The sequence below is a fragment of the Crinia signifera genome, chromosome 1 (assembly GCF_055691185.1).
Source record: "Crinia signifera chromosome 1, ASM5569118v1, whole genome shotgun sequence".
NCBI lineage: Eukaryota > Metazoa > Chordata > Amphibia > Anura > Myobatrachidae > Crinia > Crinia signifera.
In genome coordinates this window covers 228,951,921-229,086,150 of record NC_139217.1, presented here as the reverse complement: position 1 = coordinate 229,086,150, position 134,230 = coordinate 228,951,921, and the positions used below count along the sequence as shown (strand labels likewise).

Genomic DNA, 134,230 nt, shown 5'->3' with positions numbered 1-134,230 from the left:
CCAACATCCTAACAAGAATAATGTCCAATAATCCCCACATCATAACAAGATTAATGTCCAATATGATAGTTTTATATAACAAAACAGGACTTCTTTTAATAAAGTGAGCTTTAATGCCCTGTTTTACTCTGTTGTTGGGTATAATGTTTCTGTGAAGATGTTCTAAGATTTGTCATGTTTCTATTATCCGTAAGTTCAATAAAGTAATGTTGTATAGTCTAGTTGGCCTAGCTTCTACCTTCAGTGACAAGGGGCAGATGCAGCAGAGTATTGTGGATCTCTGCTATTATTTTGAATTGAATCTATAAACTGACTAGGGTGATCAGATTTTGCACCTCAGGTAGACCTACTGTATTCCATGTTCTGTGATGTCAGTTTTTGCCATGAATATCTTAAATTTTTTTTCCTCAGCTGTAACTAAATGTATAGTTTTTTTTTTGTTTGTTTTTTCCTGTGCAATGTTTTTTTTTTTCTTCCTATCTTTGCTTTTTTTATTTTTTTAATTATTACCATAATAGCCTTTTGCAAGTAAATCAGTCCAAGTAATATACCTTCATATTTATCTTTCTCTGCAACCTTCAATGTTTATAGTGTTATCAAATATGCATACTGTACCTGAAATTTGGGCAAGAGGTGGTCCATAATAAAGGGCATTCAAATTTAACGTGTGTGTGTGTGTGTGTGTGTGTGTGTGTGTGTGTGTGTGTGTGTAAAAGATTTATATTATTATTATTATTATTTGTATTACTTTTTTTTTAATTTTATTTTTTTGTAACTTGCTATTTGGAAATTACTTTTCTAGAAAGTCATGGTCAACATTTAGACTTCAGAAAACTTAGAAACCCAGAAACTTTGTCAATTGTTAAGGTATAACACAGTGGAGGCTTGGCCAGGTTTTTCCCTGCTCTTATCCAATTTATGAAGAAGTACTTGCATGTGCCTGGTTGAGTGGTGATCTCCTTGATCTCCCCTTTGATTTGAATACACCTGAGCTGCCTCCTGGATCTGTGACTGAAGGTGCCCATACACAGTGCGATGAACTCTGTGCTTTTAGTACTAGATTGCATAGCATCTATTACAAAAAGCATACAATGGGCTACAGCACCGTGCTTTTTGTACTAGATTCGATGTAATCTAGTACTAAAAGCACAGGCTGCACAGACTTTATGTGCTGTGCGATAGGATGTGCACTGGAGCACGCATCTCATCGCACTGCCCTTGTCGTACCGTGTATGGGCACCTTCAGCCTTATGTTGTCCAGGCATTAGGGCGATATTGCATACAATCCTTAGATTTGGACCGCATCTGTGTGATTAAATGAATGGATTGTATGCATGTGGAATGGGTCCCCCTATGCGATGCATGGGCCCGCCAGTTTCGTGTCGCATCAAAAAATATGTGCTGCACATATTTAACCACATGCAATCACTCGCAATCGGTCGGCCGTTGCATTGGTGACGGGATTGGGGGCTGGAGTGCTAGCGGCGGGTTCGGGGAGCGGGGCCAGAGCTCTGGCGCTGGTGGAGGTCTGGCAGTATTTGAAAAAAACTATTTAAAACACTGGCCACCAAGTGTTAAATATTTTTTTCAAATCCTGCTGCCACCACTGAGCCCTGTGTGACCCGTTGGTCAAAGCTGACATCGCTAATCTCAGTCTTCCTCCCAAGCCACCTCCTCGAGGTTGTGTGTGCATTATGATCCCTGGTCAATTATTTTATCATCCCAATCTTGGTACCAAGTACAACATTAGGTACAGGCTTGCGTTTCAATTGAAGGAAGCACGTCACCCATTCAACAGGACGTGGGATCGCGCAAAGTAAAGGATCTCTTCCGGCGCTATGTGCATATACTGGCACAAATGCGCATTTGAACTACCATAAAGGCGGACATGGGGCGGAAGTGACGTCACGCCCTACTCCACCGCAGTCCGGATATTAATTAACAGTCTTTACGTATTTCTATTAATTGTTTTATAATAATGAATATCATGTAACATCACCGCTTATTATTACAAATCCCCCATATAACCGATCACTACATTATCCTAATGAAAGTATGCTTATTTGCCCAGTATTGATAATTAGTAACCGGAAGTGATGTCAGTCTGCCACAGTATAAGTACCTGCTCCCACCAGTTTGTCTTCACCCCCTGAGGAAGTCCTTTTTGTGACAAAACATGTCGGGCAGCTTCTGAAATCCTATTCTCTGCACTAAGTTAAGCCATTCCATTCTTTTTTTACTCTCATCGTATAATTTACATAGAACTTGTTTAAACTTTACTACATCTCATATATTTTTAGCTATATTATTTAATATATATTTAATTTTTTTTTTACACATTCACCAGCAGGGGGCGGGGAGTTGCTCATTAGATATTCACTTCACACTGGTCCCGCTCATTACATATGCACGAGCGGGACCAGTGCAGCGGCTCCCTCCAACGCACCCCTGCCAGCTCTCCCGGGGGGCAGCTTCTGCTGCCTGTGTCCCTGGGAGTCCTCCTGACCCCCCACACATTCTGGCGCAGGCAGGGAGGCTTTAATCTTGGTTAAAAATCGCTGTCAGGGGCAGCGAGCCCCTGTGGCTTTGAATAGGGTGACAGGGAGGGCTGGCAGCAAATGCTCCAGCCCTCACGAATGTGCAGCGAATCCTAAACAGGATTCTCTGCACATCGCGATAATGAATACTGCCCTTTTGTTTTTTTTATATGCAATATGTTCTTTCTTCTTTTCTCTCAAGTGGGTTTAGCAACCCTTCTAGTCTCCTCCTGTTGGAAGTCGATTCCTCTCCCTTGTTATGGGTCCTTCCATTTTGGTTACTTCGCTATCCCACCATATTTGCAGTTTGGAGTCTGCATTTGCGCACCAGTAATGCCCGGAACTGTGGGACATAGTAAAACATGTACTGGTTCCTTCACACAATATATAACATGGTTTATTAGGTTTGGTGCTTTCACACTGCACCTCCACCTGGGTCAGACAGGCAGTAACTTGGGTTTTAACTGCAATTTGAATAGTTTGTATGGTGGTTACTCATCTTTATGGGGGAGAAGGTTCGTAAGCTTCAGAAGAGATGGGTGGGTTGTGATTTGGAGGTTTATCTTCCTCTCAGCTCATCTTTATACTAATTCCCTTTTTAATATTTACTTTTTTTATTTTTATCCTGTTCACGAAGAAGTACTTACAGCTATTTTTTTTTTTTTTTACATAAACACAACCCACAGTAAAAGAACCTAACAATAATAGTGATATAGAGCTAGTAGGTAACAGTGAAATATCATGACTGTTTCATATTGGAGGTGTATACAATATAAGGATATACTGTATAACAAATCTATTAGCAGGACATAGTACCACGTCACATGATGAGAATAAAACCAACACCCAAAGGTGCTATTCAGGTTAACTAAATAGAAAATAACGAAGGATTAGATTGACTAAGTAATATACATAATTTTAGGTACACATAACCATACCACTGCAAATCATAACTAACAATAATCCTATATTACTTTAACACCACTATATGAAAAAAAAAAAATTATGATATGTCCAAATACTAAAAATCCCCAAACTAAACCTCCCTCCCTGTGTAGCAAATGCTGCAGTGAGCTGGGGGACAGCGGCAGGCAGGGAGATAGATGCCTCCCTGCCTGCCCCAGGATGTGTGGGGGAGAAGGAGGGCTCCTGGGGACACAGGCAGCACAGTGCTGCCCCCGGAGAGCTGGCAGGGGACGCGGTGGAGGGAGCTGCTGCACTGGTCCCGCTTGTGCACATGTAATGAGCGGGACCAGTGTGCAGTGAATATCTAATGAGCAGTACCCTGCCCCCTGCTGGCGTATGTGTAAAAAAAAAAAATATATATATATATATATAAATTTGCTGAAAATAGCATGCCCCTTCACAAAATAAAGTTACAAATTTTTTGACACCAAAAAAAAGGTTTATTTTAAAAACACATTCCAGTTCACCTTAAAAAGATTCATGGCAAAAATCATGCTGAAAGCAGTTCGCCATCCTAGCATTGAATACACTCTCGGCGAATCCCAGTGAAAACCCCATTGAAAATACACCAGTGACTTGCAGCGAGCATGAAATGGAGAACTGGCTGGTTTTCACTGTTCGATTTCTGGGAATAGTGAACATTGAATACGGTGAATCAGGTTTTCAGTGAAAAAGATTCACAGCAGGGAGTGAAAACAGCCCGATACGACGGAAAAAACTGTGAATTGGGAGCATTGAATACTAGCCTTAAGCAGCCCATACACGTCCTGATGCGGGCGTGCGTTGTGGGCTGCAATAGCAGGGATCACATTGCATTGCATTGCATGTGCATGCAATGCGATGCAATTTGATGAAACCGAAGTACAAAAAGTATGTGCAAGCACATACTTTTTGTACTGTGCGATGAGGTGCGTGGGAGCGCGCACCTCAAAGCACACATCGGCTTAGCAGCGTGTATGGGCAGCTTAAGTAACCGAATCCCCATTACTCTACACTAACCTAATAACCACCCCCCCCCCCCCTCCCTTCCCAACTGCTCAAATAGAGGATCATAACCGCATGGACTGATTTGACAGGTGATAAAGTAACAACCATAGCTAGTACAAACCTAAGTAAGGAGCACAGGTTAAAAAAATATTAATCAGACCAGGAATTTGCCATCCAACCTCCCAAAAGAAGAAGAAGAATAACAATATTAGTTGACTGGGGCAATATACTAAGGACCTCCCTATGCTAGATCAAGCCTAAATCTTACAACCAACTTTTAGGATATAAAACTAATCATCTTAACTAGGTCAATCCTGACTCTCCCACTATCATTATATTGTACTGTAGTATTCAAATTTTATATAAAGACCATTATAGCAATATAATTAAGATATACATAAGAAAATGTGTAAACAATTTCAAATAGACAGGATGGTAAAATTTTGAGGTTATCACCTTTTTAACGGGTGCAGCTGTACTTAATGGAAAAAATACAACAATTATTTGAATTTTATATATATATATATATATATATATATATATATATATATATATATATATATATATATATATATATATATATATATATAGATAGAAAGAAAATAAATACTATTTTCAGGAGTGCACTCCAATTATAAATACAACACAATCGACATGCAACACATAACACAATTTAGCAACCAATGTTATCTTCTTTAAAAAAATTCTGGTATCAAGCTTGGATTCAAAGTCTCAAATGAAACATAGGCTAAGGCTACAGAAAAGAAAGTGACTGAATAGTTACCAGTCCCACTTCATGATGAAAATATCTCCACCGACCATGCAATGATTGTAATAGGTCCTTGCTATAGTCTGTACATGCAATAAGAAGTCTCTCCCCTTGCATGGCGTAGGCTCCAAATAGCGTGATGCCAATATTTCACAAGAACAAGTCCTAAATATGGTGGAATAAGAGATGCTCCCAGCAATAATTGCACATTTCTCCACCTGTTTTAGCTGCTTACTCAGATGAGCCCTCACTCCCAACAGCCTCCAGTAAATAGCCGCCCTATTCGCAGGGTTTGTTCTGAGCGCACTTCCGGGTTTGCGCTCCAAGCATTATTCTTTATCTACTTTATTTTCAGACACCTGCACACATCTTTCCGAACAATCTTAAAATCTTTTTGTGCCTTGAACACCTGGTGACAGTCTTTGCTATATGAAAATGCAGCACCTATTTTGGAAACTGCAAGTCCCAACAAATTACTCTTTCATTCACAAGATTGAACCACAGAGAAGGTGGAGTCTGCTTTAAAAAAAAAACACTTAAGTTTAGGGTCCCCACAATGGAAATGCCACACTCATTTGAGTGCATTGCTGTCCATGGTTCTACAAAATTCGCATTCAGAGTACTATTTATTTACTGCCTCCCTCGGGATGGTGGAAATATGTTTTTGCAAGAATTTTTAGATATTGTGTGTCTCCCCAGGCAGCAATCTGGACCTCCTATGTAGCATTGGTGGCCTGTGAAGAGCCTACTTGGCTAGCCTTCATAGATGGGCCCCAGCCATGGGGAGAGAGGGACGCTGATGATGTCTCCCCACAGTCATCGCATTGCCAAGTAAGTCTACACTTACTTGGTGTGGTGCCAAAAACAGGGGGGTGGGAAAACCATTCAGATTTAACCCTGTGTGCATGGTTGTGAACATAGGGCCAGGGTGAGGAAGTGACGTCACTGAATGACATTGTTCATGTACACTACTCAAATTCACCTCCTGATGTGTTAAGCAGATACTGTAAGTTGTTGCACAGCTGTTATGCTACGCTAGGCACATTGATTTGGGACCACTACGTAATTAAATCCATCCTGAGCAGCAGTCCTTAATCATGTCTGCCTTGTACAACAGGTCTGCCAGCGCTGGATGTGAGGGTCAAGGAGGATAAAGCATTGATGTGAGAATGTGTCTGGAAGGAGAAGGGATGGATGTGAGAGGTCTGTAGAAGTAGGGGATGGATGTGAAGTGGTTAGGGAGGAGATGGAATGGATGTGAGACTTGGTCAGGGAGAAGGGGGATGGATGTGAGAGGGTTGGGGGGTGGAGATGGAATGGATGTGACAGGAACAGCTGGTGGTAATGCAATGTCCATCTGGGAGGTCTGCTGGCTCTGAAGTCCTCTGTCAGGATTTGCAGAACCCAATCAGGTCTGGCTGCAGCTGGCTGTTACAAGGAATTCTAGGAGGGGAAGGATGACAAGGGTGTCGTAAGAAAAGGATGGATGTAATGAGGGGTAGGCAGTTGAAGGGGTAGATGTGAGAAGGGATAGAAGGAGAAGTGATGAGTCTAAGGAGTGAGGGGGAGATTTGATGGGTAGCTGGGGGTTAGGCAAATGTCCAGCTGAGAATTGAGGTCTGCAGGCAGGGGCAGCAGCTTGGCCAGCACAAACTAATCAGCTCCTTTGGATTTCAGTATCATCTGTATGTGGATGATACTCCGCTCTGCCCCGGACCTGTCCCATCTGTATTGAGCCTTGTCTCTAAATGTCTTTCTGCTGTTTGATCCTGGATGTCATCTCGCCACCTCAAACTTAATATTTCAAAAACAGAATTAATTATATTTCAGCCAATAAATAGTAGTTACCAACCTGATATCTCTATTGCTGTTGAGAAGATGACAATAACTCCTACCTCTCAAGCTCACTGCCTAGGTGTTATCCTTGACTCTGAGCTTTCCTTTGTACCCCACATTCAATCTGTCTCAAAATCATGCCACATGCACCTACAAAACATATTTAAAATTCGCCCTTACCTTACACAAAAACTCTAATACAAGCTCATCATCTCACGCATTGATAATTGCAATAGTCTCCTTATTGGCCTTACCCACAGACTCTCACCACTACAGTCCATCATGAATGCAGCTGCGAGGCTAATCTTCCTAGCCAGACGTTCATCGTCTGCAAAGCTACTCTGTCTGTCACTTTATTGGTTACCTGTATTCTACTGTACTCAATACAAAATTATTTTACTTACCCACAAAGCCATAAACCAAACTACACCAACATACAGATCTTCTCTTATCTCAAAATATCACCCAACAGGACCTCTACGCTCCTCCCAAGATCTGCGTCTCTCATCCACACTAATTACTCGCTCCCATTCCCGACTGCAGGACTTTCTTCGGGCTGCACCCACTCTGTGGAATGCCTTCCCAAGCACAATAAGACTCTCCTCCAGTCTCCAAACCTATAAGCGTTCCCTAAAAACTCATCTCTTCAGGCAAGCTTATCAAATTCCAGAACCAGTCACGGAGCCTTGCATTCTGGTGGAATCGATGCAATAAAGAATACAGTATCTATCCTTATGTATCAATGCCTATTTCTCTATGGATTGTAAGCTTGAGAGCAGGGCCCTCCTACCTTTTGACTGTCTGTAAATACCCTGTTTGTTGTATCACTGTCTCTTTTGAAAAGCGCAACGGAATATGCTGCGCTATATAAGAAACTGTTAATAGATAAAAATAAATAAATAATCCGCACCCATCGACCCTTGATGAACATGTGAGTTCATCACTATGGCTAGAGGTTTGTTGTACCTGTACATGGCCAATCCTCCTAAACTGCAGCTATGAATGTTAAAGCAGCACCTAGAGTGATTTAACAGGGGAGCAGCTGTGTCCTGAGAGAGATCACACATTACTGGCCCGCTGACTCCCCTACTTGGGGAATGATGGTGGGTCACAGCTATCAGTGTTGTCACATTATTATGACTATCAAAATTTGATGTCGGCAGCATGTAGCCCATGAAGTACATCATGTGTCATGTGCTGGCTTGGTTGGTATATAAGGTATGTGATAGGTCATCTGCACCCCTATCTTTCTATGCTAGTGTTTCCCAACCCTGTTCTTCAAGTACCCCTAACAGTTCGGTTGGGAACCTCTGCTGTCATGAGGAAAAGTTGTGATTTATCTGAGTTTCTAAATAGGGTGATTATAGGGTTGCTGGCCAAGGGCGGCATTATTTCTAAAACAGTGCAGTTTGTGATCTGTTTGCGTGTTGCTGTGGTAAAGGTGTATCATGAGCAATAGACAGGGAGGGTTTTACCTTCCCACTGAACCTTCTAAATTCGGGCTAGCTGCTGCACTTAATGGCTGAATAGGTCCGTTTTTAGTTTACAGGAAAAATGTTTGAGGTTTGTGATACGCTCTGCCCTTACCCTTGTTACTCAATGAATGCTTTCAGATGAATTACACATTTACTAAATTAACTTAATAAAAAACTAATACATATATAGAATTTATCACACTGGAGGTATATTGGCTTAAATAGATGGCATTTAATGATAAAAATGATATAATCAATTCTAAAATTCAGATTAATAAAACACATACAAACAACAAATTACAATGTGATTATTCAATCTACTGCATGCAGGTGGAGCTTTAAAATAAGATCAAATCTTTTTTGCACAAATGGTGTGCATAGGTTAATGGTACCAGTACTGATGGGGGTTGTCTTAATCAATTTGACTAGTACAACTTGGGTTCATATGTTTACCCCAATTCGTGGGGTATTTTGGACTCAAATTTTTTGTCCCCAATGTTGTGGGGGGCGAGCAGCTTGCCAGGCTTGCCGGAGTATTTGAGGAAATTAACAGATGTTTGACATAATGCGGTGTCCCGCAGAATGTGTATTTGATTTGTCAGCGGTATTGTTGGACCTGTTGGGGGGGATGGATCTGTTGGGAGTGATGGTTTAGGTTTTGAGTGCGGGATGTGTCAGGGAGAGGTGGTTGGGTAACGGATTCTGTCAGGACCTGCCGGTTCCCTGGCAAGCACAAACACTGCTGACACAGGGAGGATTGGCCGGGAACAGCTAGCGACGGCTTCTACAGGTTGCCTTAGGTCTGTCTGAGAGGCGGGCAAGACCCCAGCTGGGCCGCTGATTGTCCCTCGCTTCGCCTTCCACTCCAGACCCTGCCGCACTCACCTCACTCTTACTGTGTCCTTCTCACTTGTTCCTGGGTACCGTCTTCTCCTCCTCCGTTCTTCCGATTGATGGCGGCTCCTTCCCGTTCTGTTCTTCCGGGTCACGGGACCGACTGAGATGTCCAAATTCTCTGGCAAAGCGTATGGTTGCTGTGGTGATAATTATGTTAGTGGAATGATGTGATGTAGGTGCTCCAATCCGTTTCGGCTTTCAGCCTTCTTCTAGGGCATGGGTCTTCAAACTGTGGCCCTCCAGATGTTGTGGAACTACATGTCCCAGCATGCCCTGACAGTTTTGGCATGCTCTTATAGGAAAAAATGTGACAATGCATGTTGGAACATGTAGTTTCACAACATCTGGAGGGCCACAGTTTGAAGACCCATGTTCTAGGGAGTTGTGAACATTGTGCCATTGTAAACAACAGACGTGGAAACTGAGGAGCACCATGTGCCATTGATATGAGAGGTGAACGTAGGATATGAAAGTACATGAGAGACAATCTACAGGCTACAGTGGAGCCAACAAAGTTGCATCGGTGGTAAAGGCTTTCATTACACTAGAGTTTAAGAATTTTATCCCCACTGATTGGTGTTTCCTTTTCCAGTGAGTCATGTTTTCTGCTTCATTGAATCAACGTGTCAGTCGAGAAACATGAGAAGAAAGAACACCCTGCAACCATTGCTGGAAGAACACAGCGTTATGGTCTGGGGTATATTTTTGTGGCATTCTCTGGACCCACTCATCCATTTGGAAGCCACTCTCGACCAATTTAATTATTAATCCATCATTGCAAATCACATACACCCATATATGCTGTTTGTCATCCCTGGGGCAGATGGGATTTTCCAGCAAGACATTGCGACATGTCAAAAGGTTAGAAATGTGTGACAGTGGTTGGACAAGCACTACCAAGATTTGTAAGTGCTACCCTAGCCCCCTAATTCAATGGTCATTAACCAAATGAAGTATCTGTGGGACCACCTCGATCATCGTGTTCGCTCTATGTGAAATGTCAACATTCATCATGCAGACAGTTATGCAGTGTCAACTTGTTATAATGTTGACATTTCGTCCTGGTGGTCCAAAGGTGACTTAACTTCTATTGTCACCTTGTGGGTCCCAGGGTTCATTAATGTATGAGCCACACCAGTGTGAAAGTTTTTGGTTTTAATGTGAGTGGTGTCCATCACTTATCCAGGTTTTTTGCTGTCGTTTATTATTTTTATATTTTGGAGTGGAATATATATTGAGTGGAGGACGAAGCTTTAGAAATCCTTTCAGATGAACAGAGAGTAGTGGCCAGGCATAGTATGATGATATTTATTTATTAACATTTTCTTATATAGTGCAGATATTCTGTTTTATGTTAGGAATAAGAAACATGAGGCATGTTTGTAAAATTAAGGGATTTCCCTTGGACATTTCTCATTGTGAGGCTACTATTTTCTTGACATTTATTTGCCTGTGTTGTGTTTCATGGCCCTATTGTAATATATAGACTGCTTTAGCAGAGATCTTTTGTAGGATTTGTACAATGTGCAAGTGTCTGTATAATGTGAGTGTGGCAACGTACATAAAGCACATCTTGCTCTATACATGTAGCTAGTTGTCTGACACATCCACAGTACTTCTCTATTCCGTATTGTCTGCTTCATAGCTATGTTAATGGCTGGTCTAACTTTTTTTCTCAGCTATTGCCTCTGGGGCAACCACACACAATCATCAGTCTCCTTGTCAAATGCAAGACCCTTTTAAAATAGGCCATACACACAGCAGACATACTGTATTTTACCACAATGCATAGAGCGCCTGTATGTTCAGTGTTGGCACATGAAATCTTGCATTAAGCAAGCAGGGTAATGTACACAGGCACCCTATAGGGCATGGGTCCTCAAACTGCGGCCCTCCAGATGTTGTGAAACTACAAATCCCAGCATGCCTTGCTAGTTTTAACACTCCCTTATAGCAAAACTGTGGCAAGGCATGCTGGGATTTGTAGTTTCACAACATCTGGAGGGCCGCAGTTTGAGGACCCATGCTATAGGGTATTGATGTTAAACAGGAAACAATAAGTCTCATCTATACTCTGGGGAAGTGTGTGAGCTATCTGCCCAATACAAAGACCACTCTTTATAGCAGGTACTTGAAGCAATGGTTATTTGTGGGTGATTCACAACAAAACTCTGGTCCTCTAATCACCCTCCCCAGTAGTCTCTGGGGCACCTGTGGTAAGTTTGGACACACGGTCCCAGGAACAAACTTGAGGGGGGTAGAAAAGGAGGCCAAATAATCGGGCGCACAGCTAGTTTGAATTTAGCAATCAACTGGTGTGGTTTGCAAAGAAGTGTGACTTGCTGCTCTCAATTAAGGCTCTCTGTAATCCTTAATAAAGTTAAATCAAATAAACAAATAGAATATATATATATATATATATATATATATATATATATAAATATAAAGAGAGCGCAAGAGACACTGAAAAATATGATTGTATAAAAATACTATTTTATTTAAGCTTCCTTAAACACAGATATTATATTTAATAAAAAAAATACATTGTACATTAAACCCACAAATAAATTAATAAACATAAAAATATATAAAATGACTGTGTCCCTTTGCCAATTTCTGCCAATATTTATTTTCCAAGGAAAACTGATAATGTGGATTTCAATAGCTAGATTAATCGTACGGTACTTATGTAGTATCTGGGCTGCCGATTTTTTGATTGTATGCCTTAAGTTAAGGCATACAATCAGATGCGATGCGATGCGATATCGCATCGCATCGCATACGATGCGATGCGATGCGATGCGATGCGATGACCCGATTTTTCCATAGGATTCAATGTTAAAATGGACTGAGTCCATTTTAACATGGAATTCAATGGGAAAAAGGGGTCCTTTTCATACCCCTACTATCCAAGTGGGCATGGAGTTGGATATAAACCTGTGGCGAGCGTAGCGAGCCACCGAGCCCGAAGCGTGGCGAGCGAAGCGAGCCCCGCGAGGGGACGGTATTCTGTGTCCCCTCGCGGGGCTCGCTACGCTCGCCACGCTTCGGGCTCGGTGGCTCGCTACGCTCGCCACAGGTTTATATCCAACTCCATGCCCACTTGGATAGTAGGGGTATGAAAAGGACCCCTTTTTCCCATTGAATTCCATGTTAAAATGGACTCAGTCCATTTTAACATTGAATCCTATGGAAAAATCGGGTCCATCGCATCGCATCGCATGCGATTTGGTCGGGTGCGATGCGATGCGATGGACCCGATTTCAAAATCGGCAGCCCAGTTACTACATAAGTACCAATCGTGTTATTTCAGATGATTATATCCACAGAGTTCAAATGTTTCCAAATGATACTGTTTGAATAGCTGGAGATGGAGCAAGTCCAGATATAACCAGATGTTTTGAGGGTCAATTGGACCGTAATTCTGGCATACACATAGATAATATCAGTAGTCAGTATTGTGGTTGAAATACGGAGGCACCTGTATTATTCTCACTTTTAGTCTTTGGTTTTTACACTGTCAGTACAGGTAGTGTGGAGACAGGCAAACACGCACTTTCACAGTTACCTTCCTGGATTTGGTATGCCGTATAGTTCCTCAACCTGACCACAGCATAGAGACCTGCTCGCTGTGTCAGGGAGCTGACCGCCGGATGACGGACGCTGCAGGGGAATGGATGTCGCGGCAGTTAGAGGGTATAGCTACCTCAGCTTCCAGCAGGTGATTGGCGGCTTGTGCTCTGCTCCGCTTTGTAGCGTATGTGCGGCTTGCAGTCTCTATCACTTTAGAGAGGGTTCCTTTGGCGCAGTGAGACACAGGCAGGCAAGGACAAGGGCACCACGGGCAGGGAGAGCTCTTGATGCATTTCTCCGTCGTACTAATCTGACGGAAGCTTAAATAAAATAGTATTTTTATACAGTCATATTTTTCAGTGTCTCTTGCGCTCTCTTTTTATATATATATATATATATATATATATATATATATTATATTATATTTGTGGGTGATTGGCTGGAATTGTGTGTGTAAGTAGGGACACCGACAGGTGGGCCTGGCCCAGGCAATAGGAGAAGGGGGGGCAGGATCTTTTTCAGCACCACTGCATTGAGGTGAAAGTGTCATACTTTATCCATGGAGGGTCTAATGACCATAAACCTAACCTACCCAGCCTATGCATCATTACAATATAAAGTATATCTAGTTAGAAAGTTTGAAGTAAATTTAACTGTGAGTTGACTAAGTAAAGCATAACAGCCATTTCCCTGAGTCCCCAGCTAAAAGCAGAATATTGTGATTTTCAATTATTTCCTTTTAACAGTCATATCATTTTATTGTATAACTTTGTCAACAATGCCATTTAATATAATATATTTCAGAATTTTCTCAGAAAATATCTTTATTTACAAGCTTATGACAGTAAAGAAATACATTTGAATTGTCACGCACACCTGCTTCCATGAATTTTATCTGATTCTGTGATAATCTATTATTGTCCTTTTATTTAAATGGCACCCAATTACAAAGTTCATAAATGAATAAGCAAAACAGGAAACAGTGGCTCACAGTTGAATACAATAGAGGACAAGTGCAGGTTATATATAAACTGTATCAGCAGATTACACTAAAATAAGTATCTTCAGTGGCAGAAAACCACAGGATATGGGAGTTCTGGTTCATACTCTCAATGTTTTTCTTCTGCGCATTCAAATTCATCACCATGAAAAAGTGAATCTTTACAGTCTTTGAATATTTCATCTCCTTCCACACAAAGGAACATATTTATATCTATTTATAGTATATAGCGCCTATGATTGTATCCAATGTTCTTTTATGTACATACTACTCTTCAGGTAGTCCTATCATCAATTACTATTTTAGTGTCCCTACTAAGGGACCCACAGAACACAGTCTTAATTCATTTTAAAACATTTGAATCTTGACTTTAGCTAGTATAGCTTTGCTTTAAATCAATGTATAGTTCTATTGTAGCCGAGTCTATCTATGTAAGAAACTGAATTATCCCTGTGAATAATATTTTTCCATGTATAGGTATATAGTCTTGTCTTTATCGAAGACTTTTTATTTTACTACCTTTCCTTCCAAGAGCATTCCCTTTTGGATATAAGAACATCCTTAAAGTTCCAAATCAAATAAAGAAATGTATACACTTCCATATATGGCTTGCTGGTTCTTTGGACTACATGATGGATAATCCCTGATTTTGTGCCTGTAGTGAAATGCTCTGATTACGTGGTCTCACATTCACACAACCTCTCATTATATTGTCTGTGTATTTACAGCTCACCCTCTTGTTTCATGGGATCTTTCCAAGACACCTGTGTTATGACCTGCTGTGTCACAGAATCATCCTCGGGGCCATCACTCATTATTTCTATTTTGGCGCTATTTTTATCAGAATCACCATTTGTATTTATAAAACTTGACTGATTCATTAGCTTGACTGTTTCTTCTTCGATAAACTGTTGCGCATGGTTGGACCAAACTGCATCCAGATATTTTGTTAGTGACTTCAGTTCTCTGTTTTGTGCCTGGTTTTCTGGACCCGCCCAGTGTGTGGCATCTCGGCTCTCACTTGGTAAATTAAATACCCTGGAGGAGGCAGAATTATGCAAGGACCTGGAAAAAACTGTGAAAAACAGAACAGTAAACATAGGCTGGGTGAGATTAACCCTTTTTTTTAAAGGACTCTTGCATCTATAGAACGAAACTCTTATAAACTAACAGTATTTTTAATATCTGCTACTGTATTGCACTTTTGTGTATGTAATGCACCCTAGGCATTTGTACATACTAATAGTCAAGCAAACATCCCAACTTTCCAAATCTAATACAAGTAAGCTCTATACCAAAATAATAACTAACCATTTAAATGTATGTCTAAGAAAAACCCCTAATAATAAATTCCACATAAAAATATTGCATAATGAAAAATCATATTACTGGAATAATGCCTAAATACTTGACCTAAGACTTTTGGCAAAAACGAACCTTTCAAATCTCAACACATTGTTGAGTAAATTAAATGATAGTTTATTTACAACTGATCTTGCTTAGGGAATACTTATATTTTGTCAACAGTTAATACATTAACTTCCAATGTGTTGTCTGGAGAATGACAATGCAGGCACAATTGTAAAGTTGGAGAAAGAGTAATGCATCATGTTTAAAATTCTAATGCTGTTACATTTTTGTAACTAGCATTACAGCCATGTCTGCATCATTCCATCAGCATCCTCCCGATGACCTGTTCACTGTTGATATATTGATTATTTTCCTCTAGTTAGCATTTTCTGTAAGTAATTACCTGGAATAGTTCCTGGCTCTTAAGTGTATTAGCATGCTATTTTTATGGACTGTTTTATATCTGCATTGATAAAATTACTTTCCATAAACTGGGTGCATTTATTGGAGCTTATTGCCATGTGCACAGATGTAATTACAAAGGGGGAAAATGCAAATTAAACTGTAGTTTATTAAGCAAAGAAAACACATGGTTCTTATAGGCTACATAGCTCAAGCTGATGTTTGAACTACATTGCCAGTCAAAAATTTAAATATAATATAAAAAAAACTCTGATTGCAAGAGCAGAATACTAGACTGTATGGACCTTGAAAAAGCTGTGATAAAGACAGCAAAACGTGTCGGTGCCCAGGAGAGCAACCAGCCAGCCTTCATTTTTGGTCCATGCCACATTCTACCCAATTGGATTCTCAACTTGTCGATTTCAACCACACCATAGAGTGGACAAACGGGCCACAGCATCAACTCCACAAATCTTCCTCCAGGGGTCCTTTGCCAATTATGCCAACAAAGTAACTGTGTCATTGAGAGGACATTGGATAGCAGGATACAAGAAACCCAGCATTCCTCCAGTGGTTTGATCACCTCCATTACACATTCCATAGGTGGAACTTTATGCAAAAAGAACCATTCTAATTGTTTATTCTAGAATTGACCACATTCAAATGGTTGCACTCCACATATATTATAAACAGCTACATTAATATAAACATTGTGCTTTAAATATTGATATTTTATATATATATATATATATATATATATATATATTTTATTATATTTTTATGTTAAGAAATTATCTTAATATATTTTTGAAAAAGTATCTCAGACAATCCCACTAATTTTTTTCGAAAGCGCTGCTATTTTTGTTTCCACACTATTGCTGTATATTCTTGTATGGCTGCAGGCTACAAAATAGCCAGGCTATCTGAAGCTTCATTCATTTTTCACCAGGTACTTCACTTGAGTTGTTTGTTAGTTTGAATATTATTTTTTCCCCGCTATGGCTTACTTGTCTGGGTATGGGTTTCTGATGCTTATAAAAACTTTCAACAAAAAATCTTGATTATCCCCCTTTCTCACAAGGAGCTTAATATAGTATATTGTTGTTATTGTTGATATTGTTTTTATATGTACTGTATTTCTATATTTTAGTAAAAAAGATTTTTTTATCAATCAAAAATTCCTCAGGTGTGTGGCGCTCTCTCTTTTTCACTTATATATATACATGAATATAGATTTGTCTTATTCAAACAATTACTGTGAAACATTCTCTTCCCTCTTGCTATTATAGACAATTTCCAGAATTGCACTTGGGAGCAGCCGTACTATTTAATTATTCAACCTTTTAGCAAAACACCTTGAATATTTTCATGTGTATATATAGATTAAAAGGTGGAGCAATTTTCTAATTATTGCGCCTGATTGTTTCTGTTGTTCTGATGCTTATGCCTGTTCTGATGCTTATGCCTATTATTCCTTATGCTATGCTTATTCCATGGAATACTTAAATCTGGAATGCCAAAAGTTGGGATTCCTGCATTGGCATTGTAAGCGGTAACAGGAATGTGACTCCTGTCTTCTCACCAGTGTCGGGATTCCAGCAAAGGTATCTTGACTGCAGGCATCCTGAGCGCCGGTATGCCAACTACATCCCAGATTCTTTCATTTCATTACTTTAGACTAAAAACGAATGATGATGGTATATAAATATTTTTTAATCTACGGCTGACCTTTCAGTACTTATGTTGCCCTCTGTCCCTATACACTAGAATGGGGACCACAAATAAAACATTTTCAAAGCTTGAATGTGGGAACCTTCTCTGTGTTCAGATGTTGTTAACCCCTGGAAAGAGGTCCGGGATTGCAAAGGAGATAAAATATTCCAACCCTATTTGGCTCCTTCTGCTGGAAGTTGTCCATGTGTGAACCCAAGTTTACACACGCACTTACCTTGTTTCGTACATGCCAACATTTATTGTGAATATTGTAATTCACTATTGGATTCCCCTTATTATTCACACATTTCTTATCTTAAAAACAAGTGGTGCTCTAACGTTCACTTCCACCTATCATATTCTAAAGGGATGAACATTCTATGTTGTTCTGTTTTGTTGCATTTTTTTTTATTGTAATTAAACTGAATTTATTTGATAAATTGCATTCTGGATTCACCGGTTATTTCTAATGCCCATACAGTACATATTTATATAATTTAGTTCACACATTTGAAAAACCTGTCTGACTTTGTTGGGCATTGGGAGCTGACATGAAAGTACTGCAACATTGCAAATTAAGATTTACCTCTGACAGGAAGGAAATCATTGCCCTCTTGGTTTTTGTTTCTTGTAAAGTGGCTCATGGAGGGGAAGATGATGAGAGAGAAAGACAGCAGTAGTACCTGCAAGGATTAAATATATTAATATTAACTAGAGGAGAACATGAGGACCAGTTTATACTTATACTATGTATATTGGGTCCAGTCAGAATACCAGGGTTTGGGATGCCAGCACTCAGAAATCCAGTGCCAGAGTTCCAACACTGGTCAGAAGACCAGCACCGAAACTCCAACACCTTTCACACTGTGCTCTAATAGGCACTAAGGGAATATGGTCAGGATATGTGATGTTTGTACACTTTCACAATGCATACTTTCACCTGGATCATCAATCCCACAAAAAGTTTCCCAAAACATATTTATTGGGGCATAACCAATTATGTATGAGTCTTACCATGTGGGAAAAGCTCTGTGCTTAATGCAGGGCATTATGGATGGTGTAATGGTTAGCATTACTGCCTCACAGCTCTGAGGTCATGGGTTAGATTCCCACCATGGCCCTAACTGTGCAGAGTTTGTATATCCTCCCTATACTTGTGTGGGTTTCCTCTGGGTACTCCGGCTTCCTCGCACAATCCAAAAATATACTGGTAGGTAATTTGGCCCCTAACAAAAATGAAAACCCTAGAATGAATGCGTGCGCATACATGTGGTAGGGAATATAGATTGTAAGTTTCACTGGGGCAGGGACTGATGTGAATGTTCCAATATTGTCTGTAAAGCGCTGCGGAGTATGTGTACGCTATATTAATAACCGTTAATAAATAAATAAAGCCCAAATATATTTAATTATTTAGCTGATAAAGGGCCTGATCCAGCAAAATCACAAAACTACAACTGCCATCTCCAACATGCAGGGAGCTGCACACATGACCTGAAGATGCTACTAACGACAAGTATGCTGGTAGTTGCAGATATGATAGATCTTATGTGAAATTACACACATACAGCAAGATCTATCGTGTGTCTTGGAAGCTGCCGGGCAGTTCAAGGGGAATCGTGTTACGATCTGGATCGGATGCTGGTCATCCCGATGTGCGCCCAGCTTTAGTCCTCGTGCATGTGTGCTGACGCATGCACAGATTAGCAGGTTTCGCTAGTCAGAGATCCAAGCTGAATCAGGCCCAAAATACAGAATTTTATGGATTTTCCACTGAAGTATCTGATGACACTGGGGGACCTTAGTCATTGTTTTCCCCCTGTATTTTTACAACTAGGTACGGCTCAAGGAGCCTGGAGCTGGTTATGCTTCGGGAGGAGTACCATATGAAACAATTTTTTTCCTTACGAAATCAGACTTTTTAAAATTGCGATTTGATGTGATTTGCTGGGCACATCAAAAATCACTACTGTATCTATTACAGATCGCCCACTAAATTTAAACCAGCCTGATTTTGCAATTGAACAAATTGCAGCGTTTAGTCTATACTTGCCAGTATAGGTCCCTGCAAAGGGATGCAGTTAAAATACCGGCGGTCGGGATCCCGGCGTTCAGAATCCCGACGCCGGAATCCCGACCGCTGAAATCCCGACCGCCGAAATCCTGACACATTCTCCCTCCGTGGGTGTCCATGACACCCCTGGAGGGAGAATAAATTAGTGTGCCGAGCGTAGCGAGGCACCGGGCCCGCTGCGTGGCGAGCGCAGCGAGCCCGCAAGGGGGGGGGGGTTTCCACGTCCCCACCTTGTCGGGATTCCGGCGTCGGGATTCTGAACGCCTGGATCCCAACCGCCGGGATTCAGTACTGAATCCCCTGCAAATCCTTTGTTTTTTACTGTATATTTTCTCCTGTATCTTAACACTCTCTCTCCTTTTGGAGATTAATTATTAAAATGATTGCTTACTGCCACACAGGTGCCTGTCTGAGCTGCCTTTCCTGCAGACTGGGAGACCAAGGACTGAAGTTTGCGCAGCTGCTCAAGAAGTGACCTAGGTACATGGAAAATAAGGAGTCAGTGAAAGTTTTTCACTACAACCGATATACATTTTTGACAGTAACTTCCACAAAAACACATTTCCTATCCTTTCCCATCATCTCTCTACATCTAAAGGTGCATACACACTGGGCGTTTTTGGCCATGAACGAGGTAATGATAATTGCTGGCCAATACATCATTCAGTGCATACACACAGAGGCCAGTGTTTTTTTACAGGGAGTGAAAAACTTTCAATAATAGGATTAATGGAAAGGGGTTTGTTTGTCCTATAAAACAGGCCGCCTGAGAGCGTCGGCCAGCAATGATGCGGGAGCGCACATCAGTGCTTACCGCTCCTTACCCGCACTAGGAGATTTTGAGCTCAAAGTAGCTAAAAACTGGAAAAGTAAGATAATTTGAGCTGAAAATAGCCTAGTGTGTATGGGCATTTACATATACATGAAATAATTTTTCAAGAATCAATTTCAATATATGCCACTCACATGTTGTGTTTCTCCAGCTGAAGAACTTTTCGATGAAGCTCCTGATTCTGGGCTGTGCATGCAGACATCCTAAGATAAACACAAATGGTATATAAATGATTCCGTATAATTTTATTTTGCTATAAGCAACTTACAATGATGATATCCTCTTTCTTACATTTTAGGAAGTTTGTGAATCAACACCTACTGCAGTGGTTCCCAAACTGTGCGCCGCGGCTCCCTTGGGTGCCGCAGCACTGTCACAGGGGTGCCGCGGCCGATGGCCCTAACCAATAAGCCTACTGACAGCTGCATGCCTTTTTTATACTTTCCGTGATGTGAGGTGAGGTGAGCCAGTCCGGAAGTGAATGGAGGTAGCCGGCGCTGGGGTTGGTGTGCAGAAGAGTCTGTCTGCTGGGAGGGGGGTGCCAGCACAATTAACTCCGATGGCCAGAGTCAGTCAGCCGGCGCGGGCGGATGTGCTTGGATGAGCCAAGTCAGCCAACAGTAGGGGGAGAGTTGTTTAACGGGAGACTGGAATGGGGCTGAGTTCCGCAGTGATATTCAGCAAGGTCCTGACGGGTCAAGGAGGTCCGACTCCTGTATATAAGTGATGTATTCAATCCTATAGGAAGGATGGAAAGGGCCACGCTGGTATGCATAGCGTGCACAGGAAACTACGTTTTAGATTGGCTTATTTTATTGAAGAAAACACACTGATATTTATACAAAACCTGTTTTTTGTTTTTTTTTTATGCAGGTGCTGGTGACAGGATTGCTCTGCAATAAGGGGCACATTTAGCAAGGATCACATACACAATGCGATCTGCGCAGAATCTTACTGCCTATGATCGCATTGTAATAGGCAATCCTATCGCCAGTAATTACCTTCCTGCACATGCAGGGCATGGTATCCAAAAGGATCCTGTCCCTGCAATGCTCTCAGCTGGATACCATGGGGTCTGTGTATGTGCGGTTAGCGCTGACCCCGACCGACCCCGCTGACCACACTGCCCCACCGGCTACAATGGGCTACCGCCATCCCAGAATGGTGGTAACCCAGGGACCTGAGGCGATGCTGCCCAATATTCCTCATAGAAACCTATGAGGGATGCAGCTGGTGGTAGGGAGAAGGGATAACAGCAGAGATCGGAGATTCCTGCTGCTGTCCATTCTGATACATTCTGGGGATACTTAATATTTGCAGCTAACATACGAAAACAGGTGTTTTCTGAGATTTAGCTTAAAATATTCGATAATAAATGGGCCTCTAAGACATAGAGGTGTATTCATGTACATTGCGTAAAATTAATTGAAACTTAACAACTATATATTGCATCAGTTCGATGCGATATATAGCTTTGGTAAGTAGCAATTCATGTATACGCACCTTTCCGGCAATTCAGTGTGGTATCTCAAGCACCAGAGGTGCTGTTTTCTCCTGCTGTCCCCCTCTGCGGGTGTTGGATTAATCTGGCGGGTCCCTCTGCAGATGCACCTGAGTTCCTGGGATGCTGCAGGGAGGTCAGGGGGCAGAGCTACCATTGGGCACTGAGTATAAAGCAGGGAAGCACTTAGCGTGCTTGCATTTACTGCAAAAATATTCAGATTCCGCCATCCCGAAATGGTGACTCTGAATGCCATGGAGAAGCAGAAAGCAGAGCTTTCCATCCCTTTGTGAATTGAAATCACCATACTAAAGTATAGTGATGCAATTTTGACACAGAGCTGGGGTGCCGCTGGAGAAGTCAGGAACTATATAAAATATATTATTATTTCTATATTCTAAATTATATATTATTTTTAAAACAAGTTAATAAGTATTTTTTTTACTGATCTAAATACTAATAGCGTTATTTTAACCCAACTACTTTAAAAAAGGGACAGTTCCGTAAATATTGTCTTAAGGGTGCCTTAAAGAAATCATGGAGACCCAAAGGGTGCCGTGAACTGAAAAAGTTTGGGAACCACTGACCTACTGTATACATGTTTTGTGCTCTGTCTGAAAGGTTCTCTGTCATGAAATTGACTAAAGCTGAGTACACACTTGGCAATATATTTTCAACTACTGAATGGATGATATTCATATCATTGACAGTATATATTGAAGAAGAAGAATACTTTATTGTCATTAAAAATACACTACAACAATGCACTGTCAACTAAAGTTACTTACAAGTACCTGCACAAAATAAAAACAACAAAAACAATTACCATTTTAGTGTTTGTTGTTTAGCATACGAACAGCAGTTGGAAAAAAACTGTTTAGCATGCGTTTTGTACGTGCTGGGACACTACGGAACCGTTTTTTCTATGGCAAAATATCAAAAACCTCATAATTTGGATGACTTGGGTCTGCTAGAATCCAGTTAGCTTTCTTTAACTCTCTATATTTATATAATTCTTGGGTGCATGGCAAAGACACCCGGATTATTTTGCTAGCAGTTTTTACCACCCGATCCAGCGTGGCCTGCTCTGCCGCAGTACAGTTCCCAAACCATACTACAATCCCATACGTTAAAACACTCTCCACAATCCCCTGATAAAATCTGATTAACGTATTTGTCTTTAAGCACACAGCCTTAAGTATTCTTAAAAAGAAGAGGCGTTGTTGGGCCTTCTTGATCTTAGAGACCAAGTTAAGTCATCAGAAATGTGTAAACCTAAAAATTAAAAATATCCCACCTCCTCGATAGGCAGTGGCGTAACTATAGCCCCACAGCCCCCGCGGTGGCGGGGAGGGGCTGTGGGTGTCGATCTGTGGGTCTATAGTTACAACTATATATAACAACCCCCCTTACCCCTCCGCATGCCGCTGCCAGCGCCGCCGCATTCAGGGTCCCGGCCGCAGCGCAGATCTTGTCATGGCTCGTCTCCTCCTGCAGTGCTTCTAATGAAAAATAATTATCAGAAAATGGCTGCCCCCTAACAACAGACAGTTTTTTGGGATGATAGAGGAGGCGCGGGCCTCCTCTAACATCCTTAAAAATGGTCTGCTGTTAGGGGGAAGCCATTTTGTGATGGTCATTATAGAACTGCAGGAGGAGACGGAGCCGGTTGCGGGACCCTGAATGCGGCGGCAACGGCACGCGGAGGGGTAAGGGGGTTTTTAACTTTACTTGGGAAGGTGGGTGGGAGGGCTAGGGGGAGGGGGGTGGCACTGACGATATCGGTGGGGGCGCGCACAAATTCTAGTTACGCCACTGTCGATAGGCATACTCTCCATGAATATGAGAAGTATTGGCCTACCACAAACTCGCCTAAAATCTAGTACCATCTACTTTTATTTTATTTGTGTTTAGTAGCAGACCATTTTGTTTACTCCATTTAAGTTGTCTAGAGGATTCCAACATCTACTCTTTCCTATACCTCCTCCCATGGCAGCCACACACTGGGTTCCTTCCCACTGGGCAGTACTCGCAAAGGGAAAGGAAAGACACATCCCCTATATAAGGATCACTCTTCCCCTTGGTCTGTGTCTTTTTTTTCCCTTTCAATGGGCAGTACGGACGGCTTACCCCGTGAAGAAAAGATCCCCGCTGGCGTTACCTGCAAGTCAGGTGGAAGGGAAGGTGGGAGCCGGCCTTCCACAGGTTAATACCCGGGTGCTGCATGCCGCCCTGAGTGGCTTGAGCGGCGGCGTCCTCAGGCGTGTGGCGTGGCGCGTGTCCTGGCCTCTGTTAATCTGCATGAGAGATTAGGCGGACGTCACCAGCGGGCGCCGGATCGGGACGCGAATGACGACTTCCGCCGCGGGCGGAAGCACTCAGACGCGAGTACCGGCATAAGACGCCGGGCGTACAGCGGGAGCCGGTCAGCTGTTAGTGGCATGATACTTTGTGCCACAGCGGAAGCAAGCGGGAGCTGGTTTAAACAAGCGTTCGGGACGCAAGGGTGCCGCTGCATGAGCAGTTATAAGGGCAAGAAGCTGGAGCCTAATCAACAAGCAGGGCGACTGGAGCCTACCATATCCCCTGGGACGCCCGCTGGTACCATGAAAGAAAAACTGCAGTCTAAGAAGTCGGAGTAAGCCTTGAGCATTTTTTAGAAGGAATCATTTTTTTATGTGTGCTAGAGTAGTGAGTGATTAAGTTATGTGTTCACTTAGGTCTGAAACTAGCAGAGAGAAGGAGCAGAGCAAGCATAAAAGGGTGCATGTGCCTAAATGCACAGGATGTGATAAAAAGTTACCAGATAAACATGTTGGCAACCTGTGTGATAATTGTAAAATGCCTCAGCAGATACCTATGGTCCAAATGACCAGTATGGTAGACATGTTAAAAACCGCACTAACAGGCACTTTCGTGACTAAAGATGACCTAGCTAAGGCATTGCTATCTGGGCCTATTTAGACGATCTCCTGGTAGTTGCAGATACAGAGGAGCAGGTCAAAAGTCATACGGACAGGGTGATAGACTGTCTCAAACATCATGGCTGGTTGGCCAACACCGCCAAAAGTCATTTGACTCCGACGAAACAAATAAAATATTTGGGGTGTATAATAGACTCCCAGAATATGAAGTTGAAACTAACCGAGGAAAGGAGACTGAAGATAATTCAAGAGGCAAGGGCAATGTCTCAGAAAATTATTGTGTCATCAGACGATTGCATGAGAATGCTGGGTCTGATGGCAGCAGTATTAGACACGACCCCTTGGGCCAGGTTCCATACGAGGAAACTTCAAAGGTGTTTTCTGGTACAGTGGAACGGGGATTCCAAAAATCTGTCCCAAAAAATAGTGTTATCCAAACAGGCAAGAAGAGACTTGGTGTGGTGGCAAAACAGGAGAAGACTCATGGAAGGCAAGTCCTTTGCACCAAACAATCAAGTGGTAGTGACCACAGATGCAAGCAGCACAGGATGGGGAGCGGTGTGTGGCTCTCAAACTGTTCAAGGCAACTGGTCAGGGGAATTCAGCAAAAGACATTCCAACGTAAGGGAAATGGCAGCAGTGGTGCTAGCATGTCAACATTTCCAACTGGTACTTTTCGGAAAAGAAGTAGTAGTGTGGTCAGACAATCGTTCTGTCGTTTCTTATATAAACCGCTAAGGAGGAACAAAAAGTGTGGCCTTAATGGAAGAGACAACAAAATTGTTCAGTTGGGCAGAGTGATGCGTCACAAACATCAGAGCAGTATTCTTGGCCGGAAAGGACAACCTGTGGGCAGACCAACTCAGCAGAGGAGGCTGTATCTCAACAGAGTGGGGTCTCAACAGACGGGTGTTCATGGAGTTGGCACACAGGTGGTGTATGCCGCAAGTAGACCTCATGGCCACTTCAAGAAACAATCAAGTTCCGATATATTTCTCAAGGTACCGAGATTGGGGAGCAGCACAGTTAGATGCTCTGTCGTCACCATGGGACATGCAACTAGCATATGTGTTTCCCCCATTTACAGTGATTCCGAAGGTAATGTCAAAGATCCGGAGAGAAAGGGCCTTGGTCATAAAAATACTACCATATTGGCCAAGGAGGGCTTGGTTCACCTGAAGTTCTGCGGTTGGCAGTAGAGGGGCCCATAAATCTGCCGGACTTGCCGGATCTGCTATTCCAGGGGAAAATCTGGAGGTCCCAACCGGAATCATGGAACCTGACGGCATGGCTGTCCAGGAATTTAAAAGGAAAAGGGTTTTTAGAGAAAGTAGTCGACGCGTTATTGAAGGCTAGGAAAAAGTCTACATCCAGCTCATATTATAGAATCTGGAAGAAATTTAGTTTTTGGTGTAGGGAAGAAAAAAGTAACCCTGAAGATATTGCAACAGTATTATCTTTTTTGCAAGTAGGCTTAGACAAAGGACTGGCTCTGGCCTCGCTGAAAGTGCAGGTATCAGCATTGGGCGCAATTCTGGACAAGGGCATAGCTAACAACAGATATGTGAAGACGTTCATACAAGCAGCCAGTAGGATTAGGCCTAGGATCAGGCAGCCTTTAGCCCCATGGGATTTGAACCTGGTACTAGATGTGTTGTCAGAACCTCCTTTTGAAACCATGCAAGATGTTTCAATTAAGTTTTTGACGTGGAAAGTAGTTTTTTTAGTTGCAGTGACCTCGGCAAGAAGGGTTTCAGAGCTGCAGACACTATGGGTGGAAGAACCCTTTCTTAATTTCTTCGAGGATAAAGTTGTGTTGCGTACAAATCCTCTCTTTCTTCCAAAGTTAGTTTCTACTTTCCATATTAATCAGGAAATTGTTTTGCCATCCCTGTGTGCTAAGCCAAGAAATGAGAAAGAAGAGAGGCTACATAAGTTGGATGTTTGTGTTGAGTGAAGGAAGAAATATAGGCCAGAGGGCTTCGAAAGATACTATTGCAAGATGGATAAAATCTTGTATTCAAAAGGCCTACGAGTTAAGAGGAGAGGAACTTCCTAAAGGACTGAAAGCTCACTCAACAAGAGCAATAGCTACATCATGGGCAGAGAAAGGATCTGCCACGGTGGAAGAGCTATGCAAGGCGGCGATACACACCTTCTCAAAGCATTATCGGGTGGACGTCTGGTCCTCAGCAGATGCAAGTTTTGGAAGGAGGGTGCTTAGAGCGGTGGTCTGAGGCACTATGATAGAAGAAGGAAGTTTCTTCTTCAACATGATTTTTTACTTTTGGTTTATGGTTTGTATATCCCTCCCTATATTGTTACTGCTGGGGTAACACCCAGTGTGTGGCTGCCATGGGAGGAGGTAGAGGAAATATCAGATTCCTACCTGATAATATGTTTTCCTCTACTCCTCCATGGCAGCATATATTCCCGGCCCGTATGTGGGTTGGGGGAGTGTAATGACTAATGAACTGTGTTTTGTTTTGAAGCTGGAATATTGAAGACACAGACCAAGGGGAGGAGTGATCCTTATATAGGGGATGTGTCTTTCCTTTCCCTTTGCGAGTACTGCCCAGTGGGGAGGAACCCAGTGTGTGGCTGCCATGGAGGAGTAGAGGAAAACATATTATCAGGTAGGAATCTGATATTTCTCATCATTTTCGGTTATCAGGCCAACCACAGCGGTATCGTCCGCAAACTTCACTATCTTTTTTTTTTTATTCAATAATTTTTATTGAAGTTTTATGCATATACATAATAACATTTTAATGACCCCAAACATATAAGTAAAGTATGTAGCTGGACCAATACAAATGGCAGTAAAGCATATAAGAGCATGCCTAGCGAGAGCATATGTCCACACAGGGAAAAAGGTCATTGTAACAGTCATATACATCACAGAATATTGACAAATGGTTTTGTATCGTACCAGTGCCCGAAGGCGCCACTCGAGCACTAGCATAGAAGGGTAGTAGAAAATATAAAATAGAATATTACTCATAACCTGCGCGGACAATGCCCCCCCATATATTAAGAAGCGCTCTGTATATATTCCAAAATCACATTAGTACCAAGCAGTGTTGACGTAAGTACCATGAATCCAGCTAAAAAAAAAAATTAATTATATATATATATAAATAATGCCAAAAACAACCCAATCCCATAACCCCCCACCCTGTATAACCTGACCCCAATTAGGCATACTTGGATCCCGAAACCAGCTTATCCCTATCCCCCTAACTACATTAACTAAATACTAAGTCTTACCCATCCCTCCCATACCAAATAAAACATGAGGCAAAATACTAATGGCTTAAAGCTAGGCCGCATCCAGCCCTCCCACAAGTACCGGATTTAGAAAATCTTTGTGAAAGCAGTAGACATCCCACAGTACATAATAAGAACCAGAATGTGCTTATAACAGGATATATCATTTGTAAATGACAGTCAACAACAGTAACATCCTAGACCAGGAGTTCCCAATCTTTTTCTAATCACGGCACCCTAAAGTATCAGAATTTTTCCAAGGCACCCCTAGGCCCCAAAAAATATATATCAAATGAAGTAGATTGTGTTTATATGTGCTTCTTAGGTTCAGTTATGTGGTAAAGGGCAGGATTTGGTTCTGATTGTACACATTTTATGATTGGCAGCCACCAGCACTGGTTTTGTCCAGAAATAATTGATCATAAATAATTTGAATTGGTCCTGGACAACCAACCCGAGGCACCCCTGCAAGTGTCCCGAGGCACCCCAGGGAGCCTAGGCGCACAGTTTGGGAACCACTGTCCTAGACATTGTCTAAGGGGAATCAAGGGAGAATGTCAGTCTGGCCAAAGTTCATCAAAGGGTTTATCACTCCTTCCCCCCACGGATAGTTGATGAGGTATAGTGACCTCATTAGAAAATGAGTGTAGAACGAATGGGTCCACAGTGCCAGGATATAATCTTGATATAAAGTAATAGAGAGTCACCCGATCCGGTGATACATATCCATGTCCGCAGTGTCTGTTTTCACAAGATGGGACATGAGGAAGGCCACATCAACAGCGCTGGATCTTTGTACGAAGTCCCCCGTACAGGCAATCATAGGGGGAGGCATGGGAGAAACTGTGTCATCAGGTGAAAGTCCCTGTATAGGATGACACACAGTCTCGCTATTGTGGAGAGGCATCGATGTGCCCAGATCCAAGTGACAAGGATACCCAGGATAGAATATGGGAAAAATGGCAGCATCAGGAGGAAATTCCTTTGTGGAGCACATAGCTACTTGGTTGTATGGAACTGCCAAAATGGCCTTGTCGACATTGTGTGCAATCTCAGGAGCCTTAGGAGAAACATAAGGAGATAGGTCAAACCTTTCTAGGAGCCTTTCAGTAGAGTCAGAAATAGCCAGCAGGATCTTCTGCAGTGAGTCAGCCTTGACCATGTTGCCCAGCACAGGATGAAGGATCAGTACAACGTAGATTCCAATCCCCCTATTAGGAGAGCAGCCAGCAGAAGAATGACAGTGGCTAGCACACTGCCAAACTAAAGGGTCAGCTAGTATCAGATATATGGCAGACTGTAGTGAGATTTAGCTGGGACCATCAGAGGGATCAGTGATTGCCGCGTATAGCAGGAAAGACTCACTTCTCAGTAGCACTGAAGCAGTCACCATCCAAGCTGGCCGTCGGCACATCAGACCCCCAGAGCTTCTTCCTCCCTCAGATGCAGCAGGATCACTCCGGAGACCAGCACACCGCAGGGCATCAGCCAAACCGAGGAGACAGCAGTGGAGCAACGGGTACCCGAAGGCGGTATCCCGTGTCCGCACCCAGCGCCGCACAGCCGACAGCGCGCCGAGGGATCCCACCACAGGGGCCGCCGACCTCGGACAAGTATGTAGGGGAGGCCAGATATCAAAGCACAGGGCACAGGGGGGGGGGGGGGGGGGGGGGAACACCAGCACTGTGGGTGTCCCGTAGGTGTCACGGAGATGTCCAAGAAGGATATATATCAGGATATATAGTGGGAGAGCTGGAGCGCACGACCGTCTCCTAACTAGTCCAAGCCACGCCCCCTTGGTTCCGAACTTCACTATCTTTACAGACTTTGAAACCGACAAACAGTCATATGTAAGCAAAGAATATAACAGCGGACTCAAAACGCAACCCTGTGGCACGCCTGTACTAACCATAACCTCCCCCAAGGTGAGTTTACCAAGTTTGTGTCTGTGTCTGATGTAAGACAGTTAAGGCCGCATCATCCGTAGACCTGTTTGCTCTAAAGCAAACTGGAAAGGGTCAAAGTTAGCAGCAAAATGGGATTTAATATGGCTTCAAATCCAACTTTCAAAGCATTTCATCACCAATGATGTTAAGGCAATAGGGCAATAATCATCCAAACCCTTTGGGACACTTCTTTGGTAGTGGAATTATTATCATGGCCTTAAAACACTCCGGGCGAGATTTAGTGGGTTTACAGTTTTTGAGGAAATGCGATTTTTTTCTCAAATCGCCCTATATCGCCGTTTTTTAATATTGCATTTTTGGAGGTGAGTATTCTGGCATGAAAAGTGCGATATAGGGCGATTTTAGACATGAAAAAGTGCGATTTTTTTAGTCATGAAAAGGTGCGATTTTGGTAAAATGTGCGATTTTGTGATTTAAAAAAAAAATGGCGTGAGGTCCCCCCTCCTGTACATAACCAGCCCCGGGCTCATTGAGCCGGACCTGGTTCCAAAAATACAGGGGACAAAAAGCATAGGGGTCCCCCGTATTTCTGAAACCAGCCCCGGACTCTTCGACCGGTCCTGGTTCCAAAAATACGGGGGGACAAAAAAACTGGGGGTCCCCCATATTTTGAAACCAGCACCGGGCTCCAACAGCCCGCAGTGTCATGCCACAGCCGGGGGACACTTTTTACATAAGGTCCCCCGGCCGTACCATGAGCACCGTGGCTGGTCAGCCTTGGAAGGGGTACCTGGAGGAGTGGGGACCCCCCCAATAAAGGGGTCCTCCCCCAGGCTTCACCCGTCCAGGGCTGAAGCCCGGGGCTATCACGGGCGTCCCTGGCCAGTGGACGCCGGCCTGATAGGGTTAAATCTTTCAATCCTAACATTGCTTTATACAGGAGAACTACAAGTACCAGCAGACCTCCCCCGCAGGCTGGGACTTGGAGAACCACAAGTCCCAGCATGCGGGGCATTAATGGGTCCGCTGGGACTTGTAGTCCACCTGTAAAAATAATGTTAAAAGAAAACACACACAGTGAAGTATAACTTATTACATACACATCCACACACCTCACTTTTACACCCACATACTTACCGATCCAGGATCCTGTGCTGGTCTCTGTGCAGCATAGCCGGCTCCACCCGCACTGACAGTGGGGACAACCGGCTTTCTCCGATGGAGCTAACAGCTTCTGTCGCACTGTCCCAGCGCGATACAGGCTGAGAGCATCTTGGGCGATGTGTTTTTCCATGGAGACGCATAGCTCAGCCAATCAGGGCTCAGCTATGCGTCTCCATGGAGACGCATCGCCCAATCACGCTCTCAGCCTGTGTCGCGCTGGGACAGCGCAACACAGACTGTTATCTGCACGGGAGAAAGCCGGTTCAGCCCGCTGACAGCCCCGGGCTTCAGCCCTGGATGGGTGAAGCCTGGGGGGGGCATTTATTGGGGGGGTCCCCACTCCTCCAGGTACCCCGTCCAAGGCTGACCAGCCATGGTGCTCATGGTATGGCCGGGGGACCTTATGTAAAAAGTGTCCCCCGGCTGTGGCATGACACCACGGGCTGTTGAAGCCCGGTGCTGGTTTCAAAATATGGGGGACCCCCAGTTTTTTTGTCCCCCGTATTTTTGAAACCAGGACCGGTCCAAGAGTCCGGGGCTGGTTTCAGAAATACGGGGGACCCCTATGCTTTTTGTCCCCTGTATTTTTGCAAACAGGTCCGCCTCAATGAGCCCGGGGCTGGTTATGTACAGGAGGGGGGACCTCATGCCATTTTACACATTTTACACATATTTTACCAAAGAACCATACACAGATCGCAATGATCTGTGCATGGTTCTGTCAAATTCGCCAGTCAGGATCAGGTCTATTTTTTTGTGATGTTTAGACCATTTTTTTTGTTAATGGTCTGCTGTTCTGTTATGCTGTGGCATCTGTACACAGAGCCACAGCCAGGATTCTCCTAGAGATGGCACCTTTGTGAAATCATGCAGCGCACAGTAGGCGCCAAGTCACAGTGCGCTGTGCTTCAGAAACATTATTTCTTCTGTTCCGCTGTTATAGTTTAAATACCTGCGCCTGCGGTGGTGTTTATTTTACTGGCATGGTGGATGGGTTGGGGGGTTGTGGCCAGGGGGCGGGGCCTCGGACTGCCATTAAGAGACTGCAGTAGCAGGAATTTTTTCCCTGTCTGTCTGGTGCAGCAAAAAAAGGCTGTGACCCTATTTGTAGAGTGGACCTGGATCTGCAGCTCCGTCAGGCCCATTATTAATCCGATCCTGCTTAGAGTACTGCAGGCCCTATCATGTCGTGTTTGCTAAATTTTACAGCTAAGTTTGCTTTAATGTCTAAAGTTTAAAAAAAAATGTTGTAAAAATGACCTCTGACATACATTACTCAAAGCAACGGTTCTTTTTACAGTGCAATATTTAACTAAACTTCATTTAATTGACTTGGCTGTATTTGTATTTATTTATACTAAAAGAACTGTCACTGTCAGGGTCGCCGACAGGCGGGTGCTGTGGGTACAGCTGTCCCGGGCCCCAGGCTCTGGAGGGGCCCGGGAAGCTGCCCACAGGGCATGGAGTTGGTAGGGGACACAGGGCATGGAGTTGGTAAGGGACAAGTACAGTGAGCTTCTGGAGTGACAGCAACATGTGTATAAGCAGAACAACTGTTATCATTATGTGTATAAGGGGCACTACTGTGTGGTTTGATATGAATAAATGGCACTACATGCAATGTGATGTGTATATAATTGTGCTACAGTGTGTTGTAATTTTAATTGGAGTTACTATTGTGTGACCACATCCCTTCCTTGTGGGACCATTATACCTTTATGGGAGGCAGGGCACAAATTCCCTGGCACTGGTCTAGGATCAGTCTAATGGTTAGTGGGGAGGGGGGGGGGGGGGGGCGGTGTTAGGGGAGAGGAGTTCCACCACCTTTCCAGGACCATTTTAAGCCCTGTAGGTAAGTAATGGTACTCAGGGCGACACTGGCATTTTTAGTAGATATTTTGAAGATCACTCACAGCAAGGTCTGCTCTCACAGGGTTAAAATAGAAATGCTTTGCATTTCTGAAAAAGTGTTTTTCCCTACATAGAAGTACAAAATGCGGTACTCTTTACCTAGCACGGCGCCCACGATTTTGATCGTGGTCATCGCAGGTAAAAAAAATTGCGGGCATTGAATGCACTAAAAATTGGGTGAGATGCGACCGACGCGATGCCCGCGATTTCCCATAGGGAACAATGTTAAATTTCTCAATAGACCCGATTTTCCTGTTCAATGCCTCAATTGACCCGATTTTTCCATAGGAAACAATGTTAAATGGCTCACAGAGGCCAAATAGGCACCCTGAAGTGTGAAATGGCCCCCACAATTGTTAACGCCACCCCACGATCAACGTGAACCCGAAGAGTGGCGAGCGCAGCGAGCGCGAGAGGGGCAGCGGTACGCGTCCTACGACCTTTTCATACCCCCACTATCCACATCGGCGTGGAGTTGAGAATAGAATAGTGTGGCCAGCGCAGCGAGCCACCGTGCCCGAAGCGTGGAGAGGGGACGCGGATACCTTCACAGGTAAACGCGTCCCTTCGCGGGCTTCACAGGTATCCGCGTCCCCTCGCCACGCTTCGGGCTCGGTGGCTCGCTGCGCTCGCCACACTATTCTATTCTCAACTCCACGCCGACGTGGATAGTGGGGGTATGAAAAGGTCGTAGCGCTCGCCACGCTTCGGATTCACGTTGATCGTGGGGTGGCGTTAACAGTTGTGGGGGCCATTTCACACTTCAGGGTGCCTATTTGGCCTCTGTGGGCCATTTAACATTGTTTCCTATGGAAAAATCGGGTCAATTGAGGTATTGAACTGGAAAATCGGGTCAATTGAGAAATTTAACATTGTTCCCTATGGGAAATCGCGGGCATCGCGTCGGTCGCATCGCACCTGATTTTTTAGTGCATTCAATGCCCGCGATGGGCGCCGTGCTAGGTAAAGAGTACCCAAAATGCATTTGCATGCTTAAGCAAACAAACAGACAAACAAACAAACATTCAATAAAAAACAGACATGATTCCCAAGGTGCGTATCTATTCATATATACCTGGTCTCCAGTCCATCCATGTATTCTTTCTTCTTTTTTCGACTCTCTTGAGCTGACTGTTTATTCCGGATTTTGCGACGGATTTTTTTAAGGACACGTTCCTCATACTAAAACAAAGTAATGGAACATGTTTTAAGAGATGCTTCATAAATAGGAGAGAGAAATAAAAGCAGTTAATTTTCAAATCCCAGAAAAAGTGTAGACCCATCTTACTGTATGTCTCAACCAGTGGCGTAACTACCATGGGTGCAGGCGATGCAGCTGCTACGGGGCCCGGGCCTTTGGGGGGCCCGAAGGCCCAGCAGGCTATCCCCTGCACCCTTTTATTTATTTTTTCACATACTGTAATGCTGGTAAATGCTGCTCCGCTGTCCGCTGTTGTGAACCAGACACAGGAGATCGGTGGACTGCTTGCAGGAACCCATGCCCTGCCCACAGGACATCCTGCGCACTGATATTCGGTGGCTGCCTGCCTGAGCCGCTTGCAGGAGGCTGGAGCCCCTGCGCAAAGGACACGCACCTAGGGCACAGGAGAAGGAGATTGGTGGCTGCCTGCGATGCCTGAGCAGGAAACACTGCGCACAGGAGCCGGGGCACAGATGAATGGCAGCTGAGACTCGGCCCAGGGAAGAGCAAGGGCCGGGCAAGAGAAGAACCACTGCCGGAGCCTGATGGCTGGTAAGAGGTGGAGATATGCCTGTCACAATCCTTTCACTGCCTCACCCCTCTCTTTCCCCTCCCCACAGGACATCTGGCGCACACTTCAGGAGCCTCTGCACACAGGAGACATGGCAGATGGCACACCTCACCCCTCACTCCCTCTAACTCTATAGTAAACAATAGTTTGCTATGGGGCCCACACACTTCTAGTTACGTCTCTGGTCTCAACTCTTATATAAAAATAATATGGGTTTAAAATATGATAGTTTCACTCATGTTACAAGGCATCACTATTTGAAGAGCTACTGTATATTTGGGACGCAGTCACTTTCCTGACGGTCGGAATCCCAGCGGTCAAAATCCCAACACCGGAATCGCGACCGCCGAAATCCCGGAACTATAGAGGGAGAATAAATGAGTGTGCTGAGCGTAGCGAGGCACCGGGCCTACTGCGTGGCGAGCACAGCAAACCCTCAAGGATCCACATACCCCCTTGTCGGGATTTCGGCGGTCGTGATTCCGGCGTCGGGATTTTGAACGCCAGGATTCCGACCTCCGGGTTCCCATACCAATTCCGTATATTTATCTGCATATGTGACTGAGGGATCTATTTACTAAGCCTTTAGAGTTAGAGGAAGTAGATTGAGAGAAAGTTCTAACCAATCAGCTAACTGCCATGTTACATGCTGTATTGGATAAATGATAGTTATAAGCTGGTTGGTTGGTAATTTATCTTCCCCTTTTTTCTCCCTCCAAGGCTTAATAAACAGACCCCTGATTACCTAACATCAGACCATTCCTCTCCACTGACGCGACCAAAATTCTCATTCACTCTCTTGTCATCTCCCGCCTTGACTATTGCAACATCCTTCTCTCTGGGCTACCTCTCACCCGCCTCGCACCTCTCCAATCCATTCTTAACGCTGCTGCTAGGCTCATCTTCCTCTCCCGCCGCTCTACCTCAGCCTACCCCCTCTGTCTATCTCTTCAATGGCTCCCAAATTCCTTTGGTGTCCTGGTATTATTAATTATTATTTAGGTACTTTAGGTTTCCTAGCACGGCGCCCACGATTTTAATCTTATTACATCGTTTTGATCGCATCGATCGCATCACATCGCATGCAATCGATGTGATGAAAAAGATGATTTAATTGTACATGCACCCTGATGGGTGATTAGTATGTTATATGCACCCCCATTGTCGGCGTGGAGTTGATTTTATTTAGTGTGGCGAGCCCGAAGCGTGGCGAGCACAGTGAGCCCCGTGAGGGGACGTGGATAACTTCACATGTATTCCGCATCCCCTCGCCACACTATATAAAATCAACTCCACACCGATGTGGATAGTGGGGGTATGAAAAGGTCGGACGCGTACTGCCACCCCTCGGGGACTCGCAGCGCACGCCACGCTTCGGGTTGGCGTTGATAATGGGGGTGCATTTAACATAGTAATCACCCATCAGGGTGCCTGTACAATTCGAAGTCGCATCGCATGCCATTGTAATGGCATGCGATGCGATATTAAAATTGTACAGTGCGGCTCTTAGGCCCATCGCATACCACTAATTAAGGTATGCGATGGGCGCCGTGCTAGGAAACAAGTACCATTATTTATTATTATTATTATTATTATTATTATTATTATCATACAGGGGACAAGCCTGCTGTGTCCTGTTATCATATAGAAGGCGGGCCTGTGATGTCGTCTTCTTATTATTATTATAATACAAGTGGAGCAGCCTGTGGTGTTATTATACAGGGTGAGCAGCCTGCGGTGGCCTATTCTTTTTATTATACAGGGGGAGCAGCCTCTGATATTATTATGCACCCTGTTTTCAAGGAGAGAGAATGTTCTCTCTCTATCTATCTATTCCAATTGGTATAATCAATTCCAATCTTTTTTTCTTAATACGAAAATCTCCATTTAACCCTGTTACTTATGGGCCAGTGCACTGGACTTGGCCCCCAGGCTAAAAGTTGCCAGCCAGCCCCTGGCAGTATATATAGTGAAAAGCACTTTATTGTACATATGAATAAAATATGTACATAAAAACAGAAATGTCTTATCATTATTATTATTATTTTATTAAATGGGGTAATAGCCATGATAAAATGTATGCAATGTGCTGGTGAAAAAAGGTCAATTTAAAATGACATCATCTTTATCCAGCCAATAAAAGCTGCTTTTTAAACAGCCAAACACAGCAATTTGTACAAATTTCCCAACAGCCAATCAAAGCTGCTATTACATTCCGCACACTTGTTGAAAGGCAGACCATGGAAAGCAGTGTGAAAGGGGCAGACACAGGAAATTCCCGGGTCTGAGGTGCAGTGTAAAGGGGGTTTGTTGAGCTGACAAGCTCTGTGTCCTGCCAAAAATCCAGCAAGAAAAACCCAGGATTTTGCAGGGGCGGCAATGAGAACATGGTATTAGAAGGAATTTGGCAGATGGAGTGAACCAGAATAAGGTCCAATATGATGATCTATAACACATCAGTAAGTGTCTCCAGTACATCCATACATACAGCTTGAACACACAAACATAACATACAGTACACACAGTTCTTTCCCCCCCAAAAAACATAAGGACAGTTACTGCCTCAACCGGGCAACATACTGTAAGTACCTTAGCCCCCAGGATATAACCCAAACACCTGCCTGCCCCATCTCTGAGGAGTGAGGACAGCCGGTCCCTGTATCACCGTGATAATCTCGACAGTGTAACAGTCACATGGAGGACTGCCTGTGGGTAGCTGCACGCTAGCTCCTCCTACTTGCAGCCAGCTCAGCATGTCTCTCTTTTCAATAGGAGAAAGGATAGCCGGCAGCTATGCCTGAGGCTCTGTCTAAAATCTGAATAAACATTGGACACCTAGGCCAGTGGACGGGGGGGGGGGTTTCTTGGTACTTGGAACCCCCCTTGCGTGCACGCATGATTCAATGGGTTAAAGAGCTCATAAAACACTGAGAGACAGAGGAAGAGAGAGAGGGAGGCGCACAAAAGAAATAAAAACATATTGATAAAAATCTAAACTACAAAAAAAGCAAACACAAAAGGAAGGCAAACTAAGAAAAAGTTTGAATTAAATGTAAAACAGACTTCATGTTCAACACAGGATGACAGAATTATTCCAAACAGGATTCTAGGCTTCCAGCAATGCCTGAGACATAGGGAAAATATCTAAATAGTGAAAATATAACATTCTCCTGCCAATGTATATTTATTTATTAAAAGTTATTTATATAGTACACACATATTCAGCAGCGCTTTACAGAGAATATCTGAACATTCACATCAGTCCCTGTACCAATCTATATTCCCTACCACAGGTACAGACACACATTCTTTCTAGGGATAATTTTGTTGGGAGCCAATTAACCTACCAGTATTTTTTTAGAATGTGGGAAGAAAACCTGAGCACCCGGAGGAAACCCACGCAGGCACGGGGAGAATATACAAATTCTAGACAGTTAGGGCCATGGCGGGAATCAAACCCATGACCTCAGTGCTGTGAGGCAGTAATTCTAACCATTACACCACATCCATGAAAAGTAACATACTTATCTATTTTATACATTAGTAAAGTAGCACAGAACAAGAAAACTTTACTCTGCTAGTTAGGGTGAAAAAATAAGGCAAACTGTTAACTACTAGTATACAATGTCAAAGTCCAAAAACATATATGTTATCCTGCATTTCCATTTTAATAAAGGAAACAGGGCTAATGCCACACAAGTAAACACAATATTCCCACATATTCTATCCATTTGGCTACAAATTAACCCTTTGAGTGCCAAGTGAATTTGTTAAAATTGGTGTAAAAACAGGGTTGCCTCCCTGACCCTCTCCTTCAGGGAGAAAATGCTCTGTTCCTGGACTTCCCTGGTAATGTATGATTGCCATCACCTGTGGTGAAACACCTTTCTTATTAATTACCTAGCTCACCACAGGTGATGGTAATCATACATTATCAGGAAAGTCCAGGAACATAGCATTTTCTCCCTGAAGCAGAGGGTCAGGTAGGCAACCCTGTGTAAAAATTGCCAAGCAAAATTTTTATTCATCATAATGACATGCAATGTTTAAGGAAATATAATTTTTTTTTTTAACACAACATTTCTTATTTAAATCTATATAACTAATGTGAGCGATTCTGGCACTCAAAGGGTTAAATAATAAAAAATGTCCAACAGTAACAAAGAGTATGCTTATGTAACCCAGGTGTGTCAAGAGGGGGATACTAATTACCCAGGCCTAGGTCTCATTAAGGTCCTCATTGGTCCTCCCCTCATCATCTGGAATCAGTTGCAGCAGCTCTTCTCCTGTACTGTGGCAAGGAAGGCAATAAAAGTACTCCATCATAGATCTCACTTGCGTTCCAAAGCAGACCAAATTGACTCTTTAAGAAAGTAGTTTAAGCATCTAAAAATGACAAGCCTAGCATGAGATGCAGAATGTGCAGTGGACCTCAGGCCTCCAAGATAATGTGCACATTCTATGACAAGGTTGGTGCAAGTGGAATGAATGTTCAGTAGTGTCCTGGAACACCTCCAACAGTCTTTGTTCAGAGGACTGCAGCCTTGTTGTGATTTGTTTTGACGTGCCCAATTGAATCAGCTGCTGTCTGCTGTAATGCTGCAGCTTGCACAATCTCAGCATATGTGAGGGTGTGAAAATCTGGGGCATCTGAAGCAGTAGGCAAAGAAGGCTGCAGGGAAGATCCATTGTCTACATGTGCAGTAGCCATGATGGAAACAAGGCCCTGGCATTTAGCATGTTCGCATTGGCTACTAGAGGACATAGGAGAGGATATGAAGTTATGCTGGGGGGGGGGGGGGGGGTCTATGGCATTTCAGGCAACAGAGCTCAGTTCCCTTGCAGCTTGTCACTGGGCTTCAGAACTAGAAGTCCCCCAAAAATGTGTTTCTAGTTCTCAGGGCATTGTTGATCATCCTACAAATTGTCACCATACATTTAAGTATGACAGGTCCTAGGGTGACCAACTCATCCCTTTAATTCGGGACACATATCAATTACACAAGTTCTGTGGCTGGTTTTTAACTGCCACACTTCAAGACTCCATTTCACCTGGTTTTAAACTGCCACAGAACCTGAGTAATTAATGTGTCCCGAATTAAAGGGATGAGTTGGTAGTCCCTAACAGGTCCTGTTCATATAACTATGTTTCATATATTCTGGTATGGGATACATTTGAATGTTCATCATTAAGATTTAAAATACAGATGTCAGCATCCCAATGGAGGAAGCTATCTGCCAGGAAGCAGTATACTTCCCTTCACCCTGACCCTCCGCCCCCCCCCCCCTACCCACAACAGCCTAACCCAAACCCTCCCCACTAGTGTTTAACCCTTAATCCTATAACCCACCTAAGCCTAGCCCCCCCCACCCTGCAGCCTAACTCTCCCTTCTAAGTAGCTAACTCTCCCTCCCCACAGCCTAACCCTAATCCTCCCTGCAGTATAACCATAAATCCCCCCTAATCCCCAAACCTAACCTACTCTTCCCTGGCTTAATCCTAGCTCATTCAGTATTCTGGTAGTTGGGATTCTGGTGTTGGTATTGTAACCATCGGCATCCCCAACGCCGGTAGCTGAATGCATCACACTGGTACATAGTGATCACTAATGCCTGTAGCCATCATGTTGATTGACATGACAACTTGTTTTAAAGTACAATATGTTTGGAACAGAGCTTACAGTGCACTAGGATTGTCAGTGTTGGTCTTTATAGGACCTCTAACCCAAAGACACAAGTTAGTGGTTGTGGAACTTCTAAGATGCCACCTCCGCACTTTCATTTGAGAGACTGGAAAGTGGATTTTGGTGGCAGTGTGGGGTTGGTGGGGGGCAGAGGTTTGACATTTTCCATAAGGTGCCAAGAAATCTTACACCGACCCTACATCGGGTACTCAGCAGACTAATGAACACCATGGCAAACCTTGTCTTTTTAGCCTGATTTCAGAAACCATAGCAAGGCCTCATGGGAATATTATATAAATGATCGTATTAGTAAATGTTTTTAGTTTTTATATAAATAGAAAAAAATCATGTTTTTTAATTTGAGGGGTCTTAAGACGTTTTGTGCCATGAACAAGTAAGTATGGTGATCATGATGATTAAGAATCCTAATATCATTGCGTGCTGTATGCACTGTATACTGTACATGTGAGTAGACATCATAATACAAGGCTGAGTTATGTAATGTTGACCTTAATAATGTCACCTTTGTGAGTGGCAGCTGGGTAGGCAGTATTACTCCTTCCTTTGAGAGCAGTTTCTTTTCATCTTCAGTTAGTACTAACTCTCCACAGTTTCCGCCATTACGACCAGTCAGTGGAAGACTGTAGGTCTGCTGCTATTCAAAAAATACAATAATGAGAAGTAGGAATATTAGCCACATTGAGTAAAAATTACTATATTAATGCATAGCTTTAATATAGAAATATAAATTTTATATTAATGCATAGCTTACCATGTCAAAACTATTTGATAGCAAAAGATCTTTTACAGTCAGCGAATAAGACATCTCCGTTGTCTGAGATGGTATTTTAGGATTAGCCTCGTGGCAAAGCTGTCCTGTCCACATGTCTAAAAAAAGAGACAAAATCAGCTACACAATGCACATAGAGCTCTGAGAGGTGTCGTCTTTACTTTGGTTTATACTTTGCAGTGAACTAATAGTAATGGTAGGTTCTTACTACTTCTGATAATTTCAATAATGTTTTTGTATCTTGAGGCACATGTTATTGGATGTTTTTGTTTTGTAACACTTTATTCAATTGAGTGGAATGAAAAGACATCAGCTTAAGTTTCTACCTATAATTTATTTTGTACCGTCACTAAATAAATGAATTGTTCCATCAGTAGTTTTCTCTCATAAATAGTTCTTGTCTGATCCCCACTGTTAAGTTTGCGAACACTTCTGCGATGTGTCCATGATACTCTCATAACATGCCCATAAGGTGTAACATGTGTCTCAATAGACACCTTCCAGTCACTGCCCTAGAATGAAATTCTGACACCATGCATCTCAGTCGGTACTATGACTGTGCATTCATACCTTGGGATGACTTTTTAGTTACTTAGACACAGTTGAAAAGCATTGACCATTTGTGCGACTATTGCTATTGCATGAGACTCTAAAACAGGACCAGTATTTGAAAACCTTCATGTGAAACTCATTCTACATTTAGTTTGGTAGAGTGAAACGGTGTAGAATGATCATAATAAAAATGCCACATTTTATGCAAATCTATTTCCTATTCCTCTTCACCCAGAGTTGGTGCCCAGTTGAGCTCCTGTTGATACATTCACATCCATGCTGGCCTTCACATTGTTTGCAGTACCCACTTCCAGGGCAGCCGAGAGGAATGCCGGGCCCCGGTAAAATTTTGGGGGCGTGGCCAAAGTGTGTGTTGTGGGAACCTCCCACACTTAGGCCACACCCCAAAATGTTTAGAGGAGGGTGAAAAAACTCTAAAAACTGTAATCTCAGAAGCAGCACACACCTACAGCATGTGCTGTGCTGACTGCAGGCTCAGCATGACCTCTCACGCTGTCAGTGAGACACTCATGCTGAGCCTGCTGTCAGCACAGCACATGCTGTAGAAGTGTGTGCTACTGTTGCTACCCGGGAGGGATGGAGGGGGAAGGGAGGGGTCAGACCAGGGCCCCTGCGGGGCCCCTTCAGCAAGTGTGGGCCCGGGTAATTAGTACCCGCTCCCCCCCTCTCTCGGCTCCCCTGCCCACTTCCACCTCCATATTTAGATGGTACTTAATTTTCATAAATACAAAGGGTATGAAATCACAAGAAGCACTCCACCCTATTTCATAAACCCCCAAAAGCTAAGAGGTGATGCTGTGTTCTGCGGGAGATGCATTTCTCTGGTACTCGCTATTTGGAATTTTAATCCATGTGTTCCCAACCTTCTTTCACACATGTGATCCTTACTGTAAATAGAAAGATGCACCCATTGTATTCGTACCACCTTTGTTGCGTTCATGATGGTTTAAGATCCTTTTACCTTTTCATATGTCTATGCCCCTAATCAAACTTAAGCTGCCTTTTGCCAAGCTTTATGTTGTTTAATTATTATTTAATGGCCTTTCATAGATGAGGTAGTGCTGCATAAAATTAAATTTTAATACCACTTTTGATTGCCACTTGGACAGGTTCAAGCTCATGCCACAGTCTCTTAAAGCGATTTACTCCCAAAGTTCTGCAGCTCTTCACCTTCTATCGCAATATCTTCTGTATGATTCATGGCGGAGAAGAAATCTACTGCTAGGGATTATTAATACTATTCCCCATTATATGACATTTATGTTAGATTAGATATGATCAGAGGTGGGGCTGCAGCACAGTCCAAAATATAATTAGGGGAGCCAAGCCAACTGCCAGTGAGTCAGTTTGTGTCCATTTTAAGCAGCACCGTTCACAATGCTGCAGCCCCACCTCTGGAGCCTCCCCTGGATATGATCTTTGAGTGCTAAAGGCACTATAATTATACACAATATATTCTTGGTGCCTCTATTTTAACCACTACTTAGTCCAACTATGATCCCATTAAGTGTAGATCCATCCTCAAGTTGCTCCCTAGATATCCCCCAGGAGCATAGATCATAGGGCCTCACTGAATCCAAAGCTGAGACTCAACCCCTTCGAATCCCAATAAATAAAACTCTGCTTCTCATTTAACTTTACCCACCCCACCTATAGAGGTTCTGCATCTCCTCCTCTTCTAGTGCCACCTCACACAGACTCCTGAACTGTTAGAGGCTCTTATAGTTGAGATTGGCTCCTGCTGATGAAAAATAACCCTCACAAAATGGCTGCTCCCTACAGCATACCATTTTTAAGGATGATAGAGGAGGCAACCACCTCCACTAACATCCTCAAAAGGGTCAGTTTTCATTAGCAGCAGGAGAAAGGAGGAACACCCGGACCGAAGACCAGTAGGTCTGTGGGTCCTGGTTAAAGACACGGCAGCGGCAAGTGGAGGGGTAAGGCAGGCAGGGCCGCCAACAGTGGGGTGCCAGGGGTACAGAGACTATTGGTCTTATGTTCAGGTGCCTGGATGTTGGGCATCATTTCCAGAGGCTACATTATCAACCACTGGCTAATTATTTAACAGTAAGCATCCAATAAATTATTCTAGGGTCCTGTCTTGCTGATCTCTAAGCTGTGACTTCCCCCTTTCTGTCTGTTGGTGTGGTTGGCATTACATAATTAAACATTCCCTTTTTGTATTATTTTCATTTGCACTACAGGTGATTCCAAAGACTCCATACTGTGAAATCTTTCACACATTTCCAACACATAATGACAGCCTTCATGAATAGGGAGTAGTATATATTTAAATATAACATAGTCTATATGATCTTTTGAATGATGTATTACCCAGCAAAGCTGGTACTATGAATACCAGACGCCACCTACCTGCATGCTCACTCAGATCTATAGATACATCTTGTTCTCGATGATCCTTCGGGTTGTGCATCACATGGCGAGAGTCTGTATATTGGTACTGGAAAGGACTATCCTGTTGATCTGAGGGGACATCTTCAGATACTCCACTGTCACTAGCTGATGGTGACCACAGATTTGAGTCTGATGGGGTATCATCAGCCACCATTAGCAAAGACAAAAATTCTTCATCATCCTGCTTAGGGATCTGTGTCAAGAGGTTTCAATTAGAATAACAAACTACAGTGACATGTTATAATTAGTCATTTACTTGAATACTCACGCTAGGCTCAGAGCTAGTACAGAATGGCTCTGCAGTTGAATATTCATGGCGAAGGATACCATCCTGGAAATCAAACAGCAGATCTAGAAGTTCCACACTCGGCATGCTATTCTGATCATATCCATATGATATGTTCTGTGATATGAAGGGACATAGAGACTGCTTAAACCAGTAATATGGGAGAACATTAGCTCAACAAATAAAGAATAATATTCATTCTATTTTTACAGTCTGCTTCATTGCAAGAGTCAATGTTTAAACATGTCAATTTTACCCATTCGAAAGATATTTATTTGATTCATTATCATCTTTCTGACATACTGTGTTTTCTGTTCATTTAGTTACCACTTGCTGTAAACAAGCCTTAGTTACATTAGTTAATAAAATATGTCTACATTTAAGAACACCTAAATGTAAATCCCGAAAATTATCATTCAGTAATAAACTGTCTCTTAAAAATTAACTGAAAAATGGAATGCATTTTATAAAGGATGGGCATAGGATCTCCATCATAGCGAAGGCTTTAGCTCATGGTGTATAGTAATCAGGGTGGTAGGGAGGGCGGAGCCAGTGGAACACGAGCTCTGGGCACCGAAAGAAATTTTTCTCCCCCCTGCCAAAATAAATTCTGGCACGCCCCCCCCCCCCCCAAGAAGGGGCAAGGCGATGGACCGCTGGCTGAGCTGACAGGTGACCCAGACAGCAGTGAGCATGAGCACTGAGCTGGTCCCGCTCCGTGCATATCTAATCAGCAGGGACCCAGCACAGTGCATATTTAATGAGCGGGTCCCCACCCTGTGCATATGTAATGAGCAGGCTCATTACATATGCACGGGCTGGGACCCGCTCATTAGATATGTACAGGGCGGGACCAGCTCAGCGCTCACTGCTGCCTGGGTCACCTGTCAGTTCAGTCGGTGGCGCCCACCACAGACCCTGCTGGTGCCGCTCCCCCAAACCACCACAGGGTCTGCCACATTTGTAGCTACGCCACTGGCACCAGAGCAGTGCACTGCAAATTGTGCCGCCGGCTCCTTTGCCTGCTTGCTTCCCTGCCCACTGTCTGCTGTCCCAGCTGAGCTGCCTCGCCCGCCGCTATTTTCAATTAAGTCTCTCACTGGACCGATAGCCAATAGACGCTTGCGGTCCAGCAGCCAATCAGAAGCAGCGTTGAAGACTGGACCACGAGCCTTCATTAAATATAACGGCGGACAGGGCAGCTCAGCCGGGCACAGCAGGGAGGTGGCAGGCTGCAGTACCCCTTGGCAACAAGCTGTTTAGTCCCCCTTGGTAACGAGCTATTTAGTCCCCCTTGGCAACAAGCTTTTTTAGTCCCCCTTGGCAATGAGCTATTGCAGTCCCCCTTGGCAACGAGCATGAAACCCCTTGGCATCGAGCATGAAGTTCCTAGCAATGAGCATGTAGGTAAGTTGCAGTTATGTGTCAAATCTGAAATGGGCATTATGGTTTGTTATATAGTTTGTAATGGGCATTACAGTTTATTATATAGTATGTAATGGGCATCATGTGTGGTCTTAAGTGTAATTGGTATTACGGTACGTGGCTTTATGTGTAATGGGTATTACGGTATGTGGTATAATGTTAGGCCGCTCCCCCATTTTGCTGTGCCGCAAAACATGCCTTTTCTCTGGGCACCGTGGCACGTAGCTACACCACTGATAGTAATCCCCTCTCTCTCTCTACAAAGTGGTATTGTTTTTTACTTAGAAGTATTAAATACCATATTAATTAATTAGTTAATGAAGGAAGGTCATAAATGCTGGCACTTATTATGTGCATAAAATATTTGGTGCTTCTGTCATTAATTAATGAATATAGCACTAATTAACAAATCAAAGATATTGTCCTTTCAGTACTTGTATCCTAGAACGGCGCCCGTCGGGTTGATCGCATGCCTTAAGTTTAAGTTACTTAAGGCATGCGATCGACGTGATGGACCCGATTTTATGTCAATCACCAGTGTATTTGCCGGTGAAAGACAAAATCGCGTTGATTGGGTCCATCGCGGCCCATTATAATGGGCCGCAACGCAACCGACGCGATCAACGCGACTTTCCCATAGAGAATAATGTTAAATTAGAAAATCGCGTTGATCTGGTCCATCGCGGCCCATTATAATGGGCCGCGATGCGACCGACGCGATCAACCCGATTTTCCCATAGAGAATAATGTTAAATTATTTTTAAAGTTAAAATCGGGTTGATCAACCCGATTTTACATAGGGAACAATGGGAAATGGGCCAATAGGGCCAATTTCTCATTGTATAGGGTTAGAAAGTATGGTTAATGGCCCCCCATTGTTAACGCCACCCCACTATTGACACCAACCCAAAGTGTGGCGAGCGCAGCGGTACACGTCCTGCGACCTTTTCATACCACCACTATCCACGTCGGCGTGGAGTCTATTTTATATAGTGTGGCGAGCGCAGTAAGCCACCGAGCCCCAAGCGTGGCGAGCGGACGCGTATACCTGTGAAGTTATGCGCGTCCGCTCGCCACGCTTCGGGCTCGCTGCGTTTGCCACACTATATGTAAAAATCGGGTCAATCGCGTTGGTCGCATCGCATGCGATTTGGTTGGCATGCGATGCGATCGACGCAATTTTTCCGACCCGATCAATACAATCAAAATCGTGGGTGCCGTGCTAGGAAACAAGTACCGTCCTTTCTAATTAATTTACACTACTGATCCCTTAATAGGTGCTAATGATATATGATATATGAAATATAATATTTCATATTAGCCTCTTGCAGGGAGATCCTGCCCCCAAAAGAATCCTTACATAGTATAAAAGAAATTCCCCAAAATGTGGCTGTCTGTCTGAATGCGCTAAACTTGAAAACTGGTGGTTGATTCTTTGTGCAATTTTCACTATTATGTAGTGCAGTTCCCGAGGAAGGTTTAGGTATATTAACCATCAGCCTATTGGAGCCAAGCAATAACCATTGCCAGCTGACACTGCCTTACAAACACCACTGACCAAGGAGGATAAAAGGATAAAATGTAATGCTTAGACAAGATTCAGGTACCTGAGGCCTGATTCTGGTTCACTCGCAAAAGCAAATTCTCTCTCTAATGGACAAAGCTATGTGCACTGCAGGGGATAGATGTAGCTTGTGCAGACAGAGTAATGTGAGGTACACACCAGGACAATTTGTCCCAAAATTACCCAATTCAACTGATTTTATGTAAATTGGCCATGTTTTGGGCCATTTCGCTGCCGTTCTGATGCGATCTCGATCCTATGCGTGGTATATTACAGTGTAAAAATAAAGCAGCCAGTACTTACCTGGCACAGAATCAAAAAAACACCCAAATCTAGCTCTCTCTGCATGTTACATCTGCACTCCCCTCAGTGCACATGCTTTTATAAATTAGAGAGAGAATGCGAGTGAGACAGAATCGGGTCCCTGGTCCTCACACGTCTGGTTACTATTTGCAGTATTCTCCAGCTTAATCCTGTGTAGCCATGAGATATTGATTAGCTCCTAAATCACTTTTGTGCAGTCCAATATGTCTCATCAGTTCCAGTTCAATATCATTGGCTCCATTTCGATATAAGTTTTATTGGTTCCAGTCCTATATCTGCATCATTGGTTGGTTTCTGCCTAATATTTGAATTATCAGTACTAGCCCAATATCTGAATCTTCTGTTCCAGTTTGATATCTGCATCAATGATTTTAGTCTGATATAAGTGACATGGGTCCCCATACACCCATACTCAAATTGCACCAAATAGCTTAGTTTAGGGCACCACAATTTTGCCACTTAACTAAGCCAAAATAGTAATTCTAAATTCCCTAAATGTTTTCCCCATGTTAAACATATAACTTAGAGTTTGAGTTAGAAAGTCTCACACGGGAAACGCTGCTTAGCAGCAATTCTGAGAGGCACCATTTTCTGCAGCTCCCACCTCCACGGCTGGTTTCTCTCCCTCCACCCTTCTTTGACCACCCTATTACCTCCCCGCTGGACCGTAGGATACCGGGCACCTGACAGCGCTGACTGCAGAGCTAAGGGGGGGCTAAAAGCCTTCCTGCAGGTTGCAGCCTAGCGTGGCACGAGAAGCCAGGACCTAAATTTTGTGGCACCCATGGAAGCGCATGGCTGTGCAGGATCATCAGCAGCAACACTCTCTACCCGGCAACGGCGACCTTCTCCTGGGCCTCACTACACCGCTCAGCACCACACCACCACCACTACAGATCAAGTATCCATCTTTACACTTGCATGCTAAGTGACATCCTGTACCTGTAGAGTTCTGCTCAGCAACATTTGGAGCTACACTCTGGATAAAGTTGCACGTTTAAGGACATTCAGTGCCAGCAACTGGGAGGCACAAGGGAAATCTTTTTTCAACAGCACTATTTCAAGGTACCTGTTTTTCATTAGTCTGGCCAGACTTGAACTGAAAATCCATGTTACTAATGACAAAATTTGCAATATTCTACTAATCCTAATAAATTGCATGAGGATAAGTTTGTCACCATTGTGAATGTACGGATTGCTTAGAAAGACCATGAGCACTAATATTTACTAACAAATCAAGTTTATGCTATTAACCCATATTCTATGTATTATGTACTAAATATTCAGTTATAAACGGTACTAAAATATTTGTTCTAAGTGAATGTTGAAAGTACATTTTTAATTCTCATTTGGTTGTCTTGTTTATTTTTTATGATTGTGGCCACAAATCAATATTATAGTTTATTGTTAAAATCGTTTTTATTACGATAATACATTTTATTGGTATAAAAGTATTCCAATCACTTCCAGCTTCCGGGTGCATGGAGTGAGCCGCAAGGCGCGCAGCTCCGCTCCGTTCCAGGTGATTAAGATATCTACACGGCGAAACTCGCTCCAGCCTGCCTGACATCCGCACCTCATCCCCTCCTGGACACCGGCATGGATAAATTATTCACCACCCCGCAGCCACCGCACTCCCAGCAGCAAACTGGGCAGCAGGTGAAGAGAGGCCCCGCGTCTGCTTCAGCGCCGGACAGTGACACGCCTGCTCCTACCCCAGCAGCTAAGAAATATGCTACAGAGGCGCAGGGAGAAGATTACAAAAGTTGACACAATGTGTTGACAGAATAGAAATCTGCTCCAGATATGTAAATGGTATTGTTTTATATACATGTTTTGATATGCTGCCGGAAGTTATGTGACTTTAGGCCATCTCGTATCATTGCGTTGTGCACATTGATACCTTTATTTTTTATTTTTTGATGTAACATGTCTATGTGTTTACCCTTCCCTAATGTTCTTATACAGTCTTAGTTCATGTACATGACAGTTACTGCCTAACTCGCAACACTATGTATATTATATTAACCTGGAAAAACGATGGCAGAACTTAAAATTGGCACCTTTAATGTAGGCGGAAAGTTTTAGTATACTGCAACAAATTAAAATTAGACGTCATTTTTATACAGGAAACCTATCTAATATATGCAAAAATACTTAAACTCCAAATTCTTGGTTGGAAGCTACTAGCATATGCAGCTTATAACTCAAAGGCTAGAAGAGTTGTCATTCTAATACGACGTTTCATACCCTATGATTTGATTAATACGGACTCAGACCCCGAGGGTAGATATACTATAGTACAAATCTTGATACACTCTTCCATTTTTACTGTTGTGCAATGTATATGCACAAACAGTGTATAATAAAAAATTCTTTCTACAACTCTGCGAGACCTGACACCGTACATGCATGAGGCATTAATAGTCTGCGGTGATTTTAATCTTGTTTCTGACACATACATGTACAGATCAACATATCCCCGCTATCCTCCCTCTTTACCTAATTAGATTAGGGATACCAGAGTTTACGTCTCAAAATTATCCTTTGATAAAGCTACTCTCAGGTAGCGAAACGCATCAGGAGTGACTACACCAGCTTACCACCTGCCACCTATTGCCTGCCTATCAAATTGGACCCAGACCAGCCGTCACCAGAGTATCTTTTTTAACCTCCTATCCGCATAATTGGAAACCTTGGGGAATCTCCCCTCACCCAGTGATGGACTTTGCAGAAACGCTTTCCTGAAAAGGATTAATACCTCATTTGGACTGACCTGCGGTAAATATACCCTATAAGGAGACTATATTTGTTTTCTCTGGATAGACTTTGACGGCATACTAGGAATGGATCCAGTCTAAGCAGCTCAATTTGCAAACCATTGGTGTTTATGCTGGTTATTTATATTGTTGATCTTATTGTGTACCCCCCTTTTTTATGTCATTAAATTTTTTACATTTTAATTTTTAGCGCTACTATTGTATATCTTTTCTGTTTTCCGATCATAGGGACTCTGGATCCCTTGTTTAGTAGCTGCTTCGCACCACAACCCCTCACAGCGCCCAATTGTGTTGTTCTACAACCATCCCCGTTTTTTTCTATGGATTGTACATACCCTACCTCCCCTCCCCTTCATGTGTACATCTCGTCTATAATCCTGTCTAGATGCATTTTGTATGACTTAATGATATATGTTTACTCTATGCGATTTATATGTCCATACTGTATAGAAACTTCTTACATGGATACCTATTTTTGTAACTAACTTGAGACATTTTCCTTTTTTTTTAATAAGTCATATGAGATGTTATTCCTTAAACACCCAATAAAAAGTATTCCAATCGTGTGCAGTTTTGTTTTGTTTTTTTTACACACCACAGATCAGGCACTGTAGCCAGACCACTACACCTGGAGGTGCCCAGCCTGCCACTGCCTCCCATAACAGGTACCCCTGATGGGGATTACTTTCTATTTAATTTGCTTTCCTATACCTGGCTTCCACTCTGGGATCTGACTGACCCTCCCCACCCTGGTTTTCTGGATTTCTTTCCCCCATTATCTCTGGGCTGCAACTTCACCCTTATATTGGATGCCTTCTACTACTGCTGATTATCTATTAATACATCCTGTATTCACAAACCGCTTCCATTCTGCTACTATACTGCCTGGACTATAATTACCATCAAGTGTCTGCTCTCTCAGGGGCTGCCCCCCTTGTTATACACAGCTTGTTTATCTCCTCTCTCTCTTTAATAAGGAGAAGTGCAGTATATGCCTATACTTACTGATAAGTACTGGGAATACACTACCTCCATCAATTGTCTTAATCCCACTGCACTAATGGCTTATACCGGATGCACATCTAACACCAACATAGCTTTTATCCCGGATGGGAGAGGAGTCGGTTATGACAGTGACATGGCCTAAAGGACTACTACCCATCCTGACTGAGGTGGAAATTGATGAGGAGGGAGAGGAGGCCAAATGTATTTAGCTATCACTGGACTGCTTATGCTCTTAGCCAAAGTTTCAGAACTTGATAGTGACTTATGATGAACACACTGCAGGTGGCATAATAGGTCGGATGTTCCCAGCAGGTGGTTAACATTCTTACCCCTACTAATTTTACAATCACATCGGGTGCATGTGGCGACACAGATGTTGTCCAGCTTGGGGTACAAATAATTCCAGACACATGACGTGGATCTTTTGGTCCTCTACCCAGGCATGTTGATGTCCATTTTTTTTTTACCCCACAGACAACAACTGTCTTGTCCGGTGCCTGATATAAACAAACCAGATCACCATCCTCCTCATTAACTACCACCTCAGCACCAGCTACACCCATATAATCATCCTGGTGTACTTCAACAGTGACATCTTCAATTTGAATATCAGAAACTGGACTGTGGGTGCTCCTTCTAGCACTTGCAGAGGGTGTGCAAATGGTGGAAGGAGCCACCTTTTCCCATCCAGTGTTGGGAAGGTCATCTATCACAACTGTTGACACAAGACTCTCCTTGGGGATTTGTTATACCATCCTAGAATTCTAATTTTTTTTGCTGCACATTTACAGGTTAATTTTTTTTTTCATTTTGTGAAGTGCTTCCATTGTCAGGTGAAGCTGGACAACTAGTCGTCAGGACCTTAGCCAGAGTGAATCACTAGTCACCAGGGCCTTAGCCGCTTCATGCCACTCCATGTCGTAAATGACATATTTTCATGTTTACGTTTCTCCTTATATGATTTTAATTTAATTTTTTGGGTCATTTTACTGAACTTTGGCTTTTTGAATTTTGAATTTAACATGCTCTATATAACATTGGGCATTAGCCTTGGCAGACAACTGGCAGACAACTTTGATCGCATTTCATTGTCTGTCATGACTAGTGGCAGCAGCTTCAGCACTAGGAGGAAGTGCTTTCCCTATTTTATCAAGTTTTTGTTCTCCATTTTTTTTCTGTAGTGTAGAGTATAAGCAATACATAACAGGCCTGTAATTATTCTGTGTGTCACACGGAGTGTGCCCAATACACAGTAGGCAACCCTGTAATAATTATTGTGTCACAGAGAGTGTACCCAATACACACGGGGTACTGCTTAATTCGTGTGTCACAGAGAGTGTACCCAATACACACAGGGTACTGCTTAATTCATGTGTCACAGAGAGTGTACCCAATACACAACAGGCTCCCCTGCTGTATTCAGTGTCACAGACAGGGTACCCAATGCACACAGGGCACCGCTTTATATGTGTGTGTTTGTATGACAGAGAGTGTCCACAATACACAACAGGCTCCCCTGCTGTAATTATTCTGTGTGTCACAGACAGTGTACCCAATGCACACAGGGCACCGCTTAATTGAGTGTGTGTGTATGGCAGAGGGTGTACCCAATACACAACAGGAACCCCTACTGTATTGTGTGTGTGTCACAGAGAGTCAGTGTACCCAATATGCAACAGGCAACCCCAGGGTTATTATGTGTCAGAGTGTGCCCAATACACAACAGGCATACACTCTGATACAGCAGTGTGCCACTTGAGCTCTGAGCAGAGCAGGTCAAATCACCACCCCACCACACCCCACAGCACAGCACAGCACAGCACATTACAGATACTAATAGGCTATAGCTAAGAGTAAGTAGTCCTCTTTACCCTTCCCCAGGACCAGAGTGAAATGGCGCTGTGACACGGTCCTTATATAGGATGCAGATCTCCCGAGAATTCGACAGTGGGATGATACCATTTTGCCGTGTTCAGGCTTGCGAGTACAGTAGCATTCAGATTACAAAAATCCGAACATGCTCATCTGTATTAAAAATCATTAGATAGGTGAAAGAAAGATGGGTTTTGAACATATCCACATGGATGCAAATGATTGTTTAGCCATTTGATTTGCACAGCGAGCACATTGATTCGCAAGGCAGGATTTTACCCTAGCGGGGTGGTGCCTGGCCGTTGGAATGTGTGGCCGTGCAATCAGGTCTGAATCAAGCCCTATAAACCCATATAACTATTAATAAAACAAGCCAATAGAGACACTTTTGGTACATGGAGACACTTTTGAAACACAATATGACACCCAGAGGGACAACCAAAGTGTTCACAGCCTTTGAGCTAACTAAAGATAGTAACTAATTCACAGAGTTATACATGATGATATTGTACTGTTCAAACGCACAAAGGAAATAAAATGTTTTAAAACACTGGAAAAATTCAAGTTAACCTTTGGTAAATTCAAAGGTGAAATAGATCTTGAGAAATCAATGAAAAAGTTCCAAAGGGACAAAAAAGATTTTATTTAGAATGCTGCTCAGTATGTGGAACAAGATGCAATAAGTGTTACTAAGCAAAGCTCCAACTCCTATCTGGGGCACTGTCGGGACTCGCGGCCCCCTGCCGCCACTGCAAGATCAGTGTGCTGTAGACCCGAACCAGGAACACACCTTCATAAATATATATATATATATATATATATATATATATATATATATATATATAGATATAGATGCTGCTTCCTTCTGGAGACACTACACTCCTATACCATGGATTGTTTTATTCCTGTTTGGAAGTGACACTTCCCTAAAAAGGCTGTCTTAAAGGTACACACTCCATTAAGTGGACAGCCCCTGGCAGTCCCAATCCCTGGCAATTCTGGAGCCTACTGTGGGTTTAAAAACGGTTTTCCCATATATTTTTGTGGACCAGTACTTATGTCAACATGTACTAACCTTGCCCTCTTATGTCAAAGATACTATGGACGTCCTGGTAAAATTACAAGACATCACAGTGAGACCGGGAGCCTTTTTAGCGACCTATGATGTAGAAAGCTTATATACCAGCATTGACTATAAAAAAGGAATCTCCGCAATCAAGTATTTTCTTGATATGGGAAGAGACCAAAAATTAAGCGCCTTCCTTTTGAAAATGCTGGAATTCATTTTGACAAAAAAAACTATTTTACTTGCAATGACAAGTACTACCTCCAGGTTAGAGGCACTGCTATGGGGACGGCTTGTGCCCCCACGTATGCAGGCCTCTACCTGGGGTGGTGGGAAAAGGAACTGTTTTTTTACTGAAAGCAACGAGCCATATACGGACCAGCAGTGGCGTAGCTAAGTTTTGGGTGCCCCCCCGCCATTAGGGGGGGTGCCCCCCTGCCGCCGCCCCGCCAAGCACCCCCGCCAAGCACCCCCCGCCACCCATGCAACCCCCCCCAATCCCCCGCAGCCTTACATATCGCGCTGGTCCCTGCGGCTCCGTTCTTCTGCTGAGGACCACCACAAAATGGCCGCCCCCATACAGCAGACAGAGAACTGTGTGCTATATGGGGGCGGCCATTTTGTGGTGGTCCTCAGCAGAAGAACGGAGCCACCGGGACCAGCGAGATAGGTAAGTCTGCGGGGGATTGGGGGGGGTGTAACTATAGCACCGCAGCCCCCGGCGCCCCCCACATGCACAGCGCCCCCCCACGGTGGCGGGGGCTGCGGTGCTATAGTTACGCCGCTGCGGACCAGATACTATTATACCTGAGATACATAGATATCCTGATCCTCTGGGACAGTGAACAAAAACACCTAGAACAATTCATCACCTCCTTGAACAAGAACGACCTGAACCTGAAGCTCACAGGCACAATGAGCCAACAACAGGTGAACTTCCTAGATCTCACGATTAGGATAGATAAGGAGGGTAAAATAACAACAGATATGTATCGCAAGGAGACGGCCACAAATAGCATTCTTCACTCAAGCAGCTCACATCTCCCTGCAACAATCAAGAGCATTCTAAAAGGAGAATTACTGAGGACAAAAATAAATTGTTCCCAACCAACAGATTTCCAAGTGAGAGAGCGACAACTTTGTGAGAGATTGTCCCAAAGGGGATACAGCAAGCGAATCTTAAAGAGAGACAAAAACACTGTCCATCAAGAGATTCATTACTAATCCCAAAAACTAAAATTCGGCAAGAGGAACCAATCAGATATATAGGCACATTCAACAACAGATGGCAGGAAATTAATACCATACTGCAAAAGCATTGGCACATCTTACATACAGATACCGACTTGCAAAAAGTATTATCCAATAGAATACAAATGAGTTGGAGGACAGATTAGTACAAAGTCACTTAACTGTAACTACTGTAGGAAGACATTATACAGTACACTGTACTGTATAAGACACTGTACAACAAAAAAGGCTCTTTCTGCTGCCGTTTGTGTAAAGCCTGCAGGTATATGACACCCAAAACCAATTATCTTGATAAATACCAAAAGAAATGGAATATAGACAGTTACATTGACTGTATAACTATTGGGGTAGTTTATTAACTAATATGCCCCTGTCAAAAGTTCTACATTGGTAAAACTAAACGGCAATTGAAAATGAGGATCTTAGAGCATGTCAGAAGCATTAAAAATGCGAGACAAGACAAAAGTCGTTTCAAATCACTGACTCCTGTCGCCAAGCATTTCCTACAATACCACAATGGTGATCCGACCGGATTACAGGCCTTTGGAATGAAACACATACAGATGGAACGGGTCTCTTCTTTGCAGGGGATGGCGATGGCGATGCCAGCCGCCATCCCCCGCCACCTGCCATCTGTATCTGCGAAAGGGGATGCGCGCACGAGATGCGCACGCGTCCCCTTTCGCACGGTTCCCCCGGGTCCCCGCCGGCTTGTCGGCGGTCACCCGGGGTCCCCACCGCCTCCCCGCACCCCCCTAACCTGTCCGCCTCCCTGAAGCGGAGATGGACAGGGTCCCGTCGCCCCGCCGCACGGCAACTGAGCAAGCGCGTCTCAGTCAGATGGAGAGCCGGGCTGCTGGCGGATCGCCAGTGGTGACGTTCTGGCGATTTGCCAGCAAGAGGGAGCCCGGCTCCATCTGTACGTCTAAACATCAGAGGCGGCGATGTGGACAAAGCCTTACTACAACATGAGACCAAAATGAACAGCCAATATCCAAATGGATTAAATGAAAATCATAGTTTCACCCCATTTCTGTAAATCAAGCCCTATTCTATTCAACATTATCCTACCACAGAATGACTTCAAAACTACAATTATGAACACATATTTTGTCATATTACAGTCACCCACATGTCATATCATTCACAGGAATTCGAATAAATCTTCCCCCTTCTCCTCTTGGTTTTTTTTACAACTAATATTATATACACCCCACACTCTTTACCCTCCCTTTTTTTCCTTTCACGTAAAGCACCAAATAATGTTATCAAATCATTTTCACTATTTACACCTATTGGGACCTAGTGTGGTATTATTTTCTTCCCAATATTCATCTTTCCTTGTCCATATCACCACTATGTCACAGCCTTAAGGTAATACACAATCAAAAATCTCACATACCATCATAACACCCAATCTAAAATAATCCATAATCTATACTTTCAACAAATGTTCACTAACAGTTCATCACTAATTTGTATCACATTCTACATAGTTCACCTAGAAGAACAAATGACCTTAAACATTATATAATATATATATTCCAATGGTATGATATAACATATGACATCATGACAAAACTCCAATATAGGAGAAACGAATATATAAATAAAACTTTCATAATTCAGGATCTTTTTAGATATTTATGATATCTCAAAATGTCATAATTAGTGATAGGATAAATAATAGAATAAATAATATGACAAAAACAGAGGACATACACCAGAATCAATTAATACTTAAGCGCAATCAAAATCCAAAAAGCTGGGTAGATATCCACCAAATAACAAATAATACAATTAAAACAGATTACATACATTAGAACCAATTAATACTTCAGCGCAATTAAAAACCAATAAACTGGGTAAATAACCACCAAATAAGAACCATAAAATCAATATATAAGATTCCATAACATCAGTATAAAACATAATAATCCAATGGATATTACAGAGTGCACAATACCTATACAGGTTCCTGATTGCTCCCCAAACATCAGTATCTCGCTGCAATGCATCTGGATATAGTAAAACTATCTAAACCAGCATTATCTGAAAGGAATACCCCATACAGGTTCATACAGGTTTATCTGCACTTCATAGTGCAGATAAATGAGTTTAATTATTCATTTATCTGCACTATGAGGTGCACCTCTCTCTTCTGTTTATTTTAGATATTTGTTTCAGCCTGACCCTGGATGCCCATCCATAAGAGAGGCTGCTGCATTTTTTCTAGAAGACTTCATCAGGGGTTTTCAGGATTGGCTACATAAATTATGAAAAAGGACAACTTCAAAAGGTACTTCAGGGCTTGATAGGAAATATTCTTGAATGGCGTACTAGCAAGTTCATATAAGGATGTAACATTTCTGTCAGTTCTCTTAGTCCTGGATTAATATACAGGGTGAGATTCTCTAAGCTTCAAAAGTGATAAAAAGGAGAGTGATAAACAGCCAGCCAATCAGCTCCTGCCTGACATTTCTCAAACACAGTCTGTGACATGGCAGGTAGGAGCTGATTGGCTGGCTGTTTATCACTCTCTATTTTATCACTTTTGAAGTTTAGAGAATCTGGCCCACAGTATATAAAAGAGGTTCACTAATCTTTGTTCACCAATGGTTGCACTATTTAAAGTCACCCAAAGTGTAGCATGATAAGTGAGGGCCCATAAGGATAGAGCAAGCTGCCATATACATAACGTGCCTATGTGTGGCTCAGCTTGAATGTTACCCAGATGCAAACAGTGGAGAGTGAAAAACAACCAACCAAACAATTAGCTCCTAATATGCTTATTCTGTCTTCTAAACTGGATAATGATACTTACTCTCTGATACACACTAAACAGTACTGAAAAGAAAACTGTGATAGATTTGCTAAAATAAACCTTTCATTATTAAGAACCAACTTACAACAGCTTTTAGAATATGATCTATTTTTTAATCACAGTGATTGTATATGCAACATTGTTACTGTATCAGCAGTGTATGCCATCAGGGGGTGCGCCAAATGCCTGAATAGCACTGATTTATTATTTTCTAGTGGCCTAAAGAAAAAGGCCAATTCAACAATCTGTCCATAAACATTAGCAACAGACACTAATAGTGTGTACACACGGTTAGATTTGGCTTCCGATGTTCCCGATATAGGGAACATCGGAAGCCATATCGCATGCGTATCGCATGCTTTTTTAGGGCTTTCGAGCCCGATGCGCTGCTGATGCGCGCTCCCGTGTGAGCGCATATTGGCAGCCAGATAGAGAGGGCAGGCAACACTGTATAGTGCAGATCTGCACTATATAGTGTAAATTGTGCCCCTCTAGCATGCCGTGAGATGCGAGTCCCGATGCGATCTGATCGCGTCGGGACTCACATCTCACGGCAGTATTTGCCGTGTGTACACACCATAAGGAAGATTTATATAATATAGGAGAGAGGAGTAGAGAAATTGCTTATAACAACAAATCAACTTTTAACTGTCATTTTATACCCGGGCTTGGGTAAATTGTACCCATTCTCCCTCCACCCTCTTTGGTCCCTGTTGTTACAAATGTAACAGTGATGTGCTGCTGTCAGTGAGGCAGTATCGTGCTGCTATCAGTGAGGTTGAGATGTGCTTCTGTCAGAAAGGCAGTAATGTAATGCTGTTAATAAGGCTGTGATATGCTGCTGTCATTGAGATCACCCTGAGATCCCCCATCTGGGAAGGGAGACTGTCATGCTGAGGGCTTGGGGGCGGACTTGAGCTCCTGCTGGACAGATGAACCACCTCTTACTTTACCACAGGATCCTCTTTGAGAGGAGATGCCTCCTCTGGAGTTACCACAAACCTGTTTTGTGGCTGAAAGGACCAAAAGGAGGGTCCTTGGAAGGCCCTACATGGAACCAGAGGTGCTACTGTGGGATGAAAGGAGACTTACCCCTCATAGCTTGTGAGATCCATTTGTCCAGCTCTGCCCCAAACAAAACCTCTCCCGTAAAGGGCAAAGCTTCTACTGCACGCTTGGATTCCACATCCGCCTGCCATTGGCGGTACCGTAATGCCCTGCGCGCTGAAATAGAGAGGGCTGAAATACGGGCTGCCACCATACAGATGTCAGCAGAGGCTTCCATTACATATAATGTGTTCAGCCCACTGGACAAGTGCATCAGTATCTAGGCTGTCTTGTAAATTGGATACAATATTGGAGTCCCAGACCCCCATAGCCTTGTTAACCCAGCAACCAACCTGGGCAGGTCATTGATGAACCCCTGTCACTGTAAAAATAGATTTTAAAGTAAGTTCTAACTTACGATCAGAGGCGTCCTTAAGGGAAGTAGCCCCGGCACCGGAAGCACTGTCTTCTTAGACAAACGAGTGACTGAAGGATCCACTATCAGTGGAGTTTCCACTTTCTTACTACCTTCCTCAGGAAGGGGATAAGTGGCAAAAAATGTCCCCGGTATTGAAATTACTCATCAGGGCAACTCCAAGCCTGTAATAAATGATCATCCAGTTCCTCAGATGACGGAAAAGTGAACGTCTATTTTGGCTTTTTACAAAACAGGGAGGGCCACACCAGAGCCACCACCCCCTCATTAACATTTAGGGCTATTTTGACCATCTCAATTAGGTCTTCCAACCTCTGTGTCTCATGGTAACAATACCTGTGGGTCATCCGTATCTGGAATAACATTCTCCCTCCTCCACATCAGGCATTTCATCTGAATCTGATTCATTAATATGAGGGAACTGCCCTTTTCTTTGTAAAAGGGGTTGCAGGGTTTTAGGGTCTTGGTCTGTAGCCTTTGATGCTGCTGGAGCCAAAACCTTGGTTAACCCCTCCACAGCTGTTGCTAAATTGACCTGCTGTGTTCTGGATGCTTCTCTATCCTTCTGTAAAGCAGAGAGCTCAGGTGAGACTTGGGACATTGGGGCAGATGTATTAAGCCTGGTGAAGAGATAAACTGGAGATAAAGTGGAAGGAGATAACACACCAGCCAATCAGATCCCAACTGTCATATTTCAAACACAGCTGATTGGCTGGTGCCTTATCTCTTCCATGTTATCTCCACTTTATCTCCAGTTTATCTCTTCTCCAGGCTTAATACATCTGCCCCAATATGTCTGTGAGCTGAGAAGCCCAGGTAGGAGTGTCCCCATGTGACTGTGACAGAGGAGGATTTGTAGTGCATTTATCACACAGCATTATCCCCTCAGCAGACTGTGTAAACTTAGTATTACACTTTTTGCAAGCTACCTTTTTGGTGCTTCCTCCCACCATAATGTGTCCCTCACAAGCAGATACACTTTTTAAATACAGTTACACTTTAAATACACACAAGTATAGATAGTAAGTGTGAAACACTGACAGGAGAGACAGTAGACATAAGGAGGGCTGGCACTGTCTCAACTGCGCTATTGTGTAAATTAGAGCTCTGGCCTAAATTTGTAGATTTGTAAATTTGGCCCAAACAAGTCTCACCTGGCTCGAAACCTCCACTGAGTTACTCATAGACCTTGTGTAGAGCTGTAGCAGGCCAGACACTGGTGAACAGGAGTTGACAAATAAACTGTGATCCCTGACACTTCCAGCAGCATGCAGAGGTGCCAAAAGAAATAAAATGGCCACCAGTGCCACCCTGTGAGGCCAGAGAGAAAGCCGGGACTGCTGGGAGCCTATCGCGCGATAAGCTCCTCCCTTCGGCTGCTCCCTCTCCATGGCACCAGAGTTTGTACAGAAACCCTCTGCTACCACCGCCTGTTAAATTCTGTCTGACCTGAAAGGAGCGGTCAGACTTTACTCACAACTGTCTTAGCTGGCCAGGTGGCGGTGTGGCTGGGGGAGGGTCGCGAAGCTGCCGCGTGTGGGGCGCTGATACCTTTACAGAGACTGAGGTCTCTTCAGCCGGGGACCAGGGCACAACAAATAGGCAGGTAGCGACAGCCTCCTGCCTGCCTGTCCTCAAGTGAAAAACTTGCAGCTTTTGACTAACCAATAACATTTGCCCAGGAGCAAAAGAAAAAAGAAGGTGGTGAAGCGCTTAGCTAAAAATTAACACAAATTAAAAAATTGGGTATCACATTAAAATATAAATTTCTTAATAAACCGTATATACTCACAACAATTATATGCACAAATAAAATTAATGCTTAAGGACAGAGGAATATTTTTGTGGTTCCTGCTTGTTCCTATTAATGCTTCCTTTTGGATTGATTAGACTTGGTCTCCCATTTTGTACTCCATATAGCTGGTACTGTGGGTGTCCATAAACCTACTGAAGTTTCAAGTTTTTTTCCTGAAGATGTTAATATCAGGTAATCCTGTAGATGTACAGGTGGGTCTCCAATGAATGAGCAGGTGGTGGTGTATTAGGATACAGAAAAGTTTTGGGGGATCCAAGATAGATGTTGGTGGGGGAGCTGGTTCAAGTGGTATGTTGAAAAGAAAGTCCAATGTCCAATGGCAGGCAAAGCTGACGCGTTTCGTTGTTGTCTAACAACTTTTTCAAAGGTCTGTCACTCTCAAGCTTGTCAGGGTTTAAATACCATATAGACGGGAAGTGCATCATATGACATGTGACATCATTAATTTACCCAAATGATCATATACAATAAAAACGGCAAAAATAGAAGGGTGCCATTGAAAAAGTCCTCACCAAGGATGAAACGCGTGTGGCTACACTACTCATGGTAATACCTGCTCTTTTTCAATATATGCTTCCTTATTCCAGTTGCTACTGGTAATTTTATCATTGCTAACTTTATTGTTACTCTATCTGTAAATAGTCACAATAAATTTACCTTGTAAATACACCAGCTCACCTCTTTCATTTGTATACGTGCACCCCCATAAGTCCCCTTCCACCCACTACACGGACACACTAAAATCTGGAACCGTGTCAACGCATCAGGATTGGGGAAGGCACACACCATCGACATCCACCGATACATCGGAATCTCACGGTAAGATACTATCACCGTTTCAACACACAACTTGCATACCCTGAACCGTTTTACGTTGTCTTCGGAGGTACATACACCAACCCCAGGATTGACGTGAAGGGATCTAGATACCTTAACACCATCACCCATCGGGGAGACAACAGGCATTGCCTCACCGCGGGACAGCTTGCAATCATCTAGTCAAAGATCGCCTTCCCGTCACTCTCATCTTCAACACCCAGCCAACAGTTATTGCTCCCAGTTTCAACACCAACACCCAGCCCACAGTTATTGCCCCCTGTTTCCACCAGCAGAACACCCAGCCCACAGTTTTAGCTCCCAGTATTTGACAATACACCGAACCAACCACAAAAAAACCCTGAGCGCCAGCACTCCACCCTTCTATTTTTGCCTTTGTACCTACAGGGGAACCGAGACTTTTCCCCAAGGAGTGCGGGCCGCTAGGGGTCTCCACCCTCCGAGCGCTGTGCAGTCCCCCTTGTTCTTTCTCCATATACAATAAAAAAAACTATAATAATTTTCTGCATTCAATATAGGGATATATATATATATATATACTATATATATATATATATATATATATGGTAAAAAAATGTAAGACCATGCGCTAAAATATAGTCCAAAGTCACCAGTAAATTAGGGACCCTTTGTCAAGGGAACTGGGCACCAAAGACCAGAATGGAAATGCAGCACTTTCTCTGTAGCAAAGCCTCTGGAACCCACAGAGGATGAAGATCTAGAAGAAAATGTAAAGAGAGAGGCGCTTCATGGTGCATTAAACGAGTAACAGTTAAATGAAAGAGAGAAACTCTCCAAGGTAAAAAGAGTCAAAGACTCGTACCATAAAACAAAGCACTGTGGACTGGATACCACACAATTTTACAAGTAAAATCAAAGCAAAACTGCTCACGATCATCCAGGCACGGGTGTCCACAAACAACCTGCAGAAAGCTGCACCGCTGGCTTGCTATACAACAATCAGGGATGTTTCGGACCGCCGGAGGCAGGAGCAGGATCAGCTGGAGAGGCACGACGTACGCCCTGATGCGTTTCGTCATAGGACTTCATCAGAGGGCGTGGCTACTACGTGTGCACATCCAGCCTATAACCACACCGGACCTGTCAATCATGACCGACCGGAGCTGGAGACTGCCCCAATTTCACAACACAAACTTAGCCAGCGTATCTAACTACATAGTAATGGTGTAGATTCGCCGCTAAACGGACAATCCACATATCGTGGTAAATCACCAGGTAATTATTGAGACATAAGGACTTAGTCTGAATGTCAGGGGGTGAACACCGCTAAACGCTGTTACCAGTAGAACCAGCATAAAAATCTGCGTAATTTATTAACTACCAGACTCCCGTGAATGAGTGAAACTGAGCAATCTTTCACAATAAAAATCAGCATATACATATCGATATCACACTCCACGACCTATATACAGCCATGTTAATGTATACAGATGACAAGTAGACTTAAAAAATTAAAAAACTATTAAATAAGAAACGCTGCGCTCGCCACACTATATAAAATCAACTCCACGCCGACGTGGATAGTGGGGGCATGAAAAGGTCAGACGACGCGTACCGCCGCCCCTCGGTTTGTCGTCAATAGTGGGGTGGCGTTAACAATGGGGGGGCATTAACCAGACTCTATAACTATATGCAATGATAATGTGGCCATATTGGCCCATTTCCCATTGTTCCCTTTGTAAAATCGCATTGATCGCGTTGATCGCATCGCGGGCCATTACAATGGCCCGCGACTGACGCGATCAACGTGATTTTAACTTTAAAAATCCTTTAACATTATTCTCTATGGGAAAATCGCGATTTTTTTCTTTTACCGGCAAATACGCTGGTTATTGACAGAAAATCGGGTTGATCGCATCGATCGCATGCCTTAAGTACCTTAAACTTAAGGCATGCGATCAACTTGACGGGCGCCGTGCTAGGAAACAAGTACTCACTTAATTTTTAGATGATCCTCACCCTCCACTAGTTGTGTCATCTGCTACTAGTTGCGAGTCTGGAGCAGTATATAAAAATGGATAGAGTGCCGAGGTGCCTGAGGATATAAAAAGAACCCACAATTGTAAGTATGAATGAGCAATTTACGGTACTTGTTTCCTAGCACTGCGCCACCGATTTTGATTGTATCCATCGGGTCGATCGCATCGCATGCCAACCAAATTGCATGCAATGCGATCGACGCGAACGACCCGATTTTTACATTGGAATCAATGTAAAATGGTCCCTGAGACCAGATTTGACATTGATTTCAATATAAAAAGCCCCAAAACCCCCCATTTTAATACCAAACCCCCCCTTATGCTTCAAATGCCCCCCCCCCATTGTACGCGTCCTCCGACCTTTTCATACCCCTACTATCCACATCAGCGTGGAGCTGATTCTATATAGTGCCCGAAGCGTGGCGAGCGCAGCGCGCCCGCGAGGGGACGCGGATACCTTCACAGGTATCCGCGTCCCCTCACGGGCTTCACAGGTATCCGCGTCCCCTCACGGGGCTCGCTGCGCTCGCCACGCTTAGGGCTCGCTGCACTCGCGGGCTCGCTGCGGTCGCCACGCTTTGGGTTGGCATCAATAGTGGGGTGGCGTTAACAATGGGGGGGGGCATTTGAAACATACTTTTTAACCATATTCAATGTGAAATGGGCCACATTGGCCCATTTCACATAATGGCCCGCGACCGACGCGATCAACCCAATTTTCACTTTAAAAATAATTTAACATTGTTCCCTATGGGAAAATCGGGTTGATCGCGTCAGTCGCATCGCGGCCCATTATTATTGGCCGCGATGGACGCAATCAACCCGGTTTTGTCTTTCACCGGCAAATTATCTGGTGATTGACACAAAATCGGGTCCATCGCATTGATTGTATGCCTTAAGTGCCTTAAACTTAAGGCATACAATCAACGAGATGGGCGCCGAGCCAGGAAACAAGTACCCAATTTACAAAACAATGGGACCAGGTGCTTCATGACTGCTCTATGAGACTCATGAACCTAATTGTAGAACAAAAGTTCAGAGATTTAGTCAGGTTGGAGAAATAACTTATATTAAAGGAAGCAGAAAGTGGAGGAACATAAGAATAGTGAGAATTTTAAAGCAAATTAGATAGTGTTAGTGAAAAATTAGAAAGAATAGAGGAGGAAGTTATACGCACCAAAGAAAAGAAACATAACAGGGACGAGTATGATTATGATGCAAAGAGAATCAAAAAGTGGAATGCAAAAGGTCTGGCTTGATTAGAAGTAGAGATAACTCCAGACAAAGGCAGTATAAAGAATGGAGAACCGTACCACAAGGATCGAAAAATTACCATTGAGTGCACACACCAAAAAGAGTGAATTTTGATACAGCCCACAGATATTCTACATTGAACAAACAGAAAGATGAACAGAAATCAGAAGGTTTTTTAACCACAACGGCCTCAGAAAATCCGCAAAGGAGGATACAGGTGGTGAGAGAAGTAGTAAACAGAGCATCACATTTAAAGTGAAGACTTGTAGAAAACGAGGAACAAGAGGGATAAGTTTAAGCAAGTACAAGAAAAGGAGAAACATAAAAAATTGATAGAATCAAAGGAATAGGAAATGGGGGATGGAGGCATGTACAACCTGTCAGATCATAAATTGACGGAGACAGAGATTACATTATTGAACAAGGGTATGTCTTTTGCTCCAAGCTCTAATATGAATCAATTTGAAATTTTTACAGACCTTAATCAATTTGTAAGAAATTTCACGAAAAAGGAAAATTTGAATATCCAAACAGAATCGGTTAGATCGAAGTCTGGATTGAAACAGGTCTGGAAATGTTATCCTCTGAAGTCCAGAAGTACAAACATAGATCTGTTTTATGAGTTAGTGAAGAAGGACCTGGAAGGAATTGATGTAAAGAAACGGAAACCGGCGAATAATCTAACACATTTTGAAAAACAATCTTTGAATGCCTTAAAAAAAAAAAAAAGAACTAGTACTGAAATGTGCAGACAAAGGGCAGACTAATGAATAGCCAAGAGTACGAACAGGAAACCCTGAGACTGTTGGGAGACACAAAGTCATATCTACAACTACCAAAGGATCCAACAGCAGAGTTTCTGGAGGACCTGAGATTCATCCTAGTACAAGCCCTTTACCAGAGAATAATTGAACAGGAAAAATACCTGTTTTTGATAAAGAACTCTCCAGTAATCCTGGTGTTCTATTTTCTCCCGAAAATCCATAAGAGGTTAATGAATCCCCCGGGACGACCAATCATCTCAGAGATAGATTCCTTATCATCAAGTCTTTCTAAGTATGCGGAGGTATTTATTAAGATATATATATCAACTTTAACATCCTACATTACAGATACCACAGCGATCCTGCAGACTCTGGAAGGATTAACATGGAAAGAGAACTATCTATGGGTAACAGTGGATATCCAATCACTATACTGTATACATCCATAGACCATGAAAAAGGAATTTAATCCTGAATGGAGTTTTTGAATGCAGATCAAGATGTAAAGGCTATCTTAAAAGAGTTTATTTACATCTTAATGAGGTTTATTTTAATTAGAGATGTGCAGGTTCTGATTTACTCTGATTTCAAAGCAGGATCTTATTGGCTATCCCAAATCACATGACAGTTGTTGACAGTTGATAGCCAATAAGATCCTGCTTTGAAATCAGAGTAAATCAGAGTAAATCAGAGCCTGCACATCTCTAATTTTAATCCATAATTATTTTAACATCCTTGAGCTGTTCTTTTTGCAAACATGTGGAACAACAATGGGGATGATGTTTTCATCCAGCTTTGCGAATTTGCATGGGGGGAGCTGGGAGTAAAATAATATTTAATACAACGATCCTTTTTGGACCGGATAGTACTGTTTAAGAGATGTATCGATGATATCTTGATCATTTGGAATGGAACATGAGAAGATTTCGAGCTGTTCCTCAAAGCACTAGAGGACAATGATTACAACTTATCTTTCACATACAAAATAAGTAAGAAAGAAGTGGAATACCTGGACCTAATTTTGAAAAGTGAAGGAGAAAAAATTGTTACAAAAAATGTAGTGAAAACGGTAGATGCTAACTCCTACGTTCATTTCAGGAGCAACCACAAGAAATAGTGGAAAACAAATACCCCACTCTCACAGTTTTCATGAATAAAAATAAATTGCACGGAAACATCAGATTGTGATAGACAAGTGGAAATCTATAGAAAGAGATTTGTGGAAAGGGAATACCCAAAGGATGTTTTAAAAGCCATAGAAAGAACAAAGAGTATGGTTAGAAAAGACTGTTTGAGATATAAGATGTAGAGTAGAAGAGAAGATCGGATTAATTTTATTACACATTCAACTCCTAGGAACAGAATATCAGAAAGATCTTAGTGAAACACTGGGACATTTTACATACAGACCCCGTTTTAAATAAAATCCTTCCAACGAGGACAGATGTAGTTTTTTAAAAAGCCAAAAATCTTAAAGACACTCTGGCACCCAGTATGCTTTTAAAAAAAGAAAACAAAAACAATCAACCCCTGGGACCAAGCAAAGGGGTTTTACAAATGTAATAAGTGCAATATCTGCAGATTTACACATTCTGTTTTTAGAAATTTTAGTAATTTTGATGGATCAAAAACATAAAAACTCAAGAGTTTGGTCAACTGCAATACATGCTGGGTATTTTATATGCTTGAGTGTACATGTGGCCTCAAGTATATTGGTAAAACCAAATGCCACTTGAAAATAAGAATTCAAGAAAATGTAAGGGGAATTAAAAATAAAATGGAAGGTCATACAGTACCTAGGGATTACAAACAATATCATAACAATAGTATAGAAGATTTTAAATTTAAAGTTTTGGAGCACGTGACATTGGGTCCCAGAGGGGGAGATAGGGATAACCTGTTATCTAGACGTGAAATGTTCTGGATACATGAATTGGGTACCCTGACACCCAATTGGCTGAATGATAATTATGAGTTAGCTCCTTTTGTATAGTAATTTTTAAATGATGGTTACTTTTAATGTCCAACTGCTGCTATTAGGAATTTGCACATCTGTTTCTATCCATGTCTTTTGGTATTGCCTTTTTATATGTATATATATATAATGATTACGTTTTTATATTTACTGTACCTGTATCTGTTGTTAAACTATTGTCTGTTTCACCAACGATTGTTTAATCATAATTCTAAATGTCTGAATATGGGGCTGTTAGAGCAGAGAAGCACCTGTTGGGCTGGCACTGTGACCGATAAACCCACCAGTGCGACGGATCCTCTGTCCAGTTTCCAAGCATAGAGATGATTTATTAGGGATGCAAATGTAAGTTGTTGAAGGTCGGGGTCCTTGTCACCATAGCAACCAGTGAAGAGTGTGTTCCATATAGACAGGAAACAGGAAACCCAGAAGTTAAGTACGGACTCTGCTAACCGAGATTTCATTCAGAGATAGACCAAACAACCGGAACTGGAAGTCCCATGCATTCCAAGGTAACTTCCGGAAATTACGTTTTGTGTTCCAAACCTCCTGGAACCGGAAGTGAGTAGCCATGATGGCAGGAAACTCACTTCTGAAATTGGTAGATTGGCACTACTATAAATAGTGAGTCCTGAACTAGATCTGATGCGCTCATAATACAGTGGTTGGATACCACTGTTAATAGTGCTCCTTCAATTTTTTGGGGTGCTGTTATAACCTGTGGTGGAGGGATCCACTGTGAATTACTTTTTTACTGCACTAGAAGGCGCCCATCTCACCCTTTTCCATATATATATATATATATATATATATATATATATATATATATATATATATATATATATATATATATACCAGATCCCATTATTTATTAAATATGCAATTTTTCCTCTACTGAGAGAAACGACATCTTTACACCAAATATTCACAAGTAATTTTAAGCATATATTTGTAAGTCCATATTTGAGCAAATCTTAAAACACATGGCAACATATTGCATTAGGAAAAATAGCTGTAGGTCACTTATGGCCATCACCATAGTACCCGTGGAGCTCCACGCTGGTCCCATAACCAATCTGCTAGACAGCCTGTTTCGGTGGATAACCACCTTTTTCAAGAGCACCTTTTTACATGAAATCTGACTTCTATTTATCAAATGAGTTGCAAAATGAATAGAGCATTGGTAAGGATAGAAAAAAATATTTTAATTTAAATAATAATTTTGTCCTTCAAACTTTGCTTTCATTAACCCCTTCCCGACATTTGACGTACATTTACGTCATGGTCGGGAAGTACTTCCCGACACATGGCGTAAATGTACGTCATGGCTTGTAACTGTCACCGCGTCTATAGACGCGGTGACAGTTTCAACATGTCTGCTGTCCCTGACAGCAGACATGTCCCTGCATGCCCAGAGGGGGCTGCGATGCCGCCCCCCCCGTCGGCGATCGCTGTGATTGGCTGTTCAGTGTGAACAGCCAATTACAGCGTTTTCTGTGTCACCGGCGAATAACGTTCGCCGGTGACACGCGATCGGAGGTGATTGGTGCTGTAAAGTACAGCACCAATCACCGCGGGGTGTAAGGGTGACACTGGTGTCACCCCACCTCACCCCGCCCGCCCCCAAAGGCCGTGATTGGTTCGTCGGACCGACGGACCAATCACAGCCAAGGAGGGAGATTTAAACTAACGGTGACTGCACTGCAGACGCCATTCCGGTCTGGAATTGCGTGCAGTGCGGTCACCGTGCCTAGCTGCCGCAGTATACTGACCTGAACTGAGCAAAATACTTACCTGATCACTGCTTCATTACTGCTTGTAGTGTGCTGGATGCTTCCTGGATCCTGTTACTACTTGTGACTTCCTGTGAACTTGTGCTGCTGCAGTGTAATAGCGTTAGATAGAGAGAGATAGATAGAGAGAGATAGAGAGAGATAGTGTCAGAGAGTGCTATATTTTGTGCTGCTGCAGTGTGATATAGTTATAGATAGAGAGATAGAGAGAGAGAGATAGAGAGAGATAGAGAGATAGTGACAGATTGTGCTATATATTTTTTATATAACTGACTGCTGCCCCCCCTTTTGTGCTGATCAGTATAAATTAACTGATCAGCAACTTTTTGGGGGCGCAGGGTTTTTTTTATATATATATATACCTGTCAGTGCTGCTGCTGCAGTGTTATAGAGTGATAGATAGTGAGAGATAGAGAGATAGAGAGATAGAGAGAGATAGTGACAGAGAGTGATAGAGACTGCTATATTTTGTGTCTGCTGCCCCCATTTTGTGCACCCCCAGCAACTTTTTGGGGGTGCAGGGGTTATTTTTCATATATATAACTGTCAGTGCTGCTGCTGCAGTGTCATAGAGTGATAGATAGTGAGAGATAGAGAGATAGAGAGAGATAGTGACAGAGAGTGATAGAGAGTGCTAAATTTTGTGTCTGCTGCCCCCGCCTTTTGTGCTGATCACTATATCTGAGGTGATCAGCAACTTTTTGGGGGTGCAGAGGTTTTTTTTTTTATATATATACCTGCCAGTTGCTGCCAGTTGCACTGTCAGTTGCACCAAAGGTTGTGCACCTGCTGCCCCTCACTGGTAATCAGTGTCGCATCACTGATCACCTTTTTTTTTTTTGAGGCTGCTGTGGGGTCTTTTTTTAATTTTTTTTTTACACACACTGTGATTTTGTGGGTGTCCTGTGGCCACTGTGCGCTGATCAGTGACGTACATCACTGATCAGCTTTTTCGGCACAGGGTTGATCTTTTTTTTTTTTTTTGATCAAATTCCTGTTGCCTTTGAGCGCTGTTCAGTGACGGACGTAACTGACCAACATCTGTGCTCAATTTTTGGCGCAGGACCTTTTTTTTTTTTTTTTAACCCCTTCAATTTTTTTTTTTTTAACCCCTTCAATTTTTTTTTTTTTTAACCCCTTCAATTTTTTTTTTTTTGTATAAAGTATTTTTTTTTTTCTGCACTACATACACACTACACACTACATACCCCCCGGGTTGAAATAAAGTTTGTACCCCCCCCTACACTATACACGTGTTGAAACATTTCACTACCAGTAACACAAAAATAAAAATGGCATCCCAAATGTCATCCCAAATGTCATCCCAGTCATCCAGAAGAATGTATTCAGCGGAGGAGGCATATGCCATGCTTGCCTCTGACTCTGACACAGCCAGTGATGCAAGCGGGGAATTTGAAGGCTTCGTCTTAAGCTCCTCTTCCTCCTCTAGTGATGAGGGACCCCCTCAAAGACGCCCCCGTAGAGCAGCTGAGACCCCCCCCAATAATTGATCTCGTATGGACCCCACCACCAGACAATTTTGAGCCCCAGGTTCCTGAGTTTTTGGCCATGCCAGGAATCCAATTTGATTCCACAGGTCTCAGAGAAATTGACTTTTTCAAATTATTTTTCTCTGATGATTTTATAAATTTAATGGTGGACCAAACTAATTTATATGCCCAGCAGTTTATTGCTCAAAACCCCACGTCATCATTTGCTAGGTGGACCCCTGTAGATGCAGTAGAGATGATGACGTTTTGGGGTCTGGTGTTTCATATGGGCATAGTAAAAAAGCCAGAAATTAGGCAATATTGGAGTACAGATGTTCTGTACAGCACCCCATTTTACCGTATGGCCATGCCCCGGGCTCGATTTGAGACGATCCTTAAATTTTTGCATTACAACGATAATGCACAGTGCCCACCCAGAGATGATCCCACCTTTGACCGGCTATTCAAAGTCAGGCCGGTCATTGATCATTTCAGTGCCAAATTTGAAGAGATGTACATCCCAGATAAATTCATTTGCATAGACGAGTCCCTTATACATTTTAAAGGAAGGGTTAAATTCCGCCAGTACCTTCCCAGTAAGAGGGCAAGGTATGGCATAAAAATGTATAAGCTGTGTGAAAGCACCTCAGGGTACACCCACAGGTTTAGGGTATATGAAGGGAAGGATTCAAGAATTGAACCGCCAGAATGCCCCCCCTCCCTCGTAGGTGTTAGTGGAAAAATTGTCTGGGATTTAGTGCACCCCTTCCTGGATAAAGGTTATCACCTCTATGTGGATAACTTTTACACCAGCATCCCCCTGTTTAAGGCCCTTGGTTCAAGAGGTACAGCAGCTTGCGGTACTGTGCGCAAGAACCAAAGAGGCCTCCCAAAAACGCACATTGCCCAAGTAATGAGAAGGGGTGAAAGCAGGGGAATATGCACCGAAAATATGTTGTTGGTCAAATATAAGGACAAGAGGGATGTCCTTATACTGACAACAATTCACGGAGACAGTACCACCTCCGTCCCTGTACGAGGTACCAGTACCCACACCTCAAAACCTAATTGTATCCTGGATTACAATAGGTACATGGGCGGAGTGGATCTTTCAGATCAGGTACTGAAGCCGTACAGTGCCCTGCGGAAAACAAAAATCTGGTACAAGAAGCTGGCCGTGTATATCATCCAGATGGCACTGTATAACGCTTACGTGCTATTCCGTTCTACCGGCCAGAGGGGGACATTTATGCACTTTCAAGAGGAAGTCATAAAGGGCCTAGTATTTGGGAACCAGCAGGCAGAGGGCCCCAGTACTTCTAGTACTGGCCCCCGTATTGTACCAGGGCAGCATTTTCCTGATGAAATCCCCTCCACTGGAAAAAAGGGCAGGACACAAAAAAGGTGCAAAGTTTGCTATAAAAAGGGAATAAGAAAGCAAACTATTTTCCAGTGTGACACTTGCCCCGACAAACCCGGCCTATGTATAAAGGAGTGTTTTAAAATATACCACACATCTATGGATTTTTAGGTTCATCATTTCACCGTGCTTCGGGGGTCTTGCTAATGCCACATAGCACCCACCATTCATTCCACCAGAATCTGAGCCGCAAAATCCAAAAATCACTCCTTCCCTTCTGAGTCCTGCCATGCACCCAACTGGTATTTTTTGGTCACATGTGAGGCATTGCCGTACTCGGGAGAAATTGGGGCACAGATTTCGGGGTGCTTTTTCTCCTTCATACCTTCTGAAAATGAAAAATTTTGAGCCAGAACTGCATTTTTGTGTAAAAAAATGTAATTTTTCATTTTCACTGCCCAGTTGTATCAAAATTGGTGAAACCCCTGGGGGTTTGAAATGTACACTATACCCCTAGATGAATTCCCTGAGGGGTGTAGTTTGCAAAATGGGGTCACTTGTGGGGGGGTTCCACTGTATTGGTGCTTTGGGGGTCTTGCTAATGCGACATAGCACCCACCAACATTCCACCAGAATTTGTGCTGCAAAATCCAAATATCACTCCTTCCCTTCTGAGTCCTGCCACTTTTTGGTCACACATGAGGCATTGCCGTACTCGGGAGAAATTGGGGCACAGATTTTGGGGTGCTTTTTCTCCTTCATACCTTCTGAAAATGAAAAATTTTGAGCCAGAACTGCATTTTTGTGTAAAAAAATGTAATTTTTCATTTTCACTGCCCAGTTGTATCAAAATTGGTGAAACCCCTGGGGGTTTGAAATGTACACTATACCCCTAGATGAATTCCCTGAGGGGTGTAGTTTGCAAAATGGGGTCACTTGTGGGGGGGTTCCACTGTATTGGTGCTTGGGGGGTCTTGCTAATGCAACATAGCACCCACCAACATTCCACCAGAATCTGAGCTGCAAAATCCAAAAATCACTCCTTCCTTTCTGAGTCCTGCCATGCACCCAAATGGTATTTTTTGGTCACATGTGAGGCATTGCCGTACTCGGGAGAAATTGGGGCACAGATTTTGGGGTGCTTTGTCTCCTTCATTCCTTGTGAAAATGAAAAATTTTGAGCCAGAACTGCATTTTTGTGTAAAAAATGTAATTTTGCATTTGCACAGCCCAGTTGTATCAAAATTGGTGAAACCCCTGGGGGTTTGAAATGTACACTATACCCCTAGATGAATTCCCTGAGGGGTGTAGTTTGCAAAATGGGGTCACTTGTGGGGGGGTTCCACTGTATTGGTGCTTGGGGGGTCTTGCTAATGCGACATAGCACCCACCAAAATTCCACCAGAATCTGAGCTGCAATATCCAAAAATCACTCCTTCCCTTCTGAGTCCTGCCATGCACCCAAATGGTATTTTTTGGTCACATATGAGGCATTGCCATACTCGGGAGAAATTGGGGCACATATTTTGGGGTGCTTTTTCTCCTTCATACCTTATGAAAATGAAAAATTTTGAGCCAGAACTGCATTTTTGTGTAAAAAAAATGTAATTTTTCATTTTCACTGCCCAGTTGTATCAAAATTGGTGAAACCCCTGGGGGTTTGAAATGTACACTATACCCCTAGATGAATTCCCTGAGGGGTGTAGTTTGCAAAATGGGGTCACTTGTGGGGGGGTTCCACTGTATTGGTGCTTTGGGGGTCTTGCTAATGCGACATAGCACCCACCAACATTCCACCACCAAAAATCACTCCTTCCCTTCTGAGTCCTGCCATGCACCCAACTGGTATTTTTTGGTCACATATGAGGCATTGCCATACTCGGGAGAAATTGGGGCACAGATTTTATGGTGCTTTTTCTCCTTCATACCTTCTGAAAATGAAAAATTTTGAGCCAGAACTGCATTTTTGTGTAAAAAAATGTAATTTTTCATTTTCACTGCCCAGTTGTATCAAAATTGGTGAAACCCCTGGGGGTTTGAAATGTACACTATACCCCTAGATGAATTCCCTGAGGGGTGTAGTTTGCAAAATGGGGTCACTTGTGGGGGGGTTCCACTGTATTGGTGCTTGGGGGGTCTTGCTAATGCAACATAGCACCCACCAACATTCCACCAGAATCTGAGCTGCTAAATCCAAAAATCACTCCTTCCTTTCTGAGTCCTGCCATGCACCCAAATGGTATTTTTTGGTCACATGTGAGGCATTGCCGTACTCGGGAGAAATTGGGGCACAGATTTTGGGGTGCTTTGTCTCCTTCATTCCTTGTGAAAATGAAAAATTTTGAGCCAGAACTGCATTTTTGTGTAAAAAATGTAATTTTGCATTTGCACAGCCCAGTTGTATCAAAATTGGTGAAACCCCTGGGGGTTTGAAATGTACACTATACCCCTAGATGAATTCCCTGAGGGGTGTAGTTTGCAAAATGGGGTCACTTGTGGGGGGGTTCCACTGTATTGGTGCTTGGGGGGTCTTGCTAATGCGACATAGCACCCACCAAAATTCCACCAGAATCTGAGCTGCAAAATCCAAAAATCACTCCTTCCCTTCTGAGTCCTGCCATGCGCCCAAATGGTATTTTTTGGTCACATGTGAGGCATTGCCGTACTCGGGAGAAATTGGGGCACAGATTTTGGGGTGCTTTTTCTCCTTCATACCTTCTGAAAATGAAAAATTTTGAGCCAGAACTGCATTTTTGTGTAAAAAAATGTAATTTTTCATTTTCACTGCCCAGTTGTATCAAAATTGGTGAAACCCCTGGGGGTTTGAAATGTACACTATACCCCTAGATGAATTCCCTGAGGGGTGTAGTTTGCAAAATGGGGTCACTTGTGGGGGGGGTTCCACTGTATTGGTGCTTTGGGGGTCTTGCTAATGCGACATAGCACCCACCAACATTCCACCACCAAAAATCACTCCTTCCCTTCTGAGTCCTGCCATGCACCCAACTGGTATTTTTTGGTCACATATGAGGCATTGCCATACTCGGGAGAAATTGGGGCACAGATTTTGGGGTGCTTTTTCTCCTTCATACCTTCTGAAAATGAAAAATTTTGAGCCAGAACTGCATTTTTGTGTAAAAAAATGTAATTTTTCATTTTCACTGCCCAGTTGTATCAAAATTGGTGAAACCCCTGGGGGTTTGAAATGTACACTATACCCCTAGATGAATTCCCTGAGGGGTGTAGTTTGCAAAATGGGGTCACTTGTGGGGGGGTTCCACTGTATTGGTGCTTGGGGGGTCTTGCTAATGCAACATAGCACCCACCAACATTCCACCAGAATCTGAGCTGCTAAATCCAAAAATCACTCCTTCCTTTCTGAGTCCTGCCATGCACCCAAATGGTATTTTTTGGTCACATGTGAGGCATTGCCGTACTCGGGAGAAATTGGGGCACAGATTTTGGGGTGCTTTGTCTCCTTCATTCCTTGTGAAAATGAAAAATTTTGAGCCAGAACTGCATTTTTGTGTAAAAAATGTAATTTTGCATTTGCACAGCCCAGTTGTATCAAAATTGGTGAAACCCCTGGGGGTTTGAAATGTACACTATACCCCTAGATGAATTCCCTGAGGGGTGTAGTTTGCAAAATGGGGTCACTTGTGGGGGGGTTCCACTGTATTGGTGCTTGGGGGGTCTTGCTAATGCGACATAGCACCCACCAAAATTCCACCAGAATCTGAGCTGCAAAATCCAAAAATCACTCCTTCCCTTCTGAGTCCTGCCATGCGCCCAAATGGTATTTTTTGGTCACATGTGAGGCATTGCCGTACTCGGGAGAAATTGGGGCACAGATTTTGGGGTGCTTTTTCTCCTTCATACCTTCTGAAAATGAAAAATTTTGAGCCAGAACTGCATTTTTGTGTAAAAAAATGTAATTTTTCATTTTCACTGCCCAGTTGTATCAAAATTGGTGAAACCCCTGGGGGTTTGAAATGTACACTATACCCCTAGATGAATTCCCTGAGGGGTGTAGTTTGCAAAATGGGGTCACTTGTGGGGGGGTTCCACTGTATTGGTGCTTTGGGGGTCTTGCTAATGCGACATAGCACCCACCAACATTCCACCACCAAAAATCACTCCTTCCCTTCTGAGTCCTGCCATGCACCCAACTGGTATTTTTTGGTCACATATGAGGCATTGCCATACTCGGGAGAAATTGGGGCACAGATTTTGGGGTGATTTTTCTCCTTCATACCTTATGAAAATGAAAAATATTGAGCCAGAACTGCATTTTTGTGTAAAAAAATGTAATTTTTCATTTTCACTGCCCAGTTGTATCAAAATTGGTGAAACCCCTGGGGGTTTGAAATGTACACTATACCCCTAGATGAATTCCCTGAGGGGTGTAGTTTGCAAAATGGGGTCACTTGTGGGGGGGTTCCACTGTATTGGTGCTTGGGGGGTCTTGCTAATGCAACATAGCACCCACCAACATTCCACCAGAATCTGAGCTGCAAAATCCAAAAATCACTCCTTCCTTTCTGAGTCCTGCCATGCACCCAAATGGTATTTTTTGGTCACATGTGAGGCATTGCCGTACTCGGGAGAAATTGGGGCACAGATTTTGGGGTGCTTTTTCTCCTTCATACCTTCTGAAAATGAAAAATTTTGAGCCAGAACTGCATTTTTGTGTAAAAAATTTAATTTTTCATTTTCACTGCCCAGTTATACCACAATTGGTGAAACCCCTGGGGGTTTGAAATGTACACTATACCCCTAGATGAATTCCCTGAGGGGTGTAGTTTGCAAAATGGGGTCACTTGTTGGGGGTTTCCTAAATTTTAGCATCTTATGGTGCCTAGAAACCTACATGGTGCCTAAAAAATAATCTCATAAAAAGGAGGCTCCAAAATCAAGTAGGTGCTCCTTCTATTATGAAGCCTGTGGTTTGGTCAACGTGCACACTAGGGCCACATATAGGATATTTATGAAAACAAAAGAATTGGGGGAATCAATTTTTAGTCACATTTCTCTAGTAAAATGTACTGTGTTCCTTAGAAAAATGTATTAAAATTGCAAATCTGCAAAAAAAATGAAATTTTGAAATTTCACCTACACTTTGTTTTAATTCCTGTGAAACACCTAAAGGGTTAACAAACTTATAAAATGCTGTTTTGAATACTGTGAGGGGTGCAGTTTTTGAAATGGTATCATTTATGGGGGTGTCTCACATACAAGTCCCTCAAAGTCACATCAGAACTGAACTGGTCCCTAAAAAAATCAGTGTTTGAAATTTTCTTGAAAATTTGAGAATTTGCTATTCATATTGTAAGCCTCCTAGTGTCCAAAAAAATTAAAAGGAAGTTGAAATAATGATGGAAACATAAAGTAGACATATGGTCTATGTTAGTTATTAACTATTTTGAGTGGTATGATTATTTGTCTCACAAGCAGAAAATTTAACATTTTGCAAATTGCAAAATTTTCCATTTTTTCACGACATTTTGGTATTTTTCACAAAAAAAACACAGACTGTATCGACCCAAATTTACCACTAATTTGAAGTACAATGTGTCACGAAAAAACAATCTCAAAATCACTGGGATAAGTAAAAGCAAAAAAAAGTTATCCCCACTTAAGTGATACATGTCAGATTTGAAAAAAAGGGCTCTGTCAGGAACGCAAAAACTGGCTCTGTCAGGAAGGGGTTAAATAATGTTTCTTTTGCAGCAATTATGGCATTGCAGACCTTTGGTTTTCAATTTGTTGAGGTAATCTGAAAAAAATTCACTCCATGCTTCCTGAAGCACCTCCCACAAGTTCGATTGGCTTGATGGACACTTCTTACATACCATACAGCAGTGGTTCCCAAACTGTGTGCCGTGGCACCCTGGGGTGCCACGGAACACCTGCAGGGGTGCCCTGGCTTGGTGGTCTGGGACCAATTCAAAATTATTTATGGTCAATGTAATAGGCAAAACCAGTGCTGGTGGCTTCCAATCATAAAATATGTGGACAAACAGAAGCAAATTCTGTCACGCACCAAAAAACTGACCCTAAAGATAACATATTAACACAATTTACTTAATTTAATAATGTTTTCTAAATTATGCCATAACATTTTTTTGGCCTAGGGGTGCCACGACAACATTTCTGATACTATAGGGAGCCGTGATTCAAAAAGTTTGGGAACCACTGCCATACAGTCAAGCTGCTCCCACCATAGCTCAATGGGGTTGAGATCTGGTGACTGCAGTGGCCACTCCATTACAGACAGAATACTAGCTGCCTGCTTCTTCCATAAATAGTTCTTGCATAATTTGGAGGTGTGCTTAGGGTCATTGTCCTGTAGGAGGAATAAATTAACTCCAATCAAGCACTGTCCTCAAAGTATGGCATGGCGTTGCAAAATGGAGTTATAGCCTTCTGTTTTCAAAATCCATTTGACCTTGTACAAATATCCCACTTTACCAGCACCAAAGCAGCCCAAGACCTTCATTACCTCCACCATGCTTACCAGATGGCGTCAGGCAATCTTCCAGCATCTTTCAAGTCCACGCCGATGTGGATAGTGGGAGTATGAAAAGGTCGGGAGGACGCGTTCCACCTCCCTCGCGGGGCTCGCTGCACTTGCGATGCTCCGGAGTGGCGTGGATAGTGGGGGGTGCCTAAAACTCATTGCATGTCATAGAAGTGTATAATAAAGTTAATGGCATCGCACCCTATAAAATCGCATGCAATTGCATGAGATTTTGCGCGAGGTGCGATTGCATGCAATGCGATCTGCCCGCGACAAGAGAGCAGTGAATAAATTACATAGGAAAATTGCATCTCATCCCATCGGACGGCTCTAAAACCTTTTCTTTATTGAAACACAGAGAGAGAACACATATATATTTCAGAACTCAGCCGCAGATGCAATATCGACCACTTTCATTTAAATGATTTAAACTCTCAGGGGAGGAGAGTTGCCCCCTTGGGAGCAGGAGCCCAGCGCCAGATGTCTCCATTGCCTCCCAGAGTTCCGCCTCTGCTTGATTGCATAGAATACAAATCTGGGAAATAGCACCCTCTATAGTTATACCCATTCATTCAGAACATTTCCATATTAAAAAAAGGAACAGTAGTGCTCTCTCATAACGTACATATATACTTTATGCTGTTCTGAGACATATTAACTTACTTATAAGAACAAACCCAAACAGTCAGAAACATATAATGTACAGGTTATGCACTTCACAGTGATAGAGCTATGATGCTATTACAATATACCCTTAGGTAGGAACCATATACACAAGAATGTACATGTACAAACATCAGGGTGCAGGTCATTGGTTACAGGTAATGGCCCTGATTCGGGTTCACCTACAAAAGCAAATTATCTCTTTAATGGACAAAACCATGTGCACTGCAGGTGGCAGATGTAACATGTGCAGAGATAGTTAGATTTGGGTGGGGTTTGTACTTCAAACTGATATCTATATTGCAGTGTAAAAATAAAGCAGCCAGTATTTACCCTGCAAATAAACAAAATAATACCCAAATCTAACTCTCTGTGCAGCCCCACCTGCAGTGCACATGGTTTTGTCCATTCGAGAGAGAATTTGCTTTTGCGAGTGAACCAGAATCAGGCCCAATGTGTGAGTAAATCAGCAGTAATTCTGCATACATCATAGACCATATATCAGAACAGTAATGCACTAATGAATAAAAAGTGGATATGCTATAATGCAGACCATTGGTCACACATACAAAATATTCATCATGTGTCAGAACCATTGGACTGGTAACCATCAGGAACCGTGGGTAACAGATTTGTGATTAAATAATTATTTTACTACACAAGGGCACGGATTCCTATACAGTACAGTGTCAAATAATTATACAATGAAGTTGAACTGATACTTGTCACTCCGCAAGATGAAGGTTAATATAAAGATATACTGTTCGCCATTTGTTTATTCATTAGTATTAACTTGTCTGCTCACGTCTAGACTGTCAGCTGGATCTGGGACACATGACTTCCCATTGGATACTGGAAGTGAACACCATGGATGAGCATGAAAAGGTAGACAGCAGCGGGTGAGCTCTAATGTATGAGTATTAATGTTTGTTAGTATCATTTTGTTATTTATGTGCCCTGAAACTCGATATTAAACACCACTGAGTTTTACACTTAAAAGTCCTGGAGTGCCGCCGCTTTAGTATGGTACATGAGGGGCTTAGTGATACCTCTAGAAAGGCACCCAGGCTGATAAGTTGATCAGACGGATGAGTGCTGGACCTTTTGGTTTATACAAAGGTCAATCCGAATAACACAAGCACTGTCAGACACCTTTTTATTTTGTGCCTTTATTAGATTGAGGAAGAAAAGGGACTTGAAACTTGGTAGTGACCCACCAGATGAGATCTCCTGGTCGCGATTGGTGGGCCCATATTTTCGGCCACCTTAAATTTACTGTTATTCTGCAGAGTTTATTATAGTTATTCTGATTAGCAGTGTCTATTATGGTTGGACATTTTGTGTTTAGAGTTAGTGTGTGCAATCCAACCCCCCCTCCCCCATTCAACAAAGAAGTCAGTAGATGCGACCTCATTATGGAGCTCAACTAAATCCCATGATCTTTTACTACTTTAATAGTTGTCTGTGACAGCAGTAGAATATTGACCTACTACAAGCTGTTTTTGTTTGAGTGGTTTGCAGAATTTCAGCATGGAAGACAGTCCCTGTAACACAATCTGTCCGCCATCTCAGAGGACAAATTACTGGCATGCAGGCCATTGTTGAGGTGGATTTCAGGGTGACCTTGGCCCAGTTAGTATAGGAGACAGGCATCTCATTGGATCTATCTGGTTGGCCTTGGGTGCATCATCAGCTGACTAAGGACCAGAAGAAGGCTCAGGTTACTTTGTGCAGCAATGTCTTGGCCAGGTTTTATGGTGGTCACTCAAACTCTGGGAAAAAATCCTGGATGCCAATGAATCCTGGATCCACAGTTAAAACCTTGAAACCAAACAAATTTCGGCCCAGTGGCCCTAGTTGGAGGTACGCAGCCACAAAAATTCTAGGTTAAGCCTAGCATGGCCAAGAAGATGGTGCTTTTTTGTTGCCAAGAATGGTCAAGTAGCTACCATGCCACTCTTGCAGCAGAACACTGGGGAATGGTACTCAAGTGCTGGAAGCCATTTCCAGGCGGTGTCCAAATATGTATGTTCGTGGTGCCCTCATTCATTACAACAATGTACCTGCTCACAAATTCAGGAAAGTTGTGGATTTTCTGGCCCATGAATAAATCCAGTCCAGTCCTGGCCCCCTGCGGCATTTTTTGTGATACCACAAATCAAGCGCAAGATTTGTGGGATTCATTTAGAGTCAGTGGATGCTGCAGTGGAGACCTTCATCCATGTATAAGACATATCGGTACTTATGAGTTATCCGGGCGCCCGATTTTTTGATTGTATGCCTTAAGTTAAGGCATATAATCAGATGCGATGCGATACGATATCGAGCGTAGCGAGCCACCGAGCCCGAAGCGTGGCGAGCGAAGCGAGCCCCGCGAGGGGACGGTATTCCGTGTCCCCTCGCGGGGCTCGCTACGCTCGCCACGCTTCGGGCTCGGTGGCTCGCTACGCTCGCCACAGGTTTATATCCAACTCCATGCCCACTTGGATAGTAGGGGTATGAAGAGGACCCCTTTTTCCCATTGAATTCCATGTTAAAATGGACTCTGTCCATTTTAACATTGATTCCTATGGAAAAATCGGGTCATCGCATCGCATCCGATGGTCGCATGCGATGCGATGCAATGTGCCCGATCCGACCCGATTTAGAAATCGGGCGCCCGGATAACTCACAAGTACCGACATATCTGCTACAGACTGGTCCAGTTGCTTCACCCATCACAGGTGGTAGAGGCAAATACAGTAGAGCAATTTAAACATGCTTGGGATAGGCATATTGATATCCTTACAAAGAAAGAAGGATCAAATATGGTTTGAGATAACTGGTCTAAAAAAGGGGCAGACTAGATGGGCCAAGTGGTTCTTGTCTGCCGTCAAATTCTATGTTTCTATGTTTCGAAGTGGTTTGAGAGCATGAAACTTTGCATATTATCCTCTGGCGAATCATTTGAAAAAATAGTACTGTTCACTTCTTTTATAAACTTTATTTGCATCCAGAAACCTATTGCACACCCCTTGTAGTTTTTTTTTTATATATTGTTTTCAGTCATTCGTATTCAATATATTACTGAATTACCCATTGTCAAATATGTTTTGGCAGGATGAAAGCAAATTATTCACAAAACAAATCTGGTCATAACTTGCCATCAGACAGTAAGATATTTGTTCTCGGACTTTACCCCAAAATAAGTGTGTGTGTGTGTATATTTAAACTACACACAGCGTCCAAAGGTAAAGAGAGAAACTGCGTTTTACAATGATATATACTGTAGCTCACTGTATAAAGCACATCATGTATATACATTATTTATTAATCAAATCGTTTTTTTCCCTTCAGTTTTCTGTCAAAGAATGGCTTGTTTTTCAAATCTGGAATGCATGCTATCAAATAGCCACAAATACTATGAATACATATTCCTTCCAACATTGAGAACATCATACGAGGAATATTTAAAATCTGTTATAAAGTTATATACATTTTTCATGTGCTCAAGTATATGCAGACATATCGTAAGAAAGAAACATTGCTACAAACACAACAGGGCAACAAGCATCTAATAATCTACAATGTTAATGTATTAATGCCACTTAAAATGGAAAAGGTAATACAAGCTAAACAAACATTTGAGTATGTTCCTCTAAAAACGTACCTGTCTCTTTTCCACCTCCATGTCTCTTAAAGAATCATTCACCATAAGTTTACTTTCTGTTGAAGTTTTCTTCTTCTACAGTGTATATTTGTCTCTATCTAACCTGCTCATCTACACACACACAATCTAAAATGTTGCACTTAGCTCATTACAAAACAATTTCCTTATACCCTCCCCCAGGTATTTGTCACTGGGCTGGGGAACAGTCACATAGTGTTTGTGAAACAAGAGTGCAGAGTCCACCATGATGATGTTCCTGTGACCTTTAACATATATTACTGTACTAATAATAACATTACTAGTTAAAAGCCCGTCAAAATTATGGTTTAGTCCCTATCTGCTCCTACCTCCAATCTATGTCTTTACAGATCCCTCTCACCATATCCAGCAAGTTTGAAACAGATCATTTTGCTTTTACTTTCTGTTGAGGAGTACTTTGGTCTGCCGAATGGCCTCTAGTGGTTACTGGCATTATGTTGAGTTATGTATGGATTGCATGGCTTGGGATTCCAATAGAGCAGTGGTCTCCAACATTTTTTGTGCCGTGAGCTACTCAAGACAAAATAAACTGCCTGAAGAGCTACTAAAATAATAAAAAAAAGAAATCTGCAAAAAAATCGAAAAATGCTCTTTACACATTATGCCACACACTGTAATGCCCTGACACATTATGCCACATACTGCAATGCCCCAGAGACAATATGCCACACACTGCAATGTCCAATATGCCACATACATACCTCCTAACACTGAAGGCAGAGGAGAAGGGACATCTGCGCACGCCTGAAATTAGGGAGCATGACCTACTATTATGGTATTCCTGTGAGGCAACATTCCCCATTTTTCCACTATGGGGGCATGGCCAGCACTCTGAGAGCTGCTGGTCCTGCCTCCAGGCTCTCTTAGTAGACACTGTGCTATATATACACATGCCTCCAGTAGTGCCAGTTACACAACGCCCACAATACCCGCCCACCCGATTGTGGTGCCATTCTAAAGAAATACTCTGGTGGTACTGTGTACAAAAAATGGGTGATACCACATGGGGAACGGCCAATGAAAATGGGTATGTGATACACATATGCCCCCAATAGTGCAGTGCCAGATATACATATGCCCAAATAGTGCAAAATATACATATGCCCCCATTAGTGCCAGATACACATATGTCCCCAATAGTGCCAGATACACATATGCTCCCATGGTGCCAGGCATGCCCCCACAGTGCCAGAAACAGGTATGCCCCCATGGTGCCAGATATGCCCCCACTGTGCCAGGTATGCCTCCACTGTGCCAGATATGCCCCCACTGTGCCAGCAGCAGCACAACTCACTGTTGTTGCTCCTGCTGCTGCCGAGGGGGGGGGGGGGGGGAGACTCCGGTGTCCCCCTGCTGGCTGGTTGTCTGTCTCTGTCTCCTCCATCTCCTCCACCACCGCTGCTTCCCTTCTGAGGGCAGGAGAGCACAGCACATTGTGCATCTCTCCTTCCCCTCCCTTCGCTGTGACTGGGCCATCAGCAAATCAAAGCTCGCGGGCTGGCTCCTGATTGGCTGATGGTCCAGTCACAGGGATACACAGTGAGGGGAAGGAGAGATGAGTGATGCACTCTCCTCCATTCAGAAGGGAAGCGATGATGGGCAATGGAGGGAGGGACGGGCGGCTGCAGTGGTCAAGCCACCTGGATCGCTACCACAAGCTCCCAGTAGCTTGCGAGCGACGGGTTGGCGACCACTACAACAGAGCATCAAAATGGACCTTGGCCTGCAGATGTGCACACATAGAGGTCGATCCTATTAGTGCCGAAGGGTGCGAGCTGCCATTTGAGTGCCGTTTAAACACTCAAAACAGCACCGGATTTAAGCCTATCTCACACCCTTCGCAGGGCCAAATTCGCAAATTCGCTTTTAAGTGAATTCAGTCCGCCGTAAAGTGCGCCCTGTGCCCTGATGTGCCAATCATCTGCACCCAATAGGATTGACCCCTTAGTTGCTGAACTGGGGGTGCATTTGAAAGCAGCAAAAGTATCTTTCAATGTGGCTTGTGCCTGTAACTATGAAGGCGACCGATACTTCCTAAATTTTCCTACAAAAGAAATAACCTCACCACGTATGACTGACTTCGCTGTTTGCCAAAGGAGCATAGGATTGGAGGCATGGGGGTCAATCCTATTGGGTGCGGATGATTTGCACTCGCGAATCATCACAGCACTGGGTGCACTTTACTGTGGACTGAATTTGCTTAAAAGTGCTCGCACCTCCATAGGGGTGTGTATATTTTAAAGCAAATTCGTTCCTGGGAAGGGTGCCAGATAGGATAAATTTGGGTGCCGTTTTCAGCATTTAAATGGCACCCGAATAGCAACCCCGCACCCTTCGGCAATAATAGCATCTACCCCATGGGGTGCATTATTGTGGATATACTTCCTCCATTTCGCTTTGAGAGCATTGTGAAACGTGATAGAGGAGGACAGGTATAAAGGAAACGCCACTGACGATGACCCTCCACATCTACTGATAATGCAATAGTACACCAAATCTGGGTGAGGTCTGATATACAGAAGGGAATTGATACCTGAGTCCAAATTTTTTTTAAACAACATAGCCAATAGGGGGAGTTGGTCAATTCTGGACAAGGAATTATGGGCAGCAGGCGAACAGGTGAACTCCTTATTTGTAGGATGAAGGACTCCAGCAATCTATAAGGTGTAAGTGGGTGATGAAATATTTTATATCTATAGTGGGCTGACATGGTACAGATCTTGGACTAGAGGACTTATCCATGGCACGTAAGGCTACCATATTGAAATCTACTCCTACAAATAGGCTGGAGTGGACATAAGAATATAATTTAGGAATAAGACCTTTAAATCTTTTTGGGGAATATATAAGCAAGGCATACAAATTACAAAAGAGTCTTTAAGTATGGTAATTTTAGCCATAACAAAATGGCTGTCAGGATCTGAATACAAAGGAACAACAGATGCATTAATAGATTTTCTAACAAGGGTAGCTGCCCTCCAGCATTGGAGGTGTAAGACGCATAGGTCACTACAACCAGTGGCGGATTGGCCATTGAATTCATTGGGAAGTTTCCTGGGAGGCCGCCCACCACTGGGGCCACTGCATCCCCAGCAAGGCTCCATACATTGTTTTAAAATCTCTACATGCAGGATGGTCGACATGGGTTAGGTCGACAGGTCATTAGGTGGACTTAGGTCAACAATGGGGAAGGTTGACAGTAAAAGGTCGTACAATGTTTTACTGAAGAATCGATAAGTGGAATAATTTTCCTAATAAATGGGTAATGTCTCTTTTAAAACTATATTTAACCTGTGAAAAGATGCTTTTCAACTCATTATGTGTTATTGTCTAAAACTGCAATACAATTTTTTCCCCCAATAGCGAAGACCATCAGAATTTATTGGTAACCATTCCTTAACCATAGTGCATGTGATACACTTAAGACTTTTAAAGTTTGTAGCATATTGTTCAGTGCATCGCAGAACATATGGCTTAGGCATTGTGACAATTTTGTTGCAATATGCTACATCAGCTTTCTCCTACTTGTATGTGACTTTCTGATCTTCCAAATCTGGTTTCATCTAATTTATAGACTTGTTGAAACAAAATAATTATACATTATAGAAATCACAATCCTTTTTAACAAATTTTCTAAAATAACTATATATGCCCCTTTCCCACTGCAGGTCTAAAACGGTAAATTGCCGATTTTTCAGTGCAATTTACCGTTTAAGGCTGCAGTGGGAAAGCGACAGAGTTGAAATACCGGTTAAAGATAACCGGTATTTCAACCCGTTTAAAAAGCAGAGTCCTACACGGTTAAATACCATTTTTAAGGCAGTGGGAATGCCTTTTAAATGGTATTTAAACTCCAGGCAGTCCCTGTGCCTGATGAGAACTAGTAGTTCCCACTTTGCGCATGTGTCATGAACACAGTGCATAATAATAAGCCACTCATTACATATGTGCATATGTAATGAGCGGCTCATGGATTGCGGATTGTGTTCATCCCACACTGAGTGAGCGAGAGGTCCGCACCATCATGGAGAAGAAACGCAGAAAGAAATGAGAGCTGCACACCCAGGCTAAGGGCATGTGGACTGTTCTGAACCCCTAGAACTATTTGTGGATATCCTGGTGGACATTGCAGGTGACAAATCAGGGTACTGCGCTTACCTACATGAACACAGGCTGTGACTTCACCATATGAAACTCACACCATATATTATGAACATGAGGTTTGCACATTTTTGGCTGCAGCTGGTTGTGATTTTACTATACCTGCAGAAGTACCACGGCAAACAGCCGGCCAATTCTTCCCATGAGCCTGATTCCTGTAACGGCTGCTCCCATCTTACACTAAGTATGGATTTCTCTTCGACGGTAGTGGAACACGGTGAGTTACACATGCGCAAAGTGGGAACTACTAGTTCTCATCAGGCACAGGAACTGCCTGGACCCCGTATGGACCCCCGCTGCCTCCCCACTGCCCTGCATCCCCAGCCTGGATCCCGGTGCAGGTAAGTACAAGGGGAGGGGAGATGGGGGCACAGGGGGTTAGGCACTCTTTACACTGGGGGGGGGGGGGTGGTTAGGCACTCTTTACACTGGGGGGGGGGGGTTAGGCACTCTTTACATTTTAAATGGTTCACTGCAATTGGAATGGTACTTAAACGGTATTTAGAACGGTAATCTGCTGCAGTGGGAATGCTAATACTGTTTTAAATACCGTTTAAAAATACCAGTACTTAAAACGGGTCTGCTGTGGGAAAGCAGCATTAGTTATGTCCATATGAACAACATATGGTGACAATGGCATGTTTTTACTCATCAATGTTGTCTTTGCATACTTAACAATCGGTTGTATTTATTACCTTTCCCAACAGTGCCTGATATTGTGGACTTACATATTATTTTGAGTAATATACCATGTTATCCATACACAAAAGTATATATCTCTCCCAGTGGTGGGCTGGGTGGCAGGGTGCCCCCTGTCCCCCAGGCCAGTTCAGTTTTACTGTTCCAGGGCCACCTGCATCATAGAATTTAAAAGCGCTGGGCCACAGGTCCCCTGCTGCTTGCCGCCCGCCGCTCACACACAGCATCTCACAGGGGAGGGATGGGGAGCACAGCACCAGCGCTACTCGGAAGTGCAGATTCCGGTAGTACTGGCGAGGAGTTATAGCTCCCCTCTCCTGTCAGATGCTGTGGGTTAATGGCGGGCAGCAAGCAGCAGGGGACCTGCGGCCCAGCGTTATTATGCAAGTAACTCCTCCTGGCATGTATTCCCCCATGGCAACAAGCAAGAAACTCCTCCTGGACAACAAGCATATATTCCCCCATGGCAACAAATAAACAAGTAACTCCCCCTGGCAGGTATTACCCCTAACAATGAGCAAGAAACTCCCCCTGGGCAACTAGCATTGCCCTAATGGCAATGAGCGTATAACTCCCCATGGGCAACAAACAAACAAAAAACTCCCCCTGGGCAACGAGCATATATTCCCCAGGGCAATGAGCATGTAACTCTCCCTGGCAGCGAGCATGAAACCACTAGCAATGAGCATGACACCCATGGCAAGGAGCATGTAACCCCAGTTATCGAGAAAGAAACCCATGGCAACATATATGTAACTCCTGGTAACGAGCATGTCGAAAAGTGGCAGTTATGTGGCATAATGTGTAATAGGCATTGCGGTGTGTGGCATAATGTGTTATAGGCATTATGGGGGTTATTCTAATTAATTTGGTCCCCGTGGGGTCACTTAATTGCATTTGCTCCCCCCCTCCATGCCAAAAGTTGTCAGCCAGCCCCTGATCTCTATTGTACAATAAGCACAAAAACATCTTTCAAAGAGTTATATACCCTGTTCCTTTTAGATGTCTTCAAGTGCTCTAGTTGAGCTGTTTAGAGGGGATAAAAGAACTGGACTTAGTGAAATAACCCCCATCAACAATAATGGATGCATACTCAGACCATGACCCTCTACTGGGCCTCTCTCCAAAGTAGATAATTCTAAATACTAAATGCCCATGATTGCTCCATTCAAGCAATGAAACAACTTGAATCTTTTCTTTAACATTGTCTCATAAGTATACAGTCTGTTATAAGCAATATCTTCCATCTTTATTGAAGACCTCTCCTAAATTGAAATCTCTGTGTCTGCACACAAATCTTTAGGTTATTTTTAAAATTGGTTATCTCACCAATTTGCAATGTGACCTGCAAATCCAGGTAGGTGTCCTTCTTAGCCACCTTTATAGCTGTATCTGTTGTTAGCAATACTTGCCAAGGACTGTCCCATCAATCTGTAAGGGAACCTAATGCAACAAACATTTTATCATAACATGGTCTGCAGGCTGTATATCATGTGCTGGACCAAATTAAGAAGTCGGTTGGATCTCTTGTTGAACTTGATGAAGATCATCTTTTAACTGCTTAGATCAGGGGTTCTCAAACTATTTGCTCTGGGACCCCGTCAGACAATAAAAATTATTACAGGACCCCAGTAAGTTACCACAGAATGGCCGCCACATGTGACGTACCCGCTATTGTGACAGAGAGGCAGTGGGTAATGAGGGGATGGAAAAGGGGGAAAGGGGGATGGAAGATGGAAGCAGAGGATGTTTACTTTTTTTTTTTTTTATTCAGTATTTTTTTATTCAGTATTCTTTATTCATTTTTCACAAATATATACAAAAAAACAGGTACTTGTGTAGTTTCACGGAGCCCGATATATTGGATGTGACATCGGCCGATATATCGATGCGATCATATGCAATTTTTTACCTGTTAATAACCCCACTATCCACTATGCATGGAGTTGATTTTATATAGTGTGGCGAGCGTGAATCGTGGCGAGCGGACGCGGATTACTGCGCTCGCCACACTATATCTAATCAACTCCATGCGTAGTGGATAGTGGGGTTATTAACAGGTAAAAAATCACATAGGATCGCATCGATATATATCGGCTGATATCGCATCCGGTATATCGGGCGCTGTGAAACTACACAAGTGATAGTGGGGTTATAAACAGGTAAAAAATCACTCTGGATCGCATCGATATATATCGACTGATATCGCATCCGATATATCGGCCGATATCGCATCCGATATATCGGGCGCCGTGAAACTAAACAAGTACCAAAAAACATTACATACACATAGAGCACGTTGGTATAAATAAGAATGTATGTATGTGTATGTAATGTTTTTTGGTACTTGTGTAGATTCACGGCGCCCGATATATCGGATGCGATATCGGCCGATATATCAACTGCGATATCGGCAGATATATCGGGCGCCATGAAACTACAAAAGTACCAAAAAACATTACATACACATACATACATTCTTATTTATGCCAACATGCTCTATCGACATTTTGTGCACTTAAAACACATACAATTCTTCAGGGTTTGCACATTATACCTTTGCCTACATCCACTATTGTTTATTCAGTGTTTTTTTTCTTCCTACTTTGCTATCATACCTATTCTGTGACGATGCTGGCCTAGGTTTCTCACACATTACTTGCTTATTTCGTATGTCTGTTGTTTACGCTTATTGTTCCCATGTGTACTTTCAACACAAGTTTACTACCACCAATAGCTAAATAGATTCCAATCATTCAAACCCCCCTCCTCTCACCCTCTTTCCATAATTCTCCATTCATATCTAATCTAACCCAGTCTTTAAAGGCCCCCTTACACTCGTTCAACTTATTGATCAACAAATTGGACCTGATTGACTCGAGATTTAGCCTATGTGCAGGAGGATCAATCTCTTACAATCTCTTGGTTATACCCAATGGCACAGGATTGAGCATTGTGTCCTACACATCAGGCACATAAGATTTTCTCAGACAGGCACATCAGATTTTCTCAGATAAATTGACTCAATCCACCTGAATTGGGTCAAATCTCACAAAATCTTACAAGTGTAAGGGGCCAAGATATCTTTTTCCATATGTGTTTTCTCAGCGGCGTAGCTTTGTTTGGGGCGCCGGTAATGGGGGGGGGGCGCCCCCCTCCCCGCCCGTCCGGTCCCCCGTGCCTGCCCCTTGTGCCCCCTCCCCCCATTGCCGCATGCTTACCTGTCCGCGCGTCCTGCTCCCCTCCTGGCTTCAATAAATTCTATGCAGACGGACCACGATAAAATTGCCACCCCCATACCGCAGACAGTTTCAGAGAACAGTCTGCTTTATGGGGCGGTCATTTTATCGTGGTCCGTCTCCATAGCATTGATTGAAGCCAGGAGGGGAGCCGGGATGCGCGGACAGGTAAGCATGCGGGGGATGGGGGGTGGGGGGATTACTATAGCACCGCAGCCCCCCCTGGCGCCCCCATATGCACAGTGCCCCCCCCGCGACCGCGGGGGCTGCGGTGCTATAGTTACGCCACTGTGTTTGCTACTCATACTTTATTCTCCTCTTACTCTTTAGTGGTTTTGAGTGCCTTCTATTTTTCTTAACCAGTGCCCTCTAACTACTCCAACTGCTTACACCGATTTATAGTGTTTGGATTTAATCCATTTTTGCCATATCTTATCAAAATTGCCTATTTTTCCCCTTTTTCTGATGTGTATATATTTCTCGTGAGCTACAGTCATATTAACCAGGTTCTTCCACTCTACTTTGTACTATCTTTGGGCTGTCACGTGCCATCCACTTTCTCGCTATAAGCACCTTAGCCAGTGTTGTCAGTCGATGTACTATATTTTTATCTTGCGCTCTCTCCCAGCCCGATTTGGGTTGATACCCAATATACATGTTTTTGCATTTATAACTGAAGCCGAAGACTGGTGGGCCAGCAAACCCTCTTCAACCTGCCCTGCAATCACCTTAAACAGGAGGTAGTGATGCAGTGGAACTCTACCCTCTATATGCTGCAGAGGATGGAGAAGCAGCAAAAGGCCATTCTAGCCTACAAATCCACCTATGACATAGGCAAAGGAGGGGGAATGCACCTAATTCCAACATTGTTTAGAGTGATTTACATATTGTACAAGGTTCTTCAACCCTTTGAACTTGCCACTGAAGTCAGTTCAGACAATGCCAGCTCAGATCATTCCCCTCATCAGGCTTTTGCAGAAGCAGCTGGAGATAGTGAAGGAGGAACTATAAGGGGGATTCCACTAAGTATGTGGAACTTGTGGATGAAGCCCTTCATTCATTTTGACAGGATTCAAGGGTGGTCTATCTTTTAAAATATTACTATATTTTGCCCACCGTGCTCTTTCCTTGGTTTAAGGCATATGTTGGTCTCTGTTTCTGGTAGACACAAGTCTGCAGAGAAGCAAAGACCTACTGGTCAAGAAATTGTCATTGGAAGCGGAACAGGACATGGCAACAACTTCTCCTTCATGTTCTCCCAGAACTGGGTCTGCATAGGAACAACTCAGATTTCCTAAGCGACTCACTGACGGTGATGCAGGGCAGGCAGGAGCAAGTTTGGACATCTGGTCTGGACTAAAGGACCAGCCAACAATTTCTGACATGTCTACTGTCACTGCATACAATGCTGTCACCATTGAAAAAATGGTGGAGGATTATAATGACAGCTTCTAAGAAGACATGTCAGACAGTCCGTACCTACAGGTATACTGGCAGGAAAAAGAGGCAATTTGGAGGCCCCTGTACAAACTGGCTCTATTTTACTTGAGGTGTTTACCCTCCATGGTGTACTCCGAAAGAGTTTTTAGTGAAGCCAGCGGCATAGGAGGTTGCTTCCACAAAATGTGGAGAAGATGATGTTCATCAAAATGAATGATCAATTCTACAACAAAGACCAGCAATTGCCTCCAGAGACTACAAAGGAATCTGTGATGGTGGTTTCCAGGGGGAATGAATTGATAGTCTGTGGGGATGAGGATGTACACACTGAAAGGGGTGAGAAATCAGCGGATGAGGATGATATCTTTCCTCTATAGAGACAGTTTGTACAGGCAGAGATTAATTGCTTCTTTTTTTGTGGGGGCCCAAACAAACAACCATAGACGTGTGTCAGACCCTGAAATGATTGGTTTGTTAAAGACAGTGTGTTACAATACAACATAAGGGTGGGTGGGAGGGCCCATGGACAATTTCATCTTGCATCTCTTTTTTTTGTTCATTATATGCTCTTTGAGGCCTAGTATTCAAAAAGGCAATCCTGTCTACCACTGCAGTGCAACTCCAGCAGGGACAAATTGATACTCTGTGAGGATGAGAATATACATAACGCTGTAGGGGGATGAGGATGACATTTTTCCTCTGTAGAGCCATTTTATGCAGGAGAGATTAATTGGCAGCTTGTTTTGTGGGGCCCAAACAAACCAATCATGTCAGCTACAGTTGTGTGGCAGACCCTGGCCCTGAAATGATTGGTTTGTTAAAGTGTGCATGTCCTATTTACGCAACATAAGGGCGGGTGGGAGGACCCAAGGACCGTTCCATCTTGCACTTTTTTTTTCATGTGCGCTTTGGGGCCTAGTTTTTAAAACTGCCATCCTGTCTACCACTGCAGTGCAACTCCAGCAGGGACAAATTGATACTCTGTGAGGATGAGAATATACATAACGCTGTAGGGGGATGAGGATGACATTTTTCCTCTGTAGAGCCATTTTATGCAGGAGAGATTAATTGGCAGCTTGTTTTGTGGGGCCCAAACAAACCAATCATGTCAGCTACAGTTGTGTGGCAGACCCTGGCCCTGAAATGATTGGTTTGTTAAAGTGTGCATGTCCTATTTACGCAACATAAGGGCGGGTGGGAGGACCCAAGGACCGTTCCATCTTGCACTTTTTTTTTCATGTGCGCTTTGGGGCCTAGTTTTTAAAACTGCCATCCTGTCTGCCACTGCAGTGCTACTCCTAGATGGAAAGAGGAAGACGAAGAACAGTATGTCCTTTTTGTTGGTGCACCTATATTGTTAAGATTTAACTTTTATTAAGTATTAGTAAAATAGCTGCGAAATATAAAAAACACATTCAACACAAAGTGAGATAAAGACAAACGAGACAATCAAGTGTTTTTAAAACAAAGGTGGCGAGCAGGTGGCACATTAGAATAAACAATTTTGATTTATACAGTCTCAGTGTTCATTCTTTATTGGTTGTGGATTTGTTTTGCTGTGACATGTGGTTTATTTCTCACGTTTTCCCCTAATGCTGGCTAAATAGCCTGGGAATCAATTGCAACAAATTTAAACTGTCTGTGTCATATTTTGTAGCAGAGAGAGATTTGCAACAATTTGTAGCAAGTGCTGAGTATAGAGAGTGACAGTTTTAGTGGTTGTATTTCTAAATTCTTTCAGGCTTGGGGATAATCTTTGAAAGGTGTATATTCCACAGTGGGTATATTATATATCAGCCCCTTAGAGCTGTCGTTACTGTCAATCCTGAGCCACACTGGATTCAAATTGATCCAATGTTCTTATCGTGTGTGTGATACAGCTGAGAAGACCGACTTAGGATAAGATATTCATTACTCAAATGTCATTAAACACAAAGCATCCAGAGCTGTTCTCAGAGGTTAGATATTTTTAATCCTGCTGGATTTTTGCTAATTCTACTCCGCAGTTTGATGCACTATATATTGTGTGTTCATTTATCGGACACACAGCGGGCAGCACTTTCTCAGTGTAAGTCCGCCCGTGTGTCTCTCAATAGGTATGGTATGCTGGAGTTATAGTATATGGCTTAAATAAGATGCCGATTCTTAGTCTATGATATCTTGGCTTGCCGGACCTACAGTGAGCGGCACTTATTCAGTGAGTGTGCTCTGTCGGTGTCCTCATATATAGCCAAATTGACTGTCGGCTTGTTTCATATACTACCTTTATCAAAACACCCTGCAGGCAGCACTTACTTAGTGCAAGTCTACCAGTGTGTTCCTCAAAAAGGACATACTGTTCTTCTTCTTCCTCTTTGTATCAATCTTTTGTCCTATGGTTGCACACCTTCATGATAAATAGACAAACATTATTGTCCAATTTCAATAGAGGGTCCTACTTCTCAATCAAAAGAATAATAAAATATTTTCCTTGTCCTGTGCGATTGACATATTTCTTGTCTCCTACTCCTAGATGGTGTTCATGCCGCCCACTTGTGTCGCTTAGAATAGTCACCCAGCTACCTCGGTGCAACCAATTGGCCTAAAAACAATATTGTGAGGTGGTCAGAATAGACTGGACATGAGTGGTAATTAATATTATTGAGGTTAATAATAGCATAGGAAAAAACACCCAAATTCCCTGATTTTAGCAGATTAACAGATCTGAAACAAAAAAACTAATTTGAAAGGGTGGTTTTGCCAAAACCAATCCAGATCCAAAACACGACAGGAGATCCATATCTAAACCCAAACATGAAAAGTGCACACCACTAATAAGGACTCAATTGTAGCTTAGAATTTATAATGCTGCCAGTGCTCCTAAATTTTAGTTACTGGTAACTATGAACAAAAGTTAAAGCTGGAGGCACTGAAATATTTGTTGGGGCACTCTTTTAGTTAATATTGTAAATACTGTATAAAGACATAACTTTTATTGAGACTAGTTAAAATAATTGAAGCAAATGAAAACATACATAAGATTATTTATAAAAGGTCAGGTAAATATAGGCAAAAAATATCCTTTTGACCTTTTTTTTAGATTGGAGGGGAAAAGGTCCAAATACCTTAGGTATAGTACCATGTTATTACCATGTACAATGTTAGTACCATAGTACCATTATTTAAATTGTCCAAATATTTAATCTCGTTAATCTCATTAGCTGTAGAGTGGGTGTAGAGAAAAAAGAAGACTATTAGTCAATTCAGTTTTTGATTTAGTAGCGAAATCCAGAACCACCATGATAGTTTATGAAGATCTCACAGTGTTATGTTTATATTTGAAAAGGTTTTACTATGGGAAAGTATGATCTGTTGGTAAATAGCTGTCCTAGAAAGATACCTAGAAGATAACTTAATCCCTGAAGGTTTACAGGTTAACAAACACATTTAATGCCAATAATGAAGAATTTCATAAAGATTGGTATACAATTTGAGATTCATGTTCTTCCCCTTTGATCAATTTGGTACTTGTTTAGATTCACGGCGGCAGTGCGTGCCAAACTGCCTTACTTCTCTAAGCTACATTATCAGCGTAGCGCCTGTTTGAATCCTGGCAGCTCGCCAGCTGCCATACATCTGTAATCTACGTTATCAGTAGGATACGCTGACTCCGTGGCAGCCCAGCGCTGCTACTCCTAAGCTCCTTTCAAGCCTAGTGAGCGCCTCTCAAACAGCGCTGGTGCCCGCATAATATCCTCTATTCTATGGAGAGGGGATCATGCGGATGCCGGCGGAGAGCTAAAAACTCTTTTGGAGAGCACACTAGAGGGGGGACAACTCAGGTAAAATAGAGCCAGATTGTACAGGGACCTCCAAACTGCCTTTTTTCCCATACCAGTTGTTAGGAGCCATAGTCGCAGCTCTCCTGCTGCCGCTGTGGGTCCCGTCCTGGTTGTTGCTAGGCAATCGGGACATCACAGCGCCTCCGGTACCAAACTTCCGGTGGGGCACGGCGTCGCCTCGGCAGTTGCCGGGCAACCAGGACGCCTCCCTTCGCCTTCAGCCAGCTTCCTCAGCGCTTGCCTAGGCGACAGGGACGCCAGGCAGCCACTGTGTCCGGAAGTAAAGCAGACACCTGATGCAGTTCTCAGCTGCTTTCTTAATTGTAGTAGGCGGCCCCTTTTTTCTGATAGGTTAGGGACGCCTTTTAAGCAACTCTCTGGGGGCATTCCAACGCTAGATATAGAGTATTCTATGCATGGAGAATTGTCTGCTCTGTATTACAGTCTCGTCCTGTGTTATCTTTAGCCTGTACATGGAATTAGTTGGATCTATTCCTGCATCTGCTCCCTCAGCGACTCCTTTCTTGGGAACCCAAGGTATTACTGTGCTTGTTTAAAGTTGACCTATTCCCTGACCAATATATCACATCAGGTTGGTTAGGGACGTTTACACGCAGTTAGCGTGTTCTGCTTACAGCCTCCCCTCCTGTAACATATATTTTGGCAGGAGTCAAGACCATAGGCCGAATACATTATTCCTTCACCTCTCGCTGTAGAATCCCCTGTGTTTTGTCTCTAGTAGTTATTGTTGTCTCAGTCTCAGTCCTCCTGTACCCTTGTCTCCCCATTTTTATACTCATGTAGTTTAGTGTAGTTGTCATTCTTCTTTGCCTATTGATTGATACCAACAGACAACTCAGATCCCGTTGGATTAAGCCCTCACTGGCACCTGTGATGTAAGACCGGGTGGCATCAAGTACCGGTAGACACGTTCAGTCTTAAGGGAATGGGGCTGTTATAGGCTAGAAGACGAACTGGTATACTCTGAGGGCTTAGGTCATGGGGTACAAGGGTGACTGCCCAGAGACATCCGGAGTATCCCTGGTCCAGTTCCTAGGCTACCCTACAGCTACGATCCTGAACCTAGGAGTAAATCCACTCCCTTAACTATCCGGAAGATTCCTACTCATCCCTGGTGAGCATAACACCAGTACAAGTACAGACTGCCTGACATGTCTACTTGGATGCTGTCACCAAAGTAATTCTCCACCATTTTTTCAATGGTGGCTGAATATGATGCTGTCACCATTGAGAAAATGGTGGAGGATTACAGTACACATGTCAGCAATCGTTGGCAGGTCCTTCATTCTCAACCAGATGTCCAAACTAACTCCTGCCTGCCCTGCCTCATTGCCAGCGGGTCGGGTAGGAAATTTGAGCCGTTTCCATGCAGCCACAGGTGTGGGAGATAATGAAGGAGGAGCTCAGTGGCGTAACTATAGCACCGCAGCCCACACGGTCGTGGGGGGGGGGGCGCCGTGCATGTGGGGGCGTCGGGGGGCTGCGGTGCTATAGTAATGCCCCTGTCCCCCATCCTCCGCAGGCTTACCTGTCTGCGCATCCCGGCTCCCCTCCTGGCTTCAATCAATTCTATGGAGACGGACCACGATAAAATGGCTGCCCCATAAAGCAGACAGTTCTCTGAAACTGTCTGTGGTATGGGGCGGCCATTTTATCGTGGTCCGTCTGCATAGAATTATTAATTGAAGCCAGGATGGGAGCCGGGACGCGCAGACAGGTAAGCCTGCGGTGATGGGGGTGGGGAGGCCGTCGGGGAAGGGGAGGTGCCCCCCCCATTAACGACGGGGGGGGCGCCCCAAACCAAGCTACGCCACTGGAGGAGCTGTTGCCGTGTCATGGTCCACTTCAGACAACAATCTCCTGAAAAGCAGGTCCTTGTGTCCACTGGAAACAGAAACAAAACATATGCTTTAAACAGAGGATTGAGCACGGTGGCCAGAATGTATTCCTCTGATTTTAATAGAACAACCACCCTCCTATCCTGGCAAAACGTATGAAGGGCTTCATCCGCAAGAGCTACATGCTTTGTGGAATTTGCAATGCTTTAGCTTCTCCACTTTCTCCAGCTGCTTCTGCAACAGCCTGATCAGGGGAATGACCTGACTCAAGCTGGCAATGTCGGAAATGACTTCACATTTGGCAAGTTCAAACTGAAAAACCTTGCACAACACAGAAATCAGTCTCCACTGCACTTGAGTCAGGTGTATCCCTGCTCCTTTGTCTATGTCTTAGGTGGCTATGTAGGTTTGAATGGCCTTTTGCTGCTCCTCCAACCTCTGCAGCATATCGAGGGTAGAATTCCAGCGCATTGCAACCTCTTGTTTGAGGTGACAGCAGGGCAGGTTCAGAAGTTTTTGATGGTAGTCCAGTCTTTGGCAGGCAGTGGCAGAATGGCCAAAGTGTCTTGCAATATTGTGTGCCACTGCAAGCATCTCCTGCACACCCCTGTCACTTTTAAGAAATTGATGCACCACCAAATTTACTGTGTGGGCAAAACATGGAACGTGTTGGAAATTGCCCATATGTAATGCCCACACAATGTTACTGGCATAGTCTGATACCACAAATCCCCAGGAGAGTCTAAGGGAGGTAATCCACTGCCAGAAGATTTCCCTCAGGTTTCTTTAAGTGGTTGTTGGTGTTGTGCCTCTTAGTGAAACCAGTGATACACTACGTTGCCTGCCTAGGAATTAGCTGCAGTTTCGGAGATACTATTAATGCTGCTGCTGCTGCTGTTGCTGTGGAAGGTGATGCGTCTCCCCAGTGGGCTGTCCCAGTCATATAGTCCTTAGTTTGCCCTGTACCACTTGTCCACATGTCCGTGGTTAAGTGGACAGTGGGTACAACTGCATTTTTCAGCACTGAGGACACTTTTTCGGATGTAGGTACATCCTGGGTATCTCATCGCTTGAGGATATTACATCCCTGCTGCAAATCAAAGTGATGGATCTGTCGACTCAGATGGCTAATATGCAAGCTAAAATGTATGATATTGAAGGGCGGCTGAGATGCAACAATGTTAGATTTGTTGGGTTTCCCAAAAGAGTAGAAGGCACTTCTCCAGTGATCTAGCTAGAGAATTGGTTCACTCAGTTGTTTGGAAAAGAAGCATTTACCCCTCACTTTGCTATAAAACGGGCCCATAGGCTTCCATCTCATCCAATACCACTGGGCGCTCCCACCAGAACTTTCATCGCACGCTTTCTGCATTACAAGGACTGTGATGCCACTCTACAGCTGGCACGCAGGAAATGCCCTCTGCAGCTGGATGGACACAACATTTCCGCTTTCCCAGATTTTGCTCTGGAAGTGCAAAAGAGCCGCTCACAGTTTATACAGATCACAAGCTCGTTAAGCTTTGTGACCGCAGTATGCAATATTTTTTTGCTTTTTCCGGCCAGATTACGTATGGTCTTTAACAATACTATAATTTCTTTACCTCTCGTAAAGATGCTGAGGATTGGCTTGAGCAACAACCTGAGTCCCATGCTTAGGGAACTAAATTATAGAGTTACTGTAAGAGTTCATTGTTTTTTTCACAGGTGAAAAAGTATTGGGCTGATATAATGAGGGAAATTTACATCTACTATGCCAAAAATACGAATTTTCGTATTCGTATTGATGGGACATTCCTATTTGTATTTACAAATACGAATGATTACACCATCGATAGAATACGACAGAAATCACCATACAAAAGAATGGTGATTCCTGATTTACTAAGCGGCCGTATTGAAAATACGGCCGCTAATTAGCGTGAAAGGGCCGTGAATGGCCAGCCAAATACGACAGGAAAATACACTTTATTTTCCTGTCGTATTTGCAGCCTTCAGTGTAAAAAAATAACCAGCACCAGGCTGAAAGAGCCAGGGCTGGTAATAAAAAATCAGGAAACCTGACAAATAGGGGTTCCCCGATCTTTTACAGGGCCGAAACTAGGTGTCTTGGCGCCCGGGGCGGCAGTCATTTGGTCGCCCCAACTCCCCCCCCCCCCCCGACACATGCCTGATTATCTGCAGCTCTGTGTGTGACAGATGCTCCAGTAGCTGTAAAGCCTGGCTATTCGACATGCGGTCCTACAGCTGCTATGGAACTACGCATCCCAGCATGACGTGCCACCGTTTTGCTATGAGGGCATGGTAAAGGTGTTACAGGGCATGCTGGGGTATATAGTTTTACAGCGGCTGGAGGGCCACATGTTGAACATCTCTGCTGTATAGTATTTGGCAGCTACAGGCTGATTCCTGTATGGACCCATTATTCCAATTAATGGTGCTGTATGCATTCCGCAATCATGTGTAAGTGCAGCTTATTCGTCACACATTGCTTAGCATTTGTCATTGTCTTCAGTCAGAGGTGATCCATGTCTTCTTTCTCGCGTACAATTCCAGTCAGTGGGGATTTCTCTAACATCTTATTGGGGGTACACCGTAATTGGGGGTTAAAGTGTCTCCTCTAAAATGGTTGCACGCCAGAACATAGGGGTTTATTTACAGGGGACACACACACCAAATGACTGCCTTGGGGACAGCGGGGGTCCAGGGACTGGAGTAGGTTAACTCCGGCTCCTAGCGCTGCCGGGCGGGAAGCAGATTTTGAAAAGACTTGCCGGACGCTGATTGGCTGAATTCAGCCAATCAGCGTCCGGCAAGTCTTTTCAAAATTATCAGCGCTTCCCTCCGCCAGGCAATTAGCGCTAGGAGACGGAGTGACGAGTGAGTGAAAGCTGCCGCTACACCAGTCCCTGGACCCCCGCTGCCAACATTCCTGTGTGCAGCCAGCGGGGTAGGCAGCGTCCAGGGGTCCAGGGACTGGTGTAGCGGCAGTCTTCACTCACTCCGTCTACTAGCGCTATCTGCCCGGTGGCGGGAAGCGCTGATGACTTTGAAAAGACTTGCCGGACACTGATTGGCTGAATTCAGCCAATCAACGTCCATCAACTGTTTTCAAAATCTGCTTCCCGCCCACCGCCTGGCAGCGCTAGGAGCCGGAGTTAACCCTCCAGTCCCCGGACCCCCACTGCCCGTCCCCAGACCCGCTGCCAGGACCTCACACTAGCCCCACCCCTCACGCGCCCGGTGCGCGTGACCCCCCAGCCCCCCCCCCCCTAGTTACGGCCCTGTTTTTTAAAACCAGCCCCAGGTTCCAGGTCCGGGTCTGGTTCCCAAGAATACGGGGGACAAAATGAATAGGGGTCCCCCGCATTTTAAGAACCAGCCCCAGGCCAAACCAGCCAGCAGGGTAATGTCACAGCCGGGGGACACTTATTATATAAGGTCCCGCGGCCAAAACATCACTCTACTGACCAGTCAGTCTGGCCAGGGGCCCTGGGAGAGTGGGGACCCCCCCCAATAAAGGCCCCCTCCCCTCCAGGACTTACCTGACCAGGATGAAGCCTGGTGATGTCCCCGGTGACCCTGGATCGGTGGTCACCGGGCTGATCTTTGTGAAAAAAAAAAGAATAAACTATTGTTTAATACTGTGGAACTATGAGTCCCAGTAAGCCTCCCCCGCAAGCTGGGACTTGGAGAACCACAAATCCCAGCATGCGGGGCATTAAAGGGCCTGCTGGCACTTGTAGTTCCACAGTATGAAAAATATTCAAATAAACACACACACTGACACATGAAAAATAAAACTTTAATACATCCAAAGCCCACACATACTGATACTTACCTATCTTGAGCCCGTCGGTAGGTCCCTGGGTCCGGGGCTCCATGGTCCAGGGTCTGGTGCCTTGGTTCCTGGGTCCGGGGCTGCAGAGTCCGGGGCCTTGGTTCCGTGGCTGGTCCGGGGTCCGGTGCTCCAGGGCTGTAAAATCTGGGGTCCAGGATCCGAAGAAATCCAAAGGGGTACCTGTGGAAGGAAATCCTACTCGCCGAAGATCCCGTCTTCTTCTCTCCGCCGTAGTCCAAGTCGCACATCACACGGTGGTCACCTGTCACGGACTGAGGAGAGACGCAGAGATGTTTCATCTTCCGCGCCTCTCCTCCGAATGATTCTATGAAATCCGAGAAAGTCGGCTCCTGATTTGCCGCTAGGAGGCCAATAGAAACATTCGGAGGAGAGGCGCTGAACAGGAAACATCAGTGCCTCTCCTCAGTCCGAGCGGGTACCCGCTGGGTGATGCGCGACTTGGACTACGGAGGAGAAAAGAAGATGGGATCTTCGCCAGAGGACCTGGTGAGTAGAATTTCCGGTACTTATGTAATATCTGGGCTCCCGTTTTTCTTATGAGACGGCATCCCCTCGCGGGGCTCGCTGCGCTCGCTACGCTTCAGGCACAGTGGCTCGCTGCGCTCGCTACACTATATAAAATCAACTCCATGCGTAGTTGGATAGTAGGGGTATGAAAAAATGGGGTGCATTTAACATGGGAGCCCAGATAATACATAAGTACCGAATTTCCTTCCACAGGTCCCCACATGGATTTCTTCGGATCCTGGACCCCGGACTCTTCAGCCCTGGAGCCCCGGACCAGCCCCGGAACCAAAGCCCCAAACCCGATGATGCATCACCCAGATGGACAGATTGGTAGTGATGGACAGATCGGCATATGAAACAGAGGCAAAGAGACTCCTGGGGGATGCATCATCGTACACTCGTTTACCCCAAGACCCCAAAGAAAAGTATGTGGATGAACTCCGTACCATTTTGCTGAAAGGCCTTCGCAACGGTACACTTACCAAGGATGAGTATCAGTACTTACTACATACCAATCCGACCACCACTATCTTTTATTTTTTACCAAAGATCCACAGATCCTTGCAGAACCCTCCCGGTAGGCCCATAGTGGCTGGCATTGCCTCCCTTACGTCACATCTGTCAGAATATGCGGACAAGTTTCTCTGACCTCATGTCACGAATCTTCTATCTTTCCTGAAGGACACCACTTCAGTCCTCAATATGGTAGAAAATTCATCTTGGGAAGAAGACTTTCTATGGGCCAATATTGACGTACAGTCATTATACACTTGTATCAGACATGAGGATGGGATTAAGGCATGCAACAAGTTTCTAAAAGAGGACGGCACCCTCTCAGATGACAACAGACAGTTTTTATGCGACACTATGAATTTTATCCTGAAGCACAATTATTTTAAATTTTTAGAGTGCTTTTACTTACAAAAGTGCGGCACTGCTATGGGGACTATTTTTGCCCCTAGCTTTGCCAATTTACTCATGGGCTACTGGGAGCGGAGATATATCCCTAACAACCATCGTTTTAGAGAGAACATTATCCTTTTTAAACGCTATATCGATGATATTTTAATAATCTGGAGAGGATCACAGACAGAGTTTAATGAATTCCTGAGGTACATCGGAGAAAATGACCTGAATCTAGTATTCACCTCCAACGTGCAGATGGAAGAAATTGAGTTCCATGACTTAGTATGAATGAAGAGCGGCAACACCATTATCACAATTTTTTTTGTTAAGAAATTAGATACGAACAGTTACATCCATTACGAAAGTAGCCATCTCAGGAAATGGAAGGATAACGTACCATTTTCCCAGTTTCATAGATTATCACGGAACAGTAAAACAACCACTGAGAGGAACTTACAAATTACTACCTATGCCGACCGATTCAGGGAAAAAGGATACCCTGAACACATCCTTAAGGAGGCAGAACATAAAGCAAAGACACTAGATAGGACCACTTTACTACAGTATACGAAAAGAGAACCACAAAATCCGGGTATTAAGTTTGTTACAACCTACAACTACCAGGAGAAGAAGGTAAAAGCCACATTGAACAAACACTGGGGCATCTTAATGATGGACCCAGTCCTGAAGAATCACCTACCCACCCATCCCCAAGTGGTCTACAGAAAATCGAAGAGCCTGAAAGATCTGATAGCACCGAGTATGTTAAGAAGTGAACCCCATCATCGAACCGTACTGCCCAAATGTGTAGGAAGCTTTAAATGCGAACATTGCAATATCTGCCGATTGCTACACCACAACAGAAACACAATAAAGACAAAACCAAAGAATACAAAATCAAACACTTTATAAACTGCACCACCCCATCAGTTGTATATCTCTTGGAGTGCCTGTGTGGCCTCCATTACGTTGGAAAAACGAAGAGGCCATTGAAGATGCGCATTCAAGAGCATGTCAGGAAGATCAAGAACAGAGTCCAAACCCACACAGTATCACAACATTTCATAACCCACCACAATGCAGACCCAGAAAACCTTGTGTTCAAAGGCATTGAACTTGTCGCATTAGGAGAACGAAGAGGAGACTTGTCCAACCTACTGTCACGTAGAGAAATATTTTGGATTTTCGAGCACAACACCCTCCATCCAGAAGGATTTAAAGACAATTATGAGATTGCTCCTTTCCTGTGAATATACTCATCTGCAAATCACGAAGATACCGGACAACCCCAAAATACTTTGAACCATGTACAACCAATAGGTCCGGTATGTGAGAGCCCTGATTTATACTTCATCCACTACTCTCATCATGGTCCAAGAAAGCCTGCAGAATTACTTTGTGCCAACCATAACTACCATAACCATACTACAGCCATACCACACTGGCTCCGCCCAACTACGTCCGATCTTGGAAGCTAAGCAGTGTTGGGCCTGACTAGTACTGGGAAAGGAAACTTCCTAGGAAGATTAGGTGCTGTAAAATAAGGGTGGAGGTAGGACACACATGTAAAGGATATTCAGACTGGCATACATGGACAATGAAATAAAATAAATTATTATTTAAATATATACACCTCCTGTTTGACATCTTGACTGTGGTTCACCCTGTTTTGGAGTTTAAATATATGAATATATCCAAATACGCCTCCATCAAATCTGTATTTATGGCTATGTATTTATTGACTTATTTATATGTCTATTTGTTTATTGACTTATTTATATAGATATTGGTTAGGTATCATGAACGCATACCTAGTATTCTTATTACATCTATAATATCATATGTAGGTCCTATGATAAATTGAAAGCGGAGGTGTGTAAAATAGAAAAAAATAAAATATGAGATTTCATATGCATCTGCTATAAGTTTATTTTCATGAGTAACTGTATGCATTAATATTATTTACCTCTGCTTCCTTTTCATGAATGAAATTTTTTGTAACACTGGCCGTATTCACAACCCATGAGAATGACAGTAATACACAGATTCCATCATGACTGAAATGACAAGCCACTCTATAGATCAGCCACAAGATGCCGCTATTACCGGGACCTGAGGCGCAGGCTTGCATTCCTATGAAGGAAACCAGATGTCCAAGCAACCGGATGCAGAGTCGTCTTAAGTAAAGGAACCCTAGGTGCGATGCGTGCACACACTGACGCATGCGCACTAGAACTAACAGGACGACAGGTGCGGGGTGGAAATGGGGCGGAAGTGACGTCACGCCCCACTCCACCGCAATCCAGAGACTTATTAAGAGCACATTCCGATTTCTAGTTTCTGCTCTATAATATAAATTATCAGGTATCGCTATCGCTTATTAAGATGTTACTAATATATCTTTATTATGTTTTCTACTATTACAATATCGCAATGGTAGGCTTATGTGCACTTAATTGATAGACAGGAAGTGATGTCAGTCTGCTACAGCATAAATACCTGCTCCCACCAGTTTGTCTCCACCCCCTGAGGAAGTCCTTTTGCGACGAAACATGTTGGGCAGCTTCTGAAATCCATTCTCAGTGCAATAAGTTAAGCCATCTTTTATATTGCATTTTTCCATTCTCATTATATATTTGACCTTTTACCTATTTTGGTTTTAGCATTAATACTGTACCTTTTACTCATCTAGCAACCTTTTATACTGTGTCTGTTTTCCCCCATTGTTTAGGATCTTGTTGATATCCCCATCCTTTATTTTTATATACCAACTCTCACTTATTGTAATTATATTTTACATATGAAAAAATTAAAATAATCCCACTTTTATAATTATATTCTTGATTACTATAGTCACCGGGTTCTTAACATATTTAACTATTATATATATATATATATATATATATATATATATATATATATATATATATATAGAAAAAGGAATAGGGGTGCGCTTAGTGAACCACTTAGTGGCTATACATACAATAAGTCAAAAACGTGTTTTTCATAAAAACAGAACAGCATTTATTATGGGTTCATCCAGCATTAAAAGACACTTTCATTTGTTCAGAATTTTTCAGATGTGTGCCACATACACTGTAAATCCGCGGCCCAACGCGTTTCGTCCCTTAGGACTTCATCAGGGGCAGTGAATCAATCTATTTTAGGAGGGATCACCAACTTTATTTGAGGGTGAGATTTAAGTTTCTTTTATGAGAGGCTTTGACTGAAATTGCCAGGATAGGTGTAGACTTCTTTGACCAAAGAGCAGGGTTTACACAGATCAATACATAAATGATAGTGTAGGTTTCTTCAGGTTTCTAGCGGGTGTGTTAATAACCCTTTAGGGTGGATGGGTGGATTTCAACACCAGCAGTGGGATCACATATACAAAGACATTAGGATATCCCTCCGTTCACAGAAGGATGCAATTTCCTTTAGGGTGGGCAGAAGGACTTCAGCACCAATACAAAAGAAAATTAGGTATCCCTCTGTTCACAAATAAATGCAATTTCTAAAAGCGTATAGACCAATGTATCACAGGGTCTCCAGAGGTTAATGCACAAAAGGCTGGATAGGGCACCAAAAAAGACGTGTCAACCGAGAAACCTGAAGAAACCTACACTATCATTTATGTATTGATCTGTGTAAACCCTGCTCTTTGGTCAAAGAAGTCTACACCTATCCTGGCAATTTCAGTCAAAGCCTCTCATAAAAGAAACTTAAATCTCACCCTCAAATAAAGTTGGTGATCCCTCCTAAAATAGATTGATTCACTGCCCCTGATGAAGTCCTAAGGGACGAAACGCGTTGGGCCGCGGATTTACAGTGTATGTGGCACACATCTGAAAAATTCTGAACAAATGAAAGTGTCTTTTAATGCTGGATGAACCCATAATAAATGCTGTTCTGTTTTTATGAAAAACACGTTTTTGACTTATTGTATGTATAGCCACTAAGTGGTTCACTAAGCGCACCCTATTCCTTTTTCTATTTCTTCCCCCTTGTACCTTCACTGACAGCAGGGTACTATAGAGGTGCTGCTCGTCTAATCGCATTATAGGGGCCACTACCTTTTTTTTTCTCTCTCTCTCTCTCTCTCTCTCTCTCTCTCTCTCTCTATATATATATATATATATATATATACAGAAGACAGGGAACGGCACTCAGGTCTCAGGTAACAGCAAAAATGACAGTACTATTACATATTTTTCAAGGTTTCAGTGCTCGTTTATTGCCCTATCGTCAGGATACAACCAGGTACGTGCAAACATAGAAGTAGTCTATGCTTGCACTTGCCTGGTTGTATCCTGACGATAGTGCCAATAAACGAGCACTGAAACGTTAAAAAATATGACATAGTATTGTCGTTAAATTTTTACTAAGAGTTTTGTTCCGTTTCATATGGAAGGGGATTTGGGTACAGAATAAAGGAGGGGGGGGGGGGGTACAATCCAACATACAGGAGTTTATACAAATGCAAATGGGAATGCCAATACACACAGAGATTACACTGAGGGTATAGTTAAGAGCAATACAGTACAAATAAAGGATTGACGATAAAGTGGAGTAGGCTAAATGGGTTTTGCAATACATTAGGTTATGTCGTATATCAGTGTTGCCCCTTCTGGGGTGGTAACATAATCACGCCAACAGGACCAAGTTACTAGGGGAGATGATGTTTTAGATGAGGAGGTTAAACCCATAGTTTCCATTTGGAATGAATGGTGTAGTTTCCTGATAATTTTAATAAGAGGAGGGGGAGGTGGTTTTTTCCAATCTTGGGCTATTGCTGCTCGTGTAGCTATGAACAAATAGCCTAAGACGTAGCATTTGATCTGTGGGAGGTCAGGAGGGTATAAATGCAACAACGTCGGGAGCGGGGACCTCACGATTGGAGCTCCGATGACTTTGGAGACAAGGTTAAAAACCGCCCCCCCCCCCCCATAGATGTATTATTTTCGGGCAGGCCCAGAAGATGTGATAGGTGTCACCAATCTCTCCACAATTTCTCCAGCATAAATCGGAAGTTGAGGGCCAGATTGTATGGCGTTTGGCAGGGGTAAAATATAGATTGTGTAGTAGTTTGAAATGCATTTCAAGATGGTTATTACATTTGGATATTTTATGTGATGCAAGATAAATTCTTTCCCATTGGTGTTGGGAGAAGGAACACTCCATGGCACCCTCCCATTTGATTTGAGTAGTGGATTTATTCTCTAAGGTGTCAGCCTGGCTCTCTAAATACCAAAAGCTTATTGATCCTTTTGAGTTACCAAGAGCTAATTTTGATAGAATTCTAGGGAAGGGGGGGGGGGGGGGGTAGCAGGATTGGTCCTGAGGATCTGATCACACTCTTTAACCAATGGATGATCCGTCCATAAGTGAAGAGTTCTTTATTTGGTAGGGAAAAGTGATCCTGAAGGGAGCTAAAGGGAGTTATGGAAGCTCCATCTATCAAATCTGCGATGGAATGAATGCCGCATGTTATCCAGGTAGAGAGGTTCATATTAGGTAATAATTTTGATAGCCATGTATAGAGAGGTTGCGGGAGGGGAGAGAGACTATTTTGGATGATATAACTAATGTGTCCCATGCAATTAGGGAGTCAGATATGGCCCGTGTAGCAGTGTGTGCTGGGGGTCTCTGTTGGGCAGGGTCCAGAGTAGATCTAACAGGGATACTCTGGAAAACAGCTGATGCTCCAAATCCACACACAGTTTTTTGCCTTTAGGTAAGGACCAATCGTTTATTTGGACCACTAAACATGCAAGTTGGTATTTCTTTAAGTCTGGTACCGCAAGGCCTCCGTGTTTTCGTAGTCTCGTCAATCTCTTATATGCTAAACGTGGGTTTTTTTTTCTTTCAAATATATTTCAGGATTATTGAGTGGATTTGGTTAATGATTTTCTGTGGGACTAAATAGGGGATTGCTCTAAAGAGGTACATCTATCTCGGTAGTATTGACATTTTAAAAGCTGCGATTCGCCCCAGCCAAGATATTTCTAGGCTGAACCAGTCTTTCAATAATGCATCTATTTGGGAAATCAGGGGGTTGAAATTGATTTCAGAGACTGTGGCTAAGGAGTTGGGGATGTTAACTCCAAGGTAAACTATGTAATCTCTCTTCCAGTTGTATTTGTAATGCTGTTTAAACGTGGAGATTTTCTCCGCGCTCAGGTTAAACGTAAAAGCTTCTGTCTTAGTCGTATTAAGTTTATAGAAAGATGCTGCACTAAAATGGTCAAATATCTCATGAAAGGCGGGTAGGGAGGTGTCAGGCTTTGTTGCTAAGAGAAGAATATCATCGGCAAACATGCTGATCTTATTGAGGGACGTGCCAACTCTAATTCCCGGAAATGCTAGTGATTGTCGTATTGCCATAGCTAGTGGTTCTATAGCTAATACACAGGGCAGCCGAGAGAGGGGGGGAGCGGGTACAAATTACCCGGGCCCAGGCTTGCTGGGGGGGCCCCGCAGGAGCCCTGATCCGACCCCTCCCTTCCCCCTCCGTCCCTCCCGGGTAGCAACAGCAGCACACACTTCTACAGCATGTGCTGTGCATGTGTGCTGCTGCTGAGATTACAGTTTTTAGAGTTTTCTTTCACCCTCCTTAAAACATTTTGGGGGCGTGGCCTAAGTGCAGGAGGTGCCCACACCTCCCACACTTAGGCCACGCCCCCAAATTTTTACCGGGGCCCGGAATTCCTCTCGGCTGCCCTGCTAATACATACATGATAGGGGATAGGGGTCAGCCCTGTCTTGTCCCATTGGAGATTTTAAAGAGAATCGGCCCTCGGAGGCCAAAATTTGTCAATGTGTCAGTAAGAAAGCCCCAATGTAGCCTGTCAAAGGCCTTTTCGGCATCTAGACAGTAAAATGGCTTCCTCTCTCATCTGAGAAACATAGTCTGCTAGATCAAATGCCCTTCTGGTATTATCGGTTGCTGGGCGCCCTTATACAAAACCAACCTGATTCGGGTGGACCAGATTGGGAATGAGGGGTGCTAACTTATTAGTGATTAACTTTGAAAAAAGTTTGAGATCGGTGTTAAGGAGGGCTATGGGCTTATAGTTCTGGCAAAGTGTGTGGTCCTTTCCTTGTTTGTGGATCGTGATAATGCGGGCTTGTAGAATTTCATCCGGGAGTGAGACGACTTCAGTAGCATAGTTGAACAGTGATGATAGGGAGGGCGCAAGCTCATTGTTAATTTTTTTGTAAAATGCGTTGGTGAAGCCATCTGGCCCAGGGGCTTTGGCTCGGGGTAGGGATTTTATTACCTGTAAAATTTCTTCTTCGGACCATTCTGCATTGAGTGCATCTAGTTCTTCTATAGACACTTTAGGAAAGCTTAAGGTTTCCAGAAAGGAAGTGATTAATGCGGTGGTAGGTTGGGGGGTGTCAGGAGCCGACTGGAGGTTGTACAGGTTTTTGTAAAATTTAGCAAATGAGTACTGTCGTTTTTGCTGTTACCTGAGACCTGAGTGCCACTCCCTGTCTCCTGTATTCCTGCTTTGAAATTAGCTGAGAAGGCACTAGGACAAGTTTCTACGCTACAGCATGCAACAACGCCGGGAGCGGGGGCCTCACGATTGGAGCTCCGATGACTTTGGAGGCAAGGTTAAAAACCGCCCCCCCATAGATGTATTATTTTTGGGCAGGCCCAGAAGATGTGATAGGTGTCACCAATCTCTCCACAATTTCTCCAGCATAAATCGGAGGGCCAGATTGTATGGAGTTTGGCAGGGGTAAAATATAGATTGTGTAGTAGTTTGAAATGCATTTCGAGATGGTTATTACATTTGGATATTTTATGTGATGCAAGATAAATTCTTTCCCATTGGTGTTGGGAGAAGGAACACTCCATGGCACCCTCCCATTTTTTTTTTTGGCATTAAAGTTTTTATTGAAAGAATTGTACGTACAAAAAACAAAACAAAAACCATAGGTTACTTATCCACCGACACAGTCGGGGTTTGCATATGGGCATTCTTAACAGAGTTTTTACTAGACATAGTAATTGAAAATTTGTTAGTTAGAAATGCACTAACCTGTAAATAATAAAAGACATATTCAACTTCTAATCTCAACTGTGCAAGAAATGGGTCTAGAAAAAGTCGCCAGACCAGTCAGGAGAAGCAACAGAGGGGGACAGATGAGTACGAACGTATGAGAACAGGGAGCATGGAGGTGGAGGAGGTGGGAATGGGGGTTGCCCGGGGGAGCGTTTATATGTTGATAGTTTAGTTGATATTGTATGGTTAATTTCTAGTGTAATTTTGGTAGGAAAGGGTGTCTTTGAAAAAGAGCCAGGGGGCCCATATAGTCTGGAATGCTTTAGAGTTAGAAGTGTTGGACAGGGCTATGTCGTCCATTGACATATAGAACTCGAGGCGGTTAAACCATTCCGCTATGGTTGGAGGGGAGGTAGACCTCCAGTGTACCGGGATGACAGCCTTGGCTGCACTATTTAGGTGTTTGAGTAAAGACTTTTTATATGTTGCGATAGGGTCATCAATTTTGTTCAACAGCCAGAATGTGGGCTCAGTACTAATATCTCATCCCATAATTTCTTTAGTGATAGAGATCACCGAATTCCAAAATGGCCTTATGGCGGGACATTTCCACCATATGTGTAGCGGGGAGCCTGGGGCTGCATTGCACCTCCAACATGTCGCCGCGACTCCCGGGAACATTTTCGCTAGTACCGTGGGGCATCTGTACCACCTGGATAAAATTTTATATTGGGTCTCTATCACTGAGTAACTGGGTGAGCAAGATAGCGTGACCTGGAAGATCGTACTCCAATCTTTTGGTTCTAGACAGACACCTAGGTCCTTTTCCCAATCAGAGGTAAATCGTGGTAATGTAGCGAAAGTGTCTCCTATTAGAAGTTTGTACCCTGTCGATAAGAAGTGCTGGGGAGGGGAAACGGCCATACAAGAAGCCTCGAATGAGGTGAGTGGTCTGTGTGCTGCTGTCTTGTATGGTTGTCTGGAGAGTAGGTGTTTGATAGGTATGTACCTACAGATCTCCGATGGGGGCAGGTTCCAAGTCTTGCTGATTTCTGGGAAAGGTGTCATCTCAGAATGAGACACCAACCGGCCAATGCGCAGCTCCCCCGCCTGAGACCAATGACGGTAGGCCAAAGGATTCATTCCCGGAGGGAAGTCAGGATTGTTCAGTAGTGGGGTCAATGGAGAGATCGGGGAAGAGACACATGGTCTTCTCCGGAGCAATCTCCACATCGAAAGCGTAGGGCCTACTGTGGGGTGAGTTGTCGAGGGTGGTGTCTGAAGCCAAGCCGCCAGTCCGAGTCGGGATGGCAGCCCATGGTTCTCGAGTATCACCCATTGTTTATCGGGTGCTTGTCTAGTCCATTCCATGATTCTCGCCAACGCGACCGCCTCGTAGTATGAGGGTATATGGGGTAGTTGTAGACCCCCTAATTTTCTGCGGCGAAATAATATGTCATGTCGAAAGCGGGGGTTGCTAGAGCCCCATACAAACTCCCGAATCAGTCGCTGAATTTTAAGGAACCATACTTTAGGTATATGGATGGGGATGGTTTGGAATAGATAGAGAATCCTGGGGAGTACATTCATTTTAATGATACTTGTTCTTCCCAGCCAGGAAAATGTGCCTTTGCGCCAGTCCCGAAGTTAATTTTTAAGTTTGGTCAGGAGTGGTAAAAAGTTATCTGAATATAGCTGAGATAAGTCTCTATTTATCCAAACACCCAAATATTTAATTTTTGAGGGATGCCATGCAAAGGGGAAGGTGCTTTTCCAGTTTTCTACCATAGTGGTGGGGGCAGTGAGGTTAAGGGCAGTGGATTTGGAGAAATTGATTTTGAAGTGCGATAGAGCCCCGAATATATGGAATTCAGAGATGAGATTGGGGATTGAGATGGAGGGATTGGTCAAAGCGATCAACAGGTCATCTGCAAATAATGATAATTTGTATTCCTGACCATCGATGGTCAGACCTGTAATATCTGGGTTTGTTCGGATCGCCTTGGCCAGGGCCTCCATGCACAAGACAAAGATGAGGGGGGATAGGGGGCAACCTTGGCGGGTTCCGTTAGAGATCCTAACTGGGTCTGAGAGGGCGCCATTCACTTTGATACGAGCCGTAGGTGTGGAGTACAGTGTTAGGATTCTGCCCAAAGAAGTAGCGCCCAACCCCATGTGTGTTAACACTCCCCTCATGAATAACCAGTTAATTCTATCGAACGCTTTCTCTGCGTCGGTTGTGATTATTATGGATGGGTTATGGGTGTTTGAGGCTAGATGGATCAGGTCTATCACTTTAGTGGTATTGTCCCTAGCCTCACGGCCCGGGACAAAGCCCACCTGGTCAGAATGGATTAATGTCGGAAGGAGTGTTTTAAGTCTGTTTGCTATAAGTTTAGCAAATAGTTTGATGTCTGTATTTAGGAGGGAGATCGGTCTGTAACTAGAACATAGAGTTGGGTCTTTACCTTCCTTGTGTATTACCGTGACATGAGCTTCCAGGGACTGTGGGGAGAACCGCATAGAGTCAGAAATAGAATTGAAGGCAGCAAGCATCTTGGGCAGGAGGATGGAATTAAACGTTTCATAGTACAAAATTGTATATCCATCAGGGCCCGGGCTTTTGCCTGTCGGAGTGGTTTTCAGAGCGTCTTCTAGCTCTTTTAAGGTAAATAGGCTGTCCAGCCAGTCCCTGTCGGCTTCTGTTATGGTAGGGAAGTTTATATCTTTTAAATATTTGGCTATTTTCGTCTGTAAATCGCTTACCCCCAGTGGGGAATCTGAGGGAGAGAGATTGTATAATTTGGAGTAATATGATTGAAATGCAGACGCTATGTCTGGAGTTGTTTTGCAATCTTTTCCCTTGTCATCTTTCATTACATCGATAAAGGCTACTGCTCTCTGAGCTCTTAAGGCTCGGGCAAGTAATTTGCCTGGTTTGTTTCCCCATTGGAAGTAGCGATTTCTGCAGAGCTTAAAATCTCGCTTAACTCTCTCATTTAATAGGGAGTTTAGTTCCGTCCGTGCCGACATCAGGGCCCGTCTATCCGTATCTGATAGGGATGCTTTATGTGTTAATTCTAATGACCTGATCTGTAGTAGTAGTTGTGTCTTACGTTCTTCTTTTTGTTTCTTAATGTGGGAACCTAGTTGCATCAATTTCCCTCTCAACACACATTTATGAGCTTCCCAGACTGTTACCTTGGATACTTCAGGGGAGTCGTTGAGCTCAAAATAGTCAGTGAGTGTCTGAATGATTTGTGGTCTGCAACAGTCATTGGAAAGGAGACTCTCGTTCAGACGCCATGAGCAGGGTCTGGATAGGGCAACATCTGTATATAGTGTTAGCGTGATCGGTGCGTGGTCAGACCAGGTTGTTGGTTCAATGGAGGTTTGGTCTATTAGGTGGAGAAATCTGTGTGGGAGAAGGAAATAGTCTATTCTAGAGTATGAATTATGGGGGTTTGAGAAGAAAGTGTAGTCACGTTCAGAGGGATGTTGAAGGCGCCACGCATCTGACAGCTGATGTTCGTGTATAATGTGTCTAACCCTACGATAGACCTTGTTAGTGAAGTGTCGTGACCGTGTGGAAGAATCCATGTCAGGCTGAAATGTCCAGTTAAAGTCACCCCCCAGGACAAGAATCCCTTCTGTCAGGGCTTCAATACGTTCAAGTACTTTCTGAAGGAAAGAGGGCTGATTGATATTGGGTGCGTAAAGACTAACAAAGGTATATTGTTGGCCATGTAGAACGCCTTTTACTAATAAAGCTCTTCCTCCTTCAATTGAGTGGGGCTCTAGGGACTTGAAGGGTAGACGGCGGGAAAATAATATCGCAACACCGAGTGTTTTACTGCATGTATTGTTGCTGAAGAAAGCAACAGGGAAGTTACGGTCTTTTAGTGAGGGGGCTTTATCTGCCAGAAAGTGGGTCTCTTGGATGAAGGCTACATCCGCTCTGAGGGCGTAAAGTTCTCGTAAAGCTCTGGACCTTTTTTCGGGGATATTTAAACCCTTTGCGTTGATGGAAACAACCTTAAGGGTTGTTCGTCTTGTACTAGTCATCAGGACTTAATGGTGAGCCCGGGCGTGGGAGGGGGAAGAAAGGAAGAGGAACAGAGGGGTATTTGGTAGAGGTTAAAAACAGAGGCATTAACTGTAACATTTGCAAAATATGAAAATAATTAACGAGTACGAGGTCAGACCGCTCCTTGCTTTCACTGGTGCAGAAGCTGCAGCCAGTTGCAAGGACAAACAAGTGCGGCAAAGGGGGCATCGGGGGGGGGGGGGTTGTAGTCCACAGCCATCCAATCGATGTAGATAAAAAGAAAAACACAAAATATTGAACAGTGAACTGACTAGGCCACCTATGGGATGGTTAAACATTTATCCTTCCTCTTCTTTTTTTATTTTAATATCTATATTTAAGGAGGAGGGGTTGATTTGTGGCATTAATAACACATTTTTGAAATAGTAACTTAGTAAGTAAAGGGTCACTCGTATATAAAGATACGTTCAGCAGGTGAGGAGGTGGTATACATAAGTTTAAGATATACTCACAACACAGATTACAACTCAAGAAGAGTAGTGGCCAGATGAGGGGTGGAGGTAATTCTATCCAATGGAAGTTGGGCATCATAAACTCCAATAACTGTAAAAATGATAATAATGTCCCTGATAGTTCGTAGAATTTATGTGGGAACTGCAGGCGTATTCAATTACAGTTCCGTGTAAGCAGTGGGAAGCCACCAGGTTTTATGGCCGAGCTCAGGTGACTCTGCTGTTCGTTGTATGGCGCCGACGGTTAGGGCTTCTTCTTTGATGTTCGACGGCTGTCCAGCCGTCCTTGTCAAGTCGGAGAGGTGAAGGTATGCTTATCGAGTGTTCCGGCCAGTCAGGAAGTTGAGGAGGTTCGAAACCCAAAGCGCTGCAGAAGGGTTGGAGATCAGAGGGATCTTTGAGGGTAAGTACTTTACCCTTGTGTATCACCTGGAGACTGAAAGGGAAGCCCCATTTGTATTTTAGCTCCAGACAACGTAATTCAGTGGTGAGAGGTCTAAGTGCTCTTCTTTGTTGCAGTGTCGACCAGGACAGATCCTGGAAGATTTGCAGTTTTTGCCCATCAATTTCAATTAGGTCTTGAGCACGCGTTTTGCGGAGTATTTCTTCTTTTTGGGTAAAGTAGTGAAGGCGACAAATAATGTCCCTGGGTTGGTCGGTTGAGGAACTGCGTGGGCGAAGTGCTCTGTGAGCTCTATCAAAGATGATTGTTGAGTTAGGATCTTTCCCTAGGATCTCATTGAAAATCCTGGTGAGGTAGTCTGTTAGGTTATTCGTTGGTACGTCTTCTGACACCCCTCTGATTCTTAGATTGTTACGTCTCCCACGATTGTCCAGATCTTCTAATCTTTGGGAGAGAGCGTTGATCATGTCAGTCTGTTGGACTGCTGTCTCGCGTAGATCATTATATGCCTGGGCCATGGTGTCTTGTATGTCTTCGCATTTAGACATCCTGTCTCCTAATTGGGCGAAGTCGGCTCTGATCTCTGCCATCTCCGAACGTATGGTGTCCCGCAAGCTACGGTCCAGGGAGTCAAAGTCTTGACGGGTAGGCATAGTACGTAACAATTGTATTATTTGTGAAAGATCTCCTCCCTCGCAGCCTTGGGTATGTAGGGGAGTTGGAGGTGAGGCTTGTGAAGAAGGAGGTTCTTGCACGGGTGCGCCTTGGGAATTAGAGTCCTCATTGTGGAGCGGAACTTCTGTGGGTTTGAGAAAGTGTCTCATGTCTGTTTTGGACGGGGTGGATGAGGGTGTAGCCATTTCTTTATCGCTGCTCACCTTTTTATTTCTGCCCATACTACGTCGTGGGTGTTCAATTAATAGAATTGATCCGTAATATTTCTTCACCTCTAAATAGGATATCGAGTGACTTGTATGTGTTAAGCTTAGTAGGGTGACTGTTTTCCACTTCCCCCCGACATGTGGGAAGCTAGGCAGCCATCACAGCGGCAAAGGGAGCCCTTTTATCCCATGGAGGTGTTGTGGGAGCATATAGCATGAGTCGTTTTTATGTCCCTCATAGGGCAATTGGGACAGGGACCTTGGAATTTTATAGGTCGGGTCGTTATGAGTATCTCCTTATAGTCAGAGGTAGAGCAGAAGCGAAAAGAGATTGCTTATGGTAGGAGCCGCTGTGGGAGGGGGGGGAGCCCTCTTTGTAGTAGATCACTCAGTGGGCCGGTTCCTTGAGGTGGGGTGTCACCTGTTTAGCTTGGGCTGGATAGCAAAGTCCTGGCCGCAAGGTCACGGGAAGGCCGCAATCCGCAGCTGGTGAAAGGGGACGCCCCAGAGGTGGGTGCACTGTATGTGGGGATCTTTGGAGCTTTTTTTTTTTTTTATTATTATTATTATTATTTATATATATATTTTTTTATTATTATTATTATATATATATATATATATATATATTTTTTTTTTACTTTTTTCACATATATATGCCTCTGTGTGAGAGCTTGGAGGTTTTGCTGTCCTGTGGTGGGGGGTTGCACAGGTCTGGTGTTGCTGGCAGGGGACTTTCCCCTACTCCCAGCAACAGCACCTCGTGGTGAGCTGCACTGCTCCTTCTGTCTGCAGAGGACACTCGTGGAGGCTGTGGGGTTTACCACTTCTGTGGTGGAGCGAAGGGCTGCAGCCAGTGATAGTTTTTATTATTATTTTTAATGATGGGGGGAGGGAGGGCAGATGTCCGGCGTCTGCCACCCGCCAATAAGAGGGGAACAGGCGGCCAGAGCAGCGCAGGAGGCTATATGTCCCTCCGGCTACTCCCCGAACTCAGGGTCCCTCAAGCCCAGGCAGCCGAGCGCCGAGATCCCGTCAGCCGCCGCACTATATGTCCAGCAGTGGCTGGCGCACTATCTCCCCCAGCAGACCCGCCTCGTGTGGAATGTTTCAGTGGCACTCACCCCAGGGCACCAGAGACCGGGCAATGTTAGGAGTCCCCTTCAGGCGTCTCCGGTCGAAAACGAAGGTCTCCGGCGCCACGGAGCTCAGCGGTCGGGGAGGCTCCAAAATCCAGGCCCCGGCTCAGCCAGTCACCCAAGGCCGCAATCCGCAGAAGCTGTCAGAACGGCTTCCCGACTCCGCGACCTCCGGCAACAGGTACGAGGGGGAGCAGAGGAGACCCGGAGAGCAGGGGGGCTCCCTGGTGTATAATCAATTGGTCCCAGGAGGTTATTAGTAGTCTTTTGGCACGGGAGCTCGCCAGAAGTGCTGCCTGCTCGTATGGCTGCCAAGCCACGCCCCCTGCACCCTCCCATTTGATTTGAGTAGTGGATTTATTCTCTAAGGTGTCAGCCTGGCTCTCTAAATACCAAAAGCTTATTGATCCTTTTGAGTTACCAAGAGCTAATTTTGATAGAATTCTAGGGAAGGGGGGGGGGGGGTAGCAGGATTGGTCCTGAGGATCTGATCACACTCTTTAACCAATGGATGATCCGTCCATAAGTGAAGAGTTCTTTATTTGGTAGGGAAAAGTGATCCTGAAGGGAGCTAAAGGGAGTTATGGAAGCTCCATCTATCAAATCTGCGATGGAATGAATGCCGCATGTTATCCAGGTAGAGAGGTTCATATTAGGTAATAATTTTGATAGGGCATGTATAGAGAGGTTGCGGGAGGGGAGAGAGACTATTTTGGATGATATAACTAATGTGTCCCATGCAATTAGGGAGTCAGATATGGCCCGTGTAGCAGTGTGTGCTGGGGGTCTCTGTTGGGCAGGGTCCAGAGTAGATCTAACAGGGATACTCTGGAAAACAGCTGATGCTCCAAATCCACACACAGTTTTTTGCCTTTAGGTAAGGACCAATCGTTTATTTGGACCACTAAACATGCAAGTTGGTATTTCTTTAAGTCTGGTACCGCGAGGCCTCCGTGTTTTCGTAGTCTCGTCAATCTCTTATATGCTAAACGTGGTTTTTTTTTTCTTTCAAATATATTTCAGGATTATTGAGTGGATTTGGTTAATGATTTTCTGTGGGACTAAATAGGGGATTGCTCTAAAGAGGTACATCAATCTCGGTAGTATTGACATTTTAAAAGCTGCGATTCGCCCCAGCCAAGATATTTCTAGGCTGAACCAGTCTTTCAATAATGCATCTATTTGGGAAATCAGGGGGTTGAAATTGATTTCAGAGACTGTGGCTAAGGAGTTGGGGATGTTAACTCCAAGGTAAACTATGTAATCTCTCTTCCAGTTGTATTTGTAATGCTGTTTAAACGTGGAGATTTTCTCCGCGCTCAGGTTAAACGTAAAAGCTTCTGTCTTAGTCGTATTAAGTTTATAGAAAGATGCTGCACTAAAATGGTCAAATATCTCATGAAAGGCGGGTAGGGAGGTGTCAGGCTTTGTTGCTAAGAGAAGAATATCATCGGCAAACATGCTGATCTTATGGAGGGACGTGCCAACTCTAATTCCCGGAAATGCTAGTGATTGTCGTATTGCCATAGCTAGTGGTTCTATAGCTAATACATACATGATAGGGGATAGGGGTCAGCCCTGTCTTGTCCCATTGGAGATTTTAAAGAGAATCGGCCCTCTGAGGCCAAAATTTGTCAATGTGTCAGTAAGAAAGCCCCAATGTAGCCTGTCAAAGGCCTTTCCGGCATCTAGACAGTAAAATGGCTTCCTCTCTCATCTGAGAAACATAGTCTGCTAGATCAAATACCCTTCTGGTATTATCGGTTGCTGGGCGCCCTTGTACAAAACCAACCTGATTCGGGTGGACCAGATTGGGAATGAGGGGTGCTAACTTATTAGTGATTAACTTTGAAAAAGTTTGAGATTGGTGTTCAGGAGGGCTATGGGCTTATAGTTCTGGCAAAGTGTGTGGTCCTTTCCTTGTTTGTGGATCGTGATAATGCGGGCTTGTAGAATTTCATCCGGGAGTGAGCCGACTTCAGTAGCATAGTTGAACAGTGATGATAGGGAGGGCGCAAGCTCATTGTTAATTTTTTTGTAAAATGCGTTGGTGAAGCCATCTGGCCCAGGGGCTTTGGCTCGGGGTAGGGATTTTATTACCTGTAAAATTTCTTCTTCGGACCATTCTGTATTGAGTGCATCTAGTTCTTCTATAGACACTTTAGGAAAGCTTAAGGTTTCCAGGAAGGGACTTCCGGTTCCGGCGGGCATGTAGGGAGCCGCAAGACGCAGCAGCTCCGTGGACGGTGATCAGGGCGGCACCCCAGGATCACCGCTGAGCGGTCACACACGACAGGCAGCGTCCCTACACCCTCCGGAACAGTCCCCGCTGTATGGAGAAATATTTATCTCCGATGCCAGGACGCCAGCAACAGCGCAACACGATCCAGCCAAAAATCAAGATGGCGGCCGCAGCATCTAAGACGCCCAGAGCGACACGCGCTGATCCATCCAGCCCCAAGATGCCTGCACTTCACCCACAGCAGACTGATCCCCACATCAGCAGCCCTCTCACCCCTACACCAAATCAGGATTGCGTGGAGAACACAGGACAGCAGCCTGCAGCCTCATACCAAGAGATGGTAAGAGCAATAAGAGACACTATCACTCCCATGTTTCAGCAGCAGGCAGACACATTTAAGACCTCTATAGAGGAACTAAAAGGACACCTATCTCAGCTCACTCATCGTGTATCCCACAATGAATCACAAATAGGGGCTGTATTCCATGAAGTGCAAGAATTAAAAGCACATAATGAAGCATTACAAAAATCCTGTCATATGATGACTAATAAATTGGATGATCTGGAAAACAGATCAAGGAGGAACAATTTGAGGCTGGTGGGGCTCCCAGAGTCAGTGAGGGGACAGGCACTGCAACACTTTATAAGAAACACGCTGCCTGAATTGCTAGATGTGTCCGCTGACTGCAGTGACATGGTTATAGAGAGAGCACATCGCTTGGGCCCAGAGAAGGAAGGAGCTGGCAATAGACCCAGAGTGGTAATTTTCAGGACACTGAACTATTTACATAAAGAATTGCTGTGGGCAGCTTCCCGCAAAGTGAAGGGCCTGATGTGGGAAACGCACAAGTTACACTTATTTCAGGATTACTCGGCTGAGGTCACCAGGGCCAGGAGGGAGTTCTCAGTGATCTGTACCCAGTTGATACGTGACAACAGGAAATTCGCGCTAATGTACCCGGCCAGATTACGGTTGTTTGAGGATGGCAACTTTAAAGATTTTTCTACACCGGGAGATGCACAAGCGTATTTAAGAGCTGGAGAGAGAGATAGCCCAACAAGAGAGTAAACAGAGCTACTGCTAGAAGTGATGGGACTATGTATAACCACTGGGGAGTGGAGGACTAACAATTTGGGTTAAGAAACACAAATAATTGGAGTGACTTGTGCAGCAGGATCAATCTGCAAGTTATGTTAAAAAGACAGATGCTGCACTTTTGGTTTGTTTTGTTTTGCAAGGCCCACACAGCCAAACCTAAAGGAGGGATACATAGACTCATGTGTAGAGTTTTAAGTACATTTTGAATGAATATTGGGGTGCCGACCCTTGTCGTTTGTCCGGGACGCTTACAGCAGAACTGATGTGCTCTGAGAGGAGCTCTTTTTCCCGGAAGTTCGAAGACAGGCAAGATATTGCCGAGGAGAAAAGTTTTCTCCGAATTTTTGAGTTTTGTTATGACCCTAGGAATAGAGTTGGGGTTACCAGTTTATGTTTTACTACATTTTGTAGGGGTTGGGGATGTTTGGGGAGGGAGGGAAGGGCGGGCAGAAGGGAGGGGAAACAGGTCTTGGGGCAATCTTGCAGAGATACACTAGAAATAGGATAAGATGACAGCTATAAGAGTATGCTCGTGGAATGTCGGTGGGGTGAACTCTCCCATAAAACGTAAAAAGATACTACTGTATCTCAAAAAACAAAAGGCAGATGTCGCCTTGTTGCAGGAGACTCACCTCACCGACATGGAACACGCAAAATTGGGATCGATGGGCTATGTTGTAGCAGCCTCTGCCTCCTACGGATCTAAAGCAAGAGGAGTTGTTATATTAGTCAAAACCACTTTAAATCCACAGATCTCTACGGTATATGTAGACCCAGAGGGCAGGGTGATCATAGTGAAAATGCAAGTAAATAAGGAACACTATGTCATTTGCAACATATATGCCCCCAATTCCTCCTCAAAGCAGTTCTACCGCAAACTAATGTCTAAACTTTACACACACTCGGATTCAAGACTGATTCTGGGAGGTGACTTCAATATGGTGGCTAACCCATTTATAGATAGGTCGTCCTGCCCGAGAAGGCCCCCTTCACAACCAGCAATAAATATCAAATTTATTACAGAACAATTACATTTAATAGATTGCTGGAGACTACTGTACCCTACAGATAGAGATTATACGTGTCTCTCAGCCGCACACGGTACATTGTCACGTATAGACTACTTGTTGACCTCCTCTTCCATGATGTCGGACATTCTGGATGCTGGTATAGAATCAATATGTCTGTCAGACCACTCTTTGATCTGGTGTGACATAGCCACATCGGTTGATACGGGGACACACCGCCAATGGCGTTTCCCAGCGTATCTATCCTCATCCATCAAGTTCCGCAACATGTTAGAGGCAAAATGGGAGGAGTATATACATAACAATGCAAACCAGGATTCAGACCCATTACTACTATGGCAGACAGCAAAAGCAGTCTTGAGGGGGGAAATTATGTCCTTTGTTGGCAAATATCGTAGGGACAGAACAACTCTTATTCAAAAAGCACAGGAAGAATTAACCACGACCTTCGCACAATATAAAACACAGACCTCTGAGGAACATAAACAGAATTATGTTAAGGCCAAAGCTCATTATGACTCACTCTTAGCTGTGGAGGCCACAAAGTGCATGTCTAACTCCACTTTCCAGTTCTACACGCATGGTAACAAAACAGGGAGATACCTGTCTAATTTATTTAGGGGGACTAGAACTTCGGCTGCTGTGGCTTCTCTCAAGACCCCTGAGGGAGGCACAACACATAAGGGAACAGAAATATTAGATGTCTTTAACAAGTTTTATACCCAACTATACAGTCAAGATCATATTGATCAGGCCAAAAAGGAAGAGTTCTGGGGAAAGGTAAAGCTACCTGGGATCTCGGACTTGCAAAAGGAGAACATAGTTGCCCCTATCACAGACGAAGAGGTCAAACAGGCCATAGGCATGTTGAAGCCTTTAAAAGCCCCAGGGCCGGATGGCTTCTCGGGGGAATTTTATAAGATCCTAGCCCCAAGAATTGGGGAAACATTGAGAAATGTATTTAACACCATAGTAAAGGGTACGCGGGTGACATTGTATTGCAATTCTGCTATTGTCAAGGTGATACCTAAACCGGGAAGAGATAAGGAAGATCCGGGAGCTTACAGACCCATCTCCCTATTAAATGTTGATTACAAGTTATTAACTAAAATTATAGCGGAAAGGCTGAAATTTATCCTGCCACGTATAGTAGACCCGGATCAAACGGGGTTCATCTGTGGCAGGCATTCAGTAGTAAACGTTCGTAAGGTGTTAGCGGTGATTCAACATGGAAGGGGGGTAGGAAACCCAGGTGGCCAGGCAATTGTGTCTATGGATGCGGAGAAGGCTTTTGACCTGGTCACCTGGGACCATTTATTTGAATGCTTAACTAGATACGGATTTCCGACTCCTTTTGTAGACCTGATTAGGGGTTTGTACTGGCACCCGCGGACCCAAGTAGCCTGTAATGGGTATGTCTCCGAACCATTTGAGATACAGAGGGGCACCAGACAGGGATGCCCCCTGTCCCCCCTGCTGTTCGCTCTGGCCCTGGAGCCACTGGCGGTTGCACTACGCGACAGCCAGGGTTACAGAGGAATAGAGGTGGGAACCACGACAATGAAGATATGTCTCTTTGCCGATGACATGCTTTTGTTTGCCTCAGACTTGAGAAATTCGCTGCCAGCCATTTTGGATTTGATTACAGCGTTTGGCTCATTTGCGGGCTACAGGGTCAACGTGGGCAAGTCCGAGATCCTGAGGGTGGGGGGACTAGACGAGATGTGGGAGGGTTCCCCGACATTAGATAAATTTAAGGTCACAAGGGACTCAATTAAATATTTGGGCATTAACATACCAGGGGATCTAACTAAATTATACCAATTGAACTTCACCCCTATAGTGGACAAGGTTGTTGCCATGCTGGAGAGCTGGAATAATTTACCACTGTCTATGATGGGGAGGGCAGCGGCCTTACAATCCATAATATTCCCGAAGCTGTCATATTGCATCCAAATGTTACCCATAAAATTAACAAAAAAAGATATAGCTAAATCATACCTCCCAACTTTTCATGCGAAGAAATAGGGACACTCGCGCGGCGAAGCCGCGCGAGCGCCCGAAAAGGGGGCGTGGCGTATGTAAATGAGGGCGCGGCTTATGCTAATTAGCCGCGACCTCATTTTCATACGAGAATAGACGCTGTGCGCATGCGCACAGCGTCTATTCTACTACATTGGGGGGTCTCCCAACTGCCACCCCCCCGCAGCGGGACAATGCCTGCCGCGGGTGGGACGTCGGGACAGGACCCGAAAATCGGGACTGTCCCGACGGAATCGTGACAGTTGGGAGGTATGGCTAAATTAAATACAAGTTTTTTCAAGTTTCTATGGCAGGGAAAGAAACCAAGAATGGCTAGACATAAAACATTCATTAAAAAGGCAGAGGGAGGGCTGGGAGTCCCAAATATTGTAGCATTTACTCAGGCAGTGTTCCTAAGATATGCTCTAGATTGGTTGCACAATGGTCAGTCTTACACGCATAAGGCTTCAGAGGAGGAATTGGTAGAGCCGTACTCGTTGGCGGCGCTGCTGCATTTACCACGAAAGGATATCCCTGCGGCAGTTCTGCAAAATATATTATTTAACGACACCTTCTGGATGTGGGTCCAGGTAAATAAAAAATTGGGTAGAAGACACACAGTTACTAAGTTTATACCATTAATGGGCAATCCAGCATTCCCTGCGGGAATGAACACGGCAGGATATCGCAGATGGAAAGAAAAGGGAATATTGACTATAAAAGATGTGTTTGATCCGGGAGGCGGGGTAATGTCATTTCAAGATATTAAGGATAAGTTCTCAATCCCAAATAGGGATATGTTCTTATATTTTCAGGTTAGGCCAGTGGTTCCCAAACTGTGTGCCGTGGCTCCCTGGGGTGCCTCAGGACACATGCAGGGGTGCCGCGGCTTGGTGGTCCAGGACAAACTCAAATTATTAATGGTAATTATTTAGGAGCAAAACCAGTGCTGGTGGCTGCCAATCATAGAATGTGTACAAACAGAAGCAAATCCTGCCCTTTATCACATAACTGACCCTAAGAATCGCATATAAACCCAATCTAATTATTTTTTTTGGACCTGGGGGTGCCGTGAAAAAAATTCTGATTCTCTAGGGTGCCGTGAATCAAAAAACATTGGGAACCCCTGGGTTAGGCATTACATACAATCGCTGCCACCCCCCATGGTAAACCCTGAACAACCAGACGCCCTAAAATCAATATTTGTACTAAGTTTAACTGGGCCTTTCAGACTCAGATATATATATACAGACCTTCTCCCGGTACAACCGGAGAAGATCTGGACTGATGCCATTGCGCACTGGCAACGAGACATACCAGAGGTGACTGAAATTGACATCTTTCTAAAACCCATGGAAAAAACGTTGAAATTACTCCGATCAGCCCAGATGCAAGAAGTACATATTAAGACTTTACATAGGGCATACATATCTCAAGCGCAGAGGAGACATTATGCCCCCGGGGAAACGGGGAGATGCCTGAAATGCAAGGGCTCAGGAGCTGATTTTTACCACTGTATGTGGGATTGTGGCCGCATAAGAAAATTCTGGGACAAAGTGATGGGATTCATAAATGAAATATGCCACTTAAAATTGACCAAAGATCCCCTGGCCATGTTATGCGTAAACTTTACTAACTGGAACCTACAAGGCCGCAAAACGGCTCTTGTTCCTTTTCTAACAATAGTAGTGACAGTGGCTAAGAAAACCATACTAAGGAGTTGGACAGTGCCTTCTCCCCCATTCCTTCACTCGGTCAAAACGTCCCTAATACACCTGTTACATCTAGATAGGCGAGCCACAATCCCACATGTAGAACAAGGGGTTAAGAAGTTCATGCACAAATGGGGAGTGTACATTGACTCACTGGATGGTGAATCCCAGCAGCGCATTTATTCTTTGTATGAAGGTACCACTTGGTACCTTACCAGATCGCTAAGCAACACTTAGTTTGCACCCAAGACCTGACTGGAGGGGGAAGGGAGGGAGGGTTAGAGGGGGGTAGAGTTGGGGTTATAGTTCGTTATGCATGTAATGATACTACAAGAAAGAAAACATTAATACTTCAAGTCACTCAAGGCATAACGCTTTATTGACATGTTTAGATAAATGTGACATGACATTGTATGTGAAATATGATATGCACACAAATTTCTTGTTGTTACTTGATTATTGTTGGAAAATAAAGAAAAAAAATGTTTTGGAAAAAAAAAAAAGGTTTCCAGGAAGGAAGTGATTAATGCGGTGGTAGGTTGGGGGGTGTCAGGAGCCGACTGGAGGTTGTACAGGTTTTTGTAAAATTTAGCAAATGAGTACTGTCGTTTTTGCTGTTACCTGAGACCTGAGTGCCGCTCCCTGTCTCCTGTATTCCTGCTTTGAAATTAGCTGAGAAGGCACTAGGACAAGTTTCTACGCTACAGCATGGAGTGCCGGTCCATCTACTAAATATTGTTTATGCTCCTTCAAGTAAGGTTCAGACAAGGCACCCGCTATATATTATCTTCTGGACATCACTCATCAATTCTATTTCTTTAGGTTCCATGAGCACTGTGGTGTGAACGCTGACAAGTCATCAGTAAACAGCTTCCTCCAGCTGAATTGCAATATGGTAGAAGGATTTGCACCTGACGCTGACATTCCATTTCTATGCTTGCACTTACCTGGTTGTATCCTGACGATAGCGGCAATAAACTAGCACTGAAACCTTGAAAAATATGACATAGTACTGTAGTTATGAGATAGACGGATACTTAATTAGGCCTATATTTTGATATAATTTATTTGGATGGCACCCTCCCGACTCCTGTGAAACTATCCAATAAGAGTCCGGGGGCCATGCCTTAACGCTGGTGATCCTATGGAGATTAATCCAGCACATATATCACATACATGATAACATGTATTTATGTGCCTAGCGATCCTCACCACCACTGCCGAGAGTGGCACTGAAATTATTTCTACACTGTAAAGTAACCATGCTGGTGCTGTGACACTACTAACTGATGTATACAGTAAAGTCCTTTGAATGCCACTCATCCCCCCTGTTACTATTTATATATATATATATATATATATAGATAGATAGATAGATAGATAGATAGATAGATAGATACAGTTGTGCTCATAAGTTTACATATCCTAGCAGAATTTGTGATTTTCTGGCCATTTTTCAGAGAATATGAACTTACAAACTTTTCTTTCACTCATTGTTAGTGGTTGGATTAAGCTATTTATTCTCAAACAACTGTGTTTTTTAAATCATAATGACAACAGAAACTATCCAAACAACCCTGATCAAAAGTTTACATAACCCATTTCTGAATACCGTGTATTGCCCCCTTTAACATCAATGACAGCTTGAAGTGTTTTGTGATAGTTGTGGATAAGTCTCTTTATTTTCTCAGATGGTAAAGCTGCCGATTCTTCTTGGCAAAAAGCCTCCAGTTCCTGTAATTTCTTGGGCTGTTTTGCATGAACTGCATGTTTTACATCTCTCCAGAGTGGCTCAATGATATTGAGGTCAGGAGACTGAGATGGCCACTCCAGAACCTTCACTTGATTCTGCTGTAGCCAATGACAGCTCAACTTGGCCTTGTGTTTTGGATCATTGTCATGTTGGAACGTCCAAGTACGTCCCATGCGCAGCTTCTGGGCTGATGAGTCCAAATTTTCCTCCAGTATTTTCTGATAACATGCTGTATTCATCTTGCCATCAATTTTGACCAAGTTTGACCAGTGCTTTTGTAGCTCACACATCCCCGAAACATTAGCGATCCACCTCCCGTGTTTCACAGTAAGAATGGTGTACCTATCATCATAGGCCTTGTTGACTCCTTTCCAAATGTAACGTTTATGGTTGTGGCCAAAAAGTTAAGGTTTGGTGTCATCACTCCAAATGACTTTGTTCCAGAAGCGGCACTCAGAATAAAATAAATACAGGAGCCAGCAGAACGCCAACATTTCAATTGTATTACACAATTTTCGTCAGGGTAACAACATAAGTAAAGTTACACTCACCATATATACATGTGCTCACCATCACCAAACTTCCTCCATGGGCGGTGCTACACCACCTCTGTGGTCGCGCCATGATGACATCACCCAGTGCACCCTTCACCACCATCTTAGCTATTGGAACAAAGCATGGGAATAAGATGGAAGTACTGGCAAGAAATACAATTACATGTAGAATATTGCTGAAAATATAATAATAATATAATATAATAATAAAGACATGGCTATAAAAAACAATTAAGCCCCATGTTTTCATTCAGTCCACGCAGACTCAGGGTGTCCAAAAGAAAAATCCACCTAGCCTCCCTTTGTAATAAAAGTTTAGTCCAGGGTGGTATATGATCTATAATCATGTGGCATAAAGCCGTAGATGAGTGTCCTGCCTCCACATAATGTCTGGCTACAGGCTGTGTGCTGGTCCCTGACATGATTGCAGCACCGATTGCCTGCCTGTGTTGGCCCATACGTACTTTGAATTGGCAATCAGTTTTGCCAATGTAGTATTTACCACATGGGCATATCAGGGTATAGATAACAAACATGGAAGAACATGTGAGTCTATGATGGATCTTAAATTACTTAGATGTATATGGATGCTTAATGCTGGTACCAGTAAGCATATACCCACATGTAACACATCCCAGACACTTCGCACATCCTAATTTAGGAGTGGTGAGGAAGGTGTCAATCCTACCCTTGCCCATTTTAGTAACATCGGTGTGGACAACATAGTCACGGATATTTCTCCCCCCGTGAGTAGCTGGGCATAACCTATAGATTCTATAGGTTGAGGTATATATTGTTTTGTAACTGGCAGGGCATCTGTACAATATAGGCTGTGTACTTGGGGCTGCTCTTACCTTCTGTGCTATATTCGCCATTAGTTGGCATTCTGGCGCATTGGGTGTGAGCACTACCCCTTTTTTAAACATATGTGTGAATATGTATGGGATTCCCCTGGCCAGGCCTTTATAAATGCATACAATGTTCCCCATAGGATACATAAAACTAAAAGCAATATTAGAAACTATTTGTGCAGCAGTTGGAACACAGCGCAAAGGTAGTTCCGGGTCTAAGGAACACATGGGGTGACTTTCTATGAAATGAGAGTTGTGTTTTTGGCGATTTTTACTCCAAAAAACGGCTAATTCGCATTTTTCGGTGAATTTGCATATTTAATGTGATGCGAAAAGGTCCCTAAATCGTATATTTTTTGCAATAAGTCATGCATACTGAAAGTGCGGTAAAAATTCGCACTTTTATCGCATCCAGATGTTTTCCAATAGAAAAGTATACAATTCGCTTATTTAATAGAATGGGATTTCGCAAATCGCACTTTTAAGGTGTCTAATAACCGCCATTTTTTCAGACCAGGTTCTGTTGGGCGATTTGGCCCAGAACTCAATTTGGTCAAGTGCACACATGGTTAATGTCATCACAGGTGTCCTTAATTTCACTCACAAACACCCCTACATATACCCCCACATCATTAAGGACACCTGTGAGGGTTTGAGACATGGAGATTGTGCAGAGTGGATTTGAGTTGCTCATTTTGGATTTGGCCCATTTGGAGGAGCTGGGCAGGAGGGAGGAAGCTGCGCACCAGAACCAGGTACCACCCCAAATAGTGCGTACCCCACGTATGTATCGTGCTAGGCTGTACCTGGACTCCCTCTCGGATCAACAGGTTGTGGGGATATTTAGGCTAAACCGCAATAACTTGTTGAACTTATATGAGCAGGTGAGAGATGATTTGGACCCTTTGGGGGGGGGGGAACTATGCAGTGTCTGAGCTGCAGAAATTAATGTGTACCCTCTACTATTTGGCCACTGGCTCCACTCAATCTGTGACCTCATGGTCCTTGGGGGTATCACAAGCCACTTTCTCAAAGCATTTACTCAAGTGTTACTTGCTTTTAAGAAGTTGTGGCGGACATACATCAGATTCCCCAGTTCAGAGTCAGAGTGGCAGGACCACAAGGTTGCTTTCTATAGACTCTCAGCATTCCCTCACGTGCTGGGAGCTATAAACTGCGCACACATTGGGATTAGGGCCCCGCACGTGCGGGGCCACGTCTGTGTCAATAGGCGTGGGCGGCACTCCCTGAACGTGCAGGTTGTATGTGATGCTCATCTCAAAATCCTAAGTGTGGTTGCAGGCTTCCCTGGGAACTGCCATGACGCCTATATTCTGAGACACTCCGGCCTCTGGAACCGACAACAAATGCCTCTGGAACCCAACAACAAATGCCAGAGGGCTGGCTACTTGGTAAGTACATTTTTACATATTACCCTCTCTATTCGTATTTGTACCTGCTGAAATGTGTGTGTGTGTTTCAATTTTCACCAGCCTACTACTCTTGTCCAAGTAAATACTATTTGCCCACTGCACATACCTTACCATATAAGGCAATAACTTCCTTTCTTTGGTTTAGGCGACTCAGGATATGGGTGTCTTTCCTGGCTCATGACACCTTTGCGCACCCCTGATGGCCCTGCACAGCACCGGTATAATGAAGCCCATATTGCAACCCGCAATGTGGTGGAGCGTACGTTTGGAGTGTTGTAAAGTAGATTCCGGTGTTTGGACCGGTCATCTGGTTTGCTGCTTTACCACCCTGCAAAAGTAGTGATGATCGTCCAGGCTTGCTGCATGTTACACAACATAGCCCTATACCAACCAGCCTATGTGGAGGAGGATCATGCAGCAGTCGTGCAGGAAGCCCAACCTACCACACCTCGGGTAGTGAGGGGTACGCAGAGGGGGAATCTGGTGCGTACAGACATCATCAGGCACTACTTTTCTGGTAAGCACATGTGCCCTCTATTCCTACATGTACCTTTGCTGGAAGTGAACTCACCTACATTACATTTATCACTAACATCTTTTTGCCCCCACATTTAGCCCAATAGACACAGTTCAAGGGTACAGTTGGTGGTGCAGACCTATCCCTTGCTGTAAAAAACCTTGTAAGTATATTAACAACATGTATGTGATTTTTGTGCAATCAACTATGGCTCACCTGTTGTTGTGGAACTACATGGCCCAGCATGCCCCGACACACTGTAAGCATGACAGCTCAAAACATGACTGCCACAGCTTGCTGAAATATGTAGTTCCACAACCTCGGACGGGCCAGATTTGAGACAACAGCATCTTCCACCAATACCTTGCCCATATATCATTACATTATGGAACAGATCACACAACAAATGTTTGAAGAATAACACACAGACAAAATGGTATGCATTGTGACATTTTTAGTACAGTATATTATGTCATACATAACCTGCATTTGTCAGTCGCTAAACAATAGAAATGTGTATTAATGTAACAAAAATTCAAGCATAGTACATGCATTATCAGAGCTGGCCTTAGGCATAGGCAAACTAGGCAATTGCCTAGGGCATTTGGAATGCTTAGGGGCATCAGCAGCTTCTGCTGATTAAAATGATATGCAGCATGCCTATATTCTGTGTGTGAGTGAGGCTGTATCTGCATATGAAATAATGTATTCATGGAAATCACCAACATATGCAGGTACAGACACAGTCGCACACAGAATATAGGCATGCCACATATCATTTTAATCATCGAAAGCTCCTTGTGTGTGCTGGTCATAACAATGCAAATAAGACGAAGTTTCAGGAAAAAAGGCACCCAACGTTAGCAGAACTGGCCAGGAGCTGCATGGCCTATTGAGTCAAGATATATGGGTAAACATCTGTATCCAAGCAAAGGCAGAGGTCACAGTGTTAGCGGCTGTGCGAGTGCTGTCTACGGGTGGGTTGGTTGTGCAATAGTGTTCGGCATATGTGTAAGGGGCATTATGTGTGTCATGTATAAATGCATTAATAATGTGCGACATGTGTAACAGGCATTATGTGTGCCATGTGTATAAGGGCATTAATAATGTGCAACATATGTGTAAGGGGCATTATGTGTGTCATTATGTGTATGAAGGACATTAATAA

General features: G+C 43.6%; 3 protein-coding genes and 1 pseudogene across 8 annotated transcripts in view; 3 read left to right on the top strand and 1 right to left on the bottom strand.

The window, feature by feature from the left end:
- The window catches only part of SIRT6 (sirtuin 6), a 37,511-nt gene extending 37,114 nt beyond the window's left edge, over nucleotides 1–397 (top strand). Inside the window, exon 8 of the mRNA XM_083179387.1 lies at nucleotides 1–397. This exon is cut by the window's left edge and continues 945 nt beyond it. The gene's annotated coding sequence lies outside the window, so the exon portion shown is untranslated.
- Nucleotides 398–13,846: 13,449 nt separating this feature from the next.
- CREB3L3 (cAMP responsive element binding protein 3 like 3) lies at nucleotides 13,847–84,483 on the bottom strand. Of its 4 annotated transcripts, XM_083179386.1 has the most exons (11): nucleotides 84,327–84,476; nucleotides 64,817–64,914; nucleotides 44,594–44,728; nucleotides 44,284–44,518; nucleotides 41,317–41,432; nucleotides 41,068–41,199; nucleotides 34,164–34,270; nucleotides 20,546–20,614; nucleotides 19,971–20,055; nucleotides 18,092–18,188; nucleotides 13,847–15,115 (listed from the first exon to the last, which is right to left on the bottom strand). In XM_083179386.1, the coding sequence occupies exons 3-11, from the start codon at nucleotides 44,696–44,698 to the stop codon at nucleotides 14,763–14,765; spliced, it is 1,299 nt and encodes a 432-aa protein (XP_083035512.1). In that variant the 5' UTR covers nucleotides 44,699–44,728; nucleotides 64,817–64,914; nucleotides 84,327–84,476; the 3' UTR covers nucleotides 13,847–14,762. The 4 variants fall into 4 exon arrangements, with proteins under 4 accessions (XP_083035512.1, XP_083035509.1, XP_083035510.1 ...); XM_083179383.1 differs by lacking the exon at nucleotides 64,817–64,914 and having other exon boundaries at nucleotides 84,327–84,483; XM_083179384.1 differs by lacking the exon at nucleotides 64,817–64,914 and having other exon boundaries at nucleotides 41,068–41,196; nucleotides 84,327–84,483.
- A 4,056-nt stretch (nucleotides 84,484–88,539) lies between these two features.
- Nucleotides 88,540–134,230, top strand: part of MAP2K2 (mitogen-activated protein kinase kinase 2) — a 161,992-nt gene continuing 116,301 nt past the window's right edge. The window contains exon 1 of one of the 3 annotated variants that reach the window (XM_083179377.1): nucleotides 88,540–88,743. In XM_083179377.1, coding sequence (XP_083035503.1) covers nucleotides 88,554–88,743 — 190 coding nt within the window. In that variant the 5' untranslated portion in view covers nucleotides 88,540–88,553. The remainder of the gene's footprint in view (nucleotides 88,744–134,230) is intronic. The other 2 variants (XM_083179380.1, XM_083179379.1) reach the window with 2 other exon arrangements.
- LOC146038155 (5S ribosomal RNA) lies at nucleotides 106,280–106,398 on the top strand (annotated as a pseudogene).

Bases quoted from the DNA above. Each gene is read 5' to 3' on its own strand.
- CREB3L3 (XM_083179383.1), bottom strand. From the start codon at position 84,371: ATGGTGAATGATTCTTTAAGAGACATGGAGGTGGAAAAGAGACAG. The intron at 41,433-44,283 runs GTAGGTGGCGTC...CTCTTTTTTTAG, and splicing joins AGATCTGAGTGAGCATGCAG to ACATGTGGACAGGACAGCTT. The intron at 15,116-18,091 runs GTAAATCTTAAT...TGTTTTTCACAG, and splicing joins TGATTTCCTTCCTGTCAGAG to TTTTTTCCAGGTCCTTGCAT.